This window comes from Neolamprologus multifasciatus, chromosome 6 (genome assembly GCF_963576455.1).
Source record: "Neolamprologus multifasciatus chromosome 6, fNeoMul1.2, whole genome shotgun sequence".
Taxonomy (NCBI): domain Eukaryota; kingdom Metazoa; phylum Chordata; class Actinopteri; order Cichliformes; family Cichlidae; genus Neolamprologus; species Neolamprologus multifasciatus.
The window spans coordinates 7,575,092-7,718,867 of NC_140444.1; the positions used below are offsets into that span (position 1 = coordinate 7,575,092).

Consider the following 143,776-nt stretch of genomic DNA (forward strand, 5'->3'; position numbering starts at 1 on the left):
CCAGTTACTGAAGGCAAAACTAAAGGGAGAGAGATCCACAAACAAGCAGAAACTGAAGGGCCTGCAGTAAAGGCCTGGCAGACCTCAGGGATACATACATAAGTTTTATCATCCAAGTAAAAAAAATGTCTTTATATTTGTAGTTATGTTCATTTGTGAACAGCATGTTGTGGGGGTTAGCACTGTTGCCTTATAGCACAAAAGTCCTCAGTTCGACGCCAGTATCTGTATGGAGTTTGCATGCTCTCCCTATGTTTGCGTGGGTCCTCTCCAGGTACCCCAGTTTCTTCCAAAAGACTTTCTGTTTGTGGGGTTAGGTTAACTGGTGATTTTAAATTGCCCATAGGTGTGGATCTCAGTGTAAATTGTTCCCCGTCTGTCTGTGCTAGCATTGCATCAGATTGGCAGGGTTTATGCTGCATTTTGTCCTATGGTAGCTGGGGAAGGCTCCAACCCCTGTGACCCTGATAAGGATAAGTGGAAGATAATGAAGTTGTGTTAGTTTTTCCAACTTTTTATTTTACTCCTGATGCTCTGAGAATAAGAGATTCTCTTTAAAACTGCCTGTAATTCCTAAATAGTTAAAGCTTTTCTAAAAGCTGTTTGTTTTGTACAGAACTAACTTAACTATAGGGAAATATGCAGAAATTTCCAAAGTCTTACGCCACCCTTCATTCTTTTGTATTTTGGTAGGAAAGTGGGATATAAGTGGAGGAATTTCTTGAATCTGGTACAAGCATACAGAAAAATACAGTTCTTATTATTTAAAACACAACAGTTCCAGTGTGTTACAGTCACATTGAAAAATGTACTTGTTACAAATCAGACTTTTTCACTCTTTGGTATAATATGATGGATAAAAATCTGGCACAATCCACGATTTCATCAATTTTGATGTCTGAACCTCCACTGTACTTTAAAGCTAGCAGGTAGACACACATTGGTGTACCTCTCTCCTGGCCTCTATCATACATACTGACAAAAATATATCCAAAACCTCACATTTTGATTCATACCACCATACAACCTGTGGCACAAAGTTTCTGTTCAGTTCTTGTGTAATTTGGCATAAATTAACTTTTTGTCCCATGTTCCTTCCCTTAATAATGAGTTGTTTACAACCACCATTTCTGAAGAGACCTTGGCACACAGTATTTTTGCTTCTTCAGAACATGACGTTCAGATGCTGTTAATTTGCTGTAAATAGCTGCAGCAACTATTTTTTCCCCTCCACTTCTACAGTTTTCAGTTTATTGATCGTCCACATAATGGCTCTAGTTTTCTAAAGTCATCAATGTAGCTCATACATAAGTAAGCATACAGGTTCATAAAGCTTGGGTTTTATTCAATGACTGAAGAAAACAGAATAATGTCATCATGGGCTATGTGCACGTTAAAGTGTCAGAATTTTTGCTGCTTACACTGATTTGGTGGTCACAACCAAATCCTAAGCTATGTAGATCTTTTGAGTTTCACAAGAAATGTGTGGCTACAAAACGAAATGTGATCATTTATGTAAGCATCCTACTATGATAGCAAGATAGAACACCAGGTGAAAAAAATAGATAGAGAGAAAAGGTGAATACATAAATCCACAAGAACAAATTCTAGCTTTGTTTTACACCCTTACTATGGTATTTACAATAAAGGAGCTGTGTTCCTTGCACTCAAATAGCCCTTAACATGCCAAATGCCACATTTGTCATCTACAGTCACCTGTGTTCATTTTTTTTAAGTTTTATATTCTTATTAAAACGTAAATTCTCATAGCATTAGTCCCCCTGTATATAGAAAGACCCCACAAAATCTTGCTCATCATCCCACATTTAATGGGTTGAAGTTTGATTAGCTTAATTCACTGTTAGTTAACAGTTAACACCCTTAACTTCCAAAATCAACTTCAAATCAAGGAATGAACTAAATCCACTCTAAAAGAATTTAAGGTGCATTAACACCCAAAGCCTGTTTGAAATATTTTTAAGCCCCCGTTTTCTTCCTGCTAAGGCTATACATTATTACTGTTTTAGTAAAATTTAACAAGTAGCAAAATTAACATTATATTAGCTCAATTGCTAACTGCTTTATTACTTGTATTTAAAAGTACTGTTAAAGTTTTTTGCTAGTGTTCTCGAAATAACTTCAACCAGAATGTTTAAATTCAGTTCAGCTTTAATTATTTATTTTATAAAGCCAGTGTATAGATGTGACCTCAAGATACTTCATATCATAAGTCAAAGACCCAATATAAACTTCGGTTTGCAGTTTGAAGCTAGTGCTCACAAATATGTAGACCTTATAGCCGTTATAAGGTGTTCAGATGTTCATTAGATCCGGAGGTTTTTGTTTTTTTCTGTTGTTGTTTCTTTGTTTTTTAAATCCTCAAATTACTCGTGACTAGGGAGCAGTGGCGGTCCTAGCCTGTTTGGCGAACACTCCCTCTTTTGCTCGTTTCTCCTCCTCTTCTTTTCTATTTTTCTAAACTGAGCACCTGATGGCTTTGAACTTTTCTTGTCCATCTTCCATTGGTTTTAATTTTGGACTCCAGTATGAACACAAATCCCCCAACTCAAGGATCACCACAACATAACCTAATAGACCTACACCTTAGTTCACAGATTCACTTTGTCCAAGATGTATTTCTGGGATTTCACACAACCCAGGATTCAAATCATGAATACATAATGGGCTTGGATTTACAACATTATGAACCCCTTTCCACGGGTTGTCTGTGAGACATTAAATCATCAAAATATAAAATATAAATTTTAAATTGTTATTGATCCCTTTACCCCGAGTCCTAAAGTGTATATTTATTTTCTTACTCTTCTGATATTTATTGTTTGTTTACTTGCACTGCTGTAACTGGAGCCTCGTCGTCTCGTCTCTCTATATACTGGACTGTATGAAGCAGAGATGACAAAGTTTACTTTGACTTCAACAGCGAGCAGTTGCACCGAGGGCTCTCGCGCTCACTTTTCGCGTAGAATTTCGAAAAAACATCGGTCCAAATTATAAGTCTGTATCATGATGTCTGGTGTTTTCATGTTTGTTGTTTTATTTTGTTTTATTTTGCGAGTTGGTTATTAGATGCTGCTCCAGCCAGCCAGAGAATCCCCCGCAACCCCGCCCTCTTCTCCCTGCGCCGCAAGCAGCAAGTGCACCTCGCAAACGGAGGGCGCCCTCACTCCTAGCAAATGGGCGATAGAAAACCGATCAGTGCCTATGCCATTCCCAATATGCACTGGCTGATGTCGGGGCAGCTTGAGTACGAGCAATTTTTTTTTTTTTTTGCCGATGCCCGTTATGCCTCCCCCCACCACGATGCCGCCCCGGGCAACCGCCCGTGTCGCCCGTATCAAAAACCGCTACTGCTAGGGAGACTCCTATAAAAGCAAAGAAATACAATTTTAAAAATCGTAGAAAAAGAAAAGAAATGTGTGTTGTTAATCACAGGACCCTAGGACCAGATCCTTGCCCAAGCAAAGGTTTAAATTAACCCCCTGAAAAAAAGAAACTAACATTTCCAAGGCCAAGAAAGCACCGTCTATGGTAAATGTGAGAAGTCACGTGGCTCAGGCAGGAGGATTACCTGGATTGCAGAACTGCACTGCCACCAAGAGGATTGCTGTAAAAAGCACTTCACTTATGTGGACAGTTCATTGGAGATGATAATTTACAGGATGAAGGAAACAAAATGCTGAGGAAAGAGTAATGATACCACAGTGTTTTAGAAGAGCATGTTATACATTTATTATTGAACCAGCTTTTGAAATCCAAAAGACAGGGTAAGGGATTAAAAAAAATCATTGCACTACTTAATAAAGTATTACTAGTAACAACTCTCATACAAAATGTACAAATGTTTGTTAAAAATTTCATTCTCATCATCAACAGACCTTCAAACGATTTTGGTTACAGATATAATACATAATGAAACTACTATGACACCACTTTAATGAAAGTTTCATAGAGTTTAAAGGAATATATATCAAACAACCCAACAAATTGCATGGAAAATGAACAGATGCACACTAAGCATACTGGTTGTGCCATTTTCTGAAAAGACATAAATAGTGGGACTGAGGTAATTGCTAGTGTACCAAGCAACGTAAAAACTGTCCAACACAAAACGATCCTAAGACACAAAAGGGATGCGTACAGAAATGAAGAAGAAAAACATTGATTCCCATTGTTTAAATAAGAGTTGTTGTCTTTTTAAAACGTCTGATAACACTAAAGAAGTGTTTTGAATAAACCAATGTTCTTTCCAGATTCTGGAAAACAGAAATCCACTTTGAATTAATGTTTCCATCTAATGTGGCAACAGTGAAGAAATACGAGTTCTACCAGGAGAAAATCAGATTGGATAAAAAGGCATGTCAGATGGAAGACACTGCAGGTGCCGCACTGAACTTCCTCTTTACTTTTTATGGCCCATGTTAGCCTGTCATCTTAAAAATATTGACCATTTGGGATTTACACTTGAAAGCCTGATTTGTGCTTGAGGTTTATTAGTTATATCATGACTGATGATCATTATTAAGATACCGAGAATAAACACCTTTGGAAATAAACTGTGGGAATTTGAAAGAACTGATATATTGAGGGTGTAGTAAATACTGGAAAATGATGTTTGAAGAACATCTGTATTTTTTTATGCATTAATGCTTCTTTTTCTTAGAAAAGAGTGTGTATAGGTCATAAATCTACATATTAAAGTGCTGAAGTGAAAAATCCACCAGTGAACCAAAGTAGATTTAACGGTGACCTTATAAGACTCTTTAAACTTCTTCCCCGTGAGTGATGGGGAAAACACTGGAATCGCTACCTGCCAAAAGTATAGAAAGGTACCAAAAACAGACAGTCACATTTTAAATACCATATTCCCATTAAAATTATAATATATTGAGGATTGATGAAATTGTTTAGTTTTAATTAATTTAACCATATTCATCAAATATGTCTTGGAGGAGGAGCTTACTGAGCATGTTGAGATGTTGATAAATATATTTTCTGTTTTTAAGGGGAAAAACTAAACCTATACTTGTTTTAGAGAAGAAGGAACAGATGTAGATTCAAAGGTCTAATGTGTGGTTTAAAAAAGAAAGACGGAAATATGACACAGAAGCACTGTCAGCTTCCCAAGAACCTTGGTTGTGAAGATCTGAAGTTACCCTTGACCTTCACTGGGTCTAAATCAATCTGAAGTAGAGTGGAAACAATTTAGGAAGTAAATGCACTGTACCACATAGGCTGCATAAATTCTACAGGAGGTGTAACACTCTCATCCCCACAAGTGAAAAGGCTCACACTGCTGAAAAAACACTCGCGCACAGACACTCGGATAGAGAAAATAAAGTGTATTTTTTCACTGCTCCAAAGTAGCTCACTCTTTGTCACACAGTGTACAGTATCTTTGTTTCACCCTATACAGACTGCTCAGAAACCAAGGAATGCAAGAATACACACAGAGAAATTAAACTGGCTCATTCTGCTGCACAATTATAATGAGTCTAGTTAAAAAGGTCAGTCTCTGCACACCAAAAATGGGACTGCTTAATTATAACCAGAAGAACAATAACGAAAATATAATCTTTGGACTGCCAATTTCCCCCCTCAGTGTTTGTTAGTACAACTCTACAGGTGGTTTTCAAATAAGCCTGTTCTTCTCTCCATTACCAGAACTTAACAGTTCACAATTCAGAAGGGTTCATAATGCCATTTTTTTTTAAAAATACGTACATATATGTCCACCTGCACATGACACTGTGTCGTGGGTGTGTTTTTAAAGGCCATTTATAGTGAGCGTTAACCATCAGAAGAAGGCAGGGTAGCAGGGTCTAATAGTCCAAAAGCGGAAGGCCTATGAAGTCCAGTGATAAAGTAAGCACGAGTCAGCAAAAAGTCTCCACACTTCTATAAATGCTGATCCCAGGTGAGAATTACCATTCAGTGTCTGGTGGGATAGAGTGAAGGATTAATGAGCACTGGTCCCAGTTATGTGTAAGCAAAGGCTTGTGGTAAAGGGGTAAGGAAGTTCACTGATTGGTTGGTGCATCCAACAGGGAGCCAGGGATTGTGGATATTTATAGGAGGTCACTCAGAGTCCCGTTGTACCTCAGAGGCATCGGCTCGACAGATAGGACAGGTCCTGTTAGCCTGGGAAAAAATTAAATAAGGAACCTAAATTATTAATGTACCAAATACAAACAGCACAGCAAATAAAGTGTGTAAATTTTCTGTTTACTGAAGTGATTTACAAGTCAGGAGAATTCAGGCTGCTAGATATAAACACGAGTGAGGCAATATCTTTTTGGAAGTTCAGTTGTCACAGTTATTTGCTGTGCCATGACTGCTCTGCCTGAGCTTCACAACCTCAGTGGAATTTATTACCGTTATCCTAATAAAAGAATGTCATCACTCACCTTAAGCCACTTGTCTACACACTTGGTGTGGAACTCATGATTACAGGGTAATACTCTGAGAAGCTGGCGTGACTCGAAGTCACACATGCACACCACACACCTGGAAGACAAATGTTAGGAGCTTTTTTTACACGTGGTCTTGGGCTAACATTTTAAATTGCGCAAACACCTGCAACTGCTCACAAAACGAAAGAAAATCCACGCAAAAAGGTACTCACAGTGTTTGCTCAGATTGATGGTTGTTGGGGTTGAACCTGTATGATGGAAGCTGTTCTATATCTGCTTTAGTTAGACCTCTGGGCTTGGCCTCTCCCAGACGCTCTGCGAGGTTCAACAGGGCCTGAAGATTTCGAAGATAAAGGACATGTTTACAAAAAAACAAAAAAACAGTCATCATATTAACTGTCGCTTGATTCTAGGATGCAGTATTTTCAAACAAAATGAAAAATGTGACAGCTCGACAGCAGTTTGTTCTACCTCGTAGTTCTCCACCTCTCCATCATCCACATCCAGTTCTAGACTGATAGCAGGGGCCACATTTGGAGGCATAGGAAGCACGGACCTGTGGTGGATGAAGAGCATGAAGAAGTTTAATACACTGCATTCATTACCATCCTGAGGTACACTCAGATCTCTTGCAAATTCAGCCATGTAGTTCCAACAGAACTTTTTTTAAGAAGGAACTTACAAGAAGTAAGGCAGGAAGCTGGGGTGGTACGGAGACGGGGGTACTGCCTGTTGAGAACGGTAACGCCGGCTTGTGAATCGCCGAGGCATAAAGTGAGGATAGGGCTAAGACACAGCAAAAGAGATGGAAAAAAAATGTATTACACTATGGTTAAAAATTTCATGTTACAAAAATCCTACATTGTAACATAAATGAACATCTGATTTGACAAATCTACTCACCACTGTAAAAAGCTCCTGTGACAGGGGGTCGTGGTGTGAAAGGAACTGGAGCGGTGTTGAAGGCGCCAGAGCAGAGGGCGGCTGGTGGTGATGGTGGTGATGGTGATGGTGGGCATAGCTGAAACCTCCACCCACTGAAAGCTGCTCTCCCAGAAGCTCAACCTCATTTTCAATCCTCTGTAAGGGCTGTGATTAAATGACGAAAGCATGCCAGGCGTTATGGTGGGTTAGACATTTTTTTCTCTCTCTTTGGAGATTTCAGCAAAATCACAAAACAGCATATTTTAATAACACAATTTATAACTGAAGGCTTGACAGTTTAATTAATATTAAAAGTTGTAACTCCAATGATTCAACTACTCTTAAAGAGACACATTAAGACATGTAACATGGAAAATCTTAATATTTGTAACTTGAAGAAAAAAATGTACACGTCTTGTAATGTGAATAACAAACAGAAAAGAACACCAATTTACTCTATAACTTCTCATCTGTAGCTAAATAAAATACTTAAACAAGGCGACCGTGGCTCAGGGGGTTGGGAAGCGTATCTGTAACCGGAAGGTTGCCGGTTCGATCCCCCGGGCTCTCTGTCCTGGTCGTTGTGACCTTGGGCAAGGCACTTTATCCTACTGCCTACTGGGGCCAATGGCGCGATATGGCAGCCTCGCTTCTGTCAGTCTGCCCCAGGGCAGCTGTGGCTGCAACCATAGCTTGCCTCCACCAGTGTGTGAATGTGAGAGTGAATGAATAATGGCATTGTAAAGCGCTTTGGGTGCCTTGAAAAACGCTATATAAATCCAATCCATTATCATTACTGGTCTAGTTTAGCAACATTTCTTGTATTCTACCTTTAGTATAACAAACAGCAACTTTGGGCAAATAACACACCTGTGTTTGACTAGCACTGACACTGTTTAAAGTCTTTATGAAACCGGATATAAGTCACTGCAAGTATTGCACACAGCGATATAGGTCATTGCCAGTAAAGCTGATCACGTACCGAACGCGGCTGTTGTGTCTGGAAAGGCAGGAACTGTCCGGGTGTGGGGAGGTGGGGCGGGTGGTGAGACATGTGAGGTGGAGGGTGAAGCAGGAACTGAGGATCACTGGATAGCAGTGAGGGAAAGGCATAGGGCACCGGCAAATGTTGCACTGAACATGCCTGTATCATCTGGAAGAGAGTGGAAGAGAAGAGAGAAATAAAATGTACTGTAATACTGTAATATGTAGTCTCACCACAAGGTGGCAGCAACAACTGAGAAAACGAACTAGTTTCCTCAAACAGGAAAGGTTTTGGCACACTTTTGTTGCTGACTTTAGTTTTCTTTTAAAGAAACTGCACAGTACAAAGTGTTTTATTTTTCAAATCAACAAAGAAACCCACACACTCCTACTAACTTTTACACTGTTTTATGCCTCTCACCGGGTGGTAGTGTTGTCCAGTGCTGAAGACCACGCTGCAGGCGGGGACCTGTTGTTGTGAGGAGCAGGTAGGTGGAAGATGCTGACTGCTACACAAAGGCGCTGTGAGACCGTGAGTAGGGACTGGGGTCACCGTGTAGGAGACAGGTACAGTGCCCTGCTGCAGCTGATGAGAAATCACACCAAAGTTGAAGTACAGCCTCTCTCTCTCTCTCACACACACACACACACACGCAGCTTTCTATCATTTTCCACAAAAAATAAAATATTTGCAGACCGACCTGTTCATGCAAATCCATAACCATGGCTCCTTGTTGCTGTTGCGTTGAATGATGCTGTTGCTGATGATGGTGGTGGTGATGGTGGTGAGTGGCCGGGTGCAGTAGTCGCGATGATAGGCTGGGGGGATGGAAAGCTCGGGGTTCCTCTGAACCTACCCCTCCACCCCCAGACGTGGGAGGCTGACCGTAGGCGCTGGGAGTGTGTGTTGGGTATGTCTGCGGAGTGGATGGATGGGGGTTGTGGTGGTAGTTTTCATCCTGGAGCTCGGATGGTGACAGACGAGATATGGGGCCTTGGGTGGGGGGGTGGTGATGAGGAGGCAGGTGGCGAGATGGTCTGGAGAGACGGCCACGCTGACGTCTTGCTGGTGGACTAAAAAAGGGAAGAATAGTGGAACAGTTAAAAAAAATAAATCAATAAATGACAATCTGGAAACTGCCACGTTACCTGCGTCTGTGCCGGGCTGGAGTTAGGCATCTCTCCTGGTGGTAGTGTGAGTGAGGATGAGACTGTCTCCGACTTTGGGGTCCTGATTCCCAGGGGCGGATGGGAGGAGAAGGGGTGGATGGTGGGGGTGCAGATGAGGTTAGCTGTTCCAAGACGGACTGACTGGACAGCCTCTGGCGCTTTGGACTGGGGCTTTCCTCACTCTGTAGAGGGAGGGGTGAAACACGGAGGAGGAAAGGGGAGAGGGGAGGAGAGGAGAGAGGGAATGGATATTGTGGTCAGTGACCCATGGAACTCATATCAAATAAATCAATTTCACCATGCTTTTCAGTCCCTCTAGCCTACAATCCATACCATCACATTAGACATTATGTTCCTTTGTGACTAACGGTACTTCCTGTATATTCCATGCGAGCTTACATACTTTGCATGCGTGCATCTGTGAAAGAAAGCATATTACACCACCAGCTCTCGAAGGCCTTGAGGGTTGAAAGTCACTTCCTCTTGGCGCGAGGAAATGCAAACAAAACAAGCACTCACAAGCCCATGTGCGAATTACGAGAACACTCCCTAAATTGGATAGCTTGACAAATTCTTTCTTGCGAAGTCAAAAAAGTCAACGATACATAGACAAAAACAGAGACATGGCTCAGTTTATTAGTCATCCAGGTTTAGACTGACTAATAAGTTATACACCGCTTCAATCCTACCAACTCATCTGTGAGTCACTTCACTTACTGTCAAACAGTGACTCGCACGCTTAGCACTTGGTGAGGCAAGAACACACACATATCCATGTGTCAGTTCTTAGTCACTCTTTTACGAGGACCTTTGCTGTGCTCTGAAGAACACATGGATTCTTTAAGAAACACCACACACACACATCCCCATAGTTACCCTCTCAATGCTCCCCCCCTTTCTACTTATTTGATCCCTGCTTCCAGCTCCCCTCTTCGTGGGAGAGACACGTTGTTAAAGTGTGATAAAAATGACTCAGCGGCTGTGACTTTTTAGCACACATACACACAGACACACACATACACAGCTCAGCAACCTTGAGAGCAGTGTGATAGCTAACAGGAAACAGCTGGAGAGCAGACTGCAGAAACTCACTCACACACACACACACACACAGTTATGGAAACGCCTGCAGACATGCGCAAATTCACATTCACACATGGGCAGCTGCCACCGTTTGAGTTCTACAGCCTATAAAGAACAATAGCTTCTGAAGTTCTTTAGAGGCAAAATGTGCTGTTCGAGAAAGAAAAAAAATGTTCAAAATGTATTCTGACTGCAGGCCCAAACAGAGTATACACTAATGGCTTGTCCATAATATTGAATGTGACCTGGGCTTGACATGTTTATGGGAAAGGCAAACAATAGCTACTATCAGGCAACAAGGATAACAAAAAAGTCATCTCCATATGTTTAACAGAAATGGTGATGCAGGCTGCAGTTTTGAACTTAAATAGTTTGACCATAAATACAAATACCTTTAAAAGACAACAGTTTATTGGGCAGCTCCCTTTCATTAATCAGAATGTTGCTGATTCGACTCCTAGTCTGCATTAGGGCTGCCACGATTAGTAGACTAGTCACGATTACCAAGATCGTCGACGACTAATTTAATAGTCGATGCGTCGTTTGAAGCTTTGTAAGATCACAAAAGACGCAGGAATAAGTAATAGGATTTACGCGTGTAATAACGGACTGAAACAGAAGATGGCAGCACTGCATGTACAAGGATGCCAGCTGCCGTTAAACCCCGAAGAAGAAGAAGCAGTGCCCGGTATCGTAGCTGTGTCCAAATTCAGGAACCGCATCCTCTTGTGCCCGCATTTGTAGGCCGATTACGTTACAGCGACACGACGAAGACTGTACAAATTTGAAGACTCCGACAAATGAGCCCTTAATTTCCCCAGATTTGTAGGGTGGGTCTGGGTGTATACTTCGTGGCCCAACCTATCCCAGAATTCATAGCACAGCCCAGCTCAGTTTCCAACAATGGCGGCAGCTAGTTAGTTTTAATATTACTCTTATTATACTTTCTGGGTCACAAAATAAACGTTTAACATATTTTCAGGCGAGAATGTAGCTGTGTAAACCTCAAATATCTGCTCAGTTTATCAAGACACCTCATATTTTCAAAATCGCTCCGACGTTTTCGGAGACATCTGTTACCCACCCGCTCGATAGCTAGGCTGGGTTCAAGGCTCACTAGGCCGGTGAGAACACCGGATTTCCAGCAAATCATTTTCAAACCCACCGCCGTCTTTTGCTACTCAGGTTAAACATGATATATAAGTCACTTACATAACTTAAAAATGTTATTGTTTGGCTTTTTTCAGTATTGTATTTGTTCCTGAGTAAATCGGTTTGGCTGAGATTAAAGTTATAGTTTTTACACAGCTGAATAAACGTCAAGCAGACAACTGAGTATCAGAAGTGTGAGACGCTCGAGAATATACTCCGGTGTCCCGTTATATTTTAGATAGCAAGGAGCAGACGGCTGAGTTTATTAAACTCCACCGAAACAATCTGCAAGTTTCATTAAAATTTAATAAACTATCATCTTGTCTTTATGTGTGTGTGAATGCATCTTCTATAATCAATAAGACTAGAAAAGCACCATTTAAATGCCAGTAAATGTTTATGAAATAGTGTGCAGGCGTGATTACAGTAAAGTAATCATGCCTGGTAAAGTTAGTTCTTTACCATCCCTAGTTACAACAGTGTTTACAACAGTGTTTACAACAGTGTTTCTGCCTTTCATCACTGGAGGGCTGGTCTGTACAGTAAAAGCTGTTTAGCAGCTAGAAGCCAGGCTAGAGTAAATTTGTGCACACCGTCATGTTCAAATGCAGTCAATTTAAATCACATGTAGATGGTAACCTGCGTAATCTCCCCATTAAGCATATTTGTTATTTAGAATAGTCATTTCTTGAATATTACATATTACATTAAATTTTCTATTCTGCCCAGCCCCAACACTAACTATGGCTTTCTTTAGTATTGCATGTACAATATTATATCAGCGGACTGGAAAGAAGGAAGGATATTTGATGAAAAAATATATAAATAAAAAATAGAAATACAGAAATGAGTGTGACTTTGGTATTTGAATCTGTCCAATCAAAGGGCTAAAGCAACGTGAGAGAATCAGGGCCCTTTGGATCCCAAATGAGTGAAAAAATGTGGATGGCAGTGAGGATTATACACAACAAGTTTGGGTGTGCCTCTTCAATTTTTTATATGTTATGTGACTCACCATACACCTTATCATTTGGGTCCAAGATAAACAGAATATAAGCAAGTCTGTTGTAACTTCTTTTGAAGCCATGTGATAGCTGAGCAAACCCTTTCCTGCCTTATCCCCTGATTAAAATTCATTCAGATCTCTATTTTTAAGGGTTTTCTTCAACAGGTAAGGAGGAATGAACCAAATATTTTGAAAAATAAATACATGAATAAAATGGACAAGGCGCATTGAGATGGCTTTTGCTTCAGTCTTGTTTTTGTATTCTTACTACTCTGTAAGCCGTTTTCTAGAACACATCTCGTATTCGGTGCTGTAATGAATTCAGTTTATCTTCAAAGTATGAAATTTTCTTTCGTCAAACAGGTGAACTCGAAACAAACTAAACAAATAAAAATATGAGCCTTGACATGACGAGAGGACTGAGACTTCAGTCACACAAATATGTTTTCATTTTAAAACAAATCTCTGTACATACTAGCAGTGTTTTAGAGTTTTACAAATAATCTCTTGTCTGTACTAACAAGGCTATTAGTACTTGTTTATTAGGCCTATTAAAATGACGACACACATGCATGCTGGACATGATTGTGACACTGTAAACAAGACAAAAGGGATTTTGGCTAGGGCTGGGCGATATGACCCAAAATTCATATCTCGATATTTTTTACCTGGACGGCGATATAAGATATATATCTCGATATATTTTTTTAAAGCCATAAAGTAAGAACAAAAAGAGAGTTCTTAGTCAAAGCTGTGTCCCAGATGTCACACAGGCACTTTTATTAACATAGAGCGTAGATGTACATAAAATTTACTCAAAAATAAATTATCAGCATTTATTAAATAATAATGCTCCATAAATAAAAGAAAACAATGTTGTTTTTGTGCATAACAAAAAGCTCACAATTGTGCAGTCAAAATGTAAACTAACAGACGCTGAGCATAATAACAAAGACAGATTTCACAGCTGCTCTGTTCCCAAGTTCTACTGCGTGACTGACAGCCTTGAGTTTGAAATCCTCGTCGTAACCATGTCTCTTAACAGGTGCCATTTATGGTCCTTATACACAGTAGGGTAATATTACGTTGAAGCACAGTACGTATCACTCCGCGAGGCTCCTCGGTAGCCGTAATGCTCTGACAATCCATCAACCGGTGCAGCACCGTAGCTTACCAAAGTCGTACTAAAACATTTTTTGATAGATTGCTGAGCGCTGTGTACCACATAAAATCAGTTCGCGGCCATCAAGCACAACCAGAATTCATACATAAGGCGCGCTGTCAGCTTTTGAGAAAATGAAAGGATTTTAGGCTGTGCAGCGCCTCTGGGCTGCATGGCGTTAGCGTGGTTAGCTCGTTAGCGTGGTTAGCTAGCTAACACATTGATGGCGTCCAGCCCCACACACGGGGCGATGCGCAGTAACTCGTTAACGGAGATTTGCCGTGTCCATCTTGTCTCTGCCTGCAGGTGAAGCGATGGGGGAGGAGGGGGAGTTGTGTTCAGTGAAGGAGAGGCGAGGCCGAGTAACGTTGTGTAAAGAGAAAAGTGGACGAAAGAGAGGCAAATTTGCGGCTCCACAAGTATAATTATAACGTAACATAGACTATATCGATATAAAGGATATTGTCACATCTTATATCTCGTATAAAAATATATCGATATTTTTTAAAAACTCGATATATCGCCCAGCTCTAATTTTGGCTTATAGAAAAAACTACAATGAACAAAAAGCAAAGGTACAAAAAGAAAGGACCTGAACCAAAGATGAAGAGTCGCAAAGCAAATATGACAATCTATTAAAGCAGTACCATAAGCATCATCAATCGCTACAGGAAGAAATGGCAATGGGGGGAAAAATGCCCACACAAGAAGGATGAAATGCCTAGCTATAATGTTTTGACACAATTTAATTAGCAAACATGGCTCAAACAGAAACATAAGTCTTTTCTGCCTGCTGTCCAGGCTAAAACATAATCCCAGACTGTTTTTGAAACTAAAATCTGTGTTTTTAAATTCTTTTTTAGGATGGACACTTGGCATATACGAAGTACACATCAACAAATTAAACTTATTCCCACTGCTTTGCTTTTGAAACACATTTTTAATCACATTTAAAAGTCAGCAGATTCTTTCGGGAGACTTGAACGCAACACAACATATGTTGAAGTTCAAGTTGGAATCGGAGTGAAACGGTGAAGACAGGTTATTTGTTATATAAGAAATGAAAAATAAGCTTTTCTCCATTTCCTTTTATCAAAACCAGCAGAAGATACTACAATACGCCCATTACGGCATTGGATGGAGGGCACTAGTGGTCCACCCCCACCCCACTCTGAGACACTAAGCTCCTCTCTTCCAACCCAACACCCCACAACCTCTCTACCAGCCTCGCCCCAACCCCAAAACCCTAGGGACATCTACTGTGCCCATTTTCATATCTAAGCCAGTCTCCTCTACTCACTCTCCCCACCCTTCCGAATAACCTCCTACCATCCCCCCTTTCCTTCCATCAGATAATCTAAACCCATCTACGATCGCCTCTTCATGTGCCCCCTGCTTTTTCCCTGTCTGCCTGCCCTGTCCAAGACCCTTGCTTAAAACATGAGGACAAAAAAGGTTCTTAGACAGGACAAACACACCTTAACAAATGCAGACTATTGCCCATTACTATGAAAGTTTGATGGCCTGTCTACCCACGTTAGAGGGAGGGGAGCACTGCCAGACAAAGGAGTGTGTGTGTGTGTTCGTCCCCTAAAGCAATGTGTTATAATGTGCCCTCATGTTCTAATTGAGTGCCCGAACTTGTGAACTTATACACAGACACACACATCTGGTCCAAAAACAAAAGCTGGAAAATATGAGAAGAAAACATTCTGACACAAACAAACAAACTGACACACTGTGACAAACTGTGAATCCATCTATGGCTCACACACCCTCCTATTCCAGCATCCACAGCATGTTCACAGACCAGAGTGGACAGACATCCTGAAGCAGAAGTGCAGACACACCCTTCCACATTCTCTTTCACCATGTCTACATTTGGGGTATGCAAGTATCCACTCTCACCCACATACACATAGCAACTCTGGCCAACAGCTGTTATGGCTTCACTGTCTTTGCTGAGAACCAAAATAAAAGCGAGGCCCAGGGACTGCATGAAAATACAAACCTAAAAAAAAATACAATAGAGACCGGGTTTCTCTTTCCTGCCATGAGAATCTGTTCACGAATTTGCACACTGAGCAAATATGGTCATTTGCTTTTACAGATTCATTAATATTTTGCAGACATGCTCCCACTAGCACTCAAACACTTCTCCCTCCCCCCACTTATTTTCTTTCCATCAACAAGATTTCAAAGCCCATTTTGTTTCCTCTGCCACTGTTCCTCCCTTCCTTCCCCTCCTTTCGCTTCTCTCACTCCAACCAAGTTCCACAGCTGGAGGTGAAATCATTAGCAATACCCCCTCCCTGTTTTTGGCCTCGCCTCTCTCCCTCCCCTCTTTTCCTCCAAGCCCTCTGCAACACCTTCCTCAGCATCCTGTCTCGCCTCTCCTCCTTTTTTACCCGTTTTCCACTTCATCTGTTAGCTTTTAACACACAACTTCACTTATGATGATGACTATCATTTACTCAAGCACACTTGTATACTGAAATATTATCAGTAGCACACACACAAACACACAAGGTTTTTGTTTTGTTTTTTAAACTGGTGACGCAAACATATAGTTTCTGAAACAAAAAGGATACGCACCCTTAACAGAAAAGGGAAACTGTTTTTAGTGAAAACACTGCAAATAACGGAAAGCGGCTAAATGCAATATCCAGTAATCCAGTAATCAGATTAATCTGCTGTAAACAACTGGACATCAGCTGGTTATTCGAAAGCATGGTATGGTATGCTTCATTACACAAAAGTAAACAACAAATACATGAAACAATGACAGCCTAACTAGTTGTAAAGAATAAACTTAAACAACAATCTGCAGTCCTCTCTCACAGATGTATAATGTGCATACAGTTATGTACCACCTCTTAACATACTTTGGCATTTATGAAATGTAAAGCAGAGACACTGCTGTTTGAGTTTCTCAAGGAGGCAATTGGAGGCAAATGTCTACACAAGAAGCCTCATTGCCTGCTGCTGAATACTAAACACCATCAAGCACTTCTCAGAGCAAAAGCTTCATCTCTGGGAGAGGGGTCATTAAACCCGTACATTTTAAAAGTTTTTCCATTTTGCAGAAATTCTGTGAAAACTTTAATAAATGTCTTTCTTACCTTATCGCTCTCCTCTCCATACGCATGGTCTGGGTGGCAGTGGTAGGACCCGCCAGAGGCTCCTGTACAAAGAAGGAAAGAACGTGTAAGGCTTGCTACAAACCTTTCGAAATGAGTAGTTTTTCCTTATTATACCACTTTCAAGTCCATTTGAAGGTCACAATTGATGCCCCTGCATGGTCACAACAAATGGAGGGCACTCAGACATCCTTACTAAGCCAACTCTACACTCCTACGACTCTTTTTCCCCACTCAGACCCTCTTGGATGCAAAAAAACTACAGCAAAAAGTCTTAAATTGCCCAGAAATCACCATCATCTGCGCTTGATAAGTTTAACAAATTTGTATTTGGACAACTATTATCATGCCAGGCTAAAAAGGTTCTCTATGTATTTCTCATCCAAAAATACAGAAGCAGCTCATTTCCCTAAAAATACAACGCAAATAGGCATCAGTTTTTTCTTATGTACACGGCCATGAAAGTTATTTTTTTCTGCGGTGTACTGTGTATCATTTTACAATATAAACTACAACATAAAAGGAATACCTTTTGGCGTTATTGACATTATAGCCATCATTGTTTGGAGACCTCTGTATTATCTCCATTTAATCCCTTTGTTGTTATTATTCTAACCCAATTTAAGACTTTATACACAGCAGCAAAAAACAATGACAACATGTTTGTTTGTGAGAACGCTTGCTGACCGTGTGTACGGCAAAAAAGTGACTGAAACACATATGGCATACTCTTGTCTCACATCAGAGGCAGTAGATGTAGGCACACATGCAAAAACACACACACACACAAAATAAACACAGTAATCCTGGATTAGAGAAGCTTTCTGATGATACCGCCGCTTCCATCACAGCTAAGACTTTTACTCTTTTGTTTTTCAACAATCCTTTCATCTTTTTATTGTCTTTCCTATTTATTCTGCCTTTTATTTTTCCTTTGTCGTGGGGACGTCTCTCGTCTGAGACGTCCTCACCACAGATGGTGGCAGTGGTATGCACACCAAGGGTAAGCACTCCCAAGGGCACTCCAGACAAGACTACCTTTTCAATAAAAATGAACGAATCAAAAGTAAAAAGAAATAGATGCACAAAAAAAAAAAAAAAATATTACAAAGGTGTTTAAAAAGAGAATTTTTCACCTATCGGCTGTTTGTTTGTGGGATTTTTCCTGCTTACAGCCAGCCTCTTTGAAGAGAAGCTATGACTGACAACAAAGGGGGGGAAGAGACAGAAAGAGGCAGAGTGAGGTTTTCACAACTGAATTCCTCAGTCCTTAAAAAGCATTTCCTTTCATACTTCAATCCCTAGAGCAGGACAAATAAATGGATTGAAAAGGTTGAAGTAAGTAAAGCTTATATTAGTGTAGTGAAAACCAGGCTAAAAGGCTATTTCCACTGAGATGATTTGGGACGGAATACTGGTGAAGTATTCAGGGAGCTCGCCGGCTGCACAGCGGCTCGTCTCTGCAACACTCATTCACTGATCACAATAGGCAAAAATCCAGCTCCCTCCCTGAATGTGGTCTCACTTGCACATTGTCACAATCCTGTAAATTGACTCAGAAACGAGTCATTCAGTTAGAGTCACTCTATAGAGCACAACACACAAGCTACAGAGCAGGTTTAAAATGTTGCAGTAACATCGTGTTCACTGTTGGACTAACAGACTGTGCACAATCTTGGTTCTGCTGTTAGGGCACCGAGAAAAGCCGAATGGTGGGATTTGCAGTATGAATTACAATGTGCGAGGAAATGGCAAATTCTTCGACAATATCTAGGACGTTTTAGACAGTACAAAATGGATTTTATGGACACTGAACTACTGTACGAAGGACTTTGTCACATGAACCTTCATTGGCAAGCCACGGACTCTGCAAATGATGTGACCTTCTTGAATCACCTTCTCCGTGTCTTCAGTCATTTTTGCAAATCCAATGCAGTCCTCAACTTTTCTTGACATGTGAGGAAGCAGTGGGGTCAAACGTTAAACTGTCTTTGCCCCACCAAGTAAAAAGTCTATGACAAAGAAATGGGTAATATAATCAGCTGCTACTCCAGTAAGTTTCCCATTATGGGGCGACCGTGGCTCAGGGGGTTGGGAATCGCATCTGTAACCGGAAGGTCGCCGGTTCGATCCCTGGGCTCTCTGTCCTGGTTGTTGTGTCCTTGGGCAAGACACTGGTGTTGGCCGATGGCGTGATACGGCAGCCTCGCTTCTGTCAGCTGTGGCTACAACTGTAGCTGCCTCCACCAGTGTATGAATGTAAGAGTGAGTGAATAGTGGTATTGTAAAGCACTTTGGGTGCCTTGAAAAGCGCTATTCAGCGCTAAGTCCAATTTTACTGTTTTGGACTACAGTTGGTGATGGTTAGTCTTATTCTGCTGTGGAGACTTCAATGAGATTGTTGCACAGCAGCACATGAACCAGTTCTTCACCTGGTTTGAGTGGCCCTCCCAGCTCACAGCAATTTTCCAGGGTAAAACAGCACCAGTCCAAGATAGCAGAGTTGGTAGTCAGTTGGTGTCAATGAGCATCTTTGGAGAATAATAATATCATGGACTAAAACAAAAGCAGTCTGGCCAATGAAGCAGTCAGTGTACAAATACAAGATGGGAAGGGTTAGCTGGAAAAACAGCTAACCTGGTTAAAAGCATAATGAACCCGTATTTGTGAAGTAACATTTACATACATGTGGGAAAACAGCAATAGGCTGCAAAGTTTTCTAAACTTAACTTTCAGGTGATTTTGTGTTTAAAACTGAATTTTGCATAGCTATCTGAACAAGAGGAAGTCGAACACAGTAAGATATATAGTTGCTAGAATAATAAGGTCAACAGACTACATCGTGATGGAGAATTGGGTTTTTTTGACAATTAAATGTCTGCCGTGTGAAGCAGATGATATGAAAAACTATGACTTATAATACTAAAGACACAAAGTACTGCTTTAGAGCACCACAATTCATCTCTTTTCTCTTTGAAAGTCACAAAACAAAGTTTTGAAAAAACTTTTTAAAAAATGAACTGAGTGTGCAGTAACCATTTCCTGCTGTGTGAATCTAAATGAAGGACAAATGATTGCAAGCAATGCCAGCTTAAGTAACTATGTGGAGAATGAATAGTTTACAGGCCCCGCCTTCCCCGTGGCTGCAGAAAATTGCCATCGACTTTAGTTGTTTGTTTCACGAAACCAGCACAACAATGTTGGCAGGAGAGGGTGAAGAAGGAGAGAGAACGAGAGAGAGAGAGAAGTGTGGGTGACAAGAAGAGGGCAAAAGGGAGGTGCAGAAGAAGAGGACAGGGCTGGAAACATGCATGAAAAGGTGAGACCACTGAGGAGGAAAGGGAGACAGGAAGAGACACGGAGTGGAAGAAAAACGAGTGGAGGGAGAGAGAGAAAGAGAGAAGAGCCAGAGAGAGGGAACAGGGTGGGGGTTGTGGCTTCCCCTCTTGACTGCTATTGATTTTCTGTAAGCCTCAGAGTGCATCAGCTATTTCTATCCATTTCCTTCACCTCTCCCTCCCCTTCTCATCCCTCCCTCCCCCCCCCCCTGCACTCAGCTCAGACACCCTCCTTACACATCCTCCTCCTCCTCACACTCTCCATCACTTCATCACCATCCCTCCCAGCCACCGATCTATTTCCCTATCTGCCGGCCTGTCTCCCTCCCATATATTCCTGAAGCTTTATCGCACGGCACCCACATTTCCTTTTCTCGCCCTATCGCACCATCTCTATCCATGATCTCCATCAGCCTCTCTCTTACCGTCTATCTTTATTCAACTACATCTTCCCGTTTCATGTCCAAATGGAAAAACACAGGAGAGAGTGGGTGAACAGAAATGATAGATGAAAGGATAGATGATAGATAAGCAAAAGGTTCACTTAACAAATCACCAGCTCAACAGTAACAACCAGCCACAGAAGGCTTGCTGCAGAACTTGTATCCATTTACATAGCATTCACAGAAAGTAAGCAAAACTGAACATATGTATATCACACACACGCGCGCATATACACACCTCTCACATCACCCCGCCTCCTGAACACATGTCAGAGCACACTTCACACCCTAGCGCAAAGCAGTCAAGTAACAAGCTGATATCCAAGCTTAAAATAGGCGGGCATGTAACGCTTGCCCAACCATTACCTGCTTCACACGCGCTTCATGGCAAAAGAGCGTGTGCACGTATAGAAATGGGACTGATTCTACCGTTCTCCCACTTCATTGTCCTCCTACATTTCCTTCCTCATTATCTTTCTCATTATCTTTTTTTGTGTGTTCTGCTGCAGTCCTTGAGGTTGCTCCTCCATCCTGCATTTCTTCTCAAGCCTGAAAATTTACATCCCACAGTCTGCAAGCGTGTGCAGGTGGTTGCACATAACATACTTGAGTGCGAACTTGTTGTGAATATGGGCAACAGTGAGTAACTCACACGTCTATGTTCTTTTTTGAAACCTCATCTCTGCATGCCTACATCGGAATATTATGTCGTGTATGTATAATAAATAGTGTTTGCTGAAGCATCGTTCAATGTTTTTGGATTTAAACTTTTGCCATGGTGAAGTTTGCATGCGTGTGTGTGTGTGTATATTTGTTTTACCAAAAGTCCCAAGTAGCCACAAAAAAAACCCCAAAACAAAAAAGTTTAGAAGCATGTTTCTTTCAAATTAAGAGTCACTGAGCTCAAATATTAATGTAATCCATTCAAAAATCAACATTGTTTATTCATATTTATTGCATACAGATGTACAGGTTAACACACAGATATTTTTTTGCATTGTTTAATTAAAGGGGAAGTTTCTCCATGCTCACCTTAAATAGTAAGTGACTGATTTCATGGCAGCTACTTTCTAAACCAGTACATTGCTAGTAAACATAGTTCCTGTCAAAGGCAAGTCTGGTATTTTTGTGAGTATGCCTGTCCCAGTACTGTCTACGTGAGCTCAAATACAGGCTAAGTTTAAACATGAGCACAGTCCAAGAAATGGCCTATGGCTTCTTCCGACATGACAAAATGTTTAAAACTGGATGTGTAAATGTATAAAGTACATTCTTTATGACGAGGCTGGTATTGTTTTGACCTTATGCATTTTTCAACATAATGGCAAAATGTGGATCTGCAGACACACAGAAACTTTACTGTGCTCTGCCATTTGGGTATCTTAACACCCACTTAAATATACTTTGCAACTGTCTTTCATTTCATTATACTACAATACAGGTCAGACTCAAACCCAAGCCACTGAACTCCATGCGGCATGTGGTCGCCTGCTCACCTACTGAGCTAAAGTGGTGCTCCACTACTACACTTTTTTTTTCTTTTTTGTTAAATCCGTCTCCCTGAACTATTACATCCATTAATTTTCTTGCTCTTGCTTTTAAAAGTTTTCTGCTAACCAACTAGCACCAATACTCCCTGTACTCATACCAGCTGGCCCCGTGTCCCTTGTTCTTCTAAACAGAGCCCGCACGACTCTGAGTACTGGTTCAGGAGCCATAATGTCGCTATAACCGCATCTACAGAACAGAGGACAGTACTACCGCCAGCAGGTTCAATCCAGTGGAGTTGAGAGTCCATTCGCAGGGTACGAGACTCACTGGAAATTAACCTGGTCACACCGCTCCAGTATGCTGCTCTTCTATTATGTATTTGTGACACAAAAAATTTCAAAATTAAAATATTTGCAGAGGAGTTTTATTTCATAATTAATTTAAGAAAGCACGTGCGTTAGAAATAGTGGTCTAAGAAGTCAATAGCGTTGCGGCTGATATGAAGCTGGTCTCTAGCTCGACTGTGACGTCATCCTGTCTGTATGCACATGTTTCTAACAGTCCCATTCCTGCTCCCAGCCCACCCAGGCAGCAAGTAAATAAGGCGTGTGCACTGACGCACCAAGTCAGTCAAGTTCATAAAAATACAAAATGCACAACGCGAACCGCTCTTTCACACTCGTTTTCTTTTCTCACTCTACCTTCTGTCTTCAGTCTTCCTCTCCACATTCCCCTCAGTGAAAGACAGAAGCCATCTGAGCAACAGCATTAAGACAAGGAAAGTAATGGGCAGAAAAGGAGAGTGCTAACTGTCTTAATTCTCTACTTTCCATCATAAATTTTGACACTAGTGCCACAAAGTGAGCTCTCAACTATTTGAACTACATTCTGAGGAGCCCATTGGAAATAGCTACTAATAAAATGTGCTTGCTCTCTGTCTTTGGGGCAACTAACACATCATTTATAAGCCAGGATCAAGAGTGTACCCTGGCTCTCTACTTATTAGAGCTGGGATCTGCTCCAATCCCTAACTTAAGTGAAACTAAGCCTCCTGGACATCTTTTATCTCAAATGAAAAGAAAAAAGTGGAATATTATTTCATAAGCTGGAAGGTATAAATCTCACAGCCCCCCCAAAAACTTGCAACTAGATACTGAGTAAATAAATAAGTAAATGAAATTAGCTTCGCATTCTGACCAATAAAACACCCTAAGTGCAATTAAAATATATATATATTTATACCAAAAACAAAACCCAATTTCCCAGTTTTTTTAAGGTTTTTTTTTCACCCCTGAGAGCTTGAGAGGTGGCAGGAAAGGGTATGAAAACAAACACAGACAGAAGCTTATAGTTCACTGAAATATCTTAATGACTCTTCTCTACCATCCCTACAGCGTGTTCCACCTCTCTGCTGCCCATCTGTATGCACAGTATGTTTAAACAGTTCCTGTTTGCCAAAATACAGCTCCATGAAGCGCTGAATTTTCAATGGATGTAGCCTTTTAGCCATATGTTGGCAAAATGATGAATGTTTGAAAAACACTCCACATATGTGTGGACAGCAGAGAAGTGGATTATCCTGCACATGAGGTTTGGGGGTGGGAAGGGTTTTCTTACAGTTACACTTTACAAAACATCCAAAAGAAACTTACTACTTCAATCTACAACTATGCAGATTAAAATATTCAGTTCATGTAAATGAGCAGTCTTGGTTAAAGCAGTGAAAACAAAGACAAACAGAGGTGGAAAGGGAGAAGGACACATTGAGGGGTAGTGTTGAAATGATCAACAAAGATAAGGATGCTCAACTGTTGAGGCACAGAATTGCAACAGAAGCTATTTGAGATTAAAAAGAAATTTCCAAAGGCAAGAATAAGAAAATATAAATCACGAAGTTGTATTACACCCAAATTTCCCCTTGTAGGACAATTAAAGGATTATTCTATTCTATTCTGTATGAAGTTGGTTGGGTTTATACTTGTGCTAAAGGTTAATGGTGGCCCTATCATAGTACTTAAAAAGTACAACTTGACATAATATGTCATTTCCCAGCAGCTTACTGAGAAAGGGTTACATGAGCAGGAAAAGAATTTTACAAAAGAGGATATTTCTTGCAACAAAAGGGGAAACACAGGCTTGCAGCCATGAAATAACAAAAAGGTACATCCAGTGGACATATGCAATTAAACTGAAAGTAACCGAAGGCCAACATGCAAACACCAGGAGCAACGTATGCCTCCCTCCCATCCTCCTCCTTAATTCACTCACCATCCATTCCTTTCTGACACATACCTTTACCCACATTCCCAAAGTTAGTGCTTGTCTTGACTTCAGTCAACTGTTCTGGCCTCTTCATGCCTCCAACACGTTTTCAGTATCCACACCTCCTCTCAGGTTGCACACTCAACTGCTTTGTGCAAGAAAGACATGCTTCCTGTCTATGCTTTGCTTATGACCGCACCCCTGACGTGCTACGTTTCTTCAACAGCCCTCTTCCTTATATTTGTTCACATCTTCCTTTTGTTATCACTGCCTGGTCTCAGCCTAATCATCTTCCCGTTCCTCATCCCCTGCCTGCAACTGACCTTCCTAAAACTCGTTCACTGTACTTGCTTAATGCAGTCCTATGACTACAAATTCCCACCACTGACTTGTTTTTTAACCCGCTATTGCAGTTTTTGCTCACTCATTGGCTTCCTTCTTCTCTCCTCATACTGACCTTTCTTCAGGAGTCAAGTGACCCTTTGGCATTCTCTCTTACACTTAGTCTCAGAAGCACCTTTTTCCCAAACCAGATCAGAGTCCTTTCCCTTAGATTCTGAGCTAATTTAAGGTCACTTTCCCCTATTCCAAGGATCCTCTCTTGCTGACCAAAGTGACTGCTTTGTTGTTTATTTGGAGTGACAGAGTAGCAGGGAACCCCTGCTACTTGGTCAATCCAAGTGAAAGAGTTTCTCTTCAAACTAGAGGGGGTTGCCTGGGCGACAAGACAAAGGAAAGCAAAAAAACAGAGTGCATGTTTCCACTTCTGTTACAGACAGAAGGATGGAGAGGACAGGAGTGGAGTGGAGGGGTAGAGGTAGAGTGGCAGGATTGTCCGCCTCTCTGCTGCTTTGGGCAATCCATTAAAACGATCCCTCCATTAGACAAATGTGAAGGAGGAAGCCAAAGAAAATGGACCGGAGGGGTACAGAAAGGGTTGACTGATTCAGACGGGAGGGAGAAGTGAATGTGAGTAACAGGACAGACTGTGACAGAGGTGGGTCGCAATCAGGGTAAGATATCAGCTGCTACAAAGGATGTTTTTATCAACTCGGACCAATTGGCAGCAGTCTTAAGCATTTTGAGAGCTTTTCTGTGCTTCTCTTTTGCAACCTCAAGTCTTAGTTTTGCAGACATCAGCTCTCTTAAGTCTGAAAACATAATGATTTCCTAAAAAGTCACGTGAACTTTATGACAGATAAAAAAAAGAGGAAAATACCCTTTGCACTATATACAATATGAAACAAGTATGAAAGAACAACACACAAAGAGGAAAATGGGAGCAAAATAATTACAACGGGGGACTAGGAGAGTAGAGGAGATGAGTGGAGAAAAGGGGAAAGGAGAGGAGAGTAGGGAGGGGACTGAAGAGTACAGGATATCATTATCTTTCATGTCCAACGCAGGTGACTAGCAGTGGGAGAATGGATTAAGTATCCCTCCTCTCTCCCAGCAAGCAAATCCCATTCTGAGAATGGAAAGAGGGTTTAATAAGAGGTGTGTAGTGGTGGGAAAGGTCCAGCTAGCCAGCTGCTTTACTCTTGTAGGAGTATGTTTAACTATAAAAGTACACCCCCACCCCACCCCCTGCTTCCTGCTGTTAACAATGTAAACAGCACTCAATTAAAAATGCATAGAAATAAAACAATAACTTACATTATATTTAAACTGCAGTATCTACTAAATGAAAGAAACTTTTATATGTGTGCATTTGTTCTACTGTTAGACTCATCATCTACCTACGCAAATGCAGGAGAGAGTAAAGTACAAACACAAATGTGTACATCCACCTGTAGCCTTTCTGAGTATCTGTTCTTTTGTGGGTGTCAGGTTGTGTTGAAATTTGTCTGAACAATAAGTTGGTAAATTTATAGAATTTCTACCCAGGTCCTCCTCCTCTAAATCAAAATCAATTTGAATGGAAATACAATAAAGTCATTCCATTCATTGATTTGAGCTATCCATTTCACAGCGAAGCTACTATGATAGAGTACAGGCAGCAAGTCTCAGTGGGTCGATAAACACTGAAGATAACTAGAAGCAGTTTGGTGAGACACTGTGACTTGGCAAACTAGTCTATATTTTTATTCTTATAAAAATAACCCTAACCCTAACCCTATTAATTTGTCTTGGTTCTTCGTTCCTTCCTAAGAACAACATACAGAGACATAACTTGATTTCCTTGGAACTCAACACAAAGGTATACAAGTAGCACACACACTGCTTCGACAACCTAATGACTGAGTGTTCAAAAGAGGCCTCTCTTTGTTTATGTGGGTTCAGCTGTGTTCTTGCTCTCAGTCTTCCAAACAGGTAAATCCAGTCTCTCTAAAGACCTGCTCAGTTTTTTGTGTACACAGATATGCAAACACCTACTGTTTAAAATCTAACAGGTTTTTGTTTTGTTTTTTAAAGTCATCATCATCTTCATCATTATTACTCTTATATATGCAACTCAAGCCATGGACTTCAATAGTTTCATTTCACTGTGTATCTCGATGGTGTACCCAAGTGAGGACGTATTTCGAAGAGGTGAGCAGAAGTAAGTACCTCCACAAAAAAAAAAAAAAAAAAAAAAACTAGGCCGTCTGTCATATATGAGTTGCTTAGTGAGAGAAATGACTGCAGTCTTAGACATATCCCAAGAGGTAGAATCGGTATGACTAATTTGTCTGCTGTAATGAGACCAAACCTAAACCCTGCTTTTCCCAGAGTCCTTACATTTTAATGTCAATGACTCAAACTAATTTGCAAAATAAAATATGTATAAAACAAAAGTTCCACTACATAATGTCACTGTATAAAAAGGGGATTTTGTTTTAGAATGTTACAATGTTTCTTTAAAATAACAATAATAATAATAATAATAAAAACTAGAGCTGGGCGATATATCGAGTTTTTAAAAAATATCGATATATTTTTATATGAGATATAAGATGTGACAATATCCTTTATATCGATATAGTCTATGTTACGTTATAACTATACTTGTGGAGCCGCAAGTTTGCCTCTCTTTCGTCCACTTTTGTCTTTACGCAACATTACTCGGCCTCGCCTCTCCTTCACTGAACACAACTCCCCCTCCTCCCCCATCGCTTCACCTGCAGGAAGCGACAAGATGGACATGGCAAATCTCCGTTAACGAGTTACTGCGCATCGCCCCGTGCGTGGGGCTGGACGCCGTCAACGTGTTAGCTAGCTAACCACGCTAACGAGCTAACCACGCTAACGCCATGCAGCCCAGAGGCGCTGCACAGCCTAAAATCCTTTCATTTTCTCAAAAGTTGACAGCGCGCCTTATGTATGAATTCTGGTTGTGCTTGATGGCCGCGAACCGATTTTATGTGGTACACAGCGCTCAGCAATCTGTCAAAAAATGTTTTAATACGACTTTGGTAAGCTACGGTGCTGCACCGGTTGATGGATTGTCAGAGCATTACGGTGACCGAGGAGCCTCGCGGAGTGATACGTACTGTGCTTCAACGTAATATTACCCTACTGTGTATAAGGACCATAAATGGCACCTGTTAAGAGACGTGGTTACGAAGAGGATTTCAAACTCAATGCTGTCAGTCACACAGTAGAAGTTGGGAACAGAGCAGCTGTGAAATCTGTCTTTGTTACTATGCTCAGCGTCTGTTAGTTTACATTTTGACTGCACAATTGTGAGCTTTTTGTTATGCACAAAAACAACATTGTTTTCTTTTATTTATGCAACATTATTATTTAATAAATGCTCATAATTTATTTTTGAGTAAATTTTATGTACATCTATGCTCTATGTTAATAAAAGTGCCTGTGTGACATCTGGGACACAGCTTTGACTAAGAACTCTCTTTTTGTTCTTACTTCATGGCTTAAAAAATATCGAGATATATATCTTATATCGCCGTCCAGGTAAAAAATATCGAGATATGAATTTTGGGTCATATCGCCCAGCCCTAATAAAAACTAGTAAAATGTTTCCACAACACCCGTGGATACTACCAACTGCAGAAGCATTTTCAAACCTGCGAAGCCAGTTAGGTGTGCTATTAGCTTTAGTGAAAGGAAAACTTTCCCATAGCCTCAGTGAATGTGAAACTCTAGCTGTGCTGCTTCTATGTTATGAAGTTCACAACACTGCACTCACTGTGTTGTGTGAGAGTGCCCTCACATGTATTTAACACCCAACACCAGTCCGCACATACTCTAACCAAGTTTGCTTTGCAATGGAGCAAAAACGTCACAGCAGAGGTTACCCAGGTAGCTGTGAATAAAAAAAATTAAAAAGAAAAGAACATTTGAAACAGAAAACAACCTCAGACGGAAACCAAATATCTGTTAAAAAAGAGGCCATGGCTAAGATTGTTTACCACTTTGGTCAGCTGATTCTCTGTCATAGGCACTTTTTTGTATGTGTATGTGCATTTACAACAGTAAATGCTGACTAAATATTGATCTATTCAATATCATAATATATGAGTAATATATGAGGATATTTTAACTCTTGTTCACAACTTCACACTACAGTCCAACAAGTTGGGTTATCTAGCTACAATTTTCGCTCCAAGAAGCTTTGAAAAAGAACAGTTTAGTTTAGTCAAAGGTTTTGCCTGTACACATTATAAGGCTTGTTACCTAGCTACATCAATATTTGTGTAATTGACTAAAAGTAGACATGCCACAGTGCCTAAAGAAATGCAGTCTGGTTAACTAACTATGCACAGCAGTTCAACTGGCTTGAGGCTACCCCAGTCCACAGCACAGGCTGCTGTTTTTCATTTGCCTACTGTATGTGCTAACTGTGTATCACATCCACACTATAGCTAAGTGGCAAGAGCATAAAACACCCCATCTAATTAAAATACATCAAATGTGTTCACACATGCACAGACACTACAGTCATGCCAAGCCCAGGGCAGTCCCCTCCCTCTCTCTGTTAGCTTCTAAAGAAAGGTATTAGAACACCTCCGCTTATGTCCCTTCAACTCCCATACAGTGTGAAATTAAAAGTCTGAGTGGAGGTGTGACTCGCCTTTCTTTCTTGTTCTAAATCTACACAACCACATACACGTCCAGTGACGATGACAAGTGGAGACGTTTACCTGCTGATGGGATGCGGTGCGCTCCGGGAACAGAAGACAGCCTCTGAATGCCGGGAGAGGCGTTACTTCCTGGGGCTCGCTGCTGGTTCTCCGAGTGGATACTGTGAGTTCCAAGTGGTGCGCAAGCGGCACCGTTCTGCTGCTGTGGATGTAGTTGCTGCTGCTGCTGCTGCTGATGGTGGTGGTGGAGATGGTGGTGGTGGTTAGATACCATAACTGCGCTGCCGGTCATTCCATTGCCATTTCCAACACCGCACGACTGATAATATCCAGACCGTGAGCGAGATCGAGTCCTTGGAGGTTCCATGGTCATTTGGTGGGGGTGAAGGGGGTGGAAAAGAAAAGAGGAGGACGCTTCTGGGGACTGCGGCGGAGAGCCGTTGGTAGATCCGGGCTGTACAAAGCCCCTCGCGCCGCTCTGGCTGTAACTATAGCCCCCGAGTCCTCTGCCCCCCTCCGCGCCCCCGTACTCTATTCGCTCCGCAGACTCTGTCGCCCCCGCCTCGTCGAATAAATCAGCCCCTTTAGGGACAGGCTCCGGGGTGGAGGGCAGCCGGGGGCAAACTCGAGGCTCCTGAGTCGTTGGCTGTCCAGCGGCTGCGATTGGCATTTCCTTTCGGGGGATTTCCTTCGTTTCTTTTCCTTTTTTTGTTCCCTGCGTTTTCCTCTCGTTCCCCTCACCGAAGCAGCTTTTACACACTGTTAAAATGACAAATTAAATGAGTTAGGAAGAGTTAAATCGAGTTGTGAGGTACTCTGTTAACACTGTACATCACAACATTCACCAAGCTGGACTACCTACACAAACAAGTCAAAGCCATCAGTTTCTTTTGACATGCACGTGTGTTGTAATTTTGAGTTAACTCGTAGTTTGGTACTAAAACTTTGCTATTTCATAAACTGGTTCATCAGCTTACATTGTGAATATTTAAGTTTTCACTCAATTATACTGTTTGGGAATTAAAAAAAAAACAATCTACATGAATGTGACAGGGATACGATTCCTCTCCCGGCTCACCAGCAGCTTTAACTTCACAACAGCAACGACCACGGCTCGCTAGCTGACGGGAAGCTAGCGTTTGGGGGCGATGCTAACATTAGTGCGCATAGCACGCTGTGGTAAAGGCGTTATGATGCTTCTTCTAACTATATAACTACAGTGTTACCACACCAGCTCGCTTTCTCGGAATCCCAATTATCCTCGAACCGACTTTAAAACAACTTTCGCCACTTTAACCCACATTTAAACTTGTTTAGCCAGTCTGCGTAATGTCGTTCGCTAGCTTGTCAAGCCATACCAACCCCTCCTCCTCTACCCACCAACACAGAGAAAAATCCCATAGCTAGCCACCCACGCCTCGAAGCGCTTTAAAATATTTGGTTAATAGTAAGAAAACAAAACGGTGTTGTGTATAAACTTATTCGGGTGATTTCGCTGCGTTGGGATGAGCCGGTAGAGCTTTCCCGGTTGTATGGAAGCAAACAGCAAAGCGCAGAGAGAAACATTAAAAGTGGCCGGTCTAAAATTACAAAGAAAGAACCATGGCTAAAATTAACAGGATCTTAAGGAATGACCCCGCCTCTGTGTCTAACGCTGAAACCGGGTCTATTTCCCCTGATCTGAGTATTTTTTTAACAACTTACCTTCAACGCGCTCTCCCCGACTGTACTCCCAACTCGGATCTGTCGATAATATTGCGAGCCCTGTCTGTGAGAGTGTATGAACGCGAGTGTGCGAGCCCAGTGTTCGCTCGGTGTCAGCGTGAAATGTGACAGACCGTCAACGCTCAAGTCGGATTTCACCAGACCGGATCAATCGACGACAGAAAACAGAGTGCATTTGTAGTTGCTTCCCCCAGACACAATGCTGGTTAAGTCACCGATGGCAAAAAACACAGACAAATGACTAAAACTGTTAATGTTAGTTTGTTTTTATAAATACAGTTTTTAAAATCCGGACTTTACCGGTGAAACGAACCGGTTTAAGCTCGGCAATCTATTAGTAGGGCTGTTAAATCAGAAGCCGTGGATAGCAGAGAGGCAGACTAAAAGGGGCTTTAAATTATTTATTTACAAATACCAAGCCTACCCATTGCAGCTGTTTCCTTTGGAGTCGAAAGTTCGCTTTAAAAATAAGTATTTGCTGTGTTTGCAGAAGTTACTTGAGCTACAAAATTACAGTAGCGAGAAAAAAAATAACTAGAACGTTATTAAATAGTGACAAACATAGAAAAATGGGGGAGGAGGGCAGATTATTCAGCCGTAATCTAAAATAAATTAGGCCACTAGGATAAATGAAGTGCCTGTTTTTATCAGATCTGGGCCAAAGTTTTCACGTTTAAAAAGGGGTTTTGCATGTTTTCTCATAATCTGGAGAAAAATGTGATTGAATGTTAAAACAAACAAACAAACAAACAAACAGCTGCAGAAGCTTGAGACCATTATACCTTTTTTTGGAAAATGTTCAATGGTGCCGTGTCAAAGGTCAAGAACATGCCCTGTTTGAAATATTTATGAAAACTACTGTTACTGTGTGTGTGTGTTTGGGGGGGGGGGGGGGCGGTATGGGAGCAAGAAGAATGGCATGTGAGAGGAAAACTGTACGTTTTCTGATTGTCCTCTCTTTCTCAGACACACACACACACCTCCTATACCCTATTCCCTTGGTCTTGTTCTCTCATTTCACACATACTGAAGCCCAACCCATCAACAACAGGCCTAATACACACATACGCCCAACAGACACACACATATTCTCTCCTCATTACACTCCCTTTTCCTACTTTGATGATATGCAAATATCCCTCCTACCCTCCTTCCTCTCACTCCTCCCTTCCTCCCTCTGTGTCTCCCACAAGCAGCAAGCTTACACACACACACACACACATCACACGCAGGCTAATGCGCTGTGGCAGCGTCCACAGACAGGCGGGGAGGATCAATTTTTCACCCAGTGTGCTACCGATATTCATAAGATAAGGCCACAGAAGATAGAGAAGAGAAAGAGAGGGAGGGAGAAAGGTGGGGGAAAGGAGGGAAACAGAAGAGATGGGGATAACGAAAATGGCGAGTGGGTGTAATGACGGGGAGGGAGTACAGAAGAAAGGAAGGGTGTCCAGGAATAAGGGTGAGTGAGAAGAAAAGTGAAAGGAATGGAGAAGACGAGGACCATGGAGGTACTACGGAGGGTGAGAACGGGTGAGAAAGTGGAGAGGGTGGGGAAGTCTCATGGGTGTGTGGGAGGGTGGAGGCTGGATGAGTAAGTGGGTTAGGGGTGGTATGAAAGGGGGATGGGGTGTAGAGAGGGCTCTGGGGGATGGGATTGGAAATGGATAGGGTGGTAAGGGAAACCGAGGGATGGTGTGTGTGTGTATGGGGGGGGGGGGGGGGGGTATTTTGCTGACGTGCTCTCTTATTGGCTTGTTCAAAACCTGGGGGAGGGGCAGCCACAAACCATACTCTCACCAGCTGTAGGGAAGAGCAGAGAAACAAAGAGAGAGAGCGAGAGAAGGATGGAGGGGGGCAGATAGGTTTTAATGTTGATATTCTGGTCTAATTAGATTCCTGTCTGAGTGGCGGAATGAATGGTGCTGATCATATAGGAACAGAGCAGAGCAGAAGAGGAAGCAGGCTTTGTTTGAGTTGGCGAATTCTGCTTTTTGTACACACAAGGGGCTCTTGATCTATAATTGAGACGCAGAGAGGAGCAAATTGTCTACACTGCCTCTTTTGGATACATCCAAACTCTCTTGTAGTCATGTTGAAAAAAGACCAAATGTCTTCTGTAGAGCGACTAAATTTTAGATGACGCGTCATTGCATTTATTATATCAGTGTTACCTAAGCATTATGCAATCAGCTTTTGAAGGTTAGACGTGACAACGACGATATTTAAAACGACCTGTGTATGAGAAACTCCCTAACCTTAAACATAAATTTCACTACAAAAGTACGCATTTGCCCGTCTACAGTGTAACATAAAGATACTTGACTGTTTTTAAACATGTCCGATTAAACAGAAAGCTTTAAACAGCACAGAGAAAGAAATACCATTCCAGCACACACAAGAAGGCAGATTGAGTGCCATGTGTTTGTGGAGCCCAGCTGAACCCCGCCTGCTAAACCAGTCCGCTGGCTGTGACAGACTGTCAGGCAGGGAGAGAGGGTGGTGCGTGTGTGTGTGTGCGCGTCTGTGTGTGTCTGTTTGAAGAGAACAAGACAAGAAAGAGGGGAGAAAATGAGACAAAAAGACAGACTGACCAGTATAGACAAACATGAAGGAAAGAGACGTAAGAGAGGAGGTATATTGACATACAAATAGAAAGAGAGAGGGGTACATATTGTAGTACATATGATGAGAATGGGAGACAGAGAGAGCAGAGTAGAGGAGACCAGGCTTTCTGTGGCTTAGCCAGACTGGAGCGGTGGGACTTGGCTGGCTGCGGACCCTTGGCTTCACTATTAAAGCAAGAGGGAAAAAAAATCACAGTCAAAAAATGAAAAGGGCAACAAGCTATGCCAAGAATGCACAGGCAAGAAGCAACACATTAGGTTCTTTCCTTCTGCCTGCCTTACTGTTTCCTAAAGCAGATCTAAACAATAGGTGGGACCAGCCTTGAGAACCAAGCACTGTGCAGTCAGAAACCTACTTAGTGACTGAGAGCTCATGGCAGTTTTTCCCTTTGGGGTATATAGGTACTCTATTCTATCTATTTCTAACAGTTTTCCTCTTTTGTGTGCTAATAGGTAGCCAGTCATCTTAGGCCACCTGCTCTGACTGTATCCACAGTCTTTATTTGTCAGCCAGGTGATATTTTTATGTGAAATGTTTAGAGCAAAGACGAACATGTTTGTCATGGTTCCAACATTAAATAGAAAAGAAACATCTAAAATATCTTCTGCATCATTGTAGAAGACGTTTTCCTAAATGAAATCTGGCCTATTTTGTAACTTTGAAAAGCGTCCAGTTTCCACTGTAATTTAAACTGAATTCTGTAATCGTGAACAAAGCTTGGTTTCACAGTGCTGGCTCAGAAGCTGGACACAGTGGGGTTTTTTTTGTTTTGTTTTTTTTTTTACTACCGCTACTACAAAAGTTTCATCAAACTGTCATGTTGTTGTAACAATACAAGACTAGAAGTTTAGGCATGCTAAAAGTTCTGTTAAGCTGACACTACCCAGCAAACATGCCCCCTCCAGGCCTGTGTGGGCCCCTGAAGGCAGACCTAAATGGCCCACAGTGGGTGCCTGTATGTGCCTCATTGGCATGGAGGGGCCAGTGAGGAATTTTTGTGCGCAAGTCTACAATAGGTTACCCACAGAAAACCTTTATGGGGGCCTAAAAGGTAAACCTAAACTTCTGTGGCCCCACACCGGTCTTTATTGTGGAAGTCCACAGTAGGCTTGCCCATAGAAAACCAATACTGGCGTCCCAAAGGGCAAAACTGCCATGGGCCCCATGTGGGCACACTCAGTTTGGGCCTGTGTGGAATAAGTGTGGGTTTGCCCTGTCCACAAAGCCCTACAGTTCACCCACAGCTACTCACTGTGGGCCAACATGGGTATGTTTGCTGGGTAAATGTAATGTTTTATGGTAGTGGAAAACATTCTAAACACAGAGTACAGCACAGTCTGCTGGGTACAGTCTGTCAGGTATTTAGTTATGAACCAAATTTAGGTGCACATTAGAAAATTTTCTGAATTATTATTATTATTATGGGACCAGAGGAAAAATCTGACCATTCACCCTGAGATGGATATAAATATCTGCACCGAAATTTGTCTAAATCCATCGTCCAGTTGTATCATTTTAGCTAGGCTATGATGGGACTAGAGAAAAAGTCAGCAAATATATGTAAAGAAAAATAATAAAATAGAATAGAATAGCTCTTTATTGTCATTGTACGTGTACAACAAAATTGTAGTTGTACATGTAATCACAAACAAAATCATAAACCATTCAACATTTATTGGGATATCTTAGGTTTATTTAAACAAAACGAGGAGGATCAATCAACTGACGGACCAACTTGTCGCTTACAAAGAAGAACATCATAAAAATCTGTTCACTCTAGTTTGTTAAACAGCTCTTGAAGTTTGCTATCACAACAGTTTTTGCTGTCTTGTGCATCATGTTCAGTTTTTGGTGAGTGTGTGTGTGTTAGTACCCAGTCTGTTGCATATGCGGGGATGGCATTTTGGAAGCGACATTAGGCATTTGGGGGACTGGTATTGTTTATAAGCCCTATGGAGAATTGAAAGCCTAAGCAATACTGGCATCTGTTTAATTTACTGTTCACGCTTGTGCGCACACACACACACGCACACAGTGTGTGTCACAAACCCATGAATTCAGAGGACATTATAATGACTTTCTTTAACCTTAACCACAGCTACTACTTTCCTATCCTCAACTCACTTTATACTCACCTTAAAACGACATTATGGAGATTTTAAACATGCACCCATTATGGTACCATAATATAAATCAGTCGCTGATGTACACACAACAAAGACTCATATACAAAAAAGAAAAACAACAGAATGTCCCTTAATGGAAACTGACTGACCCAGCCACTCACATCTACTAATCATGTAGTAATAGTTGCCATTCCATAATCATATCACTGCATAGAGGCATGAAGGGACTTATGGGCTTTGCCAGATTATGAGTGAAAAACAAGGACTTATTTTTCGGACTTTTCCATCCACTGATACCCTTAGTAGAGGATTATAGCCTTTAGATTGTTTGACTCCATGAAGACTGTCACAGAGGGGGATATTTGTGAAAAACACACCCCAGGAATGGCTTACCACACCACAGTGCAAGCAACCAAAATATCCATCTGACTGTTCCAAATGCACACCAGAAAGGCTTGTAACAGCAAAGGGTGAGAGACTTCGTTTTGACTTGGTTACAAAGGCGTGAGCTGTTTCCCTTTCTTTAACAATCTAGCGATTATCAAAGAGGCAAAGAAAATTCATCTTGAAAACTGATATTTACACATCAACAATGAAAAGAGGCAAGTTCAAAAACAAAAAGGCATTCTCTGCACCTCAAAGAGTTACCACCAAGTAAATCACCATGTGGTCCTTTGGTTATCTTCATTTGTCAAATGTTTGAAATGCTGCTTGATTTTCTTTGCCATATGTCTTGTACTGTGAGGCTGACTATGTGTATGCAGTTGAGATGCAACCCTAAAGCCATGTCATATTCTGGGCTTGGAGGAGAAAGGAGGATGCCAAGAGCTGAAACGTGATGACTAGTGGGTGTGTGAGAGCGAGTGGGGAAAAAGGAATCCTTCCAAAGGCTCTTTTTGGCTGTGTGTATGTGTGACTGTACGTTCATGTGTACGCACATGTGATCAAGAGTGCATTTATGTGTGGGAAGAAGGAATCCTTCCAGCCGTTTTCTTTCCTGAGCCTCTTCCTGTGTCCCCTCCACCCCTCTGCATACAATTCTCAAAGCTGGCGTCGGAGGGTTTGGCCTATACAAGATCCAACCCACCAGAGGACACAGAGGAGAGAAGCCAGTGTTTCTCTACCTCTCTCTCTGTGTCTTCCCAAGCTCTGTCTCTTTCCACCACTCACTGAATGTTACTGTAAATCCTTCACTTCATACACACCATATTCCCACATCTCTCCATCCAGTGTGTTGGTGTATCTCATATGACTTGGCAGAAGTGAACCATGCATATGCGCTTGCCAGTACGGGAATGTGTCTGTTAAGAGTTTTGGCAGTTTTCTCAGCATAGCCTCACCAAGAGATCCACTGGGAAACGTGGTTTTAACGCCTCCTCTCTTCTTTCCACTTCTTTCCTTTCTTTTCCTTAGTTCACAATTACATTACTTCTGTTTCTCCATGCTCCACTTCTGTTTTCTTCCTAATTCCATCCCCTTTCCTTCAGTATTCATTTTTCTGCAATTTCAACCTGTGGAAATCTTTTGCTTCTTCTTGGTTTAATGACAACGGTCTCTTTTTCTTTCTGCATATTCAAAATCTGCTCTCTATTAAAAGCACATCATCATTTGCATCAAAAAAAACACTGCATGCGTATAGGCCTCTAATTCAGGATGTAGCTCTCCAAGCGCTGTCCACACACAATGAATGCTGATGGAGAGACATGATAGGTTATCCTGTAGGGAAAGCTGGTCAGATGAAATACCTACTTGGTATTCCATCCCTCTGCAAAGCATGACACACAGGAGAGGGATGCCGGTAAATATGGAAATGATGAAATACATATATTCCATGGTTTTCAGAAGTTCATCAGCTGCAGTAATGATTTGCAGATGTTTTCGGCACATCTAAAGGCTGAAAAACAAACACTAACTGTAAAACATTGACTATGTATTGAAAATACATGATGAATGCATGTGTCTATATACTATTTACTCTTGCATTATATTCCAAATATAGGACTTTTTTAATCCACAACATTTTTCTATCATCTAAATTGTGAATGTAGGGTAGAAAAGATGTGTTTTTGTCAAAATTATTGCAGAAGAACAACCGCAAACATATCTTACAATGCAACTTAACAGTGAACAGTTGTTGACTGTTAAGTTGAATGTGATATTTGGTCCTTTTAGCAGCTGCACATGTATGTATTATTGAACGGGGAGTAGGAGTGCGCTGCACAAATCACCCTTTTTTCTGACTTTGCACCTGCACTTTTTAATTTTCAATTTAAAGACATCACTGGAGAGAATTTGTCACATTTCAGTTACCCACTCTAGAGCTACAAAAAGCATCACTAAACCTTTTCATATGTAGCAGCACCCCCTAAGACCTTAAATAGATTTTCATGTGTATGCTGGTGGAATTCCCCTTAAGGATTAGAAACAACTAGTCAGTTTTATGGCATAATGCTCCCCGTGTCAAAAACATTTAGCTTTTAATTACTCCTAATTAACTTTTACTTAAGTAAAAAGTGCTGGAGTTATTTTGCCCTGAAATACTCTTAATTAACTAAACCATCTGAATAAGTCTTCCATCACCATAGTTTCCTGGATACTCCTTGATTCAATTCAAGATTGAAGATTCAACAGCTTTATTGTCAATACAACAGTATACACAGTATACAGCGTAGCGAAATGCTGTTTCACCCCAAGCCCCTCATGGTGCATTTATAAGTATATAAAAGATACATCTCCAAGAGATATAAAACTAGGAATTACAAATAAATAACATGCTAAATTTTCGTAAAATTAAGGGATAAAAAGGTACTAATTACTAACTATACAATACTATACAATACTATAGTAATAACTATACAATACTAACTGTGCAATACACAAAGACAGGACAGAGACAACACAAAGTGGATTGTGCAGTAGGTATTGAATACCAGGTTCAAGTTATTGTCAGGATATTGTAGACGAGACAGGACGAAGACATGTGCAAGATGCAAAATGTGCAAATATAATATAATTTAGATATGTGTTCAGTAACTATGAGACTGAGTGTGAAAATAAGCATATTGTTCCCAGGTCCAGTTTGTAGTGGATTTGCGGAAGTTTTTGAGTCTTTTGGTGAGTATTGTAAGGTGTTTGTAGAGGTGTATGTGTATATCAGTCCTTTGGTGGTAGTGCGTGGACTGCTTGCCCAGACAGTGATAGCAATCGAACCACACAGACATTTGCCTGTCTTCCACAGTGACTTCAGTGGCCTTGTTCTGCACTCAACAAAGTTCATCACAGTTCATCGTCTTTGTCCCCGCTGAGCTGTAGTTGGCTACTGTCTCCAACCTTGTCTCGCTCATCTCTCCTCACCCCTGTCCCTCCCGAGGTCTGCTTCCATCACCTATCCCTAGGGGATAACTGCCTCCGCTGCCCAGCCCCATCTGTCCCTCCACTAGGCCAGCCTCACCCTGACTCTCCCTCCGCACTTTGGCTGCAGCCTCTTTATGTGATGTCACTGAGCAGAAGGATGGCCTTTTTGGTGAGTGCATGTGTGTGTGTAAATGGGTGTATGGTGTCTGTGTGAGTCAGTGAGCGGGAGGTGTGTGTGAGTATTTGACACACACACAGAGGGAGAGAGACAGAGAGAAAGAAGACAGACAGAAAGAAGAAAAGAAAGGCACAAGTGTCAAGTTTCCCTTTTCAGTTCAGGAGCTCAAATCCTTGTTTTTAATCTAGAAAAGAGGGTGAAAAGAGCATGAAAAGGGAGAAGGTAGCTGGGAATTTGAGCTGGTGACAGATGTTTTTTGTTCCTTCTTTCTTTCTCTCTTTACAGTGTTATAGATGAGTGCGCAAAACATTATATGAAGATGTGAAAAGTTCACTGTAAAATAATGTGATTTAAATTATGTAAAATGATCAAATGATATATACACACACACACACACACACACACACACACACACACACACACACACACACACACACACATATATATGAAAGAGACAGAGAGAGAAACTACCTGTCTCTAGTTTTTCCACTGATGACACCATTTACTGTTCAAATCTTAAAGTTTACTTTCTTCCTGTGACGTCTCACCACATCCTGGTTTTGACTGCACAAGATGCTGAGATGTCTACAGTTTAACGGCTTTCCTGTCACTTTTCAGTTCACACGCGATTTCGCTCATAGGACACCGTGGACTAAAAAGGTGCACTCATAAACGCATATACTGATAAATAATTAGATACTATCATGGTAGGCTACTGTCCAATTTGCGGGAAGCCTGTCTACTTTGGTAAGTCTGACCTGTTTAATTTTTAAACTCGATGCAATTGTCTTCCTCTTTCTGTCTGGCACTTGCTTTACACGCTCTTTATCTGTCTGTCTATCACCTCTGTGGCAGATCAGTTTGGCATTGTCATAAAACTTGAAATCTGAAATAAAGCACAAATAATGAACAGGTGAAACCAGGTGTAATAAAATTAATAAAGGGCATTTGTTGGAGTTAACATAAGATTGAGGTTCACCTTGTGTTTTGTTTTCTTTCTGCAAAGAGACAAAGTGCAATGCTATCAATATGTTCCTTAAATGCAAAATTGTTATCTATTTTCTTTTTAGAGGACAAAAAAAGGCATTTCACTCTTTCTTTTTAAGGCTTTTGGCTTTATTTGAACCACACATGCACACAAATGCACACACTCGTATCCATGATAACAACAGGATGTGGGTCTAGCCAAACGAGCATGCACTGCTCTTTGGGTTTCCTCCCTACCTTCTCTCTCTTTTAAACAAGTCCTTTTCCACATTCAGGCCTAGCCATTAGATCCACAAAAGGACTCAAACCACCAGTTAGATTCCTGTTTGGTTGTTATTTCTGCTGTTAGTTTTTCTCGCCTGTTCATGCACCGGCTAAGTTCAAATTCTCTGATGTGAGCTGCCCTACTTTTAGTTCAACATCACAGTCTCTGGCCTACTTGCACTGATGAGGCACACATCAGACACATGAAATCCAGACATTGTGTTATCAGAAATTGTATGATATGCAAAATCGTTTTGACTTTTTAATTCAATATTAATAAAAATATCCGATCCTGCCTCTCATTAAGCTAGTCCATCTCTTCCTTTGGTGCAGGTGAGAAGAAGAGGTCCTTAGGGAGAGACTACCATCCTCTGTGTCTGAAGTGTCAGAAGTGTAACAGACAGCTCACCCCTGGACAACATGCTGAGGTATATAAGGACAACAACTGAGTCAATTAAGTATTCAAGGAAAGTAATATGAATGCAGTTTACTGAATGATGCTATAAATATGTGTTACTCGTTGTGTTTCAGTATGATGAGAAGCCATACTGTACACACTGCTATCTGAAGATGTTTGGACCGAGAGGTATACTGCCATCTCAATATGAAAACACAAACACGCACTCTGACCAACCACACGCTATTTCTGAATGCCTTTTCTCTGTGTAAATCTTTCTTAACAGGTAACAGGTAACTGACGTCGGTGTGGTACAGTATATCCCCTCAACAAAAGCCAGGATGAGGCAAAATGAACAAATGCTGACATTTAAAAGATCTGGTTTATATAAGGCAAAAGATAAAGGAGTGAATAAATAATAATGAAGGACCGGAATATACTGTAAACCTTGTAGGACAGAGTGAGCTCTGTTTGTTCCCTTTTGACGAATTAAAATATTTATAAATGTGGTAGAACTGGGCAATGCTATGTATATGTGACTGTTCACTTTTGTAATGTAAATTAATTTGGATGTGAGTCAGTGCAAATAAATACATTTTGTGAATGTTGCAGCATCAAATTCTGGTAGATGTCTAAGTTTTTAAGACTTTGCAATCAGGGGCTTACACTTTTAGATTTCTGGGCATGCGGCATAATTGTGTTCCCTCACAAACTAATAAAAACTCTAATCACCAACAATACAGATGCATGTAAAAAATTAGTTGGGCTAGAGGGTTCTCCCTCTCTCCCCCATCAAGCCGCCAGGGGAAAGGAGCAGGAATGGATAAGAGTGGTTGCTGTTGGCAGGGTAAACTAGATCTTCTGCCAGCAGAATCTACTGGAATGGGTGCTACAGTGAGGCAAACATGGGGCTCTCTCTGTCAAACACACACACACACACACGCACACACACACACACACACGTGCACGTGCAAGCAGTGTGTCTGCAGTGTGCCTTCACTGCTGCAGGAGCTTGTCACCCAGTGGTGGGTGAAGTGCACAGTTTCGATGCACACGCTCTCGCTCTCTTTTTTTCAAACACACACTGGCACGCATATGAAAAAAAACAAAACAAAACAAACAGAGATGTGGTTGATGCGTTTTCCTGTTGAGTGTCATGTGTCACTCCAGTGACATTTCAGGTGTTTGCTCTTGAAGGTGAGATGGATATTGAAATAAAGGGTGAAGAGGCTGAAAAAGAAATAGTATCGAGAGAGGAGATGGACAAAGGGAGAGAGGGTTTATTATGACATCTAGCAAAGAGTAAGCAGAGATATACCTGTCTAGGCTTCAGTGTGTCTTTACAACTGTCCATCTCCTTCTCCTTTTTCCAGATCCATATTCTATCCCAGGCACACCAAGCCTCTCTCACCTTCCATGTCTCCTTCACCCTCTAACCCCCTACCTTGATAGATCACATGACTGCTGTGTTACCAGCTGGCTGACTGTTCATTTGCAAGTGTTTCAGCTACACTCCCTTATTAGAGAGACGGGTGGTGGTGGAAGGGCAGAATTATAGGTGGAAGGGGGGCAGAGGGATGAGTGGGTGCTGTGCAGACCACTGGGTGATTGAGGGGCACTGACAGAACTGAAAGAAAAGAGAGGGAGCTTGAATTTATAGGCGAGACAGGAAGAGAGAGGGGAAAGTAAAACAGAGGGATGAAAAATTACCATATTAAGCCTTGCTAAGTTAATGCAGAGGTTATTCAATTTGCATTAATTCACCTTGGGTCGAAACTGGAAAATTGAGCTAAATAAAAAATGTCATTATCTTACCATGAGGTGGCAGCAGGAAAGGCCCATGTGTGGATCCAATATTAACTTCAGAGACATTCTAAACCAGTAACTATGCTTGCCACACTTCAAACAATGGCACTTGATGACAACTTGAAAATAGTATTTAAGTATTTTACAGCAAATTTTAAAAAATGTATAAAGACTAGACAATTTTTGCTTGTGAGGCGATGCCTTACAACCATTTTCATTTATGTAATATTGTTGACATCTAGTGGCCGTGAATAAAACTGCTGGACTGCGTCGAGTCAGTTGAAAAGCCTGTACAGTAACCACTACAGTAACCACCACAGTATTTTTGTATTAATAGCTTAGAAAATGCATTTTAATCAAACAAAAGAAATACTAACGTAGCCCTATCATGTGGCAATAATTCTAACTCAGTTCATGAATTTGAAATTCTTCAAGCACCGGAGAAGAAGACAGAAAGGACAAAACTATGAATATATTTGTTTTGCAAATAAATAAATAAATGCCAGGTCAGAAACGGATATCTTGATAGCAGGTCTACTTAACATAGCTAATCTCTAATAAATAGCGTAGGAAGGTACGTGTTTATAGACTGCATTAGAGACCAACATGTTCTACAGCCTAATTTGTATTTTTTTGTTCCTGTTTCTGACTTTGCAAACTGACAACTACGTTAGTCACACGGCAATAACAGAAGTAATGATGTAAAGCTCTTGAGTGTACTTGTCAACCGGGAATTTGAAACACGCTCGCTCACGTCTTTGAATTTCTTCGGTTTTTCCAAGCTGTACTTGAAGGCAACTCATAGCCAGCAGCGTCGTTTTGTGTGGAGCATGCGCATCTAGCTAACTAGGAAGCAGATGAGACGGTCTCCACGGATTATGTGGACATATCGTTGAGTGAAAGCAGTAGCTGTTTGATTTGGATACATGCCGTGTTTTTACAATGAAAAGCTGACAGCTCGAAACGAAGTTGAGTTAATACGATATATATTTAACTGTATGTATTAGGGCCTGAGTCAGAATGATGTCAGAATGCGACCTGACAGAGACAGAGACCGGCGAGCCAGTGCTGGACACCGGGGAAACAGCAGTGCCAGTGCTGGAGTCTAACTTTCACTCCATAGACCCTCCAAAGGTGTTATTTGACAGGAACCGGATAGGTCTAACAACTGGGGCGAACCCCGGTGGCGCCATACGTATTTCGGACTCTTGTGAAAGCGTGTTGACCGAACTAGAGACAGAGGGCTCCGGCGAAGAGGCGCTGCTGTTACCGTGCTTAGCAGGAAGCTCGTCGTCTCCGAGAGGTGTAAAAGAAAAGCGAAGCAGGCGGTACAGGCACAGCTCGTCTTCGGATAAAGATGCATTAGCCTCCCCGGGTAAGTGTTTCAAATCACGGCCTTTGAAATGGTTGTATATAAAACTAATAAATAGACAGCCACACTCGGACACTCATAGGGGGTATGTCTTTTCTGACATTTTGTTATTTGATGCATATGGCTCTGGGAAAATTCTGCCTACTCAGGCTGATTACGGTTGTGATAACAGGTAATGCAACGTGGTCAAATAGATATGTTATGTAAGCTCTCTGAAGTGAGCATTTCACGTGGCTTTTTAATGTTTGGGTCTCTCTGTCTGTTGAGGCTGTTGGAGAACCAACACTTTGGTTATTATTAGAATTTTAAAAAAGCACAAACTTGGTGTCACATTACATAAAAAAGTACCTGGTTTCTCCACAGCACTTGGTGAACTGAAGGCTTGGTGTGCAGTCTGTATCGTGTCTGTATTTTCTGCTCAATTTGTCATCATCACCCATTTTAGTCTATCTGACAATCAAGACAGAATCAAGGCTACAAATATGATGGAAAAAAAGTTTAAAACAACAACAACAAACAAACAGTTTATAATACTTCCAGGATAATAAATAAGACTGCCTCATCCATTGAACTCTTGCCACCTGGTTGAGATCATTGCCTCCTTCATCCAAATTATCTTTGTTCCTCAAGCTAGGAGGTTTTTGAACATTCTGGTCTGTTGTAAGAGGTTTGTTGTGATAAAATGATTTGAGGCTATGCTGTGAACTAGATTGTCCAGCAGGAACAACTAAAGTTTCTGTCAGATTTGTTTTGGACGATGAGAAGGGGGGTGGGGGATGCAGGGAAAGACCAAGAAAAGGGTGACCTAGTCGCTATGGAATTAAATGCTCACTGGATTTAACAACACTCCCCCTCATACCGCCCACCTTTTGTTTTTTCCTCCCCCCCACCCCCCCTGCAAAACAAATTCTGAGCATTTGTATTCATTTCTGTTATTCAGCCTCTCCCAACAGAGATCTATTGTTCAGATCCATGTCCTATTATGGCCAGAAATCTAGGCCACAGGTAGAGAGTCTGAGCCTTAAATGGCAAGTGTTGGCATCCCATTACTTGTGGCCTTTGTAGAAGAATAATCTTCTCCTCTAAAATTACAGAACTGTTTTACAGATTATTGTTAGAATACTGACTAAGAGCCGTTTCTCTTGCACTTTGTGCCATTTAAAAATATCATGTAAATTAATTGTGAATTGTGGCTCTTAAATTCTGCTTTACGTGTCATGGGAAATATTAACCAAATAGCACCAAATAGCAATAGTGCTTTTTTTTTTTAACAAAGTAATTGGTAAAAATTTGCATCCGTCCATAGATGCATTCTATTTTTCATCACGTGTGCCATCTTTTGCTGCCTTCTTTGTCACCAGTCCAAAGAGCCTAGAAACGGCACGCAGGGTTTATTTATAGTTATAGTCTTTTATGTAAAGTTCATTTTCATAAGCTTGAGTAAGTTGAAGCATTTTATCATGTAACTGGCAAAACACGAGGGAAACAGTTTTAGCGTTTAAGACAAATTGTATCAATTTTAGGCGCTTGCTGTAACTTAAATATATAGTTATAGAACACTTTTCACAGTCCAGTGTTGTGGCATGTCACACACTTTGTGCTCTGCAGGTCTCTGAAGTTATAAGTGAGGTACACTCCTGCTGTGTGTGCCCCATTAGCTGACCAGGACATCTGAGAGGCTGATATTAAATATGCATAATGCCCCTGTGCTAGCAGATGCACTTTGTAGTCCAGTACAGTGTTTGAAGATGATGAAGAGGGAAATTGAGAGAAAGGAAGTACTATATGCACATATACTATTACTTTGGTTTCCTACAGGTTGAAGCTAATGGGAAGTGGAAGACATATAAGGCCCATTACTGCCATCTGGAGCAATACACCACAGTGATCTTATCACAGACTATAAGCACCAGGGTTGCGCACAGGAAGCGTAGATCTGTCATCATACAAGATGATAGATTGAGCACACTTTGACCTGTTGTTGGGAATTAAATGAAGATAAAATATTGCATCACACAGAACTGGATTACAAACTCCTTAAATCAGAGATTTACTGTTTTAGAGCACAATCTAAAACTATGTTAAGATTTTCATACTAAAGTCAAAATGGAGCTATTTTTAAGTCATTACTTTTGGACAGCTTTTCCAGAGATCAGAGTTACCTTTATGGCCAGACATCTTGTCCCAGTGTGGTCCACATCCACAAAAAACACTCAGAGATTGTGCACGTACAGCATGATCACAAATTTATGGGAGTATTTACCCAATAAAATTGCTTAATGTTTGCAGCACAGTTGAAATTCTTTTTAAAGTAGGATGTTTGCTTTGCAGGTACCAAATGGAGCATGAAACACAGGTGCAGCCTAGCTTAAACCTCTGTTTCAAATAATTCAGTTTTAGTTATATAGCACCAAATCACAACAACAGTTGTCTCAAGTCGTTTTATTTTGCAAGGTAAAGACTACAGTAATGCGGAGAAAACCCCAAGAATCTGATGACCCGCACAGTGGTATATAAACGCAGAGTGAAACTTTGCAGCATTTATTGAGAAGATACAAGGAAAAGATCAGTCTGTCTAAATTCTTCTTATTATTGAGTTATCTTACAGCCACAGCATAATAAACACCTACCTAATCAGAATACTTTATTGGTAATGCTTTTTGGTAATCTCAGTCTCTCACTGAACGTGCTCCTGTGACTGACCAGCCTGTCCTGGAGTGGGTGGGAGGAATTATCCAACATTGTCTTCATCTTAATGTTGGATAGCTCCCCAGTGTATCACCAAAATACCTTTGACGCATCAAAGTAATGCATAGTATGCTACCGGGACATTAACAGATAATTGGCTGCAGGGTGCGAGTACTGTGCTGTAATGAGGAGATCTTGGTTGGTCACTTTACTTTCTGAACCTCCCCGTTAAGTTAAATTGAGTTTGACTTTTAACGTATGATTCTGGGTACTTTTCATGTATTTGTTCAGGAGTAATTGGGCCATACTATGTCAGACAAGGTTTGACAAGTATCCACTGTTTTAAATAATCCAGATTAATTATGTAACGTTTGCTTATCACTCTTTCTTTTCTTCCTCGTGTTAATTAGGTTCTCTTGGGCCCTGCAGTTGAACTAGCTTTGAAGCTATCTTTGTTTCTCCTTATCGGTCACCCTTGGCATGTTGACCTGTTTTTATAGCACCTACCACATGTCTGTGACTTTATCTCTCCTTGCATCCCACTGTGACTTTAGTGTGACTGATACAGAGCATGGGTCTCTGTCAGCTGATCGTTCTGCCCTGTGCTAGGAGGAGAAGTTATAATCTGCCATGTCATGTGTTTGGACCTTTATCAAAATAATAATTGGCACTATTAACCAGAGAGCAGTGATTTCAAGAGAATGACGTTTGATCTACAAGGCAGTAGAAAATGCCTGATTTTAACAAGTGGCGGAATCACTCGTTTAGACCAATTTTTTTTAGTTTAGTTGGTAAATTCTCTGTGATAGTGTACACACAGTCAAAATATGGGCATGTGATTTGGAATTCCTCTTAAATGTGTGTTTGTGTATTTCTTTGTGGGTGATTCCTGTGATAGACTTGGCCACCTGTTTTATCCCAACCTTTGCACAGTGTGTAATGGGAACACTTCCAGTTTCCCACTGCCTAGAACAGAATAATCAAAAGGTGAGATGGGTGAGGTAACGGACACTTTACAGTAGTCTCTGTAAGGGAGATTGCTATTAATATTTTTACCACTGATTTTTCAGCATGTATAATGTAAATAACTCATTCATGATCATTTCAAAGGTATCTGATGGTCCTAAACACCAAAACATAACACCACTGCAGAGAAATCTCTTGATGTTTACTTAATGCCATATTTTGGAATGGACATGTAATTGTAAATGTAATCTTATTGTTCTAGTTCTTAAGAAGATACATTTGTTTAATTGTAGCAAGTTCTGGTTGTATACAATGTAAAAATAAATCAAAGTAATCTTGAGTTATTCCCTTCTAGGTACCAACAGTGGAGATTTCAACCATTTCCCTGACGACCCCGAGTTTGCCGATATTATCCAAAGGGCAGAGCAAGCCATTGAGAGTGGCGTCTTTCCAGAGAGGATTTCCCAGGGCTCAAGTGGGAGTTACTTTGTCAAAGACCCAAAAGGGGTAAGTTTGGTACAAATGACACCGATTCATGACAAGCAAAGGAAGGTTCATGGGCTAAACTTGGAGGAAGAATATAAATCAGTAGATTAGCAACATTTCCAAACATTTATCTTTTCTTTTTTCAAAACATTAATCGCTTTAATCATAATAGTTTGTAAATTAGGAAGAAGGAATGTGGAAATGCATAGGATTGTGATTCTCGTTTAATTATTCAAAAAGCAATGGTTTAGCTGATAACAGCAGATCACTAGCATCTACAGGTAATTACTGGGAAGATGGTGAGCCCAAGATGTCAGACGCATTCCTCACGCTTTACATTTGTTGCTTATAGTTATACACCATTAGTCTTTGGCTTTTTAAGTTTTTGTAAGGAGCTTGAAGCAACACTAATATGCGTGGTAAAATTAGTTCTCACTCTTTCTGTTTTCTGACCTGGGCTGTATGTCAGATTGCAAGTTTAGAGAAAAACAAATGTATCACTCTGTTTTTGTTTTTTATTTACAGAAAATCATTGGTGTTTTTAAACCAAAGTCAGAGGAACCTTATGGTCATCTGAATCCAAAATGGACCAAATACTTTCACAAGGTACTTTCTGTCACATGTATCACCTTTTTTAAACATCTGAAAAGTTATTAAGATGTATATTGTCATTCATTTTATTTAATGGCTGCACACAGTGAGTAAGATAAGATTTTTTAAAAAAGTAGGGTAATATTAACACCTCATCTGTAAAACTTTCCCCATGTCTGTCTCTGTTGTTAGCTTTGCTGTCCATGTTGTTTTGGCCGAGGGTGCTTGTTACCTAACCAGGGTTATCTGTCAGAGGCTGCTGCTTCACTGGTTGACACCAAACTCGGTCTTGGTGTGGTGCCAAAAACCAAGGTGTGTGCTTTTTTTTTTTTTTTTTTTCTCTGTAGAGTTTTTGAATTAATAACATGTAATCTCCAAATCCCAGTATAAGTAAACACTTGAATTAATCTGGATTTGATTAGGGTCTCTGTGCTCTTCTTTCTGTTCAGCAGTGGTCACAGTTTCACAGTAAACCAGTGTTATCTAAATTTTATCAGGTGGTGTATTTGGCCAGTGAGACATTCCACTACAACGCCATAGACAGAGCAAAGTCCAGGGGGAAGAAGTACGCCCTAGAGAAAGTCCCCAAAGTGGGGCGACGCTTCCACAGAGTGGGCCTCCCACCCAAGGTACCAAACACTTTTTTAAACCTTCACAGTCTAACTTCACCATTTGTTTACTGTAAGCAATTCATGAGGAGCTTGGAATCTTTCTCTTGTTCATTCCTGTGTCGTGTCCTCCTCTTGCTTCCTTGCTTTCTCTTTGTATTTGTGCAAAAACACATCCACATGCAGGAAAACCTATACTGATACTGGTTAAAACAAATTCTAATCTTCTTGTTTCAACATTTGTTAAGAGGTTCTTTGTCAGATTTGTTCTATTTATATGTACGCTGACTGCTTCTCTATAAAATACAAGAGTTGTTGCATCAGTGAGTGGAGGGCTGAGAATAGCCACTGATGGTAGAGAACGGTAAAAGGAATCATGCCACACTATTTTTGTGTTGAAGAAGAACAATGTGTTTAGATAAAAGGCCATCAGAACCATAAATGTTGTTTCTGCTTTAAGCCATGTTCTTTTTCACGGGCTGTAAATACTTACTGGATATATTTATCTCTTGTATCGTGAACTGTAATCGTATATCAGTTTTGTCTTTTAATCAAAAACATGTATAACAGGGTATTGTATTCCTCGCTGTTTATTACGTGAGACAGCCTTGTGGGTGATCTAAAGATAGGTGGATGTTAAGATGATGTGAAAACATAGCTGAAGTGTCTTCGAGGAAGTAAATATGAGGAAACTGACTGCATATTTTCAACTGTCAGGCACAGCTGACATTTCAGCCTTTCGACATTACAGCTTCACTTGTAATATCACTGCACACCACATCATTTCCGTTTAAACTGCCTACATACTGTTCTCAGAGCAGTGAACATTGCTATACAGTGTTTTGTTTTAATGGGTATGTTAGTTAGTTGTATTCATGCCATATGCGCCTCTGTGTGTTTCCAGGTGGGCTCATTTCAGCTGTTTGTGGAGGGTTATCGTGAAGCCGACTACTGGCTGCGACGCTTTGAGGCTGAACCACTGCCAGAGAATATCAGGAAGCAGCTGCAGTCGCAGTTTGAGCGGCTGGTGGTGCTAGACTATGTTATCAGAAACACAGGTAGGCGTGCACTTGTTAACATTTCGATAAATGGTTTAAATTGAAGTGATCAGTCATCGTAGTCTCATTACAGTGTTGGCAGCTTTATTTCGATTTAGTTATACACTGGCTTTATATTTATTTTAAGTTAGTATATGCTTGCGCACAACAGCTGTTTGCTATCTTTGACATCGCTCTGTCTCCCCTCTCATTTCTGCGTATCAAAACTTGTTTCTGTTTGTTTTCCTTGTTAGATCGAGGGAATGACAACTGGTTGATCAAGTACGAGACACCAGGAGAAGGAGAGGGAGAGGAACAAAAGGTGAGGTAATTTACCACATGACAGAGGTGTGTTCAGACTGTTCACCAAGCACGCATTCACCTCGCTTAACTCTGTTGAAACACGTGAACACTTATATATTTTTAAACCAGAACCCACCTGTTGTTTTTGCTTCTGTGTATGTGCAAACTAGACTCACAAATGCATAGATAAACACACGTGTGGAACAAACTTGATGTACGTCTTTGTTACCTATCATCAATCATTATTTTCAATGTGCTGATAAATGACAAAAGTTGTAATTTATGTGTGGCAGTAATCACCCCTCAATCAATAACTAGCTTGGTCATCAGTCATTAATAATTTACTCAATGAATTCGAGGTCTTTAATCTTCTTCTCCTTCATGCTGCAGGATGCAGAATGGACAGAGAACATTCAGGACTCCTGCATCAAGATTGCAGCAATTGACAACGGCCTGGCCTTCCCCTTTAAACACCCGGATGAATGGAGAGCCTGTATGTTTATCACTTATCTCACTTTTGCTCACCATCTCTGTCAGTGACAGTAATGAGAGGGCCCCTTTACATGTGCGATTTGTGTGATGCTTAAAAAGACTCATTGCACTTGTAGGAAAGGGTATTGTCAACTTCACCTTCTAAAAACACAAAGTGAAAAGGCACTTTTATTTGAGTGTTTAAAGTCTCTTTCTGTGCCACAGTGATTGATGGTTGACCCGGCTCTTTGTTCACATGGGCTTTAGGAGATCTCTCTTGCAAAATGTGTCACAGCTAAAAGTCTTACTCTCATTACAAATCAGAACCAGTCACTGTGACTGCATGCAGTTTAGACTTGTGCTGTGTACTGAGTGATGCACGAATGCATTTATGTTGCACCACAAGTTTCATCGTACTTGAAGACAAAACATTGAGATACCATGAAATTACCGGAGGAGATTGCATGTCTGAAAGGGGATTTATTTGCATACTTGTTGAGATGTATACTACCTTTAGACCCGCTGTCCAGATTAGACAATACAATTAGCTTATCTTAGTACCAAGGTTGTAAATAGGAGGAAATTACTAGCTTGGCTTTTTCCAGATGTAAAACTGATGTAAGAGCTTGTAAAATTGTACTAATCTGTGAACTTGATAAAGTGTTGCAATTAGTAAGTTGTAGATGTGATGGTATGATTTTTACCTTTGGACACTGCCACCGACAGTTCCTTTAATTTTCTGATAATCTCATTGCTATTCGATGATTTCAGTCCTTTTCTTCTTATGGTAGAATCTTGTCATCTGTGTTCTGGCAAGAATTAAAGAATTTTTTACAATAAAAAAAACAAACTGTAAAGAAAAATTAGGCCACTAAACAATCCTACATGTGGCCTTATTATCAAATACAATGATAGTTATAGGTTCAGTGACAGTGAAAGGCTATACAGACGGAAACATTTGTGTTGTCCTCCTAACAGATCCATTCCACTGGGCATGGCTTCCTCAGGCCAAGGTACCCTTCTCCCAGGAGACCAGAGACCTTGTGCTGTCTCGCCTCTCTGACATGAACTTTGTTCAGGATCTCTGTGAGGACCTCTATGAGATGTTCAAGGTATGAGATGTTCTCATAAGCTTTCCTTTTTAATCTGTTTCTAGATTTTTGAATTCCTAATTGCAGGATATCAGCTAATATCAGTCGTTTTCTGTTTTCAGACAGATAAAGGCTTTGACAAAACCATGTTTGAGAGACAGATGTCCGTCATGAGAGGACAGGTGAGCTTTTGTAATTTTCTTTTTTTTTTTAATGAGTACTTTAATGTTCCTCTAGTCATTTTTTTTTTACTTTGCACTGTTCTGTCCTCTATTTTATTTTTTCCTGCCTGTTCCTTTTATATCCTACCTCATTCTCCTTTCTCCTCTCATGGCCTACTTTCTGTCACTTTGTATGCTTTGTAACGTTATCACCACACATTTTACCCTAATTTTGCGTCTGCAGCCACTGTCCTGTCTCACCTTTCAGTCTTTCTATTCTTCTCTCAGCAAGCAGTTTAATAATAAAAACATGTTATATTAGTAAACAATACTGTGCAGGATTTGAGTCATTCTCAATTCTTTGTATTTTTGTTCTCCTTCCCTATTGGAATTCTTTAATATGGTTTAAAGTGCTTAAAGTCATGTCCTTAAGAAAAAGGAATAAATCCAACAAAGGCATAACACAGGACCCAAGGACCTGAGAAAAACATCCGACCTGTCAGTTGATCCATCTACTGTTGTAAAGATGCCCTTCTTAAAGAAGGGAAAGAGGGTGAAAGTTGAGTTATGCCAAGTTACACAAGAACTGGACTTTTGTACAACAACTTGTTGTGAACAACGTGTCTTGTGAATTTTGAATCTAAATTTGAAATTTTAAGTTCTAGTCAGTGTCGCTGGAGTGTTATGGAGGACATCAGTAGAGAGGTACAACAGTGAATGTGTGCAGCATCTGTTAAATGTGGTAGAGGCTCTGTCATAGTTTGGTGCTGAATTTCAGTCAGTGGTGTGGGGGATCTTGTCAAAATTGATGGAATTATAAACGCAGAAAAGTACTGTGCAGTACCATCTGGAAAGCGCCTTGATTGGCAGTAGCTTATTTGCAGCATTACATTGATCTCAAACACACTGCCAGTGCAGTGAAAGCACACCTGGGTAGAAAACGCATAATAGAATGCTATCAGTTATGGATTGGTGTCCTCAGATCCTGGTAGAGGTGGGAATCACCAGACATCCCACGATACGATATTATCACAATACTTAACGCACGATATGATATTATCACAATACTTAACGCACGATACGATATTATTGCAATTTTTTAAAATATTTTGCGATATTCAGATTCTGTACATAAAGGTAAACTTTATCAATATTCATTTTATCTAATATCAAAGTCTCACACTCAGTCTTTCTCTCATTTCAGTCAGTTTTATTGTTGACAAACTGAACGGTTTGTATTACAGTCTAGTCCAACTTAACTGAATGCAACCATCTGATATAATTATAGCTATTCTGAACTATGCAATTTATGAAAACTATGCAGCCCCTTCAGCAACTGAAGAATTTGAAAGTAAATTAAAACAAAATATAATTTTACATTAAATAAAAAAGTTTTAAACTTAATTAAAATTTAAAAAAAAAAAAACACGTCTTAAATTAAAATAAGTAAACTGTCATGTTTATTGCTGCCAAAAAAAGTTAAACACATTTGGACAGTGAAGGAATGTCAGGATTCTTGCTCAGAAAAAGGATCAACATGCTCTGAAATCAGAGCACAAAAACCTTTTTTGTAACAAAATATCGATTTCTGCTGTCCCTGTATCGATACATTATTAGCAAACAAAATATCACGATACTACACAGTATCGATTTTTTTCCCCCACCCCTAGAGCCTGGACCTCAATATTATTGAAGTAGTGTGAGACAGAGGCAGGAAACAAATGGATGAAAATCAGGTAACATCCAGATTAGAGCTTCAATGTTAAGAAGCCTGGAGAATTATTCCTGAAAACTACTAAAATAGAGCCTGTTTTGAAGAATAAAGGTGCTTGTACTAAATTTGCAAGCTTGTCAGAATTTCACCATTTCTGTGTTTGCTTCATGTGCTATTTCCACACACGTTTGCACGTTTCACTGATCACTGCACTTATTTCCCATTTTCCAAGCAAAATATAACAAAATGAGGGATGGCTCAAGACTTTGTCCTGTAGTGTGGTTGTTTTGTAATTTATTTATTTATTTTAACTTTTAGTTAATTATTTAACTTTTGTCAGATATTAAAATGACCTGGCTGTGAAGAAAGTAGCTAATAATAACTGCAGTTTTTATGTATTACTGTCCTTTATCAAAGCCATGTCACATGCATAATATGTAAGCACAGACGGTTTCATATTTCCAATAAGTTGTTTGCATATTCTCTAAAAACTTCGAGTTGCTTTTGCACAACTAATGCACCGTCTTTTCCCAGGTGTTGAACCTGACCCAGGCGTTGAAGGACGGGAAGAGCCCCCTCCAACTGGTGCAGATGCCTCGGGTGGTAGTGGAGCGCAGCCGCTCAGGTGGCCAAGGTCGTGTGGTCACTTTGGGGAATGCGTTTACACAAACCTTCCACTGCAAGCGGCCATTCTTTTCCTCCTGGTAGTCGGAGAAGGATGACGAGGGGAGCAGAGGAGAAGCATCTGCTTTTTGTCCACACATCGCTCCTGGAGTAAAGAAAGTGAGAGAGAGAAGCTTATACTGGAAACTGTTCATATTTGTCCTCGGCAGGAAGGAAGTGAAGAAGGATACGGTGATGATGGAAAATAAGATGAGAAATATTTTGTGAGGAAATTGACTTGAGGCCAATTCCTCATTCGAGGAGAGTGCAGGGAACCGTGGGAGCGGGAGAGATTAGCATACCACCGTCTCCTAGAGAGACCTTGGGGCTGTTTGTGGTTACTATGGCAACTTGATTAGATAATCAGCTTTTTCACAGAGGTGGGCTTTGTTTATTGTTAGGAAGCTGAAAGTTGTTGTTTTTTTCTTTTTTCCAACCACCCAAGCTACCTACTGAAGGTCTCTCGATAATGTAGTGCGTTGATGGCCAAAGAGCAAGCACCTAAATACCACAAGCTAACAGCACAGTGGTCCTGGTAGTGTTTGGGAATGTTAAAGAAGTTTTTCTTGGTCGACATTGTTCCTCATCTGGGATAAAGTCCAAAATATTTGCTTTGCCTTATAGGATTACTTAGTGAAATATAGATGTGCACTTACACTGCTGGAAGTGTTTGACCAGTTCCACCCAGCTGGGCCAAAACACACTTTACCCAGCTTTAAAACCACGTGTTAAACAAAGACAGTGTCTTCAATTCTCAGTGCTGCCAAAGTCTTTGTTGAAGGAATATTGAAGAGCTTCAAGACAAGAAAATTGTTGAAACTTGAATTTGTAGGAAGTGGAGGATTGCGAATAAACACTTTGCTTGAATGTAATCTGTTTACCGTTTATACACAGAATTTTGCTCCTAAACATTTCAGTACAAGAGAATTCTGTAAGAAATAGACTTCTCATTACTATGAATGTATTTGTTGTTTGACTTGTATTTAATTGCTGGTAAGCAGCTTTTTCTTGAATCTTCTGGCATTGGGGGGGTCGCAACTCTCCTTGCTTTTTATATTGTACTCTGTGAAGAGGAAAAACTAAATTGAGGAGACTTGCTTGATGCCATTCTGTTTTCTTATGTATGCATCTTGAAGTTTTTATTCCAACTCAGCGACTATATGGGATAAGTTGTATATTTAACAGATTAAAAAAACAATAAAATTTGGCAAAATCAAGTATTTTGTAGTTGTCACTAGTAGATGTTCTAGTTTATAGGAAAAGGCTCATTTGAAGGCATAAAGAATGAAGTGCACCAAGCTGGAGTTCAGCAGTGACAAAGGTCTGTTCAGCAGAGCTCTATCTGCAGGATGACAGTTCTCATGCACCTGATTAATACCTATTGACTTTAAGATTAAATATGTCAACAGTAATTCCAACCCAACCTGCTAAAGCCCAAAGATATCCGGGTAATAATGGTGAAAACAAAAATAACAGATCTTCACACGCGAGATATTGAAATCAGTGAATTTTTAGCTTGAGAAATGATTAAAAAGGTTATCAGCAATTAAAGATTTTCTGAGAGGAACTTTGCCGATTGCAAAGGTACACGATCTAAACCAGAGCCATGGAAAATGTTTAATAGTGTGAAAGTGACAAAGGGAGCGGTTTAAGATTACAAGCTAATGGGGCCTTTTGTAAAGCAAAAAAACAAAAAGGTGCCCAGGTTCATCTGACCATTCGAGAATATCAGTGATGTCATTTAAGACGAGAAACAGAATATTTCCTACAGGTGTGCCTTGAAATTGTGACGTGTGTTCTTTGTGTAGCAGAGGTTTTCAAACCAATATACACCAAGGGGGTGGTAGATGTGAAGCACAGCTGAATAGGGTCACCACACATTCTCGCTAAGAAGCGACACACATCTGGAGAGGAAATAAAATGTGAAAAGAGATGTTGCAATACTACCAGAATGTCTCGTCATCTTAGCAGTAGTGCGACACGGAGCCTTGCACAACAGTGCCCTCATGTGGAAAGTTTTCTTTATAACCTCAGGTTAAGGGGTTCAAGTCACCACAAAAACAATAGGCAGTCTTCTAAAATAGAGTACCAGGTCTTTTAAAACACTATAATAACCAAACGTATGATTCTGTACTCTGCTTGTGTATATATAGCTGTGGTCAAAGGTTTACATACACTCTTCATGGGCATGAATGTCCTGGTAATTTGGGGCTTTTTTAAACTGCTCTTTATCCACGGTGGAATGATTGTACAGCATACACCTTTACTGACTTCAAAAGTCAAGTTTGAGTTTATTTTTTATTTTATCTGATCCATACTGGGTCAAATATATACACACAACCCACTAATATTTGGTTAAATGTTCCTTAGCAAGTCGCTCTTGGTTGCAATCAACAAGCTTCTGACATAATTTTAGCTGGATATTTGGTCGGTTTCCTGGAATAGACTTGGTGTTTAAGCATAATCCAAACATTTTCAATTGGGTTTAAGTTGAAGCTTTGGGAGGGCCATTCCAAAGCTTGATGTTTTCCTGTTTTATCCATTCTAAAACTAGTTTGATGTCTGTTCAGGGTTATTTTTCTGCTGGAACACTCAACTCTGTCCAAGTTCCATTTCTCTAAATGTTGATTTGAGGTGAAGCTGAAGAATTTGAAGAATTCCCCCAGAGCATGATGCTGCCACCATCATGTTTGAGGGTTGGTTCAGTGTCTTAGGTTTGTAAGCCGCACCTTTACCCCTACAAACATGCCTCTTGTCATAGTGACCAAACAGCCCAATCTTTGTTTTATCTGAACATAAAACTTTCCTCTAGAAGGCATTAAGCTCATGCCTGTGTGAGAAAGTGAAAATTTCAGTGATGACGTGTCGATTTTGAAGCAGGGGCTTTTTTTCTGGGTTGGCAGTCTCTCAGTCCATGGGGATGTAAAACTTTCTTTACTGTGGACAGTGATGTTGGAGTTTCAACAGTTTCCAGTTCACGCTTTAGCCTTGACGGTTCCTGGGCTGTTCCAGAACATCCTAACCAGTTTGTTCTCATCCGAGGATGACAGTTTGGATCTTCTTCCAGATCCTGGCAATGCGGTAACTCATACATAGATACAGTAACTTGAACTAATGGTTTTGTAATCTGCAGTTTTTTCGTAATGGCCCTGAAAGACCTTCCTAAGTTGTGTAAATCTACAATTCCGCTTCTTAAATCGTCACTGAATTTCTTGGGCTTTCCCGTTGTTCAAAGTATTGCTCAATCCAGTGAGTACTGGCAAAAGAAAAACTACCAAGTAATCAATCATGAACACTAAAAATTTAACAGGACTTGCATTTGTCAAGTAAAAGCACAATGTAGAACCTTCAGCACTGCTTCTTAAAATATTTAAATAAATGTACGTCTATATCTGAGCCTGTATCTACAAGAACTGGAGAAAATGCAAAATTAAAAAAAGTAAGTGTACCCAGTTCTTGGTTTTTTAAAGATTAAGACCGTTTCAAAGGAATCAGAAGCCCAAACTACCAGGACATTCATGCCCATGAGTGTATGTAAATTTCTGACCTGTACAAGCTTCCCTGCAGTTTTGTCTGTTATGAGCTTTTGTTTCCACTAGATGGCGCGCAGTATCTGTTTTATTTTAGTTGCCTGCCGTCGGAAGTGCACTTCAAGGCGATGAGTTTAGTCGTTCTCAAAAGTGATGTAAAGTCACAAGGCTGTAAAAATATGCAGACACAGACGGCTTGGCTTGTAGTCCTTTTTACCAAGAAGAGCCACGGGAGATTGTACTTAGATTACTTTTTAGTTCTTAAAGAAGCAACCCCAATGTTTTCAGTGTAGTAATTTAATATGATTTTGTGAGGGCATATATATATATATATATATATATATATATATATATATCATATTTATTTAAGCTTTCTGGCACTATTGACATGATGCAGCTCTTTATATTTGTGGCTGCGTTTCTCTTTGCGCACGAAATCACCGAAGCCGTTCGCTCTGACAAGTGCACCTCCCGGTGCGACGTGAGCTCGTGCCCGAGCCCCAGCTGTCCCGGTGGCTACGTTCCGGACAGATGTAACTGCTGCCTGGTGTGTTCCCCGCGTGAAGGAGACCCCTGCGGCCGCAAAGACGACCTGCCCTGCGGGGATGGATTGGAGTGCAAGTTATTCGCTGCGGGGAAGCGGCGAGGCTCCAAAGGGGTCTGTCGGTGTAAGATGGACCATGAAGTGTGTGGGAGCGACGGGAAAACGTATGGAAATGTGTGTAAGATGAGAGCAGCCAGTCGGAAAACTCTACTCAAGGGGAGACCCGCGGTCAGCCAAGCGCACAAAGGACCCTGTTCGCCCTTAGGAGCAGGTAGGGTTGCTTTGAGGTCGCCACAAACTGGTGGGTGGAATAAATTGTTTTGGGATTTGGGTAACGTGAATATATGTGTATGTATATATGTGTATCTGTATATATGTATATGTGTATACACATATATGTGCTAGCCACCGTGGTGCCCGGTTTTCAACCAAGTATGGGGAAATTAACATTTTATTTTCAGTAATTTAATTTGTCCAATTACTTTTGAGTCCCCTGGGATGAAGGGATTGTGTTACAAAAATGCTTTAGTTTCTCACATTTTTATGCATCTTTTTTGTTCAACCCACTAAATTAAAGGTGAAAGTCTGAGTTGTTTCAAAAGTTGTCTCTGTCCAAATATTTATGGACCCAACTGTAGCTATAGATAGATTGATTGCTGTCTGTATTAATGTTTTGGTGGGGTTTTCTTGTCAGTAGGTCATACCCTGATTCGTCTCAGCAGCCCTCGATACAAGTTCAACTTCATTGCTGATGTCGTGGAGAAAATAGCCCCTGCTGTCGTCCACATTGAGCTGTTCTTAAGGTTTGGATTGTGTATGTGTATATTAAAATTTAACATAAAAAGCTTTACAAATATTGCTTATTTATATTGTTTTATAGCGTAATGGCTTGATTTGTCTGCTTTGAACTCAAGTAAGAAAAAACGAGTGCAGCCTGTTTCCTCAACAGGCTGTTTTTGGGGATATTGGGCCAAATCAAGTGCTGTTTGCCTGCTATTATAAGTAGCATAAAATTACATTCAAATTTAAGCTTAAAATTAAAATAAAATTCAAATCATGCATAAAATTAAGCGTACAATTTAGTCCAAAGCACATCACATTAAGGCATAAAACTCTCCAAGCTGCCAAAATTACTTCTATATAGGGCAACCAGAATGTGAAATATATGCAAGAAAAGCACATTTTAGTTATTATTGTTATTATTAATCATGTTCACTTTAATAAGTTTTCATTTGCCCTCTCTTTCCAGGCATCCTCTGTTAGGTCGCCACATGCGGCTCTCCAGTGGCTCTGGGTTCATCGTGTCCCACTCAGGTGTGATTGTGACCAACGCTCATGTGGTAACCACAGCTGCCTTGGTGACAGGCAGGCCACAGCTGCGTGTTCAGCTCCACGACGGAGACGCATATGAAGCCGTGGTGAAAGACATAGACAGGAAGGCAGACATTGCTACAATCAAGGTCAATCCACAGGTAAGGGCACAAGCCCTGACATGCTATCATCATAAGCTTCTCTACCCTCTTCTCCTTTTCAAATATAAACACATGAATCTTTAGATTTTTTTTTACATCCATAAATCTTAAACGAGCCCACATAAACCACACAGCCCACATCCTGACACATTTCTTTGTCAACATCTGACAGTTTTCTGCTAGACATTAATAAGACTTTCATAAACACTAGCTCCGTGAGTCACAGACAGAGCGCTGATGTGTGTAATCTCACACCCCTGTCTGAAATACCTGCTGAGTTTTGTAAGCTTTCAACTATTCCTCTTCCTCTAAATGTCTTTTCTTCTTTTCATCTGTGTTGTTCTGACATACTCGTGTTTTCGCCTGTGTGCTGGTATTTTTTGAGTGTTTTTTTTTTTTTTTTTGTGCTTGTTGTAGCAGAAGAAACTTCGCGTGCTGTCTCTGGGCAGTTCGGCTGATCTGAGGCCAGGAGAGTTTGTGGTTGCCATTGGCAGCCCTTTCGCCTTGCAGAACACCGTCACCACCGGCATCGTCAGCACTGCACAAAGAGATGGCAAAGAGCTGGGCATAAAGGACTCAGACATGGACTACATCCAAACTGATGCTATTATTAACGTGAAACATTTTTAAATATCTGCATCTATACACATTGATTACATTATTGAACTACATAATTGTCTTTTAATATTCCCATATGTGTAAGAATTACTGTTGTGCTTGTTTCTATTTTATATCTTCCATACTTGTGTCAAGTACGGCAATTCGGGAGGACCTCTTGTTAACTTGGTAAGTGGTGTTCTCTAAGGTACAGTAGATGATCCATTTGATTTTGGAGTGTTTTCAGTTTGGCCTCAAACAAAGAACGGAGTTTTCACTAACGCAGCATAAACAGTTATGAGTTTGTGATATTCATATGAGCCTGAATATCACAAACGTATTATTCCCCAAAGCACAGAGGGAGCTTAAGTGTGATATACACTACAGACATTATACCTGATTTTGTTGTATGTATTGCAGCACATTTAAAGAAACTATTAACTGTCACAAATAGCTTTGTAGATGTGTGCATAACAAGGCACAGAATGCAAACAAAATGTGAGCTTTACCAGCTGAACAGTACTCCAAGAAGCACAAAGTTAAGAGTCACGAAAACCCAGAGAATCTAGAAAGAAGAACAAAGTACCAGGTTAATTCCAAAGAAAATAAACTGGACAGAAAGGGAAGTGGAGGAGCACACACAGGAAATTCCAAAGATCAACAGTAAAAAGGGACGACAGGGTTATAATTACGGAAAAATTATTATGGATGACAGTAGGGAGAGGAGCACAGGAAGCAAAACTGACGCAAGACACGAAAGAAAGCAAACCTTCAAAGTAAAACACTAACAATTAACAAACGAACACACATGGAAACGCTTGCTAATATCAAAACACAAGATATCATAAAAAAATAAAACTCACGCTCTACGAGAACAAGAAATGAAAATAGGAAATCCAGATGTTCAACAAACACAAAATCAGAATCAAAACACTTTATTAATCCTTAAGAAAATTATGTGGTCACAGTTGCTCCAAAATAACAAAAAGAGGAACTATCTAAACTAAACTAAGTGAAATAATACAGTGGCTGAAAAATATAGCAAAAGAGCACTAATAAATAGAAACGGCTCTATTTCATAAATATAATTCAGTATATTACACATATTAAATATATATGGTTGAAAAAAATGGTTGTGTCCCATGAACTATGAACTCAAAATGGCTCAAAATTGATTTACAGATTTGTTCAAGCATATTTTCTTGTGGCCAGTGATTAAAACATTACAGTCACCAAATAATACACTGATCAGTACCACTATTTCTGCTTTTTCTAGCTATAACGGCTATAGCTGTTACTCCAATTCTGGAGTTCTACTAATATTAATTATAGAAAATCTCAAAGTATAAACATGCAGTTTATTTTTATTGACTGCAGTAACACTGGGACACAATCGTGACACATCATGTGTCACATGCTTTAAAGTGTTCTGTGTAATGACACATTTATAACGCCATAAACGAGTGCACGTTTAAAAAGGCACATGCATTGTGTTTTTATCAATATATCATAGCAGCTGTAGTTGTGCCACATGCTCGGCTCTACCAACTGATGCAGTTTTTTTTTCTGGAAATCTTGACATATTTTTCTCAGTTCTTACTGGCTGATATTTATGTCAGCATCAAGTCCTTTTTGGCAGCCATCATGTTGTTTGTCTTTCTACATGTGTTTGTGTTTCCTTCAGGATGGCGAGGTGATTGGAATCAACACTCTTAAAGTGACAGCAGGAATTTCCTTCGCTATACCGGCAGACCGCATCAGCCGCTTTCTCTCAGAGTCACAGATTAAACACAAGAAAGATGGTGACTTTTTTTTTTTGTGAAGTTTATCATCTTATTATCTAAAATATCTAATATCTTTAAATGACTATTTTCCCCCAGTATATGTCTCTAATTTTCATTAACTACTACTCTGACTGGCTTTTGTTGTGACAGAAAAGAGACAGCAGAAAAGAAAAATGGACAAACCACAGTCTGATGCAGGTGAGAGACAAGACGTTTTTGTGCAAATATTATAACTATTTTCATATATGTCAAAATATGGCAAAACATGCAGTTAAGAGTGTAGACTCAAAGTTAATAGATCTTTAATAACAAATGAAATCCTCAGGATTTGGACTATAATTTTAATGGTTACATTTATATTTTAATATGTGTTTAATAAAATAGTTATTAACCCTTTAAAGCCGGTGAGCCGCACGCTCTGTTTTGCGTAACTATTTTTAAATCCCGGTAGCACCGCAACCACGTAAACTAGCGCAATACTTTTTTTTGCATATGAAACCGGAGGAGTTGTACTTACATCTTATGCCATCAGCTTGTCCTCGGTCACAGTTTCCTTCCACATATAGCTTTGCAAAAACTGCATAAAAAGCACTTGCAGCAACAAAAATATAATATTCCAGAAACACGCTTTACCGATCAGCTGTTTGTAACACTTCCTACGTCCATCACCGTGAACTATCGCATGTCCGCCATGACCTGCCCGAAACCGAAAGTGACGTCATTTTGTGGAAATGTAGTTTTTTTTTTACCATCACGGCCTTATGAGCCTATACTGGTGTTTTTAAAAGTTATGTTTGACTTTATGACTTTCTGTGTCGTTTCTGGGATCCTTAGGACTCATATTGCACTGCTGGGAATAGTTTATTTTGATGCATATGCTGCTTTTTTGCAAATTTGCATTATAATATTTATTTTCGTTTTTCCTGCAGTATATAAAAATTGTTGTATTTCAAAAATAAAACTATGAAGACACTTAAAATAAATTTCCTGTGGTGGGAAACTATTTTGTGCAACTTTTTTGTATTTACAGTTTTGAGGGATAAGCCTCTTAAATTTCTCTAACTAGAAATATATGTTAAAAAAACAAAAACGATTTTCAATTTTTTTTGTAGTTTATTGCACTTTTTTGCAATTTATGTAATTACTATGCACTTAATGCAGACATATTATTAAAAATTTGGCTATAATGGTTGCATTGATGTATATGAATTTGAAATGCTCCAAAAAATGGCACTACAACATGTAAAAATATAGTATAAGCTCTGGCAGACTTGGTTCTATGGTAGATCTTAAAGGGTTAACTGTCTTCTCAGCTCATCTTTCCCCGTCAGCCCAACTTGACCTTTGCACGAGGCTGTGTTTAAATTATGGTTATATTGTTGTGCTTTCAGACGCATCCCAAGTTAAGAGATATTTTTTAGGCATCTGGATGGTCACCATCACCAAAGCGTAAGTTGTTACAAAGTCACACACATATTAGACTGTAAGGAGAAAATACATTTTGCACTAATGTTCTTTAATACACGTCCTACTACAGATAAAGGTGGCATACCCAAATAATACTAAGAGCAACATTTGTTTTGTAAATAAATCATTTAACAAACAAACCGACAAATTCTGTGTTATTCTATGGGAAACATAAGTTGGCTTCAGGAGCTGGTATTGCTGCTTGTCTACTTTTTCTGTAGCCAAACAACTTTACCTTTGATTTGTCAGCAGGAGCTGTTTCATAGACAATCAAATGTTTGCATGTCTGAGTATGTCCAAAAAGGGAATTAGTTTTATGTGATGCACTTCCTTTTTTACATAATTGAAATCCTAATGTGTAAAAATGTGTTAATAGCATTAATATTGTGTCCTACGTGTGCCACAGTCTTGTAGAAGAGTTGCGACTTCATAACCCAGACTTCCCCGACATCAGTAGTGGAGTTTTGGTGCGGCAAGTCATACCTAACACTCCAGCAGAAAAGTATGCTCTCACACACTTGCAAAAAGTACACACACACACACAAATGATATCACCCTGTTTCATACTTCCAGAAAGTGATTGCAGATTTATGGACAATGATGTCATTATAAGTCTGAATCTTCTTTTTCTCTTTCTGGCACGCTTGTAGTAAATGGTTGACTCGAGTTTCTTTTCTTTTCCATGTCTTAGAGGAGGGATTAGGGAAGGTGACGTTATAGTGAAGTTGAACGCAAAGCCAGTCAGGACCACTGAAGACATCCATGAGGTGTTGCAGAGCGACCAGCCACTCCTACTTGAGATTCGCAGAGGGAACGATGACTTACTCTTCAATATCCACCCACAGCTTTTGGTACATTGAAAACTGGGAGAATTGATATCTTTTAGTTGTGAAGAGGCAGGACTCAATATGTCAACTGATTTCTTATTAAAACAAGAGAACGGAAAAGAGCAGTTCCTTTCCCAACTAGCCTGATGATGTATGCTTTGGTAGAGTTTGAAATACTGTAGTTTAACACAGACTTCAAAATACAGCTCAGTAGAATCCATTGCACTGTATATTTAAGGCGCTTTAGAATAAAAGCTTCCAAGAAGGATCTGTGCAGTTGTGTGTTTTTCTGTCTCGTCTGTTCAGCAGCTGCTTTCCAGAAGGCAGGTTCCATTCCTTTGTTTATGTCTTCTCATCCCTCCTCCATCCTCTCTCTTGGAAAGATTTTCTCCTAATTTAAACAAACCCAAGTCAACACCTCCACATACGGAACACAGACACTATGAGTAAAATCCTGTTACAGGGAAGAGCTGGTTGTATTCTTTCCTGTTTTGGAAATGAAAATCTTCAGTCATAACATAACCTGAACTCTTAAGCCTGAAAGTACTTATGCGAAAGCCAAATTAAATTAAGATGGCAGAAAAATATCTTTCAGTAGCTTGACATTTTGCACATACTACATATATGCTTATACTTTTGAATAGTGTTGTTTTGGTTTATTTATCATTCTAAAAGCCTTCCTCCATGCTGAAATGACCTCAGCAATGACCTTGTAACCCACTTGAACTCCCTGTAAGTCCACACATCATAAACTGAGCCCAGACAGAAAACCCTTCCTGTTTATTTAAACAAAGACTCTGTCTGGTTACCGTTGGCTGGAACAAGCAGAGGTCAAGGAAGCAAAGACAAACTGGAAGAACAAAAAGGAAAGACAGGCTGCTGGGCTCATAAACAGGAAAAACAGGGAGGAAATGTAGCTAATAAGTGACTCCTGCTGTGAACAAATAACTACCATTTCAGCCGGTCCTCGCAGACTGATTTTAATATAGTTCTCTGTGCTGCACTCAGCGTGTGACTTGATGGAGCAGTTGTTGGAGTGTGGGCGGTGTTTTCTAGTCTTGCCAAGACAGATTGTTATAGCAGAGCGCCAGACTACTTCAGTAAGGCAGAGGACACAGCTGTGTCCACACTAAAACAATATATCTAAGCCCACACTAAATATAAACTTTCACTCAACAACAAAGGCCATGTGTTTTTACAGTAAAGCCAGAGTTTTACAGATATCTCTGCGTGCATCTAAAGCACAACATATACTCTTCTGTACACTGTTTGTACTTTAGATTAGTGCGTTCCCTATGCAACCCAGTCAAGGTGTTGCCATCTAGAGGCCAAATATAATTTAGTTTGAAATAAACACAATTTATGATTCCCAAAGAGTCCACTAGATGGCAGGTGGAGAATAAAGAATTTCCTCCCAACGTGGCAATTGCTCAAACGCTCATCTTAAAGGACTGCTGCACTATCGAAGTCTATATATAGCTCTGGTTTCTGATTGCATCCTTTTGCACTTAAAGCAGAAGAGACAGTTAAACATTTCAACAGCACGTAAGACTGTCAGAGAGACAATCGTGCAGATGGAACTATTTTATTTATTGATTTTTGATATATAAGGTTTTCATAATATACAACCAGGATATCTCTAGGTGTATATTACCTCTCGCCCTGTGACACTTGGGATAGGCTAGGGATAAGAAAATGGAAGGATAGATGGATTCCAAGTGTGAATCATAGTGCTAAAAACAATATAGGGATAATGTCTCATTTTCTATAAACAAAAAGAATTCTTTATTAACCTCGAGACATCACATGGGTGTAAAACATCCCATTTTTCCTCTATCCGATCCAAAGATTGTGCTTTTAAGATGTGGAAAAAATAGTTGATGTTGAACATTTTTAAACACATTATTCCAGATTTTGATATTCTTTATAAAGATCTTAAACCTCAAACTTTCATGAATTGATCTGTACTGTTGCTGTATCTTTTCACTTTTGTTTGTTGGTACATAATTTCTCAACCGCTTTCTTAATAAGATCAATTGTATACAGATGGAACTATTTTATTTATTGATTTTTTTATGTATAAGGTTTTCATAATAGACAACCTGGATATCTCTAGGTTGTATGTTACCTCTCGCCCTGTGACACATTTAAGAAAATGGAAATAATTTACAGTGCCTCAATAATGCTATGCTTTTTCATTAATCAGTGTTATAAAGTTATATAGTGTAGTATTAAGTGGACACAGCCCTGAAAAATAAAGGCATGAGACCATGTGTCCTTGGGGAGTAGAAAGCTGTAGACTCTCGCTCACGCTTGCTTGGGAAAATGTAGATAAGAGGGGACCAGCTCTAGTGGAAAGTTACTGAGACACTGTTGTTTAGACTAGAATGAGCTTCTGTAATAAAACTGTTAGGGCCACACCAACATTTTGAGATCCGCAGCAACGTGTCATGAAGGACGCATCTTTCTTCTAGAAGTAATAAAGTGTTAAATGGTCTACTGAGCAGTGTTTTGTCTTCCATTGGATGCCTCTGAGGAATCAAAAGAACTCGGTGAAGTGTTGATATTTACAAAGGATAGACGGATTTCCATATTTGTGCTTTTGTCTGTGGTCTTCTGTTTTCTATGACTCAGCCATCATCAGCATTTGAATCACAGTCGGATGACACTTGTGATGTAATGTTACCAAGGTGCTGTCAATCTAATCTGATATCTTGGTGTTGAAGTGAAATAAATAACAACCTGACTTTTTTTTTTCCAGCCATCTCACTGCTGCACATTTAACACGGGATATTTCACATCTTGGAGAAATTCTTCAATTTTCAAGGACATTTTCAGGGATTTTCATCCTTGCCTCTTTTACTGTCTCTCCGCTCATTCCACGCCAGGGTTTCATTCAAAGCCACCCACACTTTAGCTCCCATCTGTCAGTGTTCAGTTTATGGTAAGAGTCCAGGGTAAAGGCCCAGAGACAGAGACCTTAGACATCCAGGAGAGGCAGCCATGGGGAAAAATGGACCGTCAGCTCAATTACATGTTCACACAAAAATGGTGATGATGCTTTTGATGCTTTGTGAGTTAAGGGCTAACAGATATTCATATTAGGGGTTAATCATAACGTCCCTTATAATGTCAAACTGTGAGTCATCAGTGACCTCAGAACCTGATGGCATTTTGAGTCCCATCAGCAGCACTTAATGGAAGCTGAGCAACATCATCTCCTCGATGCTTGAAAACACACACGGGACCTTTATGTGCCACTCGGAATATCCAGGGATGAATTTATCTGTTTGTAGGGAATGTAACTGTTTAATTAATGATCTAATAATAAAAAAGAAAAGAAAACCCTTCTGATTTTGGATTTGTGCATATCTGTGGGTTTTCGTCCAATTGAGGAAGTGAACTGGAGACGTCCGTAACAGTAAACACTTGACAGTATTAGGTTTGACCTGTGTTACTGGCAACCTCTAGTAAGAGACTGTGTTTATAGTAAACTTTTATATTTAGAGGAAGTTTAAGGGTCAAGACCACAGATTGGAGCATTTGGCATAGACAGCTTGCACTGGCTTAAAAAAAAAAGAAACCCTGTTAAACTGTGGTGTTACAGAAGTACAGGCCCTAACTACACCCATCTGTCTCAAATCCTACTCTCTATGACTCATGGCTTACTGATCACTACTAACGTGGGCAATTTACTCTAAAAAAACAAAAAGGCAAAGCTACCAGACTTTTACAGAGTGAATCTGTTAGTCTTTCAACCTACCTCCCACACAGGCACACAAACATCCTCAGCGTGGATGATAACACAGCAATACACCACGTTTTTCACACAGTGATGCTCCACAACTGGACAATTAGTGTTAGAAAAAATTAAATACACCCATGTGCTGTTGCGTTGAGCATTTTGCTGAAAAAATTTCCTCTTCTGCAAACATAAGTTGATTTATCACACAGTGAAGTGCAAAACTATTCTTGGAATGACGTGCACTTCAGGACACTTCAGATTATATTTCCCAGAGGTCGGTTTTCTAAAATTTAACGAGAGCTTGAATTCCAAGCATTCCTCTCAAAGTACGGCCTGTTTTTGTTGAAATCTTTTTTGGAAATAGTCCACAGTCACTTCAGAGTTGGCTTTTTCAGAGTGACAGGAGATGAGTTCTCACTTGTTTTTCTCTGTTTTGCTACACATACGTCCTATCAACCCATTCTAACAGTGGTTCCACGTGGGTTTAGTAAATGACAGATGTGCTGCTTTTGATTATACTAAAGGGGAAAGAGTGAATACACATTTACTTTCATTATTTCATGCATTTAACATATGCAGATATGCCAGAGCTGCTGATGCCCTCCCTGTCTAACTCTTCTTTCTTTGACTTCTAGTTTGTTTTTCAGAAGGAAAATTAGTCACCAGTGTCTATTTTTCAGATGCCTAGCCCTTAGGCACTAACTGCAGAGCTTATAAAACACTTGGAAACTGTGTAGGAGACACGGTGCCCTTTTCTGGAAGACCGGTCATTTAATATTTCTAGTTGTGAATGTGCTTGGCATTAAATCCTACTGTTTGATATTGCAGTATTTATAAATATTCACTAAGCTTAAAACTTATGCAAGAATTGTTTTAATATCAGACACTCATGATAGCGGATCTGATATCGTCTGTATTTTGAACTCCCACTATCAACATTTCAAGTTATCAACAGCTCCCAAAACTGGTATGTGAAAGGTTAGCTTGTAGTAAGGAGTTACATATGGACAGTAAAACAACCAAGTATGCAGCATCTTATCAGCTCTATAACATTTTATGGTCTTTCCTGCTCATTCTTCTGGTTTTCAGACTGCAGCCACTATTTTTAGTTTGCTTTATCCTCTGTCATCAGTTACCCACACATGTTCAGTGTTGGGAAGGTTACTTTTAAAATGTATTCAACTACAGATTACAGAATACATGCCCCCAAACGTAGTTTGTAATGCATTCTGTTGAGTTACTCAGTTAGATTAATGTATTCTGAATACTTTGGATTACTTAATATATTATCAAGCTTTTTACAACTACATGAATGTACTATTGCTGTGTGATTTATTACTATTACTGAAGGTTACTCGCCATACCAATACCAACTAGATTTTTAAATCTTAATATAAAATGAGTAACAGTAGGGTGGACATAAAGCTGCGCTTTTTGCAGTGATCTTGTATAGTAAACCATTTCTGTATCAGTAATATGTTTCTTTCTGTCTGCTTTCAGGACTGCACATGATTATTTGCAGCTAGCAGGTTGTTAATGCTATCCATCAAGTCTAACAGTTTGAACTAACCTCAGCTAACGCCAGCTAACAATGTTAGCTCGCTGCCGAGTGGCCTTCAGTAATAGTAATAAATCACCAATTGTACATCGAAGATACTGTGTAAAGTGGTAGTAAACCAGGTAGCTACAACAACTAAAACAAGATGGTTGCAGCAGGCTAATACTTCCAGATGTTGGAGGTGGAGTCTTTTGACGCTGAGAGCAGGTTGGTTGCTGGCAAACAGAGTTTGCGTGTCACTGTCAGATTTCTCCCATCCCTTTCTTCTTTAAATATTTATTCATTCATTCATTCATTCATTTCGTTTCACACATGGTACAGCAGTAATTCATTTCCTATACACAACCTTCCTTTCAATTAAAGTATAAAGTGGTGTCGGAATTTCCAAGTAGGAAATGCATTCCTGCTGGGTTTGATGTCCTGGCTCCGGGTTCATTGTGTAACTGACACTACCAACATTAACAGGACACTAACATTAGAGCCTCTCGTTGCATGTTTTATTTGGGTTTCCACTAGGGCTGGGTTTTTATAATCGATTTATCGATTAAAATCGATTCTGGCTTGGATAACGTAAAATCGATTCATTAAAATCCTGAATCGATTTTTTAATATAAATTTATTTTGCCCGAAATGCCAGAATCTCTGGTGAAATCTCACAAAATTTCAACAACCACCAAACAGCTAAAACAGTAAATGACAGTAGGAACACGATTCTGCACAAAGACTTAAACACACAGCGCAACCCGCGGATCAGAATCAGTGAGATCAGTGATCGCCTTTCTCACGGTCGGGGCTGAAAGCCGACAGCTCGCTGATTCTGATCTGTGGGCGGGTCCGCGCTTTGTGTTCACGCCCTTTGTGCGCTGATTAAGCTGCAGGTTTTATCTCTCTCCAAACAATATTGACTGAACCAGCAGCAAAAGAAGATCCAAACTAAGCTTCACATAAACATCATCATGAATTCACTCTGACTTTTACTGTTTTGCTTCACCACGATGCACAGCTCTCTCTCTCTCTCTCTCTCTCTCTCTGTACTGTTTTCTTCATTATTCGCTTGCTTGTTACGCACAAGTCTACCTTTGTTTACAGCGCTGTCGGCCGACGTTTTTTTTTTCGTTTTATATACTTCCGAAAAGAAAACCTAATTTCTGCCGTTCAATGCTGAACAAATTTTAACTTTTTAAAATTATGCAAAATGCAAAACGCTCAGCTGTGTCTCTAATAAAACCTCTGTAACTTCAGAGGTGATGTTCATGTGTTGATTAATGGTTTTCTTTCGTTTTTGATGTACTGCAGAATATTTGTATAAAATCCCAGAACAGTAAAATCACCTTCATGTTTTTCTGTGTTTTATCTTCAGCTACTTTGACACAAAGGCATCTGCTGTGACGCTCACACCTTTGATAAAGTCTTGCGTGTGTCAGCTTCCTTTTTATAGATACAAAAATATGTAAATGTCCTGATCTGAATTATAATATTTCTGACTGTCGAAATTTCCCAGATTGAAATCGAAGTGAATCGAATCGAATTGAATCGAATCGTGGACCGAATCGAATCGTGGATCGAATCGATTCGGGAACCTTGTGAATCGGAATTGAATCGATTCTAGAAATCAGTGACGATACCCAGCCCTAGTTTCCACCAGTGTGGAATTACCAAAATAAGAGCGGGGATAGCCTAACATATGAAACAGGAAAACGCTACCGTGTAATCTATTTATTTCAAGTAACTTTGTTCAAGTAACTTTGTTCTAATTATCACCTATTTAACCAGTAGCTGTAACAGAATACAGTTACTCATATTTTGTATTTTAAATACATAACACTTTTAATACATGATTTTATAAACATGGAACAATGGGACTGAAAACACCTGACAAAGAGGTGTGACTCGGTGTCTTTTTCCATGTAGCGTTCAGGTTTAGGTGATAATTATTATTAAAACCAACACTTATTACATTGTTACACTGTTTTCACTTTATGATTCGCTGTTATTTTATTTTACGCTGAAAAAAATAACATAGACACTTTAGTGTTGCCATTACTGCGAGGCTGCCTCTTTTATAATAACTATATGTCCACAAATGAATGTGTTAAAAGCTACACGTTGTGCTTTTTCTGCTTCATTTTCATGCTATGCTAGGCTAACCCGCTTTCTTGGTGTGGCTGAATATTTGTGACTACGATGCGTTTTTTTCTACAATGTTGAATTGTCTCTTTAAGGCTACAAGTTACAATTTCACTTCATGCTTTTAAGAAAAATTATTTTAAAAGAAATATAGAAGGAAATATTTGCCCATGTTTAATAGACTTTCCTCACAAACAGACTGCCGCACACACAAACACTGAGTTACGCTCATTTGTAACCCAACCATACTATTACTTGACTTTGTCTCATTGAAACCAAAAATTCATCCTAAAATCAAAATAATTTGTCCCAGTATGAAGGCTGGTCTCCAAAATGTGACCGAGTAGCACACTGAGGTCCCCACAACATAAGCAATACAAGTACGCATAAACAAAACAGCCACAGTAAAGTGAGCGTTTTGTCAGCACTCCAGCGAGAGCTAAATCCTCCGAGCTCTTTTTATGTCTCTCAACTCCTGTTTTCTGGCAGACTGCTGACTCATGCATCTCCCCCTCTCGTTCTCTTTTTGTGTGTTTATCTGTCTTTCTTTGTTTCTTTGTAAATCTAGTCGGTGGACTTTTCCCTTGTCTCCTCTTGCACAAGCATTTCTCTGGATTTTGAATAATTCAGCTACATTTCCACATCTTGCACCCTCTGTGTGGGTGTGAGTGTGCGCTTTCACACTGGCAATGTATGTGGTGGTTAATGCCACGTGGTATCTTTATGTGTGTAATCAGCCGTTGTGTTCCTGCGTCATGCTGTAGCTGGATAGTTGGTTAAATCTCTTAATGAGAGTAATGCCTGCTGTGTTTGGGCACAGAGTTCAGTGGGTAAAGTTGGTGTACATACCTAAGGCAACATTTTACTGCTGTTTGGAAAAAAATCCTCTAAACTGAATGTTTAGCTTTCAGCATGATCATTCTGTTATAAATGTTTATCATCTGTGAAGCATCATCGATGTTGTTGACAAGATGCACAGTAATGAAGTAAATTTTTGGATACAGCATCTAGAAATCCCCTTTAATATTTCCAAATAAGAAACATCTGGAGTGTATCTTTGTGAAAATAAACTACTAGTCAGCCAAGGAAAACGGGAACTATAATCTTGCATAACTGGAAAGAAGAGAAACATATGCTCTCTAATGGTCTGGGATTCAAATAGAGTTTTCATAGCTAACCCTTGGCAGAGGGTTAGCAGAGAGAAATCAGAAAATGTGCTCAGTGTACACTAAACAAGAGGACACAAATTGACTTTATCTCTGCCACGGGCCTGACACGTTTAGTTTTCTGGAAGCCAAAACAGCACTGTTTGACTTTATCACAACCTAAACCTACAGGCTGATGCCAAGTCGAAAGACCCATCAAGTTATCAGTTTTCCTGTCAGAGTTTTTTGGTGCCTGGCAAGAAATGCAAACACTGTGCAGATGGCAATGATTGAAAGCAATTAAAATCTTTCCTCAATGACACTTTCGAGGAACTAAGTCTGTAAATATAAGCATACAAACAATTTTTGTACACACATTAAAATTATATAGAATTCTAACATGACTTGGGATGACTCAAGATACCCCAAAAATAATTTAATGACATAAAGGCAGTGAGTCAAAGTGCCAGTAGAGAGAAAATATATACAATTAGGGCTTTGAAAAACTTTTGTTTTGCCTCTCTAAACCACAGTAGATTCTTCTTTTAAATGTTTTCTAGCAATGACTAATCTGGTCTTTTCTTGAGTGTAACCAGACGTATCCACCGTGTTGTGAATCTGCAGCGCACGTTCTTGACTGTGACAGCGATATGCTTTTCTCCTTGACGGAGTTTTTGACTTGTCAAGATGTTGTGAAGCTGCTTTTCTTAATCCCGGAAAGAATTCACTAATCAGCTACTGTAGTTGTCTTCTGTGGTCTTTCAGACCTTTTGGCATTACTGAATTTATCAGTGCATTCCTTCTTTTTAAGAAAGTAACATATTGTTGATTTGACCACTCCTAAAGTTTTTGTTATTTGTCCCCGTGTCTTCCTGGCTGACCTAGTTTTGGGCCAATTGTTTGCATTGTTATTGTTTTCTCTCTCTCTCTCTCTCTCTCTCCTTCCTCTCCTCTGTCTGCCTGAGTGGAGCTCATGTTGGGCTCCGGCCCTTGGCCCACACATCTGGCATAATCAACCTGCCGCTGACCTGTGTGATTGCCAAGCCACTATTTAAAATAGTGGCTCAGTGCGCTTCTTAGCTGGATCATTGAGTAACCTCAGTAATCGTTGTTTCTGCAACCCTACAGTGGTTTCTGATTGTGCTCTATTTGTGAATAGATTCCCAGACCTGTTCCTGTTTCCTGTCCTGTCCCCAAGTCTGGCAGTGTGGCGTGGAGTTTATTGGAGCGTAAGTGCTCGATGAAGAGTTCGGAACGAAGTGTGGAGAGTGTGGGAGTGGAGTGTGTTTTGTGGACTCCTTTCCTTCCCTGGACTTCCTGACCCCTCGCACTGTATATGTCTTCACCTGGTGTTTCTGTGTAAATAAACTATTGACTTTTTTATTCTGAACGAACTATGCTCCAGAGAAAAAAGGTTAAAAATACTTAATCAACTTAAAAACCTACAGACTGTTTTATTACAAGAGACTCACAGGCCTGTAACAGATTTGAATGATGTTTCCTAATGTGTTTTCAGCCTGTTATAATTCTTGACAAAGGGGAGTAGCAATTTTAATACATAAAAATATTAATTTCACAGTACTCGACACAGTTATAGATCCAGAGGGCAGATTCCTAATCGTTAAGCTATCTATACTTAACAAAAAACTATGTATTGTAAGTATAAATGGTCCAAATGTTGATGACCCCTCATTCTTCCACTGATTTTTTACTACACTCTCTCAACACTTAGATTGCACAATCGTTCTTGGGGGTGACCTCAACCTGGGGCTAAATGGAAAAATTGATACGCTCAATGCAGCAGGAACTCAGTGCAATTGGCAGTCCACAAATATAATCAAGCAGTATATGAGCGACTTTGGTCTTTGCAATGCTTGGCACTCCCTTCACCCCTGCAGTAAGGAATATACAACGGACTTATACTTAATTATGATAGCGCAAAACATAAACAAAAATGGAGGAAGGCAATGACTAAACTCAGAGAAAAACTAGAAACAAGTAAAAAGAAAGCAGAAACTTAAGATGTGAGGAATGCAGCGAATGATACACAGATGAAGAGGAAGAGGAAGACAAAGGGCTTAAATACACAGAGGAATAATCAGGGAATGAGACACACTAGGAGCTGGGAGCAATCACACACAACGACACCTGTAAGAAGCAAAACTGAAAACACTAACATGGGACATGAGACCGTCAAAGCAAAACAGGAAACAGTAGACAGGCACAGAGACACGGACTTGACGCTGAAACAAGGAGAAGCAAAGACATGAAAACATAACTTGACTAGATGTGACACAAGGAACACACGGGAGGCACGGAGACAGAGGCTGTATCCCAATTCAGGGTCTGCAGCCTTAAAGTACGCAGCCTCAACGATCCTCAAGGGCTTTTCATGTCTGCGTGTCTTTTGTCGTAAAGTTCATGCAGTCATGTCTGCGTTTCATTATGTTTCCTGTTTTATTTTGAAGAGGTCCTGTGTTCCTTTCTTCAATGTGTTTAGTTTTAGGCTGTATCCCAATTCAGGGTCTGCAGCCTTAACGGTCCACAAGGGCCGCGTACTCAAAGACCGCTAAGGCCGGAAGTGCAAGGCTTGCGAAATGGGACGGTCTAGCCTCCGTCGCGCTGCCCAGGTTGCCTAGCAACCATGATACTAACAGCTGGAAACGTTTCATACAGCATTGTTTGACAAAAAATGAAGGAGAATATCGTTTGTTCATTTGTTTGTTTGTTTCTACATGAGCTTTGATCATTCTCTGATTAAGGTCAGCTATTGAACGGCGTATATTTTAAAGTAAAGGCTTTAAAACCAAGTTAGTACAAACGTCACTAATGTCACATAACTTTGCCGACATGTGGCCAACAGTAATGTTTTAATGTTCTTCGTTATTAAAGATTTTCACATAAATAAGTGACATAATATTCAATACTTAGTTTACTAAGTTACTCTTCAGGCGCCCCTCATCCGCTGTTTTTTTTTCCGGCAAAATTATCCACACCCACCGCCGCGCTATGCATTCTGGGATATGTTGGGCCACGAAGTCTACACCGCCACATCCTTAAAATTCAGGGAAATGAAGGACGCATTTGAGGGCCGCATTGCGAGCAGCTTTCGAATTGGGACAGCCTTCGTCGCGTCGCTGTGACGTAATCGGCCTTAAAATGCGGCCTTTAAGGCTGCAGACCCTGAATTGGGATACAGCCAGAAACCTAAAGACCAGTTGTAACCGGTCGCAGCAGATGTCCGCCCCTCCCTGAGCCAACCAGGGAGTTTTTCCTTCTCACTGTTGCCAAAGTGCTTGCTCATAGGGGGTTATTTGATTGTTGGGTTTTTCTCTGTATGTGTTATTGTAGGGTCTACCTTACAATATAAAATGCTTTGAGGCGACTGTTGTTGTGATTTGGCGCTATATAAATCAAATCGAATTGAATTGAATTATTGAATAAGCAGAAAACAATAGTGAGAATCAAAACCATGAGAAACAACAAATCCAAGAACATAAATTAATCAAAAAACACGGAGTCCCAGAGCTGGTACTGTGACGTGATGGCCCCTTTCACTTGCATTGACATCTTTTTGCACCTCATATCGATATTTCTAGTGAACTGCTCTAAAATGTTAATTCAACACTCAAAATCGACTCCAGATTAATCTTTAATCTCTTTAACTTTTTTTTTACAATACAATACAATGATAAATGATCATGTTGGTCATTTGTCATTACTTTTGAGCCACTGAACATGGGGAACCATACATAGAAGGACTGCAATTCAATAGTTTTGTAAAACCTTCTGAATTAAAGGTGAAAACTTGCATTGCAATCACCTCACAACTTTATTTATTATTTACTGTAATGATATACAGAAAATTTAGCCTGTTATTAGTTTTATTTCATTTATCTCTATTTGTAAACAGTGGCTTTCAGATTGAACGGGGATGCTTGGCTTGAATATGTGCTTGCTGCACCAGAAGCCTTTAAAATTGCCTTTGGCCCCCTGAGGCTACATCACTATATTAGCTGATGGGTTGCCAGATTGCACATTTATTTAACGGTGTTACTTACTTGTTGTTTATTGTAGACTGTACTATTTATTTGCTCTTTATTATGATGCTACAACACAACAGTTTTCCTTGTAGGATCAATAAAGTATCAATCTGTCTATCATCTATCTGTTGGGTGAAATCCAAAAACAACAAATTAATAAATATCTGCATCATTTTTACACTTATGTATGAACACATAGATCATAGATTTCACCTGAGTCTGTATGACCTGACCTGGATACACATCATTAGAAGTAGTTTCACTCCTGTCCCCTCCTTTCATTAACAAGTGTAAAAAGAGTGACACCTTTAACAGTATCGTAGAGTCACTGTTAACATGTGACTCAGAGTGAAATAAATAGGAAGGTAGTAGAAGGAAGGAACAGGAAGACTGACAGAGAACCTTGGAGAAACTGATGGCCTGTGTGTATCTGGACATGTGAGTGTCTGAGCGAGTTAGTGTTTGTGATTGTTCTGTAGCTCAAAGGGTCACGACCTGTTCATTCACCCAGAATCTCACACTCCAGAAACAATCACCCTGACATTTGATTACAGTCTTTGTCTTCTTGGCAGCCCATCTCTTTTTCTCCTCTCATGACCATCAGCATCATCGGGGCATGCTACCAACACCACCACAGAGCGCCTTCCTCTTAAGTCTTTCTAATGTCCAACTGATTTTAATAGAGCAGACAGATCAGGGTCATAGCTGCCAAAAAGGAGCAATCTTCTTCTCTCTGTCACTAGCAGCCTTTAGTACTACACCAAACATAGTGGAATAAGCATGTATAAAAACCAATGGGTTTCATTTTAAAATAGGCCAAGTACACCTACAAGGATCCATATATCAGAATGATGGAACCTAACATAAGAGATAAGAGACTGTCCTTAAACCACCGCCACGGCATCACAATGAAATTTACTCGTACTCAAACAAAAAAAGCGAAAACTCTTAAATAATATAAATGCAAACTCTCAAACACTTGAATAAAAAATATTAAAAGGAATACATACCTCATATGTACAAAAGACTTGTGTGCAGTAGTAATAATGAAGGCTACATTAACAGATGGATGCATGGACAGAAACTAAAAATATTGTTATATTTTACGGGGAATTAATAAAAGATGAAGTTAAGGTGAAGAGAGAGCTCTGTATTATGTTGCTGACAGTGGGAACTGTGATGTTACGTAATGGCGCAGATACTCACAGCATCTCTCTCTCTCTCTCTCTCTCTCTCTCTCTCTCTCTCTGTATGTGTGTGTATATATATATATATATATATATATATATCTATATATATATCTATATATATATATATATATATATATATATATATATATATATATATAACAGCCAGAGGCAGTGGCTCAAGGTTGAGTGGGATGCCAGCCAGTGGGACTTCTTAAGTGCTTCCCCATCACTATTCTGATACTGGCATAACAGCTTCGCCATCCACAGAAGCCCAGTGAGAATATGAGATCACTTAGAGGGTTGTTTCTGAAGGTAATTTCTCCTTCTTTCTCTTCTGCTGTTTCTCCCGATATTTCTTCCTTCTTCTTAGCAACTGAGAGGTGCTGGTTTTTCTTCACAGCAGTTTAGCCATTCGATTACACACTCAATAACAATAATCCCACTGAGGAAAGCAGCATGACAAAACACCAAAAGAAGAAAAAGTACATCACTGAGGCTATTGCAGCACATACTGTAAATATGATCTTCTAGAAACCTGTTAATAATTGAATATAAATGTAGCCTTTGGGGACACAGAGGATGAAACACATGAAGAAAATAGGAAAGAAAACACAGCCCACTCGCTGCCCTAAGATAACATAAACTGAATAATGTGTGTATAATGAGGAAAAAGATGTCCATCAGTCACACTCACAAGCCCGCACATGTTTTTAGGCTTCAAACACATTGTGTTTGAACTGTGTTTGAACTAACTGTGCAGGCATTAGATTTTACATGTGACAGGAATTATCCATGTAACCTTAAAACAATGTTAGCACAGAAAACAGAATACCGCAGTTCAGTGCAACAGAGCTGTCAATACTGCACTTAAAGCACTGTTATTGGTTTTCACTGAAGTGAAAAAAGGGCTTTTTTCTATGTCAAGATGGAGACATGTCATTATTGCCAAAATGAGAACAAACTAAGCCCCAGTTACAGCCTCTGAGTAGGAATATGTAACACTGAAAAGTTAACATCACAGCGATAAACAAAAAATGCATACATAAAATGTAAACCTAAAATAAAATAATGTGTACTATTTTCACTTTTCTTCTTGATTTGAATTGTTTGGGGGGGGTTTTTAGGCACAGTAATGTAACATCAAGCTTGTTTCCACCAACTCGTTAAAGTATTTTTCTGTTTTTATTGAGGATTAAAATCTATCAAAGAGTTCAAATGGAAATACACTGCCCGTAAAGGCAATCTGAAACTGCACTGTGTTTGTAAAACAACAACCAGCATCTTTTTTTCTTCATTTCTCCCACACGTGTTCCTCCTCCCCCTCAATCCAGTTTCCCTTCAGCTTTTCAGGTTCCGTCCGTCTTCTCTTAATTTGCCAGCTTCTGTCCTTTCAACCTGCCTTTGTAGTCTATATGATCCGTAACACAGCGTATGATGCTTTCAAGAAGTGTATTTAAATAAACATGCGCTGGCAAATGACTTCTTGAAGGTAACTGAGGGCAAATCAAAACAAATCAGTGCTAAGTAAGATGAAGTTCAAAGAGTGATGAAGACACCAGAGATCTTCTGTTGCTATGGAGATGTGTGTGTGTGTGTGTGTGTGTGTGTGTGTGTGTGTGTGTGTGTGTGTGTGTGTGTCTGTGTGTGTGTACGTGCATGTGTGTGTGTGGTCCCGATATTACTCATGTTATGGGGGACCCAAATCTGCTTTCACAGTTACATCATGGTGACAAAGGGCTGTTTGCTGAGGCAGGTCATTCGATTATAAGGTGAGTATGTGTTTCAGATCTAGAATAAAAGGTTAGAGTAAGGCATGAAGCAGCTGTGGTTAGGATGAGTCAAGCTTTTCACACACACACACACACACACACACACACACACACACACACACAGCTCTGCTCTTCTTCCATAGTTACAGACAGCACAGCTGAGCTTGTCTTTTGGGATAAAAACTTAAAGCTGGATGCAAACACAACATCCCCATCTCTCACATTAACTCTTGCTCGCATGCATATTGTTCAAGCGTCACATGAGCCAGTCACCGACCGCACGTGCAGGGCGCACGGCATTGCCAGTGAGAGAGGAGGCGCCGGGTAGTGCGCATGATCGAGAGTAAGCGCTGAGACCACCCGGCGATCTCGTGTTATCCTTTGCTCAGCTCTTCAATTTGGACTAAACTACTGTCATTAGTGGAGATATCGGCGCGATCAGTGGTATTTGAGTTCCTAGAAATCTTAAGCAACTTTTAAGTTATTTATCTCAACGCTGACGGGAAGGTTTGTTGAGGCATTTCAGCACCGGACAGCGCTTTCTCTCTGCTTGGCTCACAAGTGCGCGTCTGGCACGTGGCAATGACTATCAGTCATAGCTGGTGGGGGGCAAAAGGAGAGAGCATGGCGGACTCTCCATAACATCCTCCCCACAGCTGCTGCTAACACGAACCACGAGATATGAGCATACCGGAGTTCCTTCTGGAAGTGTCCATTGTGATAATAGCTGTTGTCTCTCTGCTGACCAACTTGTCGGTACTGCTATGTTTCGTTCAGAGCAGCGATTTAAGAGCCCATGTACCAGGAATCTTTATGATAAATCTCTCTTTATCTAACATCCTCCTCAGTATTATCAACATGCCCGCCACTTTTCTGGGGGTGGTCAGTGGCGCAAACCCCTTGGGGGACTTGTTCTGCCACGTCGTCAGCTTTGCCGAGACTTTTATCACCAGTAATGCCATGCTGAGCATGGCGGCGCTGAGCATGGACAGGTGGATAGCGGTAGTATTTCCTCTGAGATACTCCAGCAAGATGCGCTACAGGGACGCTTTTCTGATCGTGGCCTACTCCTGGCTTCACTCTCTCATCTTTTCTCTCACTCAGCTGATGATGGACTGGGGAGGCTACAGCTACACTTACGCCTCATGCACAGTTCACCTGGACTCGGAGCAGGTGTCTCAGCTGGGAATCTACGCCACCTTCACAGCGCTGTTCCACGGTAGCAGCTTTGCGCTCTGCCTCCTCGTCTTGTGCTTCGCTTACCTGAAAGTTTTGAGAGTGGCTAAGTCACACTGCAAGAGGATAGATGTAATTACAGTGCAGACTTTGCTTCTGTTGGTTGATATCCACCCCAGGTAGAGTGTTTTCTTAAATAAAAAAAATAAAAAAAAGTTTGACATGCCTCTGATTTCAAAACAGCTTAATTGGATAAAAGAAATCTCGACTAGTTACGCCATACTGAAAAAAACGGTTGCGTAATATTAGGTAACATATTAATGAGTTTATTAATTATTAATGTCAGAAATTAATGTGGTTTTTTTTTATCAGTGTGAAGGAGAGGTGCCTAGCGCAACGGAAGAAGAGAAAGCAGCGCGCCACTAAAAAGATCTGCATCTTCATTGGCTCCTTCATCCTCTGCTTTTCACCATATGTTATCACCAGGTAACCCTTCCAGTGTAGTTAAGTGGAATGGCAGCATGGCACCAAAGCTGACTGAACTTTGTTGTAAAATGTGAATGGCTTCTATATTTTATAATATTAAGTCGCGAATATATCTAGAATGTATACATCTTCCATAAAGTTGAGTCATTACTTCTGTAACACAGCATCATAATTAGCCCTAATAAGGTTTCATTCATTGTATGAATGTTGCAGTGGATTGCGTTAGACCCTTTATTTGAACAGTAAAAAAATAAAACAACTTGCCTCTAAACCAATATAACAGGGGAAGAACCCCCATGAAGGCAACAGATGCCTTTTGTTGTTTCCACAACTTTCCATGCTATAAATACACATCCGGGGAAGTGGAATTTACTTTTTCTGTCTTACTCCCACAGGTTGGTGGAGTTGTTGCCCTCTGTGCGCATCCCTCGTTACTGGGGCGTTGCCACCAAATGCTTGTTCTACGCCAAGGCTTCCAGTGACCCATTCGTCTACTGTCTTCTGCGGCAGCAGTACAGAAAGGTCCTGGTTAGTATTATCAGCCGAGTTGTAGGAAAAGATCACTACTTACTGTCTGTGACCAGTGGAAGCAGCACATTTGACACCACAGATGACAGCTGCCTTGCCAGGATTACTTGAGCTTGATGTGGTCATTTTTAAATGATTCAATGCTTTGATCTTTTTTGTAAAAGGTCACAGTCTTTAAAGTCAAAAAGGTCAGCAGATTGAAAGAAGTCAATGCCTTGCTCAAGGACTTTGTAACAAAGAACTGTGTCATGTGACTGTTAAAGGAACATTATTTTCCACTGGGAGAACTGTGAAGGACACGTAACAATTCATACTGAACGGCACCTCTCACCTCCGATGTGTGCCGAAGCCTTTTCAGCCTCTACAGATTGCTGTTTCCATAGGGCTCATTAGTTTGCCTGGAGATGCACAACCACATGAAAACTGCAACATGTTTAGTACTGTGGAAATGTATCTATGAAGTGTGATAACACTGGATTTGTCCATTTGCTCATTTATTATTGTTTTATGCTTACATTTTGTTTGTGTTAATGACTGAAATAGAGTGCAAAAATAGATACAAAGAAGATGTGTGAAATTGTCATATCAGAGCACTTTTAAAAATAAACTCCACTGCCACAGATGAAAATCGAGTCTTCTATTTGAGTACTTAAAGTGAGTCTTTACTGCAATACTGCATGAGTCTAGACTAGTGAGTCAAATATTATAATCGTGATCTTTTATTAACTAATATGAACTGAACATATTTTAAACTTATATTTCCACGTGTCTCTGTTCATGCATAAAAATGAAGAAGTATCCAATATTGAACGGTTAAAAGAAAAAATTAGAAACCTGTGATCTTGTGAAGCTATCATACTTATTTTTTAATCTTTTGCTGCTTCCTCTTAAGCCCATGGAAACTGCTGCTAAGCACTTTAAATCCCTGTTACAGCTTGGTAATGGCTTATTATTCTTACAAAAGCCGGGAATACGAAAGGTCGATGAAGATTCTCAGACACCCTAATGGTGCAAATCTATCCATACACTGGTGTGTGAACAGCCTCTGCAGCGCTATTATGTCAAATAATAGGCAGAGACACAAACTTTTCTTACTCCCACCCCCACAAGCCACGTTTCTTCCTCGTGCCCACACCCCACATACACACACATACGCGCACAGCACTCTGTGCAGTGAAATATGATCGGCACAGCCGCGCTCCTGGTTCGCCTCAGTTTTTACAGGTCAGGGATGCACCGACAAAACAAAGGAAGGAGGTTTCCGTCCTGTGGGTGGTAATTATCATCCAGCATAGAAAACGAAAAGTGGCAGCTTCAAACACACACTGCCACATCACACACCGAGTTTTCTGGCAGCGCAAAGCACTCCAACATGCAGCTAGGACTTTTGGTAATGTTTCTTTTCTGGGCGAAAACTTCGTTGTGCGTCGCGCAGCAGAATTGCCATCCAGGAGACGAGTATTTAGGTAAGGTCATCTGGTCCAAACAAATACGCGTACCGTGCAAACCCAAACCTGTGATGCATGCTTAGAGTCCGTGGGAGTTAAAACAGAACTTAACGTCCACACGGTTTAGCTGATAGACTGCTTTCGACTTCTGATGTTAAGTTACCCGGATACTAATTCAAATAATTTTAAGGCCTACCTATTCATTTTAATTCTCTGCTTCGAGACAGCTAATAGGCGCTTTTTTAGTCTGCATATTTCTCAGTTTTATTACATAATAGCCAAATTAGACTCTGCAGAGACGTGTAAGGGAGATTTAAGAATAAATGTGTGTGACAGACTCATGGCCAGCTGCTGTTTGTTTCTGAATAAACGTGATTTTAAATGGAGTTTCTTCTTTGGATTGTTGTTACGATGTCTCCATCTAGCGTTCAATGAGCGATGTTTATACATTTTTGAGTTTGTATTATTTATTTTTTTCACAGGAAGATGCAGCAACAGTGCATATGAAGAAAAACGTATGTGCATTTTTTTTTTACTGGACAAATTTTTAACTGCATGGATTGAATAACGATTGGATAAACCTAGCCGTGGAGCGTGGCCTTAGTTGAATTTTGAGCCCATGACCTGACCCTTGAGTCAGGTAAAACAGAAGAGCTGTACCTACGAGATGCAGCATGCATCTGCTCCAGATAGATGAGATAGAGCTGTAATCTCTGACATAAAGAAAAAAAATGCAGTACCAAGGTTCAGCCTGTATGGGAGGATTTGTGCTTGTCTATTCTGTGATGAGGTGCTATATCAGACAAATTAGCAGTTTTCCCACAAAATCTTATAAAAGCTGATAGCAAATGGTGCTTTCCCCCCAAAAAAACTTATCTCATTGATTCTCATCCAAGAGACAGTGAACAAGTCATAACAAGTCAGGGCTAATGGCACATAATCATACAACATCAGAGCTCTGAAGGAATGTGAAAAACTCAAACCATGTAATCCATATGAACTGTATCCAAAGAGATAAGGAATTATCTTCAAACTACTTGTAAATATGTGATTTACAGTATAGTCTTTATATTTGAGCACTGGCAGAAAAAAAAAGCATGTAAAGAATACTTAAAAATAATGATTTAGTCGAACCATGTGTGTCCTCTTTTTGACTCCTTATCTTTCTTTACATCTACTCTGTTCCAACAGCTAAATGCACAGAGCTGAACCTGGGCTATTGTAATGATTTGGAATACTCTAGGTAAGTAACAGGGCTTGGCCAAGAAATCTGTGCCAACAAAAACTGTCACTACACAACGGTCTCATAAGGTGCTGTTTTTTTTAAATTGTTTTACATGTTGATGTAAATCATGCTGTTAAAAATCATGTATACATTATATCCAGAACCATATTCCCTAACATCCTTGGTCATCGGACTCGTTTGGAGGCAGAGTCAGGAGCAGAGTACCTCCTCCTAAGTGTCATCCATGGCCTTTTGAATGGGGAGTGCTCCCCTGAGATTCGTCTTGTAGGTTGCTCAGTACTGGCCTCACCCTGCAGAGATGACAAGATGGTCAAACCCTGCCGGAGCACATGTGAGGCACTGAGGAAGGACTGCATACATGCCTTTGAGGCCATTGAGATGGCCTGGCCTTATTTCCTGGATTGTGACCGCTTCTTTGCCAGTGACCAAGAAGGCTGCTTTGATCCGCTGGCAGGGCTGAAAGGTAAAGGTCATGTTGATGCTCTGTATACTGCCTAGTCTGAGTAAGTCTGACGCTCTTTTGAAGCACTCTTCTTGGCTTCCTCTAAATCTTGGTGTCCCTCCTCCAGCCAGACAGGAGCAAGCACTGTCCAGTCTCACTCCTCAGGAGCCCAGTACTATCATTCAGTTCACCTACACCTCCAATGCACAGATGTACAGCATCCTGAAGAGAACAGCAGCCAAGTGCTCTCATATCTCCCACGTCTACAGCATCGGACGGAGCACCGAGGGCAGGGATCTACTGGTGATTGAGTTCACCAACAACCCAGGACAACATGAGCTATGTGAGTAAGGAAGGTTAATGCAAATGTATGATGTTATTTAAAAAATGTTTTACCTCTCTAAGACTTGGGGAAAACAAATGGTCAGATATTTTACATACAGCATCGCTATTTGTGATCTTATCAGCGAATAGCACCTCCTATCAGCCCTGCAGGGTTTTACCATTATTTAGCTTAATGTTTTAAATGCAAGATCCCTTACTCATCTTTATTTGTTTGGCTTTATATTAGCCCTCTTAAAATTGTTTTTAGCTTTAGATTTTCTACACTAAATATATATTCTCAATATAGTGTCAGCTAACAAGCCAGGTGCTTTCTTTAAAAGTAGATAATTGACACAAACATACCTGAAAGGTTATTTTGACCCCCTCCCCTCTTAGGTTGTTTAAACACACACACAGTTATTAAATTTATCAGAACAACTACCTAAATACATAATTTGATTTGTGTTTATTGCTTGTTCTGCTCAAAATGGCAAAAGTTTAAAAAAAATAAATAAGAGAATGCAGATTTAATGATTTGCACTTCTGTCCATGAACTGTAGTAGAGCCAGAGATCAAGTTGGTGGGCAACATGCATGGCAACGAAGTGCTGGGCCGCCAGCTGCTCATCTATTTGGCCCAGTACCTGTGTTCGGAATATATCCTGGGAAACCAAAGAATTCAGACCATCATCAACACCACTCGCATCCATATTCTAGCCTCCATGAACCCCGATGGCTATGAGCTAGCTGCCTCAGAGGTAGAGGATAACAATGACCCGGAGCTCATCAACCATGAAGTAAATATTGTTAACAGAAAAAAGGCAAACTGTCATTATCCGATCTCAATTTATTGATTGATCTTCGTCTATTTAGTCTGCTCGGCTTCAGGTGTGAAGGTGGAAGAGTGGGTCAATCTGCTAAGAACAGCTAATGCACAGAGCTTTTCAATGTGGATTGTGGACTGTGAAATTTGAAACCTAAGAGGAAACTTTTAACTATTTAATACATAACTGTGTAAGCACAGAAGCTCTATGAAATGACTCCAGGCTTCCACCTCCTACCTCTTTCTCTGTCAGCCTGTCTGCTTGTCTGTCTACATAGTCTTGTTGCCCAGGGCAAGTCCACCTACTCCCAGACAAATGCATAAACTTTGATTTGAATTTGTCAGGGTTTCAAAATTTTTGAAATTAAGTTTGCATAAATATCATAGCTGGCAGTGGGAAATCTGCATGTACCTTGCTTCACTTGCCTGTTGAGCAGTTGTAGAAGTCTCTGAGCTCTGTTTATTCTGGCACGCATTATGCTGGATTCTCAAACACGGCGAGACTTCTATGCTGGCATCTCTTAATGAATACTCGGAATAACAACACTGGTGGTGGAACATTTATTTGAAATGTTGCATAGGCATGCAGCCTTGATGTTGTGCCTCTGACACACTCTGCATAAAAAGAATACACTGACTGTCTCCATGCTTTAATGTGAGTATCAGCTGTTTGATACAGGATTGATAAAAAGATTATGAAGTCCACTGTTAGAACTGCCATTGTCATTACATGTACTGTGCAATAATTTAAATACAGCAGCACCCACAAACACATTTACTGCTCTGAGTGATTTATCCAGAGAGCATGATTTAAATACAAAAGTTTAGAGCGTATCACACATTTTATATGAATATGACCATATTTTAAATGTTATGTACTGCATGTAGTGTGGTAACTTTCCATTTGTATTTATTTAAAAAAAAAAGAGAGAGAGTTAAAACAGAATGTCGAAATATCTGTTCTGTATATGGACACATATACATAAATGTTTACAGCATGTAACAATTTAAATAATCCAAAAAAAAATAACTTTGTTGATTATTTGGATGAGATAAAGAAATTGTTGTACTCATTCCAATTTTATTGCATGCTTGTGCTTACAATGACAATAATGCTTATCTCATCTCATCTTATGTTTAAGACTTAATGGCTTCTGCTTCTATTCGCTACTCTTTCTCTTGACGGATATATGATTTTGTCTTCATGTTAACAATAGAATTAACAGTCATAGTCTAACATGTTCCTTCTTGGATTCCTGACTAATAATCATAATATCTTACTCTTAATATAGTCACGGCACCTACTAATGTCTGGACATGACATCGTTACAGTTAATGTTGTCATCAGTCTCAGTAGCCTTACACATTTTAATGCTTTTAGTGTGAATCTAAATGTTTCAGGGTCACTTGTTGAATGGTTGGACCAACGGTCGAACCAATGCCCAGAATATTGACCTGAACCGGAACTTTCCGGACCTTACGTCTGCCTTGTACCGGAATCGACGCAGCAGGCACTACCGTACCGACCACATCCCGATTCCTGACGCATACTGGTTTGGGAAGGTAAGAAGGCAGTGCCAGAAAGTTGACTCTGTTCCTCTGGACGTAGAGATTTTTCAGTGGCAGAAACGTTTTGTCAGTCATCCAAGTGACTTCTTCAGTCCCAGCTGACTGCAGGTTTCCCCAAACTTATTAACAGAACATTTGCATAATGACTGAAACTAGCAATTTTAGTTTCTCCCACTGAAAATGCTGCATCCAGATGACCAGAAGCAACTTTTTGGGATTTCTGTACATGGATGATTGAGCATGCATCAACTCTTAAGAAGATAGTACTAATTTACTAACAATTACCAGAAATGATCTCCAGCAGTTATTTCATATTGGCTTCCAAAAATGATTCAATCTTTTCTTTTTACTGTAGGTGGCACCAGAGACTTACGCAGTGATGAAGTGGGTCAGGTCTCTGCCTTTCGTTCAGTCTGCCAGCCTCCACGGAGGGGATCTGGTGATCTCCTATCCATTTGACTACTCTAGACATCCTCTTGAGGAGCGGATGTTCTCCCCCACTCCAGATGAACAGGTAGGGGAGCGGAATTTTTTAGGTAGCAGATTTCTAATAACAATCAATGTCTACCTTGGCCAATAATCTGCCAATGCTCAGGTCTTCAAGCAGCTGGCTCGCACATATGCCGATGCTCATGCCACTATGTCAAACAATGACACAGAGAGGTGTGGTGCCTCCTTTTATCGAACTCGGGGGATTATCAATGGGGCACTGTGGTACAGTTTTGCTGGTGGTGAGATACTTTTAACTCCACTCTTTAATTCTCACAGCAAAAGACATAAATCAAACTTCTTTACGTAAATATTTTTTCCCAAGTTTCCCACAATGTGTGCACCTCTCCTACTTTTTGCAGGTATGTCAGACTTTAATTATTTACACACTAACTGTCTTGAGATAACCGTGGAGCTTGGATGCGACAAATTCCCCTCAGAGGCTGAGCTGTACCCAGAATGGAAGAGGAATAAAGAAGCTCTCCTCAGTTTTCTTGAATCTGTAAGTGTCACTTTTTTTTAATCTTAACTGTGAATAAAGAGAAATATCTGTTCAAATAATAATATTTCAAAGTTTTTGTTTTTTTAATATTTCAAAGTTAAACAAGATATAGTAGCATGTTCATAATCTATATGTCATATATATATATACTATACTATACTATAAATCTATACTATAAATCATCGATGGTAAGTAAATTGCTAAATTATAATGTTGAACGCATGGATAATTACTCTGTTCAGGAAAAAAAAACTAAACCAACTAACGCTTGACAAATCTTTCCATTGTATTCCTTTTCTCTAAACAGGTCCACAGAGGAATAAAGGGAATAGTTAAGGATGGTAATGGTAATGGAATAAAAGATGCAACAATCTCCATCAGGGGTGTTAGAAAAGATGTCACCACAGGTATACATAACTATGTCAATATTTGATGTGTTGGAGTCTTACTTTTTATCCACTTGTAAATGTGTAAATTAACCTTAGACAATACACATTTTACTGATTTTCTTCTTTTAACTTTCTTCACTTTCCCTCCCACCGTTCCGCGTCTACTTATTGCCTTTCTTCCAGCTGAAGATGGAGACTATTGGAGGCTGCTTAACCCTGGAACTCACATCGTGACAGCCACAGCCAAAGGATACTCCAAGGTCAGCAAGAGAGTTTATTTGCCTCACACCATGAGCAAGGCTGGACGTGTTGACTTTGTCCTGCAGAAGGTTTGTCTTCAAAGTCCCGCTGTACCCTCTGTACCACCTTCTTTTAAATATTACCTCCTTCCTCACCTCTGCTCTAACATTTTCACTCATGTCCTGCATCCAGGTTCCCGTGGAGCCCGATATTGATGACCACCTCTTCCCCACATCAGACACATGGGATCGATTTGACCCCTACAACCAGTTTGAGCAATACAGGGATCCAGATGTGGGTGATAGTGGGAGAGAGAGGGAGGAAAAACCATGGTGGTGGAACTACTTCTCCCAGTCTGGTATCTCACCTCCAACCTGGCTGCTGAGAAATGTGTAGACACATTTGGGACAATAAAGATCCTGATTACCACCTCCACCACATAAGGAGACTGGTGAAGGACCATTTTACATCCAGTCCCACTGGTGTTCTCAGAGGCGTTTATGTAGCAGGAGCTGTGACACTAACCAGCAGTAACCGAACACATTGCAGTACTTCCTGTAAGGAAGTGAATTAGCATTTTTTCCAAGGGGCAACACATTTAATTTTGGGCTGTGAGTGAGATTTGGCAGCATTACTTTGAAGCAGCATTTACTGAATAATGAATGAAATATGGATGCCACAATCATCCCCTAAAACCTCATCACAATAGAGAACACAATAGAAGAAATGGGACTTGATATTTTGCTTACAGCTTTACAGCAACATTTGTGTACATTAAAAAATGAGTTGGGATTTGTTATGTTTATTTTTTTATGGGCATGTACAAGTAAATGTTTTGTAACATTTATCCATATTTTATACAATACACAAAAAATGTAAGCCCTCTGGATCAGTAACAGCATGTGACATAGAGCTTGGATTAGCAGCAACACTGTGTCATCTCAAAACTGTAGAAAGCCTTGCTTCCCCCCCCCACAAGCATAACAAATAAACAGTGAATATTTCTGGCACTCATTTGTTTCAATTATATTTCAACTTCGGGGAGTGGTTTTCGTATTATGTCACTAGAGGGCGCAAGAGAACATATAATGGTATTTTCGTCGACTTCAACAATGAATTCTCTAATTAGCGTAAAGTCCATTTGTATTCTTCATTAAAGAGTTTATACATTTCTTTAGTAATTTGTTAAATGTTAGAAAAACATTTCACAGTTCAATTAAATTTCCACATTTGAGTTGAGTTAAAGGTCCATGCGAATCTCAGGAATACCCAGAAGAGAGGATAAGCTGTCACAGTGAAGTTGTTTTTATTCTTATGTTTTTAAGCTATCCAGCGGAAGAACATGTAGTGCTGGCGTGCAAGTGCGTCCTGTATCCTTGCGCCTTATCCAGGTGCTCTGTTGTGATTTTTAGCATTGCACGACAGTTGTTTTGCTAACTCCGTAGTCATATATGTAGTACCACAGTTAATGCTGCCAGCTGCTCCGTGCATTATTACTCTTTGCGTTTCTGAAAGGAGAATGTGAACTGACAGTTGACAAGTTATTGACTTGTATCTGCGAGAAAAGCCCAGCGCAACAATGCTATTTTTCAGTTTGACACGTGACTTTCCTTCAGGTGCAAATTTTAAGGTGATATAGGCTATGTTCACACAGAGGTAAGTTGCGCAATTGCTAACAATTTGTAGGCATATTTAATTTAAAACAGATTTAATTCTCCCCTTTCCAGGTTAATGGCTTTTCACCTCTGGGTAGTTTGGTTGAAGTATTGTGGGTTTTGTGGGAAGAGTTGTTTAAGCGTGCACTTCCCCTCCATTGCTCTTCTGTTCGGGCCTGTAGCCTATAAAGTAGAAATAGTAAGTACTAGTGATACTAACACAGTGAAGCAGCCTGAGTTGGGCTGTGTAGATTTTAGAAACACTCTTCTTCTGAGTCCTCACTGAACCGTGCTGCTGATATTAAAGCAAGAACACGGTTATACTAGATGTAGGTTTTCTTTTTGAAAGGCCATTTTTGCATCATGCTATAATTATCTTTTTTTTTTTTTTCTTTTTCCAAGGCGGTGTGTTCCCAGATGCCTCCTCCTTATGTTCCTGGAGTGAGTTTCCATCTGGCAGTCTTCCACTAAGGTCTCTGGCCCTCTCTCTTTCTCTGGCTTTCCCTGTGCACCATGTAGTCACTTTCAATCTGACTGCATCAGTTTCTCCAACATAACACTTTTTAACACTCTGCATATATAATGCAAATGCCAAACCACTTTGCTCTGAGCTTCCTCTATCCTGCTCTCGTCCTCGCCTTCCTTTCCCTCTGCGTCAGTCAGTCTTTCATTCCTATAGTTATCTAGCTGCTATGCCCCAGGAGTAGAGGCCTGCTCAATGTGGCAGAGATGATTTGTTTGCTCTGCAATTATTTTCCGTCAGTGGAGACCAATGGATTCATACCGCTTAGAAAAATGCACGCAGACGGGGCTGGAGTGACGAATACCATGGAACAAACTAATATGTATAGCCCAAAGATAAAGAGGTGAGATGAGGAGTATAGGGATCCTTGGGTAAACTTTATAGACATATTGAGGGACCAAAAATATCTCACTTCCATAAGACTGTGCTGTGTGTTGAAATGCATAACTGTGAGCCGCAACAAGTAAATGCACTATAAAGTTTTAAAGTGACAGGTTGCTGTGCTATTCTAAATCATAGTTTGCAACCCCAAAATGCAATGTGCATAAAAGTTTACCAGCAGTACTAATTTGGATTGAAGCTCTTTTTATTTAAATGTAGGCTTTTGTACCTACACGTAACTTTGTTAAAAATATATTATTGCACTGCTCATATGCAATTAAAAATAATTTTTAATGAAAAGTAATGCCTCCTGGATTATCTTTTTACACATGTTGAAAAAAACCCCATAGAATTAAGTGATATTTCAAATGAATTTGATTCTAATTATTGTTTTTGATACAGACGAAGTTTGAACTTTATGAAGATTAATGTCTGTAGTGACCCAAGCTGAAACACAAGTAACCATGCTACACACACAAGACTCAGCCTGCAAGTCACTGGACACAAAAAGGCCCTGTAGCGCATTTCTTTACTTACGTGGTTGAAAGAACTGGTTAGCGGTAAGCTTGGTGCGATACAGTTGGTAACAGACAAAATTGTTCAGGCTATTTTTAATAATGTGTTAAACAAACAGTTGTAGAAACAAGGGAACATTACCAAATTTACCAAAAACCCCAATCTAGGCTATAGGCAGATGGTAGTGCTGTCACATTTGACACTGAGACTGTTAAGGATCTTTTGTCTTTTCTCACAGTCTCCGCTCTATGTTGATGGTTTTAAAAAAAACAAAACAAAAAAACAACAACATTTCTATCACAAGCGATTACATGATTTAAGTTTTAAAAAGATAAATATAGTAACTTTTGGCATTGTATTTGGGATTGCAGGAAGATTGGCTCCTTTTGGGTTGCAGTAACACAAACTATGAAACAAATATTATCCAAGGAGGTTGTTTTGGATCCTGGCTTCCTTATTCTGGGATTGTACCCAGAAAACATGAGGTACACAAAAAGTGACAGAATGTTTATTGATATGGGTTTGTTACAAGCAAAAAGATTAATTGCACTAAAATGGAAAAAAACAAGGGAACCGAGTATCACACAGTGGATAAAACAAATGATGGTGGCTTTGCCATTGGAGCGGATAACATGTATACTGAAATGGAAATTGGATGTTTTTGACAAGGTGTGGAGACCATTTGTGAATTTTGTAGAAGGATTTGTATTATCTGAGGAGGACGAGGACTGAGGGCAATGACATTTGATTTGGGATAATGACAAATTTAGGCCTTTAATGGAGTGATAAATCTGACAACTTTTTTGTTTTCTTTTTGCTGTCTGAGAGGAGTGTATGTTCATGTAGTATACAGAATGTTGGACTGTTTCTAAGTCATTAAAATGTAAAAAATAATAAAGATATTGTTGGAAAAAAAAGATAAATATAATATTTTCAAACCAAAGTTTAAAACAAAGACTGTTCAAATACTTTTAATCTTTTATCAATTTTGTTATCTATGTTTTTTCTTCATTTTTGAGCTCTGTGAACATGTAAATATGAAAAAACGAGTACTTTAAAAAGATAAGTTTTGAGGTACACCAGCATTCACATAGATAAGCAGTTAAGAAAATGTGTGTGTGTGTGTGTGTGTGTGTGTGTGTGTCTGTTGGGGGGGGTTAGTTCTTCTTAATAATTTTCCCAGTAGGCATCACTGGGAAAATTTGTCAGCAAAACTTTGTTATAGCATCTCTACAATTCTCCCAAAGTAAAATATCAACAGTTAAGTAAACAGTGAAGTTTGAACATTCAGTGAAGAATCAAGCAGTCTGTGCTTGAAGTAGCTTTGTAAAGTCAGGTAGCCAGCAATTGTTTCCAGTTTGGTTAGTCTGAAAACACATGCCTGTTGTTCTGTATTGCTTAACGAGACTAAATAGCCAAAAAGGGTTAGCTCATACAGAACAATGATAACATAGCGATATATAAACAACAGAAAGAAGAGTTTTATTTTGTTGTCTTGGTGAAATACGCCAAAAATACGAATAAATGCCAATAAAATTAGTGGCAGTCTTGCTTTAGCACTGTTAAAGCTCTAATAAACAAATGAGAAAACGTGATTTCTGTAACTATTCATTAGACAGTATGTAGTTATAGAATACACTGGAAATGTTTGGTCTCCTCTTATGCCCCCAATATAGGACACACACAACTGGGCTGCAGACTTTTGTGTGTCTGATGAACTTTCAAACTATCCACAGTAAAAGAGATTAACCTTTTCCTCCCAGCTCATGTCTTCTTGGGTTTTCTTTTCTTTTGCCTTCTGTCTTCCTTTCTTTCATATGACCTTGTCTCCCCTTTTCTAGTGTCTCCGTTGACTATCGCTTGTCCTGTCCCCCCCTCCTTTTCTTGTCTCTCCTTTACCCTCCTTTTCCTCCTTTTATATGAAGGGCAAGTTCAGGGGTCACCAATTACTCTGAGAGGGCTGAGAAAGTTGTATGGGCTTTGCCCTCGGGGCTGCCATGTTGCATTATCATCAGGGAGATTGCAGGTACGCAGCAGCCACTGGCTGCTGGCACAACCACCACAACGTCAGCCCTAGAACCAGGCCATATAGACTTAGCCAAGTTCAAGCTGTCCTTATGCCTGAATGGCTGGCTGGCTTCTAGTCGTTCCCCCTCACTTACTGATCTGCTGGGCAGAACTAATATGTATGTCTAGGACCCCTCTACCAAATTGTTTTGGCTAGCTGTGCTGATAGGCTTACTTTTGTGCTGCATTGTGGCTTGTGCAGATTTGTGCCTTGGAGAAAATCTTCTAGTATAGTTAGTTTTATATCAAGTATCTCCAGGGTTTCTAGTTTAACACTTTCACTTGTGCTACTAAGTCTGCAGAGTTATAACATCTGTCTGTCAGCAGTCAAGTACCACATTTGCTTAAAGGTTTTGAGAACAGAAATACATGTCCCGGTTTTACTATCCTTTCAGATTGACAGGAAGCGGTTATTTGCTGCAATGCGGGACACATTACCTGTTACGAACGTGTTGCGGATGCATCAGAACACATCGTTCTGGTTCACCATCCATCATCGTGATTGTTTACACTTGTATTTTGTGCTTTCTGCTCATGAGTGGATCAAGAGGACAGGTGTTTTGTAGCTTAATGTCTCTACAGCAGAGGTGGCAAAAGTACAGACATTCTGTACTTGAGTAGAAGCACAGATATTAGTGTTAAAGTCCGGATTTGACTTCTTTACTTAAGTAAAAGTCAAAAAGTACCGGCTCTGAAATGTACTCAAAGTAAGAAAGCAAAAGAAGCTCCTTGAAGAACATTTCTACCACTTATTTATATGCAAAGGCAACTGAACCTGGTGCTATATTAATGTAATACTAAAATATTATTTGTAGATAGAAATACAAACTTCATTTTAGCCTATATTTTTATTTAAGTAGAACATGAGCAGAGAAAAATAAGGAAAATAAAATAACAGCTCTCTTTGTAGAGTGTGACTTTGCCTCTAAACAGGAAAATGTGTAGGGAAGAGGTCAAAGTGCGAGTCAGTAGGTGGGGAACCCTAAAATTAGTTGTAATTTCTCAGTGTGGGTAAAAGAATCATAATGCACAACAATTTCTATTGAAAGCTTCAGGTTTTCTTAATGTACAGGCTGTGAAGAGCTGATCGAAATCCATCACAGTGCAGCAAACTAACCTGTTTGTCCTGCACTCACCTGCAGAGTATTCTTCATGCAACCTTTAACACAGTTAGTCTACCTCAGATTGTTTTGCAGCACATTTCACAATATGAAAAATAATGAAATGTATGAAACATAGATGTCACATGTTATAGAGACCTGGAAATTCTACTCAAGTACAGTAACAAAGTATTTGTACTTTGTTACTTCCCACTTCTGGTAGGGAGTGACTGATTAAAGTGACCTTCAGAGGTGCTGGGCATCCATTTACTACATTGTCCAAGTCATTTTCCAAAAGTCAAAAGTATTTTTAATTGACAAATAAAAGGCAAAGCAAAAAATAATAATAAATAAATAAAGAAGAAGATTTATTTATTATTGTGTAGTTTTTCTTCTGTTACATCAGTTATTGCCCAACATATAAAACAACACTTTAGTGCAAATAAGAGGTTGGTAGATGGGTAGAATAGAGGTTCAGTGCTCCTATTCTGAAGTATTTTTCATAATTCTGTGTGGTTCTGCCTGCCTGCCCTTTTGGTGCTATCTCATAGATAAAAATGTAAGAAAACTCAGATCAAGTCACATTAAAGCAAACAAAACAACTACAGGAGTTCACCCATAAGTGCTTTCCAGTCAAAGGATAACCAAATAAACACAATCTAAAACAAATTCAGGTTCATATTCTTCAAAATGCATTTCCCCAGAACAGATTTTCAGGCCCGCACAGAGGCCCAGCCCAGTGCTGTTTAGGCCGGGGCCAACAGAAGCTGTGCAGCCAGTTGGAGTTGAAATGGCTTCTGAATAGAGAATCCCAGAGTCTGATTCAGTGTGTTCAGCCAAATCCTCAGTAATTGCAAAAACAGCACTTGGTCCACTAATAATGGGTGCGTGTCATCTCCAATCCCCAGTTCGCCTGTCTGTCCACGCCACAGAGGCAGCAATTACAGACTCGGGCCTGCCACTGGACGTGCACACTGCAAGGGAAGAGGAACAGTTGACTGTGTGTACGTGTGTGTGTGGGTGCGGTAGGTTACAGGGTGCACGAGTAACTGAAAGAGGTGTATGCATGCTTCAGTGTGACTGAGAGGACACTGGAAAGAGAAGCTCGAATTAAAAGCTGCATAAATTATTACAAACTTTGAAAAAACAGTTCAGACTTGAACTGGCAGCTCCTCAGTTTACAAAAACAGCAATGATGTAATAGGAAGTGTTAGTAAGTGATTCATTCTTTGTTGAATCCAAGTGTAATGCATAAATATGCTCACAGCATTTGCTGTTGCTGTGACTGTCATTTTCCATTCTATTCAAGATTACTGTATCACCTGGTGCCATAAAAATTACATGGCAGGACTTATCCATGTCATGCAGTGAAAGGAAACTGCTGTAGTGGTATTAACTGAAACATCCTATTAATGTGTCTGTTTTCTCCCTCAAGTCAAAACCTGTTTCGTGTGACAACCAAGACCTTGTTTGAGCAGCACTCGTTTAGAGATTTCTCTGAGTCACTTCCTTTACAAAACACTCTCATGGCTACCCATCTGTGACCTCAACAATGCCCGTCACACGGATTTACTAAAACATCAACTGATCTTTCCTGTTGGACTGCTATTATTTTATTTGATTTTTTCCACAGAAGCATGACGAGTTGGTGTTGTGGCAGACAATAGAACAGACTCGGGGTCTGACCCCAAAACTAATTTGCCAGCTTACGCTCGCTGAACAAGTGGCAGTTTCAGTACTAGTCAGTTTGTTTACCCTTCATTCTTCTCTTTATATGTTGTGATTTTGTTCACTGTTATGAACACAGCTATAAAAGGAAAAAGCTAAAAGGATGGAATTAAAAAAAAAAAAAAAAAAAGTTTCTGGGCTTCCCCCGTCATCTGCTTTCTCAAACCACTCTCATTAAATCTGGCCTGTATTTGGAAGTCGAGATTATATCTTTAACCTTCCTGTGATTTCAAACCATTAATATGACAAGATAAAAATTACAGTGCATGATCGTGACAATTCCAGTATTGTGCATTCATTTAGTAAATTGAGAAGCTGATTTTCCTTGTAAAAATCTCGCGTGTTCCTCGGAAACTTGGCTTTTATTGCTCAAGATTTGTTAAGAGACAGTATCTGTTTTTCATTTTCCTATAATACTTTTGTTGTAGAATTATACCATAACAACCAGTGTCTTGTTTCTGAGGGGTCAGAGGTTGGGGCGGTGTAGCCGTAAGCAGCAACAATATGTGTGAAACGTGACACAGCTATGCACCATTTGTTTGTGATTATGTCGATTTCCTAGGGCAACTTCTGTCAGCAACTTCTCACAGACAGATAGCATGCACAATTACGAATTTATGATGTGAGAAAAAGCCGTGTGCTCACGTCTGACTTTATACTATGAAATAAATAAATATTTGCTGTGACGACTAGGTTTTTCATGCTGTAAAATTAAAGATACTCAAACTTTTAGTTAGAAGTAATTCCAGAAATTCAGCTTATAGCTATTATTATCTTGGTGATAAGAGCCGAGTCTCTAACTGTGGCCAAGTTTCCTTCGACTTCATCTTCCAGCCCAAAATGAAATGGTGTGGGGGTTGCGAGTTACATTACATTAATCTGCTTTTTGATGCTGGACAGGCAGTGCAAGTTTGTTAATCAGAGCTGAAAGTGGCTTACAGTAAAAAGTGAAACTTTACAGCAGGGTGGTAATTCTCTGAATTCTCTGCCGTTTAATTCCTGAGTGATAACTTTCCCACTACAAGAGGTCATCTGATCCATTGCTGATGTAAAAGAATGTTAATTTCCAGAACTTTAACAAATTAGAAGGTTTACTAAACTGGGCCATGAACTAAATACATTGCCCTGCTCTGAAGTGAACAATACATACCATTACACTTACCATTACCAAAGGATGCTGGGCAGAAGATAAGACAGATGTGAAGACAGAATTTCCCCAAACTATTCCTACTCTAACTGTTTCTCTGTCAGGAAAATGCCCCAAAGCTACACAAGCACAGAGACAAATATAAAAGCGGAAGATGCAACCCTATGGAAAGCTGCATTTTTAGAATTACTCATAATGATTCAGGGTAGAAGTGAGCAAAGCTAATGAGGAGAAAAAAAGGTCAATGCAATTATTTTTCACTTCAATGCATTCAAAATCAAGGTGATTTTTTTTTTTGTGTATTTGAGAGTTTATGGAGGTAAAATTGTCTGACCATTCATCCGACTAATGGGATTATTTATTGTGGAGTTCTTACAGTGTCTAAAATGTCCTCATGGATGATCAGTCAAAAGATTCACTCGAGATATTTTAAAATATGTCTGATTCACTGTCTGATGTTGAATCGGGGCGATGAAGTCAAATGCTAAAGTTGAAATGTCATTCAAAATTAATGTCAGTACTTGAACTAAACATTTGAGACTGTTCAGTGTGCAGAGACATCTTTTGTATCTCTCCTTTCAGGGAGTGCTGAGAACTGGCCTTTGCACCATTCAGGTAAAACAGGTTTTTTTTCCTCTTTCATCTTTTCTGTAACCTTTAGTTTTTGGTTTTGTGGGAAGTAGTGAAGTAAAATGCAGTTGAATTAAGTGGTTGTTAACCCGAGGCCTCTGGTGTTCCTTTTCTTCCTCTGCTCAAGTGGTTGTCCCATTTATTCCTTATGCAATGTTGAGATGTAGACCATGTGGTATTTTTTGCTATTATTATACATTGCTGTAAAATAGTAAACCCAAGCGTGTTTACTGAAAAAAACATTTGATTTAATACAATCAACAGTGTAACAAAATCATTAGAACCTGGTAAAGACCCTAATCTGGTCTTTGCCAAGTTTCTAAAATTCTTTAAATGCAACCACAGATGCATTTAAACAATACAGCTCTGATATTATTTAAATACATCAGTTTAAACACATATTACACTGAATTGTTATTTATTTAATAAAATCTATGCTGGCGCAAAAGCACTGTTTGAAAAACCAAGTGCCCCCATCATTCAAGAACCACCTTTAGCTGCAATGACTTGAAATAGAACTTTTCTAGCTTTATTTGTCTCTAATATCGTTGTAGAAGAATCCTGTTCCACTTTCGTTTATAATGTTACTTTAGTTTGTTGAGGTTTGCAGGCATTTACTCAGTCAGATTAATGTCTAAACTTTGACTGAACCATCACAACACCTTGTTTCTGCTCGGCATTATAGCTAAACATCTCCACTTTGATCTTCTCCATCCAAAGAAAAGAAGTACCAGAAGTGTTGTGGTGTGTACATATCCAACTTTATAAATTTATGCTATTCTGCAATGCTATTTTTAGAGAGAATAGGCTTTCTCCTGGCAAAGCTTTCAACAAACCATACCTTCTTGCAGATTTTCTAATTGTGTTGTCATGGATTTGAATATTTAACACACAAACTGAGGCCTATAAAGTCTGAGACGTAGCTTTTGGGAGATTTCTCTAAGCACTGCACAGTCTGACCTTGAGGTGTATTTGCTGGGACATCCACTCCTGGGAAGATTGGCAGCTGTCTTGATTGGTTTTCCACTTGTAAATGTCCTGATAAATTAGAATTTTAATTTGAAAGAGGATGTACTTTCTTTTTCACATCTATGCAGCTTTTTTTTTTACCTTATTTCACAAAAGGAACTCGAGGTACAATGGTTTAAACCTCTGCCTCACTTACTCTCAACCCAACCTGACTTTTACTTAATGACATGTAAACTGGCCAAAGCCTTTGGCAGGGCCATGATAACGCACTAAACAGACACTAAGATCATTGGCCTTGCTCTCTCTAAAGCTAGGCTTTGTTGACTATATTTCCTCGGGGAGAACGAAACAGAAAAACACTTTAAAAGTCAGCTAGAAAGAGGCAGAGAAAGAGGAAAAGCCCTGAAGGCAAATGGCAGGAAACATCAGTGCTGTTAGACGGAGCTACTTTAGCTGTCATGCAAGAGTATGTGAACGCACCACTGAACGCACATAGTCAGCATCACTGAGCACACAAATAGCCCTGGTGGTGGTGATGATGCCAAGCTATTTCCTATGTTTAAATTAGCTTTATTACACTTAGAATAAACCTACTACTATACTACGCTACAACGCTATTTAAAACGTATAAAAAAGAAAACGAGTTGCACAAATAAAAATAAAATGTGCAGCTGGGCTTATCCAGTGTACAGTTTATCAAATCAGCTTTAAACCTTTACACTTTTAAAGTTACCTGTTATAGATCCTCTAGAAGTATGTTTGAAGATCTAGACAGATGACAAATGAAATAAAAAAATTTTTTAGAAACCTGTTTCTTTGGATCCTTCAAGTCTCTGGAGATCTTCCAAACTTTTAAAAATAGTTTTTCCAAAGCATAGTCACTCATTTAGTGTGTGCACCATCACGCATTGGTTCAAAATCTCCTGAAAGTGTTCATTAGGGTTGGGATTTGATAACTGTACGGCTACAGCATGCAATTGACACAATTTTGATACTAATGAAACCATTCAGTAAACCTTCATTCCCTATGGATAGGACAGTATCATCCTGGAAGATACCACTCCCATCACTTAGAACAACCTCGCACTGATTTTCAGTGACCATTTCCTCTTCCTACACAAATGTGTAATATGTTTTGTCTATCCAGAGTTCATTTGTGTAGGTAGAGTCCCAAAAATAACATCTACAAGGCTGTCCTCATTTAAGAATTCAGGATATATGAACACACAAATAAACTTAGCAGAAGAACAAAGGAAATTTGTGGTTGGTCAGTTATTTCTTTTTGCTTTATTGGGAATAATTCTTATACCCCGCTGATAGCCTTTTTATTTCCCCTTTGAGAGGAAGTGGAGTTCCCCTGCATTTGTGGGTTGAGCAGCACGGTTAAGTATATGAGTTGTGCTCACTAACAACTTGCCAAATCTTCAATGCCAATGCCAAATGGCTTATTCTGGAATTTACTTTTGATTGTTGTCGTTTATTGGATTGGATTATTGAAGTCTAAAAATACAAGACATAGTGGCAATTTAACATTTTATTCACTCAACAAACATGGGCCTTAGTAGTATGTTGAAGAAACATACACTGCCGCTCACCAGCTTGGTCAATCACTGCTGTGGGATGGCATTCCACTCTTCAACCAGTGTTGTGTTGGTCACATAATAAGGTGTTTGGGATAGGCAGAGAGGATTTGGTAACCCAAATATTCAACTCTGCTGCTTAACCCACAAATGCATTTCCCATACAAATAGGTCACCATTTAAGGCTTTCCAGCAGTTTACTGCCAAACTGTACTGCCAAGAAATGATGTTACAACAAAGACAAACAAATCTTTTTTTATTTGCCTTTTTCCAGCTTCATTTATTATTGTTATAATTTAATTCAGTATCACATGGCTGTTAGAAAGCAACTGTAATTTGTTGCATAGTTAGAAGTCAACCAATGAGTCAACGTGGTGTAAACTCTCCACAGATATTTGGTTTGTCTGAGTTGATTACACTCATGGAGGAAAAAGTAGGCACTGTGGGATAACACGTGGTGGCATTGAGTTGAGCCGTTGGCCTCAGCCTGTTTACTGGGCAATGTGTTAGGACAGGGAGAATGAAGCGGAGAACTCGTATGGGTGGAGATGATAATGGGCGATTTCTCACACACAAGCGTGTCTCTTTCTCATTGTATTCAATGACACTATCTGTTTGTTTTTGCAGACAGCTCTGATTATCTGGTAGCTGTGTTTGCTTGTGCAGGCATGTGTGAATATTCAATTTAATTGTAATTGTAGACAAGTGCATTTATTGGAACAAGACACATGTTTGAAAGTTGCATATACGAGATTAGGAAGAGAGGTTTTTTTTTTTCTGTATCTGTGTGGTGCAGCCAAACACGATGGAGCTTTTTGTCACAGATCATCACCCGGCGGGATCACACAACACGATGTGACAGTGTACAGTGCAGCTCAGCAAGTGGCGCTGGGATTTTAATTGATGTTAAAACCAGTACTTGAAGCGCTGATGGGTTATGTTACTTGAGGGCAGGATTCTTTTAAAGCAGACAGAAAAAATCTTAATTGATGGGAGGTTTTTTTTTTTGTTGTTAAGATGAAAATACTTTTTTCTTTCTTTTACAGAAGTTTTAATAGAATATATTGATAGTCACTATTTACTTTTAACTGATTATCGCTTTTCAGAAGTTAAAATGAGCAAGGTATTATAACATTTAATATCCCAAAAATGTGAATGTCTGTCTTGATATTATAATACTATTACATATCTAGAAACTCTCAATCTGTTTGTATTCAGCTGTACTTGGAAGACATGCCATCACACAATTGATTCACATATTAGATGAAGTCAGCAAAGTTCTTTTTATGGAAAAACCACACGAGTTCTACCATGGAATGTTTAGAATCTGATAACAAAAGAGTTTAGTGTAGTGTACCTCTAGATTTTCACTGAAAAACAATTGTGCAAATAAACAACTCGGACTAAAACTGAAAACTATGATTGTCTTCTCATTGTCTTTTCCTCCATGACAGTCAGTTGTCACATCAAACATATGGGCTTCAATTAGAACCGGACTACAGTAAAAACAGTTATTTTCTGAGAGTTGCTGTTATTATCTTACTTACTAGATTTAAGGTTACATATTTATGCTATAGAACAGGTGCTATACAGTTCAGCTCATTCGGTTGGTGAAGGAGTTATTATACTGAATGCAACTAACAGTATTATGCTTGTGACCTTCCACTTAAGTTTTTCTTGATTTGTTCCCTTGAGACTTCAAACTAGTTGTAGCCAAATCCTCTGCATATGACCTTCCTTAATCTTGTGTTAGACAAAAGTGATCCAGTGTTAGCTTGGTGCATTGAGCTCATTACACAGTGATGAATCCCTCACATTGCATTAAGTCATTTGGATGACAAAATACGTAGGTGTGCCCAGTGAAATTAGCATAGATTTAGCTTAGCCTACCACTGCTTTGCCCATAGCTATTGAAAAATGCACCTTTAGGCGGACAACAAAGCTAATATTAGCTTAGCATTAGCAAACAGGGGGCTTAATCAGGCTGCTGGGCTGTCAGAACGTATAACCACATGCTTCCAAGGGTCCCTTTGGAGTTATAATCCAGGGTCTCGGCAGGCGATGACCTCATGGGCTGGACTGGTGCCTGTGGGAGGATTGGGGAAATTGTGTGTCTAGCAGGCCACTCACTCAGATTTGTGCGTGTCTGTGTGTGTTCTTCGTGTTATGTGGGCGATTGTTTTATTGAGGCATACGACACAGAGAGCCCACTGACACTGGCGAGCTGAACTTTGGAAAGATGCACAGAATAGAATTCCAGCTGTTTTGTTTGAGCATTTTTGTGTTGTATCTCATGGAGCTACACTGTATGCGTGCGTAGGCCCCGGGATATGAGAGCAATGATATTTCAATTGCCTCCATGCCACATTGTATTAGCAGTCTACATTGTTTTTCCTCATGGCTACGAGATAATTGAAAAGGTTAACCTGTCAGTTTTATCTTATGTTATTTGTCTGTCCTTAGACTAAAATAGTGGTTAATGACATCTGTGACTGCCAAGATGGCACACTCACATGAGTCCTCTGTGACCAAAAGGCCATCTTGTACACTCAGAAATGATGAGGATGTCTATAATGCCAGACTAAGACTTTATTTAGGAGTAGATTACATTCGCCCTGCTATAAAGGAGTATTAGGGCCACATTAAGAAAAACAATATATTATTGATCATTTTAAGAATAAATAATTAAAGTTGGAAAAAATATTTCAAGTAAAAGTCAAAATACTCTTTTGAGAAAACAGTCAAAATGTGGAAATAACTGCCACGGGTGCTACATTCTCTACGAAATGCCTTATTTTTATGACATGGTGAAATCATACTTCAGAGTCCGTTTTAGTTATTAGGATGCATATACACAATAGGACAGCAGATTGCTTTTTACTAACTCATCTACACAAAGTAATTTGTAGAGGCTATAGGACCTCTAGCAGTTGTTTGGCTTGAAACAATAACTCTAATCTCTAATTTTGACTTTTTCTTTTTCAAACACCATTTTAAGTTTAATCTCAAAATTTAACTTGAACTTGTTTTTCGTAATGTTGCATGATGATGAATAATGCATCAATAAATGTATGTTTAAGTTGCACTTGATCTAGTTGAGACCCTAGACAGACCACCCCTTTTACAAACCTAGCTCCAATATAAGTGGTGGGGGCTTGGGGTTAAAATAACTCCACATCTTCACACAGAAAGAGGGAGATTGAAAATTAAAAGTCAGTTGACTGAGATAAATGCACACACATGCATGTGCAACACACACATACAGACGATGAATTTAGGACTCTAGTTGCAGACTGCTTTGCTGTCAGTATTAGGAAATGTCAATAGCTGCAGCCAGCCATGGACATTGTCAACCAGAAAAGACCCAGGGCTCGCTGGCTCCACTGAGCATCGCAGCAGAGGTAACCTGTCAGTGTGATGCAGAAGGGTTCAGATCTGAGGACCAAAGACTCCTTATGAAACATAGTGTAATCATTAAGCTTTGCTGATGATTGGTAAGCAAAAAAGGGGAAAAACTGGAAGTCCCAACTTGATATCAAAATTACCTGCAGAGATCCATAAAAGTTAAATGTGTTAATTTTTTCCAGGGTTGTTTGTATCATAAAAATAATTGCGTTTAATTAAAAAAATCTGACAAAATATAATAAAATTGAGATGATGTGGTCTCAATCAGAAAAGTAAAAGAAATAACAGAGGCAACGTATGATTAGTACATAATAGATGCTAATAATACAGCTAATGCTACAGTAGTATCAACCCTGCATAGCAGTAGGTTTTGGATAAGCTAGTTCCAAAACATGAGTAAAGTTAGCCTCAAAAAAGTTCAGTATATGGTAAAGATAATGATTTATTTAGATTTAATTATAATAATGTCTTTCTAACAAGTATGACCATCTGCCAAACACTGTGCACCAAAAACCTCCAAAATTAGTTTAATTGGTAGCAAGTTGAGTGTTTTCCCGAGTTTTAAAAGAGCAACTGCTTGTCATTTTGGCTCTAACATAATACATTTTAATCAAGACATGTTTGAAATGAAGACTTTCTGGGTTAATTACACGTTTTTATACATAGCCACCCACTTTCAGAGGCTCAGTATAGGCTTGCTTATCCTTAGCCGGCTAGCGAGGGGCTGGAGCAGATCCTATCCTACCATAGGGCGAGAGGTGGGGTACAGCCTGGACAGGTAGCCAGCCTATCACATTGTAACTGGACAAATTAACATAATTTTAGATGTAAAGATTGTTTTTAATACTTAGAAATCCTTTGCAATTAATGAATGCCTGTTGTCTCATGTCTTGTCCCCATGTGCTCTTGCAAAATATTCTCCCTGGGGTTTTAATGTACCCAATCCTTGTTTCCGCTTGTTTGTGGGTCTTTCTTCATTTAGTTTTATATTTTATAAGTTAAATCCATTCTCTGTTGGGCTGAGATCAGGTGACTGACTTTGATCACTGAAAATATCCCATTGAAAATTGCCTTGTGAAACTCATGGGTTGATTTCTCTGTATTATTTTGCCTTCTTCGCTGAATCTTTGACCACTGATGTGGTTTGCTTCGGCTCATGAGCTGTTTCTTTTCTGTTCCTCCTCCCATCATTTTGGTGGTTTCATGTGTCCATTATTTTTCCTTAACTTACTTTGTGTCTGTGTGTGTGAATGTCTGTTGTCTACTTGTACATGTAGTGTGGGAGCATCAATTTTACAGTCTTTGTTTTTTTGTTTTTTTGGACTAATAAACAAATTCACAAAAGTTTTGTGGATGAAGACTTGATTGGAACCAATTGATTAGTCTTCAGACTTCAGGCCTGTGGGTACAATTTTATTCACATAGTGGGATATCCAGTCAGCAGTTGACTTGTTAAAGCCATTCTATTCTGTGACTATCAACATTTTCAAATACACACACAAAAAAAGAAAAAATTTTCAGACTGGAAATTTTGAAACTGCATTTTGTGAAAACCAGTTAGTCTCCTCTTGTGCACCGCACAGACTATCTGCTCACATCCTTAAAATTCACATGCAGATATTTGTTTATCACGATTAGCCTTTGATTAAAGAGGGACGATTCTTTAATCGATTTCTTGACTGATTGTCCTCTGAAGCAATGGAAACATAAATCCTGTGCCTGTGTGCGCCTGTCTGTTTATTGAAGTGTGTGCACTCTTGCCCTATGTATGTGTGTGTCCATGCTCTCTCCATGAGAACCAGCCCTCTGGCCTTCCAGCTGAGTTCACAGATCCAAAGTCGAGTTAATCTGGTTTTACCTTTAGCCCCAAAAACAACACAGGAGTAATCCAGGAATAGCTGTAATCAACCATGAAACCAGTGATGGCTGCATGCTAGCTGGGGTCAGGGAGCACAATCAGAAGGCGACCTGGAGAGAACTCTTGGACATTGAACTAATAGTCAGATCACATCCAGAAAAATCTCTATCTTCTGTCATACAGGCTCTCTATAACTGCTATACGTTTAGTCTTAGAGTTTGTGACAAGTTTAATCTTTCTTTTCCTGATTTTTGCTAAAACCTCCTCACAATTTACCTTTCACAAACATTAATTTGTTGAAATTGTAAAGCCAAGTAATACTGCACACAATGGAGCCTATTGTGTTTTCCCTACGGTGTCTTGTGTGCTGGTGTTTTTGGTAACAGGTCAAAGATTCTGTCTGGTTGATGTCGAATGTCTGGAGCGGCGCAGTCTGGACCTCTGTCAGTGAATCCCTGTCTCAACACATTCAGAACAATTATATAAGGAGGCCTGGGATGCTGAGAGGCAGAAAGAGAGACGAGGGCAGGAGTAAGATAAAGACGGGAGAGGGTACAAACAGATGAATAAATGAGTTAAGTGGAGAGAAGGGAATTTGTGCTTTCACCCACCCACCCCTTCCTGTTGGACAGTTGAGTGTATGCTATAAGTGCTCTCCCTCTTCTCCTTATGCTTCACTGCTTCTCCACTCATCTCCCAATAGAAATTGCTCTGTGGCATTAAATATGTAAAATTAGCATTTTAAGTAGAACACATTTCTGTGTCGTGCCCCACTCCCCCCACTCCTCCCCTCTGCCTGCTGCCCAGCCCTGAGCGCATCAGCCACACAAACTCATGCATGCATATGATATGCATTTGGTCATCTCCATGGTAACACTTGTGGGGGAGGGGAGGGGCACAGAGATAGAAGGATAAAATGGTGTAGTCATTGAAAATAGATCAGGTTGTATTTATTTTTTATTTAGTGAGTTTATTCATGGAATAAGTCACAGTGCTTTGTTAATGTGAAACACTATGTACTCTATATACACACATGTCATTTGGGAGCTCACACTTTTCCATTCTGGCTATACAGACTCAGATGTAGCTTAACTCTTCTGCCTGCTGTTTGTAAATGTTTTACTGTTATCTTCTGTTGAAAGCATTATAGGTTCCTCTGGAGGCGGGTATTTCATCCTGCTTTGCAGTATCTTTGTCTTTTGACATAGACGCATAGTTGTGAGTAGTAAGAATACAAGTCACACAGAAAAGATGAACAATTAACTTTTGCCCTCACAATTCTGAGTCAAAAGCCAAACATTGTCTGTGGAGAACTGGCCTTTGGTACCCCAACACCCCAAGTCCACCTCTAAGTCTACAACACCTAGTACAACAGCGATACACACTTTCCTTCTTTGTAGTACAAGGGCATTTAGTGTTTGTAAGTTACATCTTTTATTTGTCTTATATTTTCTATGTAAAATATTATCTTAACTCACATTACAAGAGAAGATAAATTTTTAGCTCTGTTTAGAAAAGGAGAAAGATAAGTAAAATTAGCTTTACAATTCCCCGATTGTCAAAAAATGGCATTTTAGAACATATGTGTAAAAAGAAAAAATGTTAGTACAATAATTCCCTTTTTTATTCAACCATAAGAGTTAGGTATGGTAGGATGAACGTTGCTTTAAACAGTTTTGAAGCACTTATTTTTTTCCCCCATTGTGTACTTTGTTGTAGCACCATATTCTAACGTCTGTCTGAAATGCTTACTTTCAGCTCCTGACTATTTAATCTTATCTTTCCCAAAAGTCCAGTCTGCTTTGATTGATCAGTTGAACTCACAAAAGTTAGCCAGCATATAAATGAGTAGCATAATCGTGTCAAAGCTGTTGACTGCTGTCAAAATTGAGCCACATTTGAATGATATTCTGTCATTTCTGGCTTGGTCTCTGAGTGATAACTCTGTACACATTTTGAATAGTGATTTTAGATGTCATTTCTGTTAAAGAAAATCAGAAGTTTAGTAGTGTAAAGCATGTGGTATAGTCTTAATTTACTGAATTAGTATCATCATTTAGTTTATGTTTCGTTGTTTGAAAACTAATAAAGAAAAATATACTATATCCCTTTCATGATTAGTAGTCGCTACAGTGGACAGCTATTCAAAGGCTGTTTTCTTGTATTTGTGTCAGTGTTGACTTGCTCATAAACCACTACATTGGACACTGAGGTGTCACTCCATACCAAATTCATAAGTCAAAACGTATGTTGTTCACCTAAGTGGACATGTAACAAACTCTTTGAAAAGTACATGTTTAAATAATGAAGTTCAAAAATCTTTTTTTCATGCCTAAAGATGAATAAAAATACTTAAGAAAGAATCCTGATTGAGGTTGTGATAATTCATGCATGAAAGGGATATGGACAGAAAAACTAGGCCACCTACATGCCATACCATCAGGAGCTGCTCAGTGATGGAAACCAATACCATGAAGCTTCCACTGCACACTTTTTAGCTCTGATGCTAAAGCTAAAAGGAATTTGGAGCTCTAAAATGATTGAGTCAGCAGAGTATTCGCAACATCCACACACTGCACGCATCCACGTAAACCCTGTTTTTTAACTTCACATAGTCTTGAACTTTTCAGCTGAATTGCTGTGGTTCCTAAGTGCTTCCATTTTGCAGCAATACCATGTAATACCAAATGTTTGTAAAGGCTGACTTCATGGCAAGATGTTTGATTTTACACACTGTGGTAAAGGAACTGAAAATACCTGAATTCACTGATTAAGAGGTGTGGCTAATACTTCTTATCCATAAATTGTTTGTACATTACTATTGAAATACTGTTGTGAATGTTGGAAAGTGTCATCATAGGGGTGGGCGATATAAACAATATACGATAGAAACGATATAAATTTGGCCAACGATAGAGATTTTGACTATACCGCTCTATCGTGATAGCGCATGTTAATGATGTCATCAAGCTGCGCCTGTTTTGGTCGAAAGCATCGCAGTGGCTAAAACCATTATCACCTGCAAATTATTGCGGGCGACAGTCATAGCAAAGAGATGAAGCACTTTTGAAATATGGGGAAAGCCAAAAACTGCGCTTCCTCCACTTCCATAACATTGATTCATTAATGTTGAATTCTCTCGCAGCTGTTCTATTCCCATGTTGTTGCAGTATATTAATAACTAACCTTGTACTGTGGATGAATAATCTCAGTTGTTCTCCTGACTGAAGTTTGTCCCGTGTATAGCATCCTGCTATGCGATTGCATTTGTCCCTGACCACCAGAATCACTCACGTTAACTTTTATCGAGTGGAAAAAAAGTTGGCGTTCATCCTCCAGCTTCACTGTGCTAATATGCTAACATAGCTGTGTCGGGTCGCTAGCAATCACGTAGCACAACATTATATACCAGGTGGTCCAACTTCAGTAACCCTGCAAACGCCACTGCTGTTTAGTTTCCTGTCTTCATTTATGTTGGAAGTGGTAGCAGAGCTGTACGTTTGAATTAGTTTCAAAAATCTCTCAGTCAGAACATGGTATGTCATGTTTAGGTGGAAACTAGCGAGCTAACTTCCTGTTAACTTCTAACTCCGTTAAATTTAATAAATTCTGTTTTCATTGATGCATGGATGTTAAACTTAATTGTTACACCTGCTAAAGCAGCAATGCTGACGATTTTATTAAAGATGAAATAATTTAGACTGTTTTTAACTCTGTGTTCGTTTGACTTTGGGACCTGAAGCGGACGGAGTTTTGGACCCAGATTACTCCGCGAAGCTTCTCACTACGGCAGCCGTAATGCTCTGACAATCCATCAAAACATTTTCTAACAGATTTCTGCACGCCAAAATTGGTTCGAGGTCAGTAAGCACAACCAGAATTCATACATAAGGCACACTTGATTTTTGAGAAAATTAAAGGATTTTAAGTTTGCCTTATGTATGAATTCTGGTTGTGCTTACTGACCTCGAACCGATTTTGGCGTGCAGAAATCTGTTAGAAAATGTTTTGATGGATTGTCAAAGCATTACGGCTGCCGTAGTGAGAAGAGAAGTGTGGAAAATACGTTATACAGAAGAAAAGAATATATCGCGATATATATCGTTACCGCACATGCTTCAAATTATATCGCGATATGGATTTTAGGCCATATCGCCCAGCCCTATGTCATACACTTTGGTTACTTTGGTATCAAAAATAGGCAAACCACTGGATTGCCATTTCCTGAAATGACAGGAGTGCATGATTACTCTTCGGTTCTAGCTTGCCATCAACAGAAGGTGTGCCTTACTTATAATGGAATCATTTTAGAGTTAGTGGGAGAAGAAGCTGCCCCTTAGCCAAGCACTATGCCAGTGGTTTAGTGTGACAAATATAAATAACAAAGGAAAAGATTTAGCTACAAAAGATGCACTTCAGGCAGTTACACAGTAACATTTTCTATAGATGAGAATATGTATGTTTGAGTTTGAGTTTAAGAAATTATAATTTTTTAAAACCTAGTAACATTCAAACAAGGAAAGCTATATAACAGATCTAGAGAACATGGAAAACCTTGTAAAAGCACAATACAGACACTATTTTTTTTTCTTCATTTTTACTCACTCTTTGGTTAGGTTAAAGCACCATAATTACTTTTTTAGTAAAATATCTTTCTTGCTTTGGGTTAGACCTTTTTGAAACATTAACCAAATTAAAGTTTGTCATTTTTCTACCATCGTATGTATGATTGGTTGCCTAAAATGGAACAGCAGTAGGAAAGCAAAGCTATAAATGGCAAAGATATATGACTCACAAATGAATGTATTGAGAATGAGCTTTAGCTGTATGGGAGCATAATTTTCATGAGATGGGGCTGACTGATGACAGATAAGTTAAAATGTGTTCAATTTCCCGCCTTAAAGCAGCAAGGTCATGTCTCAATCAGCATAAATCAAATGGTATTGGATTTTTCAGCTTTTTCTGCTCCAGTTGCAACTGTGGTTAATGGCCAATCAATAGCAGTTAACAGCAAGATTATCATTTAACAGCAGCACCAGCAATTAGCTGTACTGCAGGAGTAGACTGATTACTGATCAGAAGATGATTGTCTGCCTCAAGGTCTGCTGCATAGTGAGAACCTTCTCAACAAGTGTAAATGTTAATTTCTTTTTTTCTTTTTTTTTTTTTACATTATTGTAGCACGAACAAGAGCCTTATTGTTGACCCAGTGTAATACAGATTCATTTGGTACTTCTTAAAGTGTTGCAGTGGAAAGGGATATCCTTTGACTTTTCAGCATTCTGATAAAATCACAAGGCCTAAAAAAACATCTCAATGTTCCAGTAGAACTTTCTAGTTTTGATGATGATTTAGCGTAAAAGGTTAATTATGAGTGCATGCAGCCACAGTCGTGTGGAAAATTTATTTGAATGCAGTCTTTTGGTGTTCATCATGTTGAAATTATCACCATGATATGTGGTTCTTACTAAAGGCCATGCTCATTACAATGAGGGATCAAGGCAGGGCGCAGTTTCAACACCAAGATACTATACATTTTGTTCAATCGTTTTGCCAAATTTTGAAAATTCTGATTTTGTTCGTACAAAGTAAAGCTCATTGAAAAAAGAAAAAAAAAAAGCCTTTTGGGTTATTAGACAGACCCATAGGATTTTTCTAATAGAAGTATTTTCTGATCTGCTACACCTGTTAAATACATATGTACCTTTGTAAAAGTAAAACAATGTAATTTTAATTTAGCAGTCAAATAGTCCTTGATCTGATATTTCTGTGTCTCTGTCCTGACTCCGTGAGTCTGAACAACCCATGAGAGGGGTGAATGCTCAGTGGCTACAACACTCAGTATAAATGTCTTGAAGACATGGCTGAAAGGCACTAATGATTTTCTCAGCAGTTCTCAAAATCCTGTCCACTTTGATTTTCTTCTGCTGTGTTGTTTCAGAGAATGGAAGCAAGTAAATGACTACAATACATGTAGTACTTCAGCCTGCGTAGGGAGTGGAGGTATGGTTGGTCATGATGGCTGTGGTGTTGTCAGCGGAGGTCAGGTGGTCTATCAGACTATCAACTCCCAAATAACTTGCTGTGAACTCTTCACAGCTTCAAATGGTCAGTAAGTAGGTATGGGAATTGCTAATATTTTCACGATTCCGATTCCATTTTTGATTCCGTTTAACGATTCGATTCTTTATCGATTCTCTTATCGATTCTTATTTTTAAAAAAGGAGAACACTAAGGGCGATTAGCTTAGAACTTTGTTTTATATCTTCTCTTTGAACAAGATAGAAATTTAGGAGTAACATGGCCTTACAAACCCAACAGTGAGATCTTAAGAGATCCACAGCCTACGGCTCTTCAATGGGGTGTCACAGGGTCCCCAGGAAAAAAAATAGTAAATGTAAAATAATAAAATAAATATTCTTCTGTAGCAATAACAAAGTATAACATAAATTATTCTGTAGCAATTACACAAGAATATCCAGTAATGTCCCTGCCTACAATTAAACACATTCACTTACTGAAAATCGGGGGCATCTGCTGTGGCAAATTTGTGCAAACCTTTTACCACAAACTTAGTCACTGCTCGCTGACATTCGTCTATCCTGGCCTGAAAGGAGATGCTACCTGTAGACTGCAGTGAGAACTGCCAGCATCTGAGCCAGACTCTGTCTGCCTCTCTCATCATGGTTACCTAAATGCACAGTAATGGCAGGTTTTGTAATAAGGTAGATTGCGCTAACATAATATGCACTGTTAGTTGATTATTTACCTACCGCATTAACGGGAGAGGACGTGCAAACGTTACCGCTGCTGCTGGGTTGAGATTCACGAGTCAGGAGCGGAATTAAAAACACAACATTCATTTAAGGTTATCGCGTGTTTTGTGAGCAAATGCTTTTGCATATTCGTAGTGTTTCCTCCCTTCAATGAAATATCTACTTTGCAAGTATTGTAAGTTTCCCTGTTGTCATCCGTTCTCATAAAGTATAACCAAACTTTTGAGCGTTTGAGCCGCTTAGGCGCTGTGTTTCCTGCCAGGTAAATGACGCTCCGCAACGTGGTGACGTCATTCGGGGCGACTGGAATCAATAAGGGAATCTTTGCCAAAATGGCAAACAATTCCAAGGAATTGAAACAGTGGGAACCGGTTCTCAGCAAGAACCGGGTTTCGATACCCATCCCTATCAGTAAGTGATATTGTTGGTAATTAGTCCTCCTGAAGTCAGTCGTCATCTCCTTTTTCTGTTTGTGTGTTGTGCACCTCACTCATCATTGTCAACAACTGTGGTATGATCAGTCTGTCTGCTGTCGCTCTGTCAAAAGGCTGTGATCCAGCTGCACATGCCAGACCCAACACCCAGCAGTACCATACCAGTTCACTCTGTAAGCAAACTACAGTGGGGCCAGATTAGTTGAGTCATGACTTGATTGTGACAAGCCTCTCAAAAGACCCCATGGCTATGGGGCTTCAGGCTACAGGGTGAAAGTTGACATGGATACAGGATTTGGTGTCTTGGCATCTGTATTAGGTTGGCCCTTTTAAAGAAGACTGGCACACTGGCTTGACTGAAGGAGAGACACAAAAATATCTGTGAAGACACCATTTAGCTGTTCTGCACAGTTCTTTGGTACATAGCCATGAATATTATCTGAACCAGCAGCTTTCTGAGTTGATAGATCCTCTTTACACTGTGTGCTGTCAACAGTAGTACCAGGCCAATAAGAGGCTGTCTTTGTGCTGCTCTATAATCTGCAACCTCAAACCTGGAGAAAAAGGTAGGTTGAGGTTGTCAATTAGGGAGTGGTCACTGTCTTCTGTATTTACATTAGACTTATAGTATGTAGCTGCATGGAATCACTCATTAAATAGGTGCCTCGTGCCCTTCGTATCGGTGAAATGATTGCACAACTTTTTCTCATATGGCCTTTTTGCTTCTCTAATTCCTGTTTTTAGGTTTTTTCTTGCAATATTGCGTACTTTAGTGTCGCCAGCTGTTAATGCAGCATCACAAAGCTTCAGTGAGCAGTGGACTGTCCCATTTAGCAAAGACTTGCTGGTTGAATACAGCCTAACATATTTAATAATGGTCACATCATTAAGTGGACTTGTTTATATATCACAGGCTAAGTGTGTTCCTTAAGGTTGACACAGATCCCAGTTACTGCTGCCTTCTTCAAAATGCACCGTTGTGTGAGCTCAAAGCAGCTCTGTAAAGGCAGAAAAATCTTGACACGGGAATATCCTTCATTACTGGTGGCTCTTATCTCACACTGGATCTGTACGCAGACTTTAGCAGGATAGTTGGGTGATAATTGTAATTGATATAATTGTCAGTGGTTGCCAGTGGGAGGTAAGGGGTCTCTTCAGTGTATAGTTGTTTAAAGTTAGAGAATGGTGTAAAATTATTTCATTTCCACAAGCTGATGTAATTCATTTTGATATCCAGCAGGACAGGACTGAGGGAACAGATGGTCTGCTTAGGTTAGCCAGTTCAAGGGCTAACCCCAAATTAAACAAATATATATGCAATGGGAGAAAATAATTATTTGATCCTCTGCTGAATTTGTGAGATTGCTCACTTACAAAAAAAATAAACAGTCTGTAATTGTTATGGTGGTTTCATTTAAATGGAGAGCGACAAAACATCAATCACAAATTCAGAAACAAAGCATTACGTAGCATGTATAAGTTGATTTCTATGTTGCTGAGTGAAGTAAGTATTTGATCGTGAAGAAAAACATGACTTAGTACTTGGTAGAGAAACGCTTATTGGCAAGCACAGCGGTAAGATGTGGTGCTAAATGTTTACACATATCTCATGAGGGATTTTGGCCCGAAGGTTGATGTTTGTTAACATCTGCAGCCCCAACACAGATTTTTTTTTTAATAGGATCTTACCAGACTTGTATTATTTCCAGAATTAGATCTACTGAACATATAACACCTGTTCTTAAACAGCTCCATTGGCTTCCAGTTCACATCTGTGTCAATTTCAAGATCCTGCTTCATACTTACAAAGCGCTTCATAACATCGCTCAACCATATTTATCTGATCTTCTCCGTACATACTCACCCCCTCGTACACTTCGCTCTTCTTCAGCTTCCCTTCTGTCTGTTCCACCTGGTCACCTCACTGCCATGGGACTTGGAGCCTTTCGTTGTTCTGCCCCAAGATTTTGGAATGCACTTCCACCAGATGGCCGGACCACAAACTCTCTCACCACTTTTAAATCACATCTCAAAACACATCTATTCTAAATTCCATACACCTGATTCCGTCTTAGTCCTAAGTTAGTTGTATTGCTCAGCTTTTATACTTTTTGCTTTTTTTTCTCTTATGTCTAAATTTTATTTTGCCTTTTTTTATTTTATTGCGTTGTTGCTATTGTTCTTGTGCTATTGTAAGGTGACCGTGAGGGTCTTAAAGGCCCCTATAAATATCTCTTCTTCTTCTTCTTCTTCTCCTTCTTTCTTCTTCTCCTTCTTCTCCTTCTTCTTCTTCTCCTTCTTTCTTCTTCTCCTTCTTTCTTCTTCTCCTTCTTCCTTCTTCTCCTTCTTCTTCTTATGATGATGATGATGATGATTATTCAGGTCTGGAGACTGACTGGGCCACATGGCCATGGCCTTAATGTGCATCACCTGTAGCCTCTGCTTTGTTTTTTTGGCACTTTGTTTTAGGTCATTGTTGTACTGGAAGATTCATATTCAGTCGTCTGTTGTAAGGGGAAGAAGGTTGTCATCCAAGGTTTTACAGAACATAGCTCTGTCCACTGGCCCCTCAAAGTTGTCAAGTCGTCATCTACCCTCAGCTGTAAATCATAATGTTTCCATCTCCGTGCTTGACTGTAGGGATGGCATTCTTTGGGTCATACTTTGGCATACAAGTTGATGCCAAAGAACTTGATTTTGGTTTCATCACACAGCACCTTTTTATAACCGCTGCACTTTCTCCCAAGCTTTCTGGCAAGATGGCAAGCTTAAGATAGTGCTGTACACGTGCCTTTGTGAGCTGGGAGACCCAACTGCCTTTAGATCATTAACAAGTTCCTCCAGTGTAGTTCAGGGCTGATCCACCACCTTCGTTATGATCATCCTTTCTTTGCTTGGACCTCAGCCTGAGGATGATGATGGCCATTTTTCATTTCTTCCATTTCCAAATAATCAAATAAAGCTTCCTTTGACAGCTTTTGGATCTTGCCCATGGTGATGGAGAAGTGAAATGGAAGAAATTGATTTTGTGGACAGGTGTGCCTTATACACAAAACAAGATAAGATCAGGAGAGTCTGTAATTTATTGATTGATTATAAATGTTATGGGAGGAAGACTTCTGGCTGGGTTGCAGGGGCTCAAATACTTATGTCACCCAGCAACAGTGATGTTAAGTATCATGTAATTAATAGTGATTGTTCTTTTTTTTTGTGAGCAAACTTGCAAAATCAACCTGGGATCAAATAATTATTTCCCCCACTGTATGTTGGGAACCATTCAAAGTCTATTTCTAGACTTTGGGGGGGGGGAAATCAGTGAGGGTATTTCCCAAAATGGTGGAATTTTTATAATAGTCAAAGGCTGATGTATCCACTGCAGATACTTCATGTGGTTATCCACTAATCCAATCTTGCAAAGATCTTTTAAGGGCTGATATAATGGCCATCTTGTGATTTCCACATTTTCAATGAAATAGAAAATAACTGGATGTCTTTGTATCAAATGACTTTGTTCTACATGAAAATGACAGCAAAAATACAAGTTGTTTTCCACCGTTAAACTTCTGCTAAGCATACTCACAACATTAAGACTTTGTTAATGTTATAATCGAGTGTGGGCTCAAATGGTGTCTCTGCTCGGCCCTCAGTTGCTGAACAAATACCCTGGTAGTTCATGCTATGGATATGGATATAAAAGTACGCTTACCTACATTTTTACTATCGTAACAAGTAGAAAATGTCTAGAATCTTGAATGCATCACCACAGCATCGTGACTGGCTCACATATAAACATATTTTGGGTGTCGATTGGCTTTTAATCATTTCAAAATCTTCCATAAATTGCAATTCATAATTTTTTAAGTGACATGTTTCCTTCTTAAATAATGGTTCTTGTTTTTGTTAATCGTGGTTTGTATTACATTCTATATATTAAAGGAAAATGCCTTTCTGCCATGGTCGATAGTTTCATAGTGCCCCATCTACAAAGCAAAGCTTCTGTCAAACTGTCTCTAAAATAAGCAAAGGGGGCAACTTCCTCCTGCCTGTTGTGTATAGGCTGAAAGGAAAAAGCAGAAGAAGAGTGAAAGTAGTGTGTGAAGTAATTTTATGCTACTTATGTGTAGCTGTGCACAGCAACACACACGCGCATGTAGACGCTCACCATGTGTTTCTGTTTTATTCTGTTTGTGCGCACGATGGCCTCCAGCTTGGCTCTCTGTATGGGAACCAGGCACTGTGGACGAGATCATTACAGCCTCATTCATTAGTCATCATTTAACTTCTGATTTGCCCTCTGTTCAGCTCAATGCCACTCACAAGACTTCTGCTGTCCCACATTAACACCCATCAACACACACAATCACATACACGCACACAGACAGCGACATCCTGCCCTTAGAAAACTTCCCCTTTAATACTCCGTTTGTATCTTTTTGTTGTGTTTATCTGTTTTGCCATATTTCCACATACCGTCCTGTTTCAAAATATCAAAATACTTCAAGGATCCAATTCACTCTCCAACACCAAAAAAACCCTCAAAATAAACTTTGGCAGGCCTTTCCGTCCTGAGCGCCCACATAATCAATCATAACCAGGGCGTACAAATTCATCAGCTTGGATCCATTTTGCCGTAGTTAGAGATCAAAAGGTTGCCGGTTGACTATAGGAAGTCCAGGTACTAACCCAGACTAATTTATCTAACATGGGAGAGATTTAGCCCCCTGAGGAGATGAGGACATGGTTTTTCTCCATCACACTGAATATCTTCGATGGGGCTCGAGGGCACTTACTCTTGCCACAGCATATCCTGTACACCGTTTAACATTCCATTGATCAGATTAATTGCAGTTGATTGTGTCCTGTTTGAGGAAGCCTGTGAAAGTACACGTTTAACTGAACTAATTAATAAGATGTACCTAGATACAAAACAGCATACCTGTTCTTCTTTAGGGGACCCTTGATTACGATCTTTGAAAGACTGAAAATAATGATACCAGTGTGATATATGGTTCATGAAGATAATTGAAATAATTAATTGTTCTATGACGTCTTCACTTCGGTTTCTGTGGAAAATAGGGCTGGCCTCCTTTCTTGCTTTGTACTAGATTTTGGCTAAAAAATTGGTTTTACTTCATTTCTTAGTTTTTCCTGCTGGTTTGCCAAAGTCTTTGAAGCCTCCTGTCAACTTTGTCATTTATTTGGGCTCTCTCTCTCTCTCACACACACACACAGGCTTTACATTTCTCTGCAATTATGAATAATTGTGACTGTTGAAATGCCCTGGTTCTCTTCATAGCTCGGGGGGGCAGTCACCTCTGCCACATCGGTTTCAAGTGTGCGTATGTTCTCACTCGTGCACACACATTTCACACGTTCAGTGAAAGGGCAACATTCAGGAAGTAGCAGTGCTTTGAAGACAGCAATTCATGTTTCCAAGCGTGGAGCACTTATTGGAGGTCAGACTGACGGTCTATTAGTGCCCTCATATTCATTACAGAGGGTTAGAGGCGAGAGTCCCAGGGAACGGCAATACCCCCTAGTTACCATAACCTCTGGACTCAGGATGTTTTTCTGTTAGTTTTTGGTTGTTACCTCTTGAGGAAGAGTGATTCAGAGTTTGGGATTAAGTTCAGTAATTTGTTTTAGTTAAATCCCAAATTGGTGTTTAGGGGAAGACATTATTTTAAATGTTTGTTATATTATCTGATTTCAGGTTTCAATTTTTGTATTCTCTAATAACAGAATGTTGTGCCTGTAGTTTATAAATAAAAAGGAGCTAGAGGCAATGGCTATTTCAAGAATATTTGAAAGACGGTGATGAAAATCATAGTGATGATTATTGTCCAGACATGGAAGGAAAAGCAATTTTCAATTCACTGCCTGAGGATTAATGCCAGTGAGTATTTCCTCGGTGTGCTTTAAGTGATTGTGAATGTCTTCCAGCCTGATTTTAATGTACCATTACTATGCAGTAAAATATATCTGCACCAACTTTTTTTGTCTCTGTTACATGCTTGCGAACATGCCAAAATATACAATGCTCAATCTCGCATGGCTACGGAAACGAAAATTCATACAGATCAAACATGCACACACACCTTCTGATCCCCTTTAGGGAGGTAACTCGACACCACAGGCCGGAGCACATATCCTTACTGATGCTGTATCACCTCGAAGTCTGTGTCTGTGTGTTAAGCACAGATGTCAGTTTAGACTAAGGTGATCGGCCCGTTCTAACGTAGCCCCGGCCCCACGGGGGTATCCCAGTGTCCTGTTGTCCTGATGTGGGAAAGCAGAGTGTTGGATGGGGTATCCCGTAGCGCCTGACTGGCTCCTGGGCAGCAGACAGCTAAATCAGTCACAGATTGGATTATGAACGGCGAGTTATGAATACATCTTTCTTAGATTGCACACACAGGAAAACGCACACTTGTGAATGTGTCAGTGCTATTTATTATGACTCCTATTATGTAGCCAAAACATGCATATCCACACTGAGATTGTTAATGCCAGTTAACGCCCTTTCTCAGTGCTTTACGTATTACACTGTGTGTAGTATTTATCTTTCTTTTATTCCCTGTCCTTGGAAATTTTGTCCCCTTCTCTCTATTTCTTCTGTCTTTCTTCCCCCCCCCCCCCCTTTCTTCTCAGCCCTTGGGTCAAAGACTCAGTTTCAAAGTGTTGATCCTCATCTGAAATCTATTGCAATCAGCACAGGACTCGACATAAAATACATGCCTGTGAGATCTGATACGCGTGTGTCTGTGTGCATGTGTGTTCTGTGTTCAGCAGGCTTTATGTTACAATTTCAGTCCAATATAATCAATAGAACACCTCGTAGAGCAATTGTGAAACATGTAAGATGATACTTTGTTTTAAATTTGCATTTTCTCAGTGGAATGTCATTTGATGTCTTAGATATTAATAAAAAAAAGAGCTTCTGTTTTTAAAAATATATTTGTTTTGCTTGGTGACATTTACACAAACAAATTAAGCAAGTAAATGCTAGCATGTATGCATTCTGAAACATCTTTACTTTGCAGTTCTTTTCTTTAAAATCTTAAAAATTTTAACAAGAAAACCAGAAAGGAAAAACAAAACTCGCTAACATTCGAGAGGTTTTAAAGTCGAAATAGACGAGCCATTGTTGGGTGGATTATTTCTCAGCAGGGCTATTTCAGTTGTCGTCGACCTCAGTAAGAAGTTATTATTTAGATTATAGTAATTTCTACATCTATATTGTTTTTAGTTTGTTTTAATGTGGGTTTAGGAGATGTATGGGTTTATTTGTGAGAGTGCCCCTATGGGGCTCTTATGCCCCATGCAGGGTTTTGAGTATCCGTCCTGATGACCAGGAGCTGATAAGGTGAGTGTAGTTGTTGTCTATCATCACCCGGGATGAAACATTCCTTTCTAATAGTTTGGATCAGGCTCACAGGCTGTTAACACAGGTAACGTAAAGACACACAGACCAATGTTTCCTCTGTGTGCACTGGATGAAAAAAATGCGGACTCAAACAATCTGCACTTTCTGTATTAGTTTTTGACCAATAGTATTTTCTTTATTCATAAAGTTAGAGAAATATTTTCTTCAGCTGATCTTTTGGTAAAAAGTATAGCACTTTCCTTCGACATGCAATTAAAGCTCTTTAACTGGTCAGCGATCCCTTGTCAGAAAAATAATCTTGACATGACAGTCTAATTCATCAATAGCGTCCCTGGCAAATGAGCTGTCTTGTGTTTCTAAAAGCACAAGTAGAGTTCTTTGTAGTCTTTGTCCGTGATCATTCGGCTCGTGTGCCAGCCAGGTTAGAAAAAGGCAAACCCGTTCTCTACATTGTTAACAACATTTAATCAAAGCTCAATCAAAACAGCTACCTTTTTTCCAGTCCCAAGCCGGAGGTAAATTATGTCTATTGGAGGACGTCTCGTCTCTCTCTGCTGACAGACGACCAAAGAGAGAGCTCTGTATGTTCTTATCTTCATCTAACCCTCCCGTCAAATCAACCTGCACATGAAAGAGACTAGAAAAATACCCCCTGAACTAAATTGTGCTGTACTTTGTAGACTGTAGGAACTTAATAAGAATATAAATGATCATAAAAATAATAATATTAAAAAAAAAATTAAGTTTTCAAATGTTTCTGAAAACTAAAATGTGTTTGGAATATATTTGGCATTTTGTTGGGTTCTTTTATTACCTTTATATAAACAGGAGAGGGCTCCTGGCTTAACCAGGACAGCTGATTACACTACAAATAAAACATTACTTTGTTTTTTGACGCTGATTTTGAAGTTATACTTTTTATTTTCAGCTAATTCACTTCAGCACAAACAAGAAATGCATTGGTTTCATGGCAGATAGTATTACCCATATGGGAACGGTCAGACTTAGAGCTCGAGTTCCCAGCCCATATGCTGACCACTCCAAGTATCAATCACTGCATCTAAATGACTTAAAAGAACCATATTGATTACCAATAGAGCATCATAAATCAAGACATAGACACTGGGCTTTTTTTCTCCACTCACTGGTGTGCACACGCGCACGCATTGGCTTGCACATACATGTACTTCATGAAATTGTAACAATAAATCTGGAGGATGGGTTTTATGGACACGGAGATGCAGATGAAGTAATCTGATAAACAATTAGAGACAAAGAATCATTGGAAATGTGTGATGAAAAAAGATGAATGGTTATTTCAGTGTGTTGCCATTTAAAAGTCAATTTGCCACAACAGGCTAGGATCAACTGTGCTTTCATTTTTCATTCCGCGTACAAAGCGATGGGTTTGTCTCCTTTTGCATTTGCTCTTTGTAATGGGACACATGTTCCTCTGCTGCTTGGCCAGAGGGCATACATGAAAACGCTGCAGCGATAAGTGCATTTCATTCTGGAAATGTGTTTTTCGCACTTATTTATTCATCCCCACAACACCCGTGCAATATTGATTGAGTCAAGAGTCGCATAATCTTTTTAAGAGCTTTTTAGTTATCCAAAAAGGAGGAAATGTCTTTTTTATCGTTTAAGGTGAAATCCAACTATATTCATGACGGAGGGACCTTTAGTTCTTTTCATTTTTTTCTTCTTCTTCTGGTGTGTGTACTATTTATGTTGTGTTTGTTCTTCGCGTGTGTTTTTAGCTTAAATTTCACTTTCTCCTTTATTTTCTGCCTCCTGGTTTGCTGTGTAAGTACAGGCACCGCATTTTTGAAACAACAAACATGACATGCACTGTGCAATAAAAGTATCCCATCTAATATTTATCACTAAACTCTGGACTCTGTGAATTGAGTTGTGTTCTGCCACTCGATTTAGTGTGAAGATGGAGAGAGTGCTGCACACAGATGGTATTTTTAGGTGTTCCGACTTGTTCAGTGTGCTCACTGGAAAAAGGCAAAGCGAGCTGAGATTTGACTTGTTTTGTGTGCTGTAAAAATGAGAGATTGTTTTAAACCAAACAAAAAATGACAAAGCTGGCCACAATCTTTCTTATTGAGATGCACTAGTCCATTTCCTCTCGCTTTGCGGCACTTCAATGCCGTGTGGTTCTACTGAAGATAGCATTTTCCAAAACTGCAGTACATACATAAATGTATAGTTTTTTTAACCCTAAGTTTTTTATTACATAGTTAAGCACTTGATGTTAGTTAGAAAGGAGTAATGACTTTTTGAGATGCTGCCTTTAGTCCTATAAAAAGGTGCGTGGTTGATTTGAGTGTTCGTTTTCAAAATAAATGTTTTTTATATGTATGTATGTTTCCAGCTGCAGCTTTGTATTGGTAATCATTTATGTTTCAGTCAAAAAAATAAATAAAAAAGGCTATATGAGGTAAACAGGCTAGATTTCAGCAAAATTAGCCATTTATATCTGTAGTCCAAAGGAAGTTAAAATAAATATAAAATAAGAGACAGTGCACATTGATAAAATAAAGAATGCAAACTAAAATGATCACAGATCTGGTTTGTCATAAACCTTTGAAAAACTTTCTAAAACACTGTTCACTTATTTTGCGCCTCGGTCATGCAGTAACCTTCAGAGCGCACTAAAGTCCAATGCTTTTGTTTATGTTCAGAGCTCTTTAAAAGATTCTGTGAGTGAAGAACACAATTCCTATTCGTAAGCCGGACTTTGTATTTTGTATTACATTACTTGTTGACTCTGACTTGATTTATTTTTGTCTTATGGGTATTCCTGTTACATTTGATTTGATGATTTCTGTCATTTTGTAAATGTTTGCCTTCTCAGACAGGTCTCTCTTTTTATAACAGATTAGAAAAGCCCCTAGGGATGAAAATCGCTTTCAATCTGAAGGGGCTTAAATAAAGGTGGAATAAATAAAAATATATATAAAAAAAATAGGATATGTAAGCATTATTTTATTGGTTGGTGGCCATTCAATTTTTGTGCTTGTCTTAGTAATATCTTGACAGTAAGGAAAATATATATATATTTAATTAATCAGCCAAAGAAAGGTCTCCTTCACCAGTTTAGCTCAAATTTAAGAAGATATTACATAAGTGTCATACTAGTTACTAAGTATTTAAATGAATGACTTCAAATATGTGTTGTTTGGTAAAGCTGTCTGTTGTAAAAAGAAACACCGTCTGGCCTTTAATCATTAAAATAATTAAGAATGGCATTTAAATTTTTGGCTGTATGTAAATTTAAAGGCAGGCAAGTTAATATTGCTCCTCTAGTGTGGTTTGTGAACACTCTAGAAAAGACTGAGGCCTGGCAGCAGCCATGGGATATAAGTAGGTGTGTTGGAGGTGTACTTACTTACAACTGGCACATCAGCCTGCTGCCAGACGGTGATAAAACAAAGTATTCAGAACTTGAAAGCCAAATGTATCCCCAAACGTATTTGATTGTCTTGCAGTTTATAAAATATTGCAGAATTACTATTACAATACAGTTGTTATCTTAGGCAATGACATGTAATAGAATTTTATTGTGAGTTATTTTATGGTTTACACTCCTCGTGTACAACTACCTTACAACTGTACTTAAGTACTGCAGTAAATACACCATGTTAATTTAAACCATCGTTTCCAGATGCTCGAGGACATCTTTATGGGTCTTGTAAACTCATTGCCCAGCCATGTCTCAGGAGCTCTTCAGGCAATACATAAATATATATAAAATATATTCAGCAGAGGTGGACATGATGTTTTGGCTGATCAGTGTGCTTTGTCAATCTACCTCACCCTTCTCTGACAATTGTATCTTGTTGGCACTTACTCTGTTTAATAGTTCCTCACTTTCTCCTCACTCTGTCAGTGGGGATGAGAGGATTTGGCAGCACTTTCTTCAGGCAAACAGAGCCAGTCTCATTAAATTTTCATTAAGTAAAAATACACACATGCTCCTCCACACAAGACCCACAACAGTGCATGCACACATTTATAGAAGTCAGTATATCTGTCACGTGCTTGTATTTGCGTTTCACTTTTGTGTCATGCAACATCTGTAATATCTCTTGATGTTTCTGTAAAAATGAATAAGCCTTTATACCACCATAAAGTCCCTAATAAAAGTGAAGAGTATTTCCAAGTTATAGACTGTTGCATTTATTGCTTCTGTTATTAATAAAACTGCATCCATTTCTCCAGTTCCTGTCTTGTAGTTTTCCTCCATCTGGCCTCTTTTACATCTGCTGTCCACCCCCCTCACTTTTCCTCTTCTCTCTCTCTCACTCTCTGGTTATAGTGTCCAGGTCACTGCTCTCCCATGTGGAAATGTGAGAGTCAGTCACTCTTTTGCCTTTTCCTCTCAGTACTCTGCAAGCCTGCATGCTACAGTAGTTAAGGACAGTTTCAGGGTTGGCTTTTTTAAGGTGACGGTAGCTTTGAAAATAGGTCTTAGTTAATGGGAATAAGAAATGTGAGGTGAGTTATACAGTACCTATTTTGTATTGATAGTTTAAGCTTGTTGGTGTCAAGAACACATGAGTATTGATTTTAAAAGTGTTGTGTTCTGTCAATATTGGCATGATAAGCAGGTAATCTAACTATGCTAAAGAAAATGTTGTCATTAGGTCAGACTTTAAATTTGTCTATAACAAATTTGTGGAAGAAGGAGTTGTTGTGGAAGTGTGGAATTGGGAAATTGTGAGAACGGCCTTCAGAGATTTTTTCATGATTGCACACAAATGCACCAGATGGTCAGTGATGTCACTGGTATAGAATTTACACACAAACAAACAAACAGAAATCATTTTTAACACCTTAGCCAATAGTAGGTGCTACATTTTTTGGGGGGGAAAAAAATACTTGCACTGGCAGAATTGCTAGTGTAATCAAATACAGAGACAGTTAAAGTTGTAAAAATACATTGAAATGTTTTGTTCAGTCTACTTTCAGCTGTTCCACATGTTTGATTTGGCAGAGTTTTTACACCAGATGCCCTTTCTGTGTCTCCGCAGTGATCTTTGTTTGTTTGTTTGTTTCACTTGTCAAGCACACGTTAGCCTACACACCATAAGAGACGTGTTGAAATTGTTATTTATTTTTGATAAAACTGCACTTCTTAAATTAAATACACAACTAGTTTCACAATTTGTGAAGGTATTAAATCAGAGGTCTCCAACCTTTTTTGCGCCACGGACCGGTTTATGCCCGACATTATTTTCACGGACCGGCCTGTAAGGTGTCGCGGATAAATACAACAAAATAAAACTAGTACCGGTACTGAAAAAAAGAAGATTTATTCATAACAAACGTGAAAAGACCCAGGAAAACCGAGTTAACGATAAAAACGATAACAAAATAACGCTGAAAACCAATAAAAACCCTGAAAACCATACATTTCACACCTGAGCCTCAACTCTCTCGGCCCAGTACCAAACGACTCGGGGGTTGGGGACCGCTGTATTAAATAATGTATTAGATAATATGATCATTAAAAGGCTATACTTGTATAGGCTATACTCAAACACATAGGGTTTCGCATTTATATAACAGCAACAAATTGCTGCTCTTATGGATAAAATTCAAGTATCAGATGATGGGGGACATTGTCATTCAACGGTGGAGCTGTGTAAGGTTTTTGTGTTGTGTTGCATTAGTAGCACCAAATAGGAGTTAAGCCATCAGGAAGTGGTATGGTAGAAAATTTGCGTTTGCACTTATGAGAATTACTTGAGCACAGGTCAGCCACTTTTGTTGTAATTCAGGCCAGTAGCATTTTTCCTTAGAGTAATTAGTTATATTAACTCAGGTTTTGTTTAGCAAACAGACAGACAGACAAACACTGGCAAGTAGGCACACATACAGATGCCTACAAACATACATAAAGGCACACACAGACTACAGAGGCAGATAGTCTGAAGACTTGTAGTCCATTCTATGCTCCAATTTAAGCGTCTGATCTGAGCAGAGCAGACAAGTGAGAGCAGTGTGCCCTAGAGTCATGTAAAATGCAAAGGAATATACTACTCTATTAAAACCTCCTGATAGCAGAGACAGGCTACACACACATAGACACACACACACCTATACAGACTCACGCTCGTGTTTGCACACACAAGCGGAATGCTCTTAAACTTACTGTTCAGTCTTCTGCATCATAACATCTAGACACTAGCACTCAGCAGTACTTGCTTATGAATGGAAAATATTCCCATTAACTGCCTCTAGGTTAGAATGTTGTAGTAGAGATATTAAGTGCTTTATGACACACTCGGTTAATCAGATCTGGGGACTTGTATGGTTGTTTAATTCCAATTACGTTAGAGGGAAATCTGTTTCCTCGACAGATAGAGAATTGACCCAAATTCAAAGCTGCAGTTTGTTAACCATCTTCCCGGCACCTCCCCGTCCCCACTTGTCATCTGGTATCTCCTCTGCAACACTTTAGAGTGCACTCCTAAGTGTACTTAACTCTAGCAAGTCCACATGTTCTTGTTATATTATTAAACCCTCCCAAAAGACTATCAAGTTTTTATTATGCCTGCTGCTAGAAGTTGGTTATTTCAAAAAATTTGTCTCAGTTCTGTAACCCCAAACGACACTTTAAAACACTTTAGTTTGAATCTGCCTCTAAATCACAGAACGAAATATTTACTTCCAGACAGGGTTATTTTTTCTGTCTGACTACAAGCGGCAAAGTGCCGGCAGTAGTTCGACTCTCAAAAGATAGATGACAACTTCCTTTATTGTTGTTGGGAGATCGTTCTGTGAGACTTGAACATTATTATTGATAGACAATCTTTGCGCTGCAGGGCAAAAGTTGTTTATGTCAGCGTCAGTCTCCTGTTCATCTCTTTTCCGTCCGCTTAATTGGTGTGCAATGTAGTGATGAACGTGGCATTTCAGTTGCCTCGGTGTGCCAGGGTTAACCAGGGTTACATCAGTGCTTTCTGGTGTTTAACGAGTCATTCCAGACTGAATTAAAACAGAAAATTCACACGAACATGCCCGTGCATGTGCATATCATGAAATATTCCTTCAGGCAGGTGACCCAAACATACCTCTGTATGTATGCAAACACAGTTGAGGCTGATCCCAGGTAACTATATAAACGATACATGCCTGAGCTCTCCCGAGATTTCGATGTAACTATTTTTGGAGTCTGTGCTCATCTCGGCTCATCTCTTCTGACTCTCCGCTTACAGGCGGCTCTCTCTGTCTCATGCTTGCCTAAAATGCTTCCCCACCCCAAGCCACTTGTTTATCAGTCTGTTTGTTCTTGTCAGGCACAATATGTTCTCCCTCAGCAGCAGTCTACTCAGTTATTCTTCATCTGGCCCCTGGGCTGTTCTTAGTCAGCCTGTGTCCCCAGACACCTCTCCGCTGACCAATGGAGTGCTTTAACTATTTATGGCTGTTAGGTGTAGGCTTCATGCAAATGAATTAGGTAATGGGGCTGTATAGGGGACTTCAAGGGAAGCCAAATGTTAAAGCATTGTGTAACCCCTTACTTGAGCAAGAGTGTTTTGCAACATCACTTAGGAATTATGAAGTCATTATAAATGCAGATGCTTTTCTACAACCATGTTTCCAAAAATGTTGGAATGCTAGGGTCAGTGAAAAGAGAATTCAGGGATTTGCAAGCATTTTAAACTTACATTTAATTGAAAATTACAGAGACAACAAATGTAAAAACCCATCTTGGTTGTGATGAAAGTCCTAACTTTTGGAAAATATATATATATATATATATATATATATATATATTCTGCAATCATGTTGAAGTCTATAAGCTTTTTGATGTACTAGAAAAATCAAGTAAAACTGATCCTAAAGGTATTTGCTGAAAGCATCTCTGCAGTATCCCAGTTGAGGCATCACAAATGGAACATGTTTGGAGGTTTCCGGACCAAGAGGAATTTTCCTTTTTTCATTTCCGTTCACTTGGGATGAGATTTCACACCATTAGCCCACCAATCCCCCAATACCCCCTCCTCGCTACCACTAACCCACCTGTCTCACACCATCCCTGGACCATGAATTTTTCATACTCTCAATCTATATTCATTATAAAACACATGCCCATTGCAATACGTGATCAAGAGGACACAGAGCTTTTAGTTATTCATCTTATTTATTTATATTTCTTTCCTGAGGGCCAGACGTTGGTTTCTGTCCTTATGTGCTGATTGCCAGCTATTACAGAGCACTTAGTGTCCCCAGAACTGGCAAGAAGGGAGCACAAGCCTCAAAAGATCCACTCATTTCACAGCTAAGAGGTGTGTTGGGAGGCAACAGTGAGTTATCACAACAATTCTAACAACTACACTCATGTTGAAGAAAAATACAACTCAAACTGGGTTAAAAAAAAAAAAGGCTCAATTTGTCCCGTACAGGATAATAATTTAGCTCCCATAACACAGCAGTTCTTCTCATAGTCAACGGATTGGTTTTCATGCAAATTTAATATACACTCCACATATATTATAGTCTCTCAGCTCCTCTCATGTACCTGTTTTCCCTGTCAGTTACTGTGGACGTTGATGTTTCTGTGTTACATGATGTTGTTTTACAGGAATGAGTTGTTAGCTCCGTGCCCAACCCTCTAGCTTGGAGGACTGGGTTCAACCTTTGTCTGGCTTCTTGCCTTTTACCTTTCCCGTCTGATTCGAACTGTCATGAGCCAAAGCAACAGCTGACATCGTGCTCAGGCACCTCAAAGCAGGCAAGAGACTGAGATGGGTGGACACATGTTGCAACTTTAACGTGTCACATGGGATGAAGACGACTGGCTGCATATACAGTATTTAAGATGCTTCTACATTCTTCACATACCTTGAATACTGTTTTGAGCTGTTGAAAGGAGAACTTCATAGTCCTTTAAGCATGTGATCTTTACTACACAAATAATCACATATTCCGATAACGATATGTCTGTGCACATCTTGAATTCACAAATAATGTTGAATTACACCGTTTTGCTATAACTTTTAACCATCTACTACCGAGGAACTCGTTACACACGGCTGTGTCCACCTTAACACCTGTTAAGCCAGATTCACTACTCTAATGCTTGTGCTGCTCTTTATTTTAGTGAACTTCACTCAAACTGGACTAAATATAAAACTAGAAAATGGTAATTATGTCTGAGTCTGCACCCAAGCAGATATCTGTTGTATCGATCTAGAACTCCACAACATCTCTAACTCTGAGTTGGCGTTCTTACTGTTTGATAAATGTCTTGTCAATTTCATCAGAATAACAGCTAAACATATATAATGCCAATGAACTTCTTTTTTAGTGTTTCTTCATTGCACTCACTGCAAGAAGACTCAGTTTAAACTCTAAAGGTACCAATTTGGTTTACATGTTAGTTGCAACAAGAATTTATCTATGATAAAACAAGCGCTTCTTTTGTGTGAACTCTCTCTGTGAGAAACACTCATAGGCAAAACACCAGAAACTGCTCCTCTAGACTTTATTGTTGGAGACCCAATGTGCCACAACTATAAAACTGGGAGAGCTGTTCATCATCACAGAGAAACTAGTGTAGCTTGGGCAATGCCATAACTTATTCTGCCTATGTATTTTTTTACTTAATTATGTTTTATGTTCTTATTTCATGAAGTGTTTCAATGTAATTTTGCAGTGAAATTTAATGTATTTTCCTAATTGTGCAGTTAAAATTGATTCACATAATAAATTATATGCACATTGTTAAGTTATCAGAGCTGAAGTAGGGTGTCAGTTTCACAATATTTTTGTAGATACTATTGAGAGCTATCGACTCAACACCTCATGTACGATAATGTCTGCTCAAGGAAGTGAGATCGTAAACTTTTTTATACCTTTTTTTTTCCTGAAGTCAAATTAATTTTAAGTTATTTGCTGCTAGACTACATTGTACCAATTCTTTAAAATGAAAAAGTAGCACTTTTAAAAAAATATACCCATCTGGTATCTGTGCCAACTGTGCCAAATGCGGCCTGCTGCTTTTTTCTTTGGATTTAATGATGGCGCAGATAGCATGGATTAGTATATCTTGTACATCACATCCAAAGATCCAATCTTTGGATGTGGGTTTCTTAGATTGCCATTTTATTGCCTAAATTTTGCTCTTTTCGCTAGCCTCTTTAAGATCTTCATAGTGGTCGGTTGTTCTTTGGGGACTGGGTTTCATTGCAGCTGTTTATTCAGCATCATCAAGTGACGCTGTAAATGGCAGCAGGCCAGTTACTCCCTGGTCTCCTGGGACTTCTCGTGTGTCATGTCACTATAGAGGCACGCAGGTCAGCTCTGCTTCATGCACACTACATGTTCTGTTCTGCTTAGATCTGCATGACCGCATTTTGTGGTACATGATCATCAAGGTGTGTGCAGGAAGCCTGAATGAACCTCTCAGTTTAAGGTGTTATAGACCATCCATGTGTATGTATGTGTGCACACGTAACAGGCTTTGGAACAGTTAAGTATATCCAGTTAGATTATTTTGGTTCTTTGACATGTTTGGATAATATTTCTTCCAAAATAAAAGTTTTGCCAAGATTTAGGACTTATCCTCACCTGTCTCATCATCTTCTAGCAAGGGGAAGTAAAAAAAAAAAAATATTGTTAATGCAGCAATCATACCTGCAAGAATACATTTGCAGTTAGGTTCATAAACTCTTTAGATGGTTTCATTATTTTGCTTGTTACCACAGTTCTATTATTTTCAATTTCATTTAAGCCCCTAAAACAAAGGGGATGTTTTATTAATTGGTATAATTCCTATAATCTGTCAAACTGTAAACATTAGCATGAATTAACAGGAGCTCTGGGGCTTATATGTGTTGTATATATGACAAATATTTGTGGCGCAAGTGTAGATTTAATGACATTTCAAAATTTTGACTGATTCAAAAGGTTGTCTTGGGGAAAAAAAAACCCAGTAACTACCATGTTTACAATGTAATGTTGATAAGCTTAGTTTTAGCTGTCTGGGGACCAAAAACCAGGACACTGACAGTAACGCATAAACCTTTAATTAAAACCCAGGGATTAAACAGGCTTAAATATAAAATTTCATGAGTAAAATTAAGAAGAAGGCATTGAAATGAAGTCCAGGCAGACTGTTGGTAATGCTGATTTGTGAAAAGATGGAAAGCAGGAAGAACGAGTTAAAAAAAAAAAAAAAAAAGTTAGGACACTCTAACAACTGTATTTGTTGTTAATGGACTTATATTGACTACAAGCATGAAACCACACAGAGTATTCCATGTCCGCACATAGAGGAGCTCATTCTCTGGGGCTATGGATAAGTGTTGATGCCCCCACTCTCACTCAGAGATGTCCCCCCAGACTCTGAATATCCCTGCCCTGTCTTCTGTCCTTTTCCTCCTTCCTTCTCCTCTTTCCTCTGCCTTTATCCTTCCATCGTACCTATTGATTGGCCTATAATGTGTTTTCAGTGGTAGATTAATGGCACATTATCCTGACAAGGGTGTGTGAGGGGACAGGACGTGAGGGAGAGTGTTAGAGATGATGTTCTTTAATTGATATGCTCTGGTGTGTGTGCGTGTGTGTGTGTGTGTTATATGAAACAGAAACATGAAATTAAAAACTCACATTTTTATTAGAAAATGGATGAATGGGCAGAGATTTAAGATTATTTATTTGAAAATCGAAATAAAACTATTTTTTATAAATAAACGAGACATTAATTTGGCAATGAATTTTGCCAAGTACCTTTTCACTTCATGCAGAACCAGGAGGTTCCTTATCTAAAATCTCCATCCATTCATTCGTCCATCCATTTTCTTAATTGCTCATCTAACTTGGGTTCTATCCCAGGGCTAAAGCAGACAACCGCATACTCTCACACCCACACTTACAGTTACCTAACCACTGCAATTTTACAAAAAAATGCATGTCTTTTGAGTGTAAGAGGAAGGAAGACTATTTGGAGGCGACCCACCCAGGCATGAACAGAACATGCAAACAAAGCAAGAATCATGTACAGACCCCAGGAGATGGAACCAAGTGCTAACCACTGCATCACCGTGCCATCCTGGAGGTAAAACTGAGTTAAATTGTAAGAAATATGTCAAGCCAAGTATGGCGAACACTGCAAATGTAATTAGTTCCCAGAACTTAAAAATATTATGCAAAATCGTTCTCTTTTAAAGTGCCGACTAAGTTAGGGCAACACATTCATTGTAAGCATCTAATCACAATGAATGAGTCATAGCACAGCTAGTTTGACTTGGGCTTTTGAAATGCAAAACAGAACTCTCAAAAAGCTGCGGCTAACCAGGATGACGCAGAGAAAACTGGTATAAATTTCAGTGTTAATGTAAACTTAAAACAAACCCATTTTCCAGCGTAGTGTCACTTAGTTCATTTAGTTCGCGAGCGTTTTCACTCTCTCACTTAGCTTGGCTCACAATTAAATATTGGACACCTTCCAATGTGGTCTCGTCCTCCCTCATCCCTGCACTCTCTCGCCTATTATCTCTGTCTCTGTATCATTTGCTTTTATCTCAGTTCATCCCCTTCGGCATCATTCAATTTCCTCAAGCAATTTGCATTATGGAGTGGGGGGTGTCTAAATAAGCAGATCAATAGGCCATCAAACAGTCCTTAAGTGTGACACATACACAGATCTTGTGTCTCAGATTTCCACCTCTAACTAATAGCCTTGTTGTTTACTTTACAATGTGCTGTGTCATGAAGTTTTTGTGTAGGGTTGCCCTACAGGGCATTGGGACTCCCCAGAGAATCCATTTGCAGACTTTTGCAGTGCTGACTGAAGCTGGAGAGCACAAATACAAACACTCTTTTACAAACATTTTCTTTTCTTATTTTGTTTTGGCAGAATTGTTGAACGCTCAGAGGCATGAATACTTTTTCACCGAATATTATTCTTCCCCTTTAGATTTACTTCAGTGGAAAATTGTTGAAAATGTTTGTGACAAACCCACACCATTGCCCTATGAAGCCAAAAATAGAACCTAAATTAAAGAAAATCTCCCATGTGAAATCTTTTGGTGACAGTCTTTTCTGTACTTTAATGGATGGGCTCTCCCATCATCCTGGGCGATGACCTTTGTCAGTTGACAGCGAGAGGTCGACAGAGGTTAAAGTAATAGGCGAGCTAAGAAAGGGGCCCCCGCCTAGTCATGCAGAAAGGAGCTGCCAGAGCTTTACACAGGCATAATGTGCGCACACATACACACACTTGGAGTTGCTCTCCATCCAACAGAGACAGCACTTCCTCGCTCCTGACCAAACAGACCTCGGCTATAGAGAGGCACAGACCCGTGCAGAAATACAAATGTGATCGTAGTTTTTCCAACACAAACACACACTCATCAACTGGTTCTGAGTGATCTCTCCCTCTCCCCCTCCGTCTCTTTCAGTGTTACACACTCTCCTGCTCGGTCCCTCTCATTCAGTCACAGGCGCACACAGTCGGGCTTCAGTGCGCAGATTACTGTGATGAGCTATGACAGGGCAAGAGGCGAGAGGGAAGCACAGTAAGAATGGGAGAAGAGGACAGAGTGACAAAATGAAGCGAGTACAGTGGTGGAAGCAATTAACACTTCTTATGAGAAGTACTCAACTCAATTTGTGCATTTATGTATGTGACACATAACAAATCAAGCTGATTATCAAAGTGTTTACTTTATTCTCTACAGTCCAACGGCTGAAAGCCTTGGTGCCTTGAAGACGGCATGATCTTCTCCATTAACTATGGCTTGAATGTTAATAATTATACCATTTGGCCACACCTCGTATCTTGACAGTCCGCCGTCATGTCTGAGCTGGTAGCCGCTGGGGATTGTGGGTACTGAGCAGTGTGACTCTCCAGCAGCTCTGAAACACGAGACAGCCTGCCAGACATAACAGGCCTCTTTTCTTCAGTGAACACACGCACACACTCGATGGAGTCGATGTCTGAATCACACACAATGATAGATGTGAATGCCTCTGAGATTCCTTTATTTGCCACAGAGGATCGGTAATGAACACATAGTGGCCTGTTTTTCTCTTAAGTAACTTCATTTTAACTATGTGATTATACCTCCGTAGTAGATAGTATAGATTACTCAGTATGATTTAGGCCTATGCTATTATAAACGTGCAGGTTAAGTGTTTTGGCAAAGTGCCCCGTGGGGGTCAAAGGGCAGTACTGATAAGGTTAGCTCACTTTCAGCTCATTCAATGCAGAAAGAGAATTTTTGTTAGTGGAGAAAATGGCATTATTGTTTTTGACAAATTATTGTTTCTTCTGTTGTCTGTGATGGATCACTTAGTCTAAGTCATGGGTATTATGCTTGTGGCACATTCACACTCCCTGCGGGCATCAGTGAAATAACAAATTATCTTTGGTCTTGGGAAAATCATAAGATTTAAAACATCACAATGTTACCCTGTGAAACACCATCACAGTGTTTTAAGCTATTTTGCAGACAAATGTTACTTGTTCTTTTAGTAAAAACACTATAAATCTAGACAAAATAAGATTTTTTTACATTATTTTGCATCATTTTTTCCTTTAAAAGAAGAAAAGTATTAGACAATGACTATCGTTTTATACCCTGTTAGGTATAACACAATGCATACTTTAAATTCTGAAAATGCATATTATATCGCCATTTAGAAAACATGTTATTTGTTGTAGTTAGGGATCATTACTAGTTACTTTCTCTTTTTATTTTCCTTCTTGTTAGCTATATAATTTAAACAGCTAAGACATCTTATCTCAGAAATAAGAACTCCAGAAAGCAGATAGCCTTGTTTCTGTTTTGGGGGGAAGTGCATTAATTCACTCTGGAGTCCTGGGTGTAAATATCCCCTTGCTAATACAGCTGTCACAAAAGAAGTTAACTTAAAAGGAAAGAGCCTTGGCTTGGCTTCACGGGAGTGGGCGAAAAGCTTCCCATTCTGTATGCTTAAAGTCATGCTGGAGATATGTGTACATTGGTTTGCACACTGAGCGCTGGACAGAAGGAGAATTTAGGTAAGCTTTCTGTCATAACCAAATGGGGAAGGAGGAGCTTCACCTCATATCTACATCTGTCAGCTCTACATCTTTGGGTCAAAAGTTTTCCAAAATATTTTAGTTTCTCAGCAAGTTACAAGATTAGTCTCATATTATTTCTCCTCTGATACAGCACATCGTAACCAAGTGTAACCTGAAGTATTTACCTACAGAAACAGAAGGGAATGTCTGAATGTGTAACCACTTTGCTTCAATGTGAACAGTTTTTTTCTTAAGGTAAAACAGAATTAGTCTCACATTGTATTGCCAATTTAATTTACTGTCATTTGTAGTTATGCCTCTAATATGCCGTTTTTTTATTCAGTTGAAGATAAAAGTGACACTTTTTTTTCCACAGACATACTGAGGTTGTTACTCCATGGTTTGTCTTTGATGACTCAGTATAATAATAATATTCAGCTGGCTGTAAGGTATTTAAAATGAATGTAGTATAAAGTACTGCCCTCCAAATTTAACAAATTATCTATGTTAGTGTGCCAATATTTTGCCTAAGCCTTGTCCTTTCACCCATAGAGGTTAGGCTACAGCAGCATGGTGTAATTTAAAACAAATTTACATTGAGTGGTTTTTACAGAGGACATATGTTTACGCTTTTGCATGATTTACCTTTTTGCAGCTGTATTTTTTATTTCTTTTCAGTCAATAGGTCCTACAGAATCCTCATAACAAAGATATTGAGAAAATTAATTAACCAACAACTGCATCCATAGCGTATTATATACAGTTTTGTAAAACTAGATACAATTTATGTCCGGAACACAAGGGTCACAGCAAAATACTGAATCAATTCTGTGAAATATTTCTTGAAGATATTTTAATTACAATTTCAATAAAAGGTGTAATGGGCCCACAGGCAAACGTGAAACAAAGTAAGAATGATAAAATATTCAGAAAAACAAAACACATGCGTGAAACAGAATAAAATGTTAATTACATTCATTTAAATACAAAGATAATTTCAGTAAAATTCAAAATTCATTTATGATATAGGAAATGCATGCAAATCGGATATAATAATTTCTTTGGTGGCTTAGGCTGCTGGATATGCTTTTGTCAATAATAATAACAATAATAATAATAATGTAAACAATAAAATGATCTAAATTATATTGTTTTGGGCCTCCCTCGGGCTATCATTAGCGTAGCCTGAGATTGATCTGTACAGGGCTATGTGTAACAACAGGTTTCGTGTCAGGCCTCTACAAAACCCACAGATGACTGAAAATAAATAATACTGAATCCGCTTATTTGTGTGTGATATGTAACTACTCCCCTGCCACTGTAGTTGCAGTCTTAATCAACAGTTAAGGCCGCAGAGCCGTCTCCTCCATCTAAACCACCTTAAATGCTTCAAAGTTGGCAACAGACCACTAAAAGTGTCTCTTTCACTGCAGGGAATTGTTAAAAGCATCATACGTCCCCTTCATACAGGCTGAAGTACTTGCTGGCGTTTGAGAAGCAGAGGTAAGGCGTGCTACTTCCCGGGTAGACCACGGGCAGAGGCACGGGCAGCAGGCATCTCCCCAGCAGGTTGCTCTCTTTGTACAAAGCCGGGAGTTGCCCCACCACCACAGGCTTTCCAGTCTCGGGGAAATCGCTAACTGGTCCCTCGATTTCGTTAGAAATTTGTCGTTTCAATTTATTCCTACGGTTCTGAAACCATATTTTTACCTGGGTCTCCGTGAGCTGCAACGAACTGGCGAGGCAGGCGCGCTCTGCGCTGCTCAGATAACGTTTCATGTCAAAAGTAGACTCCAGCTGAAAAATCTGTCTCTTTGAAAAAATAGTGCGTGTTTTCTTTTTCGTTATCATTTTATTCTTCTTGCCTGGGCCCCCTCCTTTGTGGGGGTCTGTGGCTGCGGTGGGGGAGCTGCTGTCATCGCAGCTGCTGTCCCCGCTCTCGAAGCGCGCCTCCGTCACCTTCCTCTGACTCCCGCGGCTGATGACGACCGTTTCCGTTGATCCGCTACAGTCTGTGATTAACTCTGCAATAAAATGACACTTTGATTAACCCACTGTGGTCAATACTCAAACTCTGCTGTCACGTTAGATTGAATTATCGACGAGTGCGAGCTGTGCGTAGATATGAACACAGATAGAAATTGGTTCAAAGCTCTTACCACTGTCGTTGAGCCTGTCCGGGTCCTGTCTGGCTTGACTTCCTTTCTCTTCTTGACGAAAACTGTCTTTACGCATCGCTGTGGCCAGTTCATCCTGCGATCCGGCGGAGTGACAAGTGTCACAGTTACTGCCGCTTGTCTTGAGGTTGAGAATGTTGTCGATAGTGAATTTTAGAGAGGCGGTCGGGCGACGTGGTGCTTCTGCTTTGTTCATATTCTCCAAGTCGCTCCAAGTCCTCTCTTGTTTACTTCCTCGAGTCTATTCGTCCTTAACTCTAAACCGGGACGTTAATCTCACCACTTCGTCTCGATACACCATAGCAGCAGTCACTGAGCAGAGCCTGCTGGGCTGGCTGTGCTCTGTACGCGTCGCTGCTACACACACAGGATGGAGCGCTGTGTTCTTGCTGATTGGCCCAACGAAACGTTTAGCAGTGACCAATAACAGCGCAGGAATGGCAGGGAAAGGGGGGTGGGGGGTTGGAAAGTGATGTTGTGCCTAGACCAACAACCCCCAGTCTTTTCTGACTCCCCCTCATCTTCATGCATCTGCTGCGAGGAAAATCGTACGGAGCCCTTCAGGGATTCCCCAGGATAATCAAGCAGTTTAATTTCACCGTTTACAGCATATACAGTAGACTAGGTACGCTCTGACACTGTTTTTTTATTGTAGTTTTCAATCCCCCTTTTTGTGAAGTGGGCCACGCAGCTACTTGAGTGTGATTTGCGTGCTCAGAGCGTTAAATATTTAAGTATTTGTCAGCTTAATATCAAATTTGACTGAAACGAGACTGGCTTAATGTAGCAGTACGTGATTATCTGAGGAATTTGTTGACGCCCCCCCCCCCCCCCCCCCCCCCCAAAAAAAAAAAAAATGAATAAATAAATAAAATCTTCTCGAATTCGGATATTAGCTCTTTGTCTTTGCAAATCGTGGCCTTGATGCATTTTCTGTAGCTTTAAATAGAATAGCAATATTTAAGTAAAAGCAAAATATTAATTAGAAACCAAAAACATACTTTGATTTAAATCACACCACGTTCACAAAATCGTGACTGTTTTCAGTGAGCCTCTGTATTTTGTAATTAACGCCTATTTCATAGCTGATGGCTACATTTTTGTCATGAAAAACGCTCCAGATGTAGCTAATAATAAAGCTTCCCGTTAGAGTTCACTTTGTATTAATTACGCTTTCTGTAAGTTTATTACTTTTGCATATTTCATATATATTTTTTCATTTGCACCTTTTTAAATGGACCTAATTCAACTTCAGAAACTTATCTTAAGTTGTGAAAACATGTTTTTAGACGTGAATTTTTTTTTTCATCCATATTGATTACTTTACTTTCTCCCAAACAGCAAAGTCTTCAGACAGCGTTTCAGTCAAATGTTTCGCTTGGACGTAATGCTCTTGTATACCCTCACTGCCTCCTTTGTGCATTGTTATTATTATTTATTGTAATTAGATACATGTTAGTTAGTTCACTTTAATAAAGACACACATGGGTTTATAGTATATTGTATAGGCGATGATGCTAAGGTTTAGCCGCATGCTACAAAAGTTCAAAAACTGCATTAAACTTAACTTTGTTTCCGGAACACTTTAAGCTTTGTTCTTTGTTCCAAACACACTGATTCACTTCATTCTCTATATACATAGGTGTGCAATCCTTCATGATGATTGTTAGACTGGCAGAAGCAAAAGAAAAATGCAGTGTTTCTGTCACATGTTTACAAACAACACAAATGCAACACAAGTTTGTGCTTGTTTTTTTTTTTTATTTATTCATTAAGTGAAAAAGTGACAAAGATGGAAAAATGTGTGACTTTAAATACAAAAGTTTGCAAAAATAAGTGTGTATTTAAACATACAGTATTCATCTTCGGCCTCCGCTACCCTGGAGGCCTTGCCATGCTTGACTGTATTAGGGGTTATGCTATGCAAGAGCAGCACTCTTGTCGGAGTTTATGCACCGACATATAAAGATGGTTCGCTACTTTGTGTCATATGGACTCTGCGGACTGTCTTTGAGTGCAGACAACCTTTTCGGCGGTGTTGGAGGTTATTGCACAATTAATAAAAACGAGGTGATTTTGTGTTATTAAGATACAGTTTGATAAGTCAGTCTTTACACCAGTCCTGTCATCTGCGATCTTAGCATGCTCATTGAGTGAGCAAACGTTGATAGAGGGTAGTTGATGGGGCTGGAGAAGCTTCCCACGGTTTGATGTCCGTTTAAGCTGAAACCCAGTGCTGGTGTGGGTCCTTCGTGATACAGAATTGGGACCCTGACAATCCGCTGGGTAGAGTTTGGGATTTGTGCAGCCTCTAGATCAGCCGCCAGCTGCCTCTTCCATTTATTCCTCCGGTTTTGAAACCAGATTTTGACCTGAGTCTCTGTCAGGTGGAGAGATGCTGCCAAACCGGCCCTCTCTGAGCTGCTCAGGTAGCGCTTCACATCGAAAGTGGACTCCAGTTGAAATACCTGACTGCGACTGAACACGGTTCGGGTTTTCTTTTTCCTGGCGAAAGTTGCGTCAGATGAAGCGTCTTGTTCTGTACGTGCGTCAGAAACGTTTTGCGCGTCCTCCACGTCTTCCGTGAGGTTGCTGTCGCCCGTTTTCCTGTCAGCTTCGTCGCTGTCCTCAGTTATCGGCTCAGACACAGCCGGTGAAGCCCTGTCGCTGGTTGATAATGAGCAGCATGGATCTAGTGAACCTGTACTGTCTTTTGGACCTAAAGGGAGACAATGCAACAGAAGAACTTGCTTAAAAAAAGATAATCAGACATTAAGATACACATTCTCCAAATACTCCGTTATCTTCAGTCAGATTTTTGGCTACACCGTCCTTCGAACTGTTTCTTATAGTAACTGGTTCACAGGATAATCTTCGAAGAGTAAAACTGTCGACACACTTATTGTTGCACCAGAAAACGAAAATAAAAGTGAAATTTTCACCTGTTTAAAAATCGTGTTTATTGTGTGTCGTAGTATACCCCCTTGTCAAAAGTTTGGACAAGCATGGGCAAAGCTTAGGCGTTTTTACTGGATTGCATAACACACAATACATTCGATTAAGCGGTTTCAGGCCCGATTATGATACTTATTATTATAAATATAAATAAGAGTCCAACAACATCTTCCCAAATATGCTAGTAAATACTAATTTAATGTGTGGCTGTTGGTATTGATGTGGGACTTTCATTACATGTAAACACAGTATGGTGATATTGGAGTTTTCAAATAAGCGTATTTGGCTGTGAACACCAAAGGGTGGGGCACTTTGTTCTGAGGTTGCATATGAGTGTCACAAATCCACCGAATGTGCGTAAAAGCGTCACGTCGACGTTCCGTACTACTTCGTTTTTGTTTTGCTTTGTATTCTGGGTTTTTGTGCGTAATCCGTGTGCGTAATCTTCAAGCCGTATCGCGGATCTCATAACAAGCAGCCATGCCGTCAGTAGAGAACGAATTTCAGACATGAAAACGTTAAGACTTGAACGTGTTTTGCAGCTCAAAAATGCCCCAGCTTTTTTCACCATTAAAAAAAGATGACTTTTAATACTCCTATGGTCTATAGATAGGAGAGCGCGGTCAACTAAGGATGAGTAAACGGTGTGGGTTTCACACCTCACTCGCCTCAAGTTTGCTGATTTTTATCTAGGTTATATTTAAAGAGCAGAGAAGTGACTCGTGACTTGCTTGTATTTTGGATGAGTCAATCATATATGTGACTG

The 143,776-nt window shown here is 39.7% G+C and overlaps 8 protein-coding genes across 13 annotated transcripts in view; 5 read left to right on the forward strand and 3 right to left on the reverse strand.

Moving 5' to 3' along the window:
• Positions 1–5,016: 5,016 nt before the first annotated feature.
• rnf38 (ring finger protein 38) lies at positions 5,017–31,461 on the reverse strand. The gene is made up of 13 exons (XM_085162933.1): positions 31,318–31,461; positions 29,674–30,372; positions 17,035–17,096; positions 9,489–9,691; positions 9,041–9,413; positions 8,761–8,925; positions 8,338–8,508; positions 7,335–7,520; positions 7,114–7,217; positions 6,903–6,987; positions 6,644–6,765; positions 6,426–6,525; positions 5,017–6,159 (listed from the first exon to the last, which is right to left on the reverse strand). Exons 2-13 carry the CDS (start codon positions 30,281–30,283, stop codon positions 6,097–6,099), a joined length of 2,244 nt encoding a protein of 747 aa, XP_085019059.1. The 5' UTR covers positions 30,284–30,372; positions 31,318–31,461; the 3' UTR covers positions 5,017–6,096.
• Positions 31,462–39,631: 8,170 nt separating this feature from the next.
• Positions 39,632–41,846, forward strand: LOC146516282 (cysteine-rich protein 1). Of its 2 annotated transcripts, XM_085162941.1 has the most exons (4): positions 39,999–40,371; positions 41,209–41,303; positions 41,407–41,461; positions 41,559–41,846. In XM_085162941.1, exons 1-4 carry the CDS (start codon positions 40,329–40,331, stop codon positions 41,567–41,569), a joined length of 204 nt encoding a protein of 67 aa, XP_085019067.1. In that variant the 5' UTR covers positions 39,999–40,328; the 3' UTR covers positions 41,570–41,846. The 2 variants fall into 2 exon arrangements, with proteins under 2 accessions (XP_085019066.1, XP_085019067.1); XM_085162940.1 differs by lacking the exon at positions 41,559–41,846 and having other exon boundaries at positions 39,632–40,371; positions 41,407–41,552.
• A 1,999-nt stretch (positions 41,847–43,845) lies between these two features.
• On the forward strand, positions 43,846–56,446 carry pi4k2b (phosphatidylinositol 4-kinase type 2 beta). Its single transcript, XM_085162935.1, has 11 exons — positions 43,846–44,453; positions 48,460–48,611; positions 49,116–49,196; positions 49,374–49,493; positions 49,679–49,810; positions 50,694–50,847; positions 51,081–51,148; positions 51,520–51,622; positions 52,579–52,712; positions 52,814–52,873; positions 55,101–56,446. Exons 1-11 carry the CDS (start codon positions 44,099–44,101, stop codon positions 55,272–55,274), a joined length of 1,533 nt encoding a protein of 510 aa, XP_085019061.1. The 5' UTR covers positions 43,846–44,098; the 3' UTR covers positions 55,275–56,446.
• Positions 56,447–56,554: 108 nt separating this feature from the next.
• htra3a (HtrA serine peptidase 3a) lies at positions 56,555–67,147 on the forward strand. Of its 4 annotated transcripts, none has more exons than XM_085162936.1 (10): positions 56,555–59,574; positions 59,998–60,106; positions 60,553–60,775; positions 61,193–61,390; positions 61,529–61,561; positions 63,057–63,174; positions 63,307–63,354; positions 64,548–64,605; positions 65,030–65,125; positions 65,315–67,147. In XM_085162936.1, the coding sequence occupies exons 1-10, from the start codon at positions 59,148–59,150 to the stop codon at positions 65,481–65,483; spliced, it is 1,479 nt and encodes a 492-aa protein (XP_085019062.1). In that variant the 5' UTR covers positions 56,555–59,147; the 3' UTR covers positions 65,484–67,147. The 4 variants fall into 4 exon arrangements, with proteins under 4 accessions (XP_085019062.1, XP_085019064.1, XP_085019063.1 ...); XM_085162938.1 differs by having other exon boundaries at positions 61,196–61,390; XM_085162937.1 differs by having other exon boundaries at positions 60,001–60,106.
• Positions 67,148–80,023: 12,876 nt separating this feature from the next.
• gpr78a (G protein-coupled receptor 78a) lies at positions 80,024–84,353 on the forward strand. The gene is made up of 3 exons (XM_085163254.1): positions 80,024–82,382; positions 82,576–82,689; positions 83,085–84,353. The coding sequence occupies exons 1-3, from the start codon at positions 81,709–81,711 to the stop codon at positions 83,326–83,328; spliced, it is 1,032 nt and encodes a 343-aa protein (XP_085019380.1). The 5' UTR covers positions 80,024–81,708; the 3' UTR covers positions 83,329–84,353.
• A 97-nt stretch (positions 84,354–84,450) lies between these two features.
• Positions 84,451–91,698, forward strand: cpz (carboxypeptidase Z). 2 transcript variants are annotated; one of them, XM_085163253.1, is made up of 13 exons: positions 84,451–84,683; positions 85,148–85,180; positions 85,857–85,908; positions 86,052–86,374; positions 86,481–86,696; positions 87,238–87,434; positions 88,901–89,062; positions 89,424–89,582; positions 89,664–89,799; positions 89,920–90,059; positions 90,367–90,466; positions 90,632–90,777; positions 90,881–91,698. In XM_085163253.1, the coding sequence occupies exons 1-13, from the start codon at positions 84,590–84,592 to the stop codon at positions 91,082–91,084; spliced, it is 1,962 nt and encodes a 653-aa protein (XP_085019379.1). In that variant the 5' UTR covers positions 84,451–84,589; the 3' UTR covers positions 91,085–91,698. The 2 variants fall into 2 exon arrangements, with proteins under 2 accessions (XP_085019379.1, XP_085019378.1); XM_085163252.1 differs by having other exon boundaries at positions 84,452–84,683; positions 87,238–87,473.
• Positions 91,699–134,586: 42,888 nt separating this feature from the next.
• On the reverse strand, positions 134,587–140,437 carry hmx4 (H6 family homeobox 4). Its single transcript, XM_085163452.1, has 2 exons — positions 140,038–140,437; positions 134,587–139,902 (listed from the first exon to the last, which is right to left on the reverse strand). The coding sequence occupies exons 1-2, from the start codon at positions 140,249–140,251 to the stop codon at positions 139,328–139,330; spliced, it is 789 nt and encodes a 262-aa protein (XP_085019578.1). The 5' UTR covers positions 140,252–140,437; the 3' UTR covers positions 134,587–139,327.
• A 1,342-nt stretch (positions 140,438–141,779) lies between these two features.
• The window catches only part of hmx1 (H6 family homeobox 1), a 2,983-nt gene continuing 986 nt past the window's right edge, over positions 141,780–143,776 (reverse strand). Inside the window, exon 2 of the mRNA XM_085163453.1 lies at positions 141,780–142,774. Within this exon, the coding sequence (XP_085019579.1) occupies positions 142,167–142,774 (608 nt within the window). The 3' untranslated portion in view covers positions 141,780–142,166. The remainder of the gene's footprint in view (positions 142,775–143,776) is intronic.

What these genes read in the sequence shown, in the direction of transcription:
- rnf38 (XM_085162933.1), bottom strand. Translation starts at nt 30,283, where the DNA reads ATGCCAATCGCAGCCGCTGGACAGCCAACGACTCAGGAGCCTCGAGTT. An exon ending in AGACACAACAGCCGCGTTCG is followed by an intron (nt 7,521 to 8,337) that starts GTACGTGATCAG and finishes ATTTAATCACAG; the next exon opens with CCCTTACAGAGGATTGAAAA. An exon ending in CACAGGAGCTTTTTACAGTG is followed by an intron (nt 7,218 to 7,334) that starts GTGAGTAGATTT and finishes GCTGTGTCTTAG; the next exon opens with CCCTATCCTCACTTTATGCC.
- LOC146516282 (XM_085162940.1), top strand. Translation starts at nt 40,329, where the DNA reads ATGGTAGGCTACTGTCCAATTTGCGGGAAGCCTGTCTACTTTG. An exon ending in CGGGAAGCCTGTCTACTTTG is followed by an intron (nt 40,372 to 41,208) that starts GTAAGTCTGACC and finishes CCTTTGGTGCAG; the next exon opens with GTGAGAAGAAGAGGTCCTTA. An exon ending in CCCCTGGACAACATGCTGAG is followed by an intron (nt 41,304 to 41,406) that starts GTATATAAGGAC and finishes GTTGTGTTTCAG; the next exon opens with TATGATGAGAAGCCATACTG.
- pi4k2b (XM_085162935.1), top strand. Translation starts at nt 44,099, where the DNA reads ATGATGTCAGAATGCGACCTGACAGAGACAGAGACCGGCGAGCCAGTG. An exon ending in GTGTGGTGCCAAAAACCAAG is followed by an intron (nt 49,494 to 49,678) that starts GTGTGTGCTTTT and finishes AAATTTTATCAG; the next exon opens with GTGGTGTATTTGGCCAGTGA. An exon ending in ACCTCTATGAGATGTTCAAG is followed by an intron (nt 52,713 to 52,813) that starts GTATGAGATGTT and finishes TTCTGTTTTCAG; the next exon opens with ACAGATAAAGGCTTTGACAA.
- htra3a (XM_085162936.1), top strand. Translation starts at nt 59,148, where the DNA reads ATGATGCAGCTCTTTATATTTGTGGCTGCGTTTCTCTTTGCGCACGAA. An exon ending in CTGTTCGCCCTTAGGAGCAG is followed by an intron (nt 59,575 to 59,997) that starts GTAGGGTTGCTT and finishes TTTTCTTGTCAG; the next exon opens with TAGGTCATACCCTGATTCGT. An exon ending in CCTAACACTCCAGCAGAAAA is followed by an intron (nt 65,126 to 65,314) that starts GTATGCTCTCAC and finishes TCCATGTCTTAG; the next exon opens with AGGAGGGATTAGGGAAGGTG.
- gpr78a (XM_085163254.1), top strand. Translation starts at nt 81,709, where the DNA reads ATGAGCATACCGGAGTTCCTTCTGGAAGTGTCCATTGTGATAATAGCT. An exon ending in TTGGTTGATATCCACCCCAG is followed by an intron (nt 82,383 to 82,575) that starts GTAGAGTGTTTT and finishes TTTTTTTATCAG; the next exon opens with TGTGAAGGAGAGGTGCCTAG. An exon ending in TCACCATATGTTATCACCAG is followed by an intron (nt 82,690 to 83,084) that starts GTAACCCTTCCA and finishes TTACTCCCACAG; the next exon opens with GTTGGTGGAGTTGTTGCCCT.
- cpz (XM_085163252.1), top strand. Translation starts at nt 84,590, where the DNA reads ATGCAGCTAGGACTTTTGGTAATGTTTCTTTTCTGGGCGAAAACTTCG. An exon ending in TCCAGGAGACGAGTATTTAG is followed by an intron (nt 84,684 to 85,147) that starts GTAAGGTCATCT and finishes TTTTTTTCACAG; the next exon opens with GAAGATGCAGCAACAGTGCA. An exon ending in TTGACTTTGTCCTGCAGAAG is followed by an intron (nt 90,778 to 90,880) that starts GTTTGTCTTCAA and finishes TCCTGCATCCAG; the next exon opens with GTTCCCGTGGAGCCCGATAT.
- hmx4 (XM_085163452.1), bottom strand. Translation starts at nt 140,251, where the DNA reads ATGAACAAAGCAGAAGCACCACGTCGCCCGACCGCCTCTCTAAAATTC. An exon ending in GGACAGGCTCAACGACAGTG is followed by an intron (nt 139,903 to 140,037) that starts GTAAGAGCTTTG and finishes ATTTTATTGCAG; the next exon opens with AGTTAATCACAGACTGTAGC.